General features: G+C 50.4%; 4 protein-coding genes and 1 long non-coding RNA gene across 19 annotated transcripts; 3 read left to right on the forward strand and 2 right to left on the reverse strand.

Moving 5' to 3' along the window:
* The first annotated feature begins 2,632 nt into the window (after positions 1–2,632).
* Positions 2,633–23,338, forward strand: LOC101147407 (aldehyde dehydrogenase family 3 member B1). 5 transcript variants are annotated; one of them, XM_063693272.1, is made up of 10 exons: positions 2,633–2,737; positions 9,335–9,497; positions 12,604–12,714; positions 12,850–12,970; positions 13,247–13,332; positions 13,792–13,873; positions 15,556–15,942; positions 16,666–16,832; positions 20,076–20,175; positions 21,816–23,338. In XM_063693272.1, the coding sequence occupies exons 2-10, from the start codon at positions 9,336–9,338 to the stop codon at positions 22,004–22,006; spliced, it is 1,407 nt and encodes a 468-aa protein (XP_063549342.1). In that variant the 5' UTR covers positions 2,633–2,737; position 9,335; the 3' UTR covers positions 22,007–23,338. The 5 variants fall into 5 exon arrangements, with proteins under 5 accessions (XP_063549342.1, XP_004051709.3, XP_055210621.1 ...); XM_004051661.4 differs by lacking the exon at positions 2,633–2,737 and adding an exon at positions 4,334–4,437; XM_055354646.2 differs by lacking the exon at positions 2,633–2,737 and adding an exon at positions 5,072–8,905.
* On the reverse strand, positions 20,399–24,545 carry LOC129525271 (uncharacterized). The gene is made up of 2 exons (XR_008669438.2): positions 23,807–24,545; positions 20,399–23,482 (listed from the first exon to the last, which is right to left on the reverse strand). It is a non-coding gene; the product is annotated as an uncharacterized lncRNA (long non-coding RNA).
* Positions 24,546–24,648: 103 nt separating this feature from the next.
* On the forward strand, positions 24,649–30,687 carry NDUFS8 (NADH:ubiquinone oxidoreductase core subunit S8). Of its 5 annotated transcripts, none has more exons than XM_019035670.3 (7): positions 24,649–24,800; positions 26,232–26,289; positions 26,366–26,416; positions 27,003–27,092; positions 27,191–27,363; positions 30,296–30,424; positions 30,505–30,687. In XM_019035670.3, the coding sequence occupies exons 2-7, from the start codon at positions 26,232–26,234 to the stop codon at positions 30,634–30,636; spliced, it is 633 nt and encodes a 210-aa protein (XP_018891215.1). In that variant the 5' UTR covers positions 24,649–24,800; the 3' UTR covers positions 30,637–30,687. The 5 variants fall into 5 exon arrangements, with proteins under 5 accessions (XP_018891215.1, XP_018891217.1, XP_018891216.1 ...); XM_019035672.3 differs by having other exon boundaries at positions 24,790–25,028; XM_019035671.4 differs by having other exon boundaries at positions 24,793–25,231.
* Positions 30,688–30,781: 94 nt separating this feature from the next.
* Positions 30,782–44,868, forward strand: TCIRG1 (T cell immune regulator 1, ATPase H+ transporting V0 subunit a3). 2 transcript variants are annotated; one of them, XM_004051664.4, is made up of 21 exons: positions 30,782–32,014; positions 32,910–33,169; positions 35,331–35,451; positions 35,813–35,891; positions 36,705–36,925; positions 37,008–37,093; positions 37,433–37,559; positions 37,633–37,715; positions 37,876–37,969; positions 38,112–38,324; positions 38,938–39,082; positions 41,405–41,544; positions 41,619–41,776; positions 41,854–41,944; positions 42,851–42,969; positions 43,053–43,266; positions 43,635–43,760; positions 43,935–44,039; positions 44,110–44,227; positions 44,460–44,637; positions 44,714–44,868. In XM_004051664.4, the coding sequence occupies exons 3-21, from the start codon at positions 35,335–35,337 to the stop codon at positions 44,790–44,792; spliced, it is 2,493 nt and encodes an 830-aa protein (XP_004051712.1). In that variant the 5' UTR covers positions 30,782–32,014; positions 32,910–33,169; positions 35,331–35,334; the 3' UTR covers positions 44,793–44,868. The 2 variants fall into 2 exon arrangements, with proteins under 2 accessions (XP_004051712.1, XP_055210620.1); XM_055354645.2 differs by lacking the exons at positions 30,782–32,014; positions 32,910–33,169; positions 35,331–35,451; ... (3 more) ...; positions 37,433–37,559; positions 37,633–37,715 and having other exon boundaries at positions 37,913–38,006.
* A 1,959-nt stretch (positions 44,869–46,827) lies between these two features.
* Positions 46,828–115,569, reverse strand: CHKA (choline kinase alpha). Of its 6 annotated transcripts, none has more exons than XR_010129141.1 (13): positions 114,953–115,539; positions 90,854–90,965; positions 75,389–75,442; positions 68,698–68,811; positions 64,708–64,841; positions 64,174–64,278; positions 62,866–62,924; positions 60,416–60,503; positions 59,773–59,881; positions 58,517–58,623; positions 55,929–56,010; positions 55,579–55,809; positions 46,828–48,028 (listed from the first exon to the last, which is right to left on the reverse strand). XR_010129141.1 is itself a non-coding variant. In XM_063693275.1 (13 exons), the coding sequence occupies exons 1-12, from the start codon at positions 115,288–115,290 to the stop codon at positions 48,390–48,392; spliced, it is 1,335 nt and encodes a 444-aa protein (XP_063549345.1). In that variant the 5' UTR covers positions 115,291–115,539; the 3' UTR covers positions 46,828–48,028; positions 48,348–48,389. The 6 variants fall into 6 exon arrangements, 4 of the variants coding, with proteins under 4 accessions (XP_063549345.1, XP_055210625.1, XP_030871924.2 ...); XM_063693275.1 differs by lacking the exon at positions 55,579–55,809 and adding an exon at positions 48,348–48,422; XM_055354650.2 differs by lacking the exon at positions 55,579–55,809 and adding an exon at positions 76,476–76,505 and having other exon boundaries at positions 114,953–115,507.
* Between the last annotated feature and the right edge of the window lie 24,313 nt (positions 115,570–139,882).

The raw sequence follows: 139,882 nt of genomic DNA on the forward strand, positions 1-139,882 counted from the left end.
TGGACACCTGTAGCCCCAGCTACTCAGGAGGCTGATGTGGGAGAATTGCTTGAGCCCAGGAGGATGAGGCTGCAGTGAGCTGAGATTGTGCCACTGCATTCCAGCATGGGCGACAGAGTGAGACCTCTCAAAAAAAAAAAAAAAACAAAAAACAAAAAAACAGCCCTGGAGGCACTAAACCCTGACTGATACATCTCCTCTCTCCAGAAAGGATTTTTTTTTTTAGGTGGTTTATGGAGCTGCTCTTGGGGAGCCTGGAGACTATCTAAGAGGCTGATAGGGTGGCCCAGATAAACACACCAGGGTGAACTGCGGGACAGAGATCTGAGCAGGGCCAGCACCTCCGCCAACCCATCCAGGTTGCAACAGTGCACAGTCACATCCCCAGGAAGGGGCGGCCAGATCCCCCCGTGCTCACTGTTTGCCAATGCTTTTCTCTATAATAAGCCTTTACTTTCATTCTCATTATGAAAATAATCGATGTTCCTTGCAGAAAAGCAAGCAGAAGAGAATAAATATTGCTCTCAACTGGAACTCCTCTTAGAATATTGTTGCCCCGCATTGCACTGACACAGGAGCATGCTGGGCAGCCCACGTGATTCCCTTCACACCACTTCCCTGGAATGGATGTGATTCCACAATATTTTAAACATTAAAGCCAATGGGGATGATGATCACTGAGTCTGGCTCACAGGATGTTGGGAGGTCCCCAGGTTGGGGTGTGCCAAAGGCTCTGCCCAGTGCCTGGCACAGCAAATGTCCAGGTGGCTGCTGCTTTCCACTGAGACTTGAGGCTCCTGAGAGTTGGTGGCAAAGGGCTCACCCAGAGCTGAAGACTCCAGCCCATTCCTGTGCGAGGGCTCCAGGCACCTTGGAAGCACCGTGGGCTGGGGAGCCAGGCCGGGCTGGGTGTGGATCCCCGTGAGTCCTTGTCACTGTGTGGCCCAGCTGGAAAGCATGGTCAATAATGTCTGGGAATTGTGAAAATTGTATGAAGTGTCTGCACACAGTAGGTGCTCAGTAAAGGTTTGTTGAGTGCGTAAATGAACAAGTGACCCGCATTCACCGTTGCCCGTGAGTTCTGACTGTGTCCTGGGCCCTGGGCCCTGGGCCCCTACAGCCTCTAACTTTGCCTCTTCGAGGAGCCAGGGTGGGTCCAGCCTTCAAGACTGCCAGGGAGGGGGTGGGAGGCAGGGTCAGGGCCTCAGGGCCAAGGCCTGGGGCAGCCACTTCCTCAGGAGGGCAAGGAGAGGGGCAGGAGGACATTCACATGCTCTGAGCGCCTACTGAGCACCAGGTGCCCTGTCGGTGCCTTCAGGTCGGCTCTCATTTCACCCTCGCAGTAGCCATGTGAGGCAGGCAGAGTCAGCCCCATTTTACAGCTGGGGAAACTGAGGCCCAGTGAGAGGACGTTTCTTTTCAAGGTCACTCGTGGGCAGATGAGGCAGTGAGATGCTCTCGGGCAGGTCTGAGGCCCTGTGAGCCAGGCTCAGGGGCGTGTTTCTGAGAAGTGAGGGAATGAATGAATGAATTATGAATGAATGAATGATTCCACCTGATGCCATGCTCATGCCCTGCCCACGCTCCTGTCCTAGAGTCTGGAAGGTAGCTCTCAGACCCCTCCAGAGGGGGCCGGGCACTTGGAATGGTCACAGTTCCGGGCCCACGTGCATGGAATGACTTGTTTCAGCCTCACAATCACGTCCCATTTTACAGATGGGAAGGCGGAGGCACGGGGGGTTAAGACACTAACCTAGGTCACACAGGTAAGTGACAGGACCAGGATTTGAGCCCAGACCTCACACTTAACGCCCTCCATGCCAGGTGCTGAGATCCGTGCCCGCCGAACCCTCTCATTCACCCACAGATGCCCCCGGGACTGTAGTCAGCCCCATTCTCACATGGGAACACTGAGGCCCAAAGAGGCGAAGCGTCAGCCCAGCAAGGAGGAGGCAGGGCAGGCAGGGCCACAGCTGTCTGGCCCGGAGCCCTGAGCAACCCCTCCACCCACTCTTCCTGGCTGGCCTGGGCCATGGCAGACCTCACCCCAGAGCTGGCTCCAAAAGTGAGTCCTCCTGGTGCCCTACCCAGAGGGCTCCCCATTTACCCTGGGCTCCTCAACAAAGATGGGACTCCCAGGCCCCACTGAGCCTCTGGAGCTTTGAGGAGTAGTGAGGGTCACCCAACCCAAAGTGGGGAGGGCCCAGCCCTCCTGGGAGGTGTGTGGCCTCCCTTGGGGGGAGCCTCACTCCCAGGGCAGGCTAGGAGTTCTGTCCCAGGAGGACAGGCCTCTTCGGGGGCCTCCTCCCAGGTTGCTCCTGCATTCATGACAAGTTCAGCCCCTGTGAGTTGGGGGAAATTCTTTGACAGCTCCCTGGCCAGGGAGGGGACCCTCAGGATCCTGAAACACCCCTCCCACCTGCCAGTACCCGCCAAGATGGGTCCCTGATTTGCTGTGTGGCCTTAGACCAGTGGCTGCCCTCTCTGGGCCTCACTCCCAGCTGAGACTTACAGGCTCAGCCCCCCCCCCAGCCCGGCCTGGCACCTGCTCGATCTGGCTGAGCTCCAGAGAATGGCAGGGCTGGGCTGTCACATGCTGAGCCACGTGACTGGCAGCGGCTGGGGGCTCCATCCCACACAGAAGACAGGGGCTCTGCAGTCCTTCACCCCCACCCTAACTATCTAATCACGGGCCACCAGTGTGGGCGTGGTCCAGAAGACCTCACCGCCCTCCCAGGTAGGCAGGGAGCTGGCGGGTGTTGGGGGGCATGATGAGCACCTCCCAGGTGCCACGTTGGCCCAGAGGCCCCGGGGCCAGGAACTACGGAGACCCAGGGCACCAGGGAGATGGTAGCAGCGGCAGGCCCAGGAAGGGGCATAGAGGAGGCTCTTCCCCCACACCTGTCACCCTGTCCCCTGCCTGTCCACAGCAGCTTGCCCATCATCCCCACAGTATGCTGGCTCTGACAGGTGTATCCAGGGCGGGCTGGGGGCAGGCAGGGACAGGCTTAGGCACAGCTGCCTGTACCGAACCTGAGGAAGATCGGGACTACAGGAACCACCAAGGTGACACGTGGCATCATGACCACGGTCCTAAGCAGAGAGGGAGGCACTCCTCCTGGGAGGCAGAGGGGACATCCAGAACGGGTGCAGCCCCAGCTCTGGAGCAAGAAGCTCTGCCACACACACGCCCCATGTTCACATCCCACCCCCTCTCTGCCCCCACTTCCTCGTTTGTAAAATGTTAGATCTGCGGAAAGACAGGCTCTATGAATGGGGTGGCCCATGGGGTGGTGTGGAGGAACACGGAAGCACAGGGTGCTGGGAGAGGAGCAGGTATGAGGTATGGTCCCTAAGATGGTATTTCTAGACTCCAGCCACCTTTGGGTCTGACCTCTTTGTTTTGCAGAAGGGGAAACTGAGTCTTGGGTAGGGTGTAACAGACAAAACACCTCAGACACTGGATTAAAGAAGGAAGAGGTTTATTCGGCCGGGAGCATCGGCAGACTTGCGTCAAGAGCCGAGCTCCCTGAAAAAGACATTCTTGGCCTTTTTAAAGGCTTACAACTTTAAGGGGTCCACGTGAAAGGGTCGTGATAAATCGAGCAAGCTCGGGGAACGTGACCGGGGGCTGCATGCATCAGCTAACAGAAAAGAAAGTTTTGCAGTGCTTTCTCATACAATGTCTGGAATTTACAGATAACACAAGTAGTTTAGGTCAGGGGTTGATATTATTATTATTATCACTTTTTTTTAACTACCAGGGCCAGGTGGTGGCGCCAAGGTCTTCTGGCTATTTCTCTTACTTCTGTTTTTTTTCTAACTTTTTGCTTTCTCTCTTTCCTCCTGTCTTGTAAACCAGGCAAGGTGGTAGGAGGAGGGCAGCAGGAGTAGTAGTGGTCTCCTTCCTTAGGGGAGGCATTGAGGGAAGGCTGGGAGTGGGGGGTCGAGACTTCCTTGCTATTCTGGGCCATAACATTCCACATAATATTATAATAGAATATAATTAATACAATAATAGTTCCCCACCCCACACCGGGATTCCCAGGGCCCACTGCCCCACTCCTCCGCCTCAGGCTGGCCCTCAGCTCAGTGCTCAGCCCTGCTGCAAAGCCTCTCCTCCTCCTCCTCAGGCTGACCCTCAGCTCAGAGCTCAGCCCTGCTGTGTGGCTCTAGCCTGGCACCCTCTGGGCGTTGACTTCTTCTCTGTGGTCTGGGAGGAGATGTCGAGGCCCCTGAGGGAGGCGGTGGTGAAATCTTGGCTTGCAGCCTCCAGCCCGCCCAGAGCCAGAGTCAGGCACGAGGCTAGGGCAACTCCGCCCCCCACCCCCCCCACCCCCACCCCGGGGACTGGCCCTGCGTTGGACATTTCTTAGCTGCAGGGCCACCAGGCAGAGCGGGACAGCCAGGAGGAAGGGCAGCTTGGCAGAGCCTCAGGTACAGTATCCCGGGGAGGCTGGGGCTGTAGCGGGCCAGCAATCGGGCCAGAGTCCAGCTCAGCAACTCCAGGTTACAGGCAGCCCAGGCAGGCCTAGCCACCGGCAGCTGCACTCAGAGGCCACTGTGTCCTGGCTGAGCTCATCTGCCTGCCTGCTGGGGGAGAAAGCGGAAGGAGGAGAGGCAGGTCTGGGGAGTGGCAGTGAGGTCCCGGGCACTCCCCTGGCCAGCAGGCACCCTTCCGTTGTCCGAGCTGGGCTGCCACCGCCTCCTTTTCCTGGGACTCCCGGACACCCTCCAAGGGAACCAAAGGAAGAGCTCTGGGTCCAGCTGCCCCAGGAAGGACTGTGCCCCCCTTCCCCGCAGGGGTCAAGTATCCCTTCCAGCAACAGCCGTTTCCTGGGCACCAGCCTGCATGCCCAGTGCTGATGCAGGGACGTGGCCATGAATGACTCTGGGAAAGAATCGTTCTTAGCAATGGACTTTGTCAGTGTCCAAGAAAGGAGTGGCCAGCCAGCCCTGCCCCGCCTGCAGGAGGCACTTCTCATCCCGGGAACTGTGCCCCATCAGGGAGCCGAGGCTGTTCAGCCTCTTTGTGACCCGGGGCTGGGTTGGCCCGAGCCACAAACGAGGTGATACGCTGGTCCCTGGCTCCCCAACGGAGGGGCTGCTGAGCTTTGGGAGACCTCATGAAAATTCAGCTTAAGGCCATGAAAAGACAAAATGACAACACATTTAGTTATAGATCAAATTGGCTTCTATTTATGATTCGTGAATCTGGACAGCCTCCATTCTACAAAATGGAGTGAGAGCTCCCACCAGGCAGTGGCGGAGCAGGGGGTTCGTAAGGCAGAAAGGAGGAAACAGAAAAATAGGAAACACCAAACCGCCTAATACCGGATCGCTGCAGACTGCTTTTTTCTAAGGGGTAAGGCAGAGGGGACCTGATGATGCCGGTTCAGGTGGACTGGAATCTCCTGCTTCCCGGAGAAACTGGTCTGTGGTTTTGGGCTCTGTCTGCTTCCTTAAAGCTTCGGTTTGATGATGTGGCATGTGGCATGAGTGCCTCCATTTTGGTTTGGTCTGGTCTGTTGGGGCCTAGTACAGGAGCTCAGTTCAAAATCACAGCCTCTCATCATGTTTGTTTAATGAAGCTACACTGCAGGAGATCAGAATCGGAGACCCTGCGGTATTGGGCCTGTGGGTCCCCTGAAGTTGGCCTAGTGATCCCCACCTTCTGGCTGCCCTGATGGGGGTCCCCCAGGCCCTCTACCCACCATGTTCAGTCCCTCTGTCACCACATCCCTGTCCTCAGTTGGGTCTCAGGGTGATGTCCTTGTCTCCCCAACACCCACCTTGGATCAAGGCCCCTTCAGGCCCCTGCCCCAGGGGTCTCCTCCCCGAGCTCTCCTCTGGTACATCCGTCCTCCATGGATGCTGAGCACTTCCCGGGGTCCCAGTGCTTGAATTCTCCCGACAGTGGTAATGGGTGCCACAGGCAGTGCCCAATTTTACAGATGGGAAACGTGAATACAAAGAGGTCAAGCAACCTGCCCAAGGTCTCCCCACTCACACATGTGGTTGCTGCAGTTTAAACCCAGGTCATTGGGCCCCCAGACCATGCCATGCTGGGAGGATGCTCTTAGAAGTCCCATGGTGTAGATGAGGAAACTGAGGCAGGAAGAATGAGAGAACGGGCAGAGCCTCCGTTTCCCTGGAATCCAACCCACTTGATAGGCCAGGGTGTGAACGAGCAGGGAGTCCCTGCCCAGGGACGGTCCCTGCTGTGAGGTTGGGGGCAGCGGCTCGGCCAGCCATTCACTCCCTGTGATATGTCAGCCCCGTTCCTCCCCACTCTGTTCCCAGAGCCTGTGGGCACCCACAGCGAGCACCCAGGCTGGCATAGTGCCCAGCACATGGGCACCTTATTGTTTTTAGAGGCCCATGGCCTTGAGAGGAAGTGGCTGGTCCTGCCCTGGCCCCCAGGCCAGAGGAAACAGCCGCTATCTTCATCACCAAATGATGTGGCAACTCCCCCCGACCCCAGAAGCTGCGGGTCTGGGCCAAATGCACCTCAACCTGTGATGGCGGGCCACACCCCAGAGACCCTTGGGCCCATCAGCCCCTGGACCTCAGTGGCTCAGCCGCAGGAGGCAAGAGGCGGTCTCAGACCCCACAACCTAAGCAGTGTGGTGAGTGGCAGCAACAGTGAGGAGGGAGGCCAAGGAAATGGAATCCAAATAGCAAGAGACCTCCCCTCACCGGTCACCCCTCCCACAGCTGGCCTACCGGAGTCCACCCGGCCTTGGGTCTGCTGTCCAGGCCCCAGCCCAGTGTCCCTTCCCCCAAGGACTTGGCTGCCCATCCCCAGGGGACTGTGAGGGAGGTGGGAGCTGAGGTGGATAGTCTTCTGCTCTTCTGGATTTGGGTTTTCCAGTATGAGGAGCTGGGTGGCATCAGGCAAGCTCTGGCCCTCTCTGAGCCTCAGCCTCCATCTCCTTCAGTGGGGTGAATAGTGGTCCCTCAGTGGGCGGCCGTGGTGGTGAAATGAGCGAGGGCAGGCATGGGGATCACACTCCTTACAACCTCACACTGTGGGATGAGTGCCGCGGGGGTGGGCTTGGGGGACCCCAGCCCAGTGCCTGATTCAGGAGTTCCCTATTCTGTGTGTCCACAATGGCTGCCCAGCACCCTTGGGAGATAACAGGCCCAGGATCCCCCCGATCTCAGGCAGAAGGTGGCCTGGGCTTCTCCGCTTGCCAGGGTCCTGCCCAGCTCCCCGTCCCCCACTGGGCACTCCCTGGGGGCCTCAGTCCAGAGTGAGTGACCCGTAGGGGCAATGCCAGGGCTGGTTGCCCTGTGGGAGAGATGTGTCCTGTGGCCCCGGTGAGTTGTTTTCAGCGTTGCTAGGAGGGTTGCTGGAATGTTCCCTGCAGAACTCCATCCCCCACAGAGCTCCCGGCCCACGGTCCACCATTCACGTTATGTGCCTTGCATTTTTGTGGTTTCTGCAGAGATTCTTACAAAGGGTGAGAGAGGCACAGGCGTGGTTTGCCTTTGACCACTGGCAGAAGTCTGAAGGTGAGAGTAGAATGGAGAAGGACCCAGGAGAGTGCGGAGTTGAGGGAGATAAATATTTGCAGGCTACTTAGCAAAACACCCAGAGCTGACCTTTGTCGAGTACTTTCTGTGGGCACAACAGCAAATGTTTTATGCAGCATGATGTCATTTAATCCTCACGATGACACCAGGTGCCATTAGCATCCCCATTTCACAGATGAGGAAACCGAGGCAGAGAAGGTGAGTGACTTGCCCAAGGTCCCACAACCAGTAAGAGGCAGAGCCCGGAGACAGGCCTGATGGTGGCTCGAGAGGCTCGTTCTTGGCTCCTGGGTCTCAGTCCTGCTCCCGTGACGAGCCATCCCCTATGGGGACCATGGTGCCTGTCCTGTGTGCGGGCCGCTGCCCAGCTTCTCCCAATCAGAGCAGGAAGATGGTGGGTTCAGCCTGGCCCCCCAATCACTCCAGCTGAGGGCTGGCCTGGGGCTCCCAACCAGGCTCTCGGTAGCACACTGGTCCAGCAGGGCCATCCTGCAGACCGGAGCAGATCCCGCCCTCAAGGTGGCCACTTAACAATCACCCACAGCCTTGCGCTCACCGATGCTGGGCCCTGGGCTCAGAACCGACTGTGTGGTCTCATCATTAGCTGGCAGGTGCCATCATTACACCGGTAACATGAGAGGCTTCAAGCACTAGGTCTCAAATAAGGCACAGAGGGGCCTGCCTCCCAGTCTAATGAGGGGGAAATAAGGGAGATGTGGACAGGGTTGGGAGGTGGGTAGAGTGTAACCAGACATTTATCACATGGCACAACTCAGAACGCTGGGGAGCAGAGTCAAGGGGCCACTGTGACAGTGGATGAGGGCATAATCTGGGTGGGCTGCCTGGAGGAAGCATCAGCCAAGCTGAGATCTGGAGGAAAGGGACTCGGAGAGGGAAGGAGGAAAGGGTCCCCACGGGTCCTTGGCACCAGGCCGAGGAACGAGTGCGTCAGAGTGCTCCTCCGATGAACTTCAAGTAAACAGGCAGGGCTCGGGGGAATGTCTAGGCCCCTACCCTGCCTGCCAGCTCTGGCTGGCACCAGCATGGAGGCAGGAACGCCCTCTCCCCCGCCCTGATCCTCTCCCCCACAGCTGTTTCTGCCTCCCAGCACCACAGCCCCGGCAGGGTGGGCAGCAGGGCCTCCAGGAGGCCCGAGGTGTTCTCCCCCTCTTCCTGAGGAAGCTGAGGCACAGGGAGAGGAGGCTATTGCCCACTGGCCTGGCCTCCCTGGGCAGTGCCCCCAGGCTGGGGACAGAGGAAGACAGAGAATTCTGTGTCTGGAGTGCTCCAAGGTGGTGGCCATGGTGGCAGTGGGTCACCCCCTCTACTCATCAAGCTCCTGCTTACACCATTCAGGCTGGCAGAGGTGAGGCCGCCCCGCCTCCAGGAGGGGCATCAGGGCAGGGCAGAGGCCATGGCTTGGGGTTAATTTCTGTGCGGCAGGAAGAAGCATGGCGCTCTGCCTGCCTGCTCACCCTCGGGGGCTGTGGTGGAGCAGCTGTCCCCAAGCCCACACCCAGTCCTGCAGCCGCCTCCAGGTCCATGGCAGAGGGGAGTGGTGCGAGGGTCTTCATGTGTGTCTGGGAGTGCTCACTGTTGGGTGAAAGGGGTTGCAGGCAGCCTCAGTCCCTGTGGGGTCATCTGAGTGGGTCCCTGTGTGTGTATAAGGTAGAGGTGTCTGCAAGCCCCTGTGGGTGCAGGCAGGTCAGGGGTGCCCAGACCCTGGGGCGGCTGGGTGGTGCCCATGAAGGAGGGGCAGCCCTGGCCACCCAGTTCATGCCGCCCCATCTGGCAGGATGGACCCCCTTGAGGACACGCTGCGGCGACTGCGGGAGGCCTTCCACGCGGGGCGCACGCGGCCAGCTGAGTTCCGGGCTGCGCAGCTCCGAGGCCTGGGCCGCTTCCTGCAAGAAAACAAGCAGCTTCTGCACGACGCACTGGCCCAGGACCTGCACAAGGTGGGCTGGGGTTGGGGGTATGAGAGGGTGCACTGGGGCGGGGGGCATGGAGGGCAGGGACAGCAGGGGATGAAGACACCTGCGCCCTCCATGAAGCGGGGCTAAAAGCAGCTCCTCCCCTAGGCCAGAGCCACCCTTGCACATTCATCCAGTCACTCATTTCTGTATTCATGCAGCAACTATTTGCTGAGCACCTACTATGTGCCAGGTACTGTTCTAGGCTCTGGGGATATAGCAGAGAATAAAACACAGTTCCCACGCCTACGAAGCTGACCTTCTGTCGGAGACAATAAAACAGCAAATAAATAATTGCACAGCAAGGCCGGGCACGGTGGCTCACACCTGTAGTCCCAGCACTTTGGGAGGCCGAGGTGGGCGGATCGCTTGAGGCCAGGAGTTCAAGACCAGCCTGGCCAACATGGCAAAACCCCGTCTCTACTAACAATACAAAAATTAGCTGGATGTGGTGGTGGGCACCTGTAATCCCAGCTACTCGGGAGGCTGAGGCATGAGAATCGCTTGAACCTGGGAGGTGGAGGTTGCAGTGAGCCAAGGTCACACCACTGCACTCCAGCTTGGGCAACACAGTGAGACTCCATCTCAAAAATAATAATAAAGAGAATAATTACACAGCATATTGGGTTGAAATATGTGCCCTGGAGACACACCCAGGGTGAAGGGGAGAGAGGGGGCCAGGATCAGGGTGCTGTTGTATATGTGGGGGTCAGGGAAGGTTTCTCTGAGAAGGGGGCTTTAGAGCAGAGATGTGAAGATGGAGGGGGAGGCTCCCCATGGATGCTGGGGAGATGGCAGCGGGCACAACACGTGCAAAGGCCCTGAGGCAGGAGGTGCTGGGTGTTTCTGCTTGAGGAGCAGCAAGGAGGCCAGCATAGCTGTCGGGGGTGGGAGAGGAAGAAACAGCAAAGATGAGGTCTGGGGTATGGGCCACACTGCGTAGGGCCTCGGAGGCCGTGAGGCCTTGGCCTTCTCTCTGGGTACAGTAGGCATCATGGGCTCTGTCTGGACCCTGAAGGCTTGGGGCCTCAGCCCCTCCCAATCCCAGTGGCAGCCAAGGCAGAACCCCAAGAAACACACTTCCCCCAACCCCTCACCCATCAGGGCCCATGCACCTGCCTGCCCCTGCCTCAGGACACCTGCCCCTGCCTCAGGACACCACCTGCCCCTTCCTCAAGACAGCACCTGTCCCTGCCTCAGGACACCTGCCCCTGCCGCAGGACATCTGCCCCAGGGGCTGCCCCCGGCTCCTATTCTCTGGACAAAATGTCTCCTCCCTTTGCCTTGAAGGCCGTAGTGTTCAGACCTTCCCCCAGCCCATTGGGCTCCCTGGGGACTGACTCCCCCGCCACCACTGAGCTTCTGCCACTAGCCGCCTGCCGGCCTTCATGAGACTTGACCTGACGTCTGTCTGGTCCCTTTTCTCCCTTCGGCTCTGATTCCACCTCCTGCCTTCCCATCCCAGCTGCAGGAGCCGGGCCCTACAAAGGCAGCAGTAGCCCAGAACATTCAATCTGGTCCCTCCCTCTGGACCTGGTCACCCCCCTGTCCCCACCCTCAGCAGGCAGCATCTGCCCAGCGTCACGTGCACCCTCTCAGTTAACCCCTTGGTGAATCTGGTTGGGCAACCACACCCAGTGGCCCCCAGAAGAGGCTGAGAGAGAGTGTGTTCTTGCCCAAGGGCATGCAGCCAGGAAGAGCAGAGCCAGAGTTTGAACCTGGCTCAAAATAGCCCAGTCTCCCAAAGTCAGGTCCCAGGTGACCTAGGAGGTGTTGCGGGCAGGCCACCAGGCTCATGGGGCCAGAGCACAGGCTGTGGGAAAGTCCGTGTGGAAGGCACCTTCGCCCAGCCTCAGTGGCTGGGAGGTGCCGGTGGGCGTGGCGTCTTCCTCCCTCTTGGGGCTCAGCTATAGCCCTGGCCTTGCCCCTGGTTCGCTGAGTGACCTCAGGCAGGGCATCTCCGTCTCTGGGCTTCGCTGGTCCTCTGGCCCGTCCAGCACCCCACTGGCCCGTCCCCCTCTGCCCTGACCCGGGAAAGCCTGCACCCCATAACCTCAGGCGCTGCCTCAGGCAGGGAGACAGCCTGGCCCCAGTGTCCCTGACCTGTTCTCCAGCAGCCTGCAGCCTGCTGCCTGGCTGGTCTCTCCTCCCTTGGGGTGCAGAGGGCAGGGAGCACTGGCTAGCCGAGAGCAGGACAATGTCCCTATTGATTCGGGTCTCCTCACTCCTGCTTAGAAGCCTGACAGTGGCCCTGGCCCCTGGGCTGTGGGAACTGACAGCATTTACCTAGGGGTGGCTGTGCCTGTGTCTCCTGCGGACCAATCTCCACCCTGCTCTTTGGGAGGCTGAGGTGGGAGGATTGTTTGAGGCCAGGAGTTCAAGACCTACCTAGGCAACATAACAAGACACTCTGCAAAAAATCAAAACAAACTTTTTTTAAAATTAAAAAAAACAAAACCCTAAGTCAGATCCCATCCCTGCTCTTCTCAGGAGTCCTTGCCCGGCCGCCTGGCCCCCTCACCTTGCCCACTCTGCTTCTTGCTAAACAGGAGCAGAGCAAGCTCACAGCCACCTCGGGGCCTTTGCAGCCGCCAGGGCCTCTGCCCAAAGTATGCCGCCTCCCAATACCCACGACTTGCTTGTTCCTTGCCTTCAGGTCACTGCTCCAATGTGACCGCCGCCTGGAGACCTGCACTGACCGCTTTGTAAAAACAGCACACACACACATGCTCATGTGGATGTATACATGTGCACACCTGTGCACGCCCACAGCCACACGCTCCAGCAGTCTCCACCCCCACCCTGCTCCATGATTTCCCTAGCACAGCCACGTCCTAATGGAGCCGTCAGCGTTCTCACTTTCATGTGGAACAACTGCCCCCTGCAAGGTCGGCCTCAGGGCCGGTCCCTCTGTTTGGCACAGAGACAGCACCTCACACAGGAAGCACGCGCTGAACATGGAGTGAGTGAGTGAACGAATGAATGAAAATGAATGAATGAGTTGTGGAAGCAGGCCCTGCCTGGAGGAGGCTGTGCCCTCCTGCCAACTCTGGGAATCCTGGCCCACCCTGACCCCACCCACTTCCTGCAGTCGGCCTTCGAGTCGGAGGTGTCTGAGGTTGCCATCAGCCAGGGCGAGGTCACCCTGGCCCTCAGGAACCTCCGGGCCTGGATGAAGGACGAGCGTGTGCCCAAGAACCTGGTGAGCCGGCCGGGCTGAGGCGGGCGGGGGGCTCAGGGGATATTTGCTCCCACAGGGTGGTCCCTCTGGGTGGGAGCTGGCTGCCGAGAGGCCGGGGTGCTGAGCACTTAATTTCATCCCCGGCTCCCGGCCCAGGCCACGCAGCTGGACTCCGCCTTTATCCGGAAGGAGCCCTTTGGCCTGGTCCTCATCATTGCGCCCTGGAACTATCCCCTGAACCTGACGCTGGTGCCCCTCGTGGGTGCCCTCGCTGCAGGTGAGAGCTGGGCCTGCCCCTTCCGGTCACCCTTCCCCGCTCGAGGCCTCAGGGCCACCCATGGATCCCAGGAGGACATGGGAGAACTGGCCCAGGTGGCAAAGAGGACTGTCTGGTCCACCATCCCCGGGCTGTGTGGCCCTGGGCCCGTCATGTCACCTCTCTGAACCAGGTTCTGCATCTGAAAGTGGGTGAGGCCGATGCCTGCCCTGCAGGTGTGTGGAGACCAGGAGCAGGCTACGCCTCCTCCAGCTCTCTCCCTGTGCTGCCCTGCAGGGAACTGTGTGGTGCTGAAGCCATCAGAGATTAGCAAGAACGTCGAGAAGATCCTGGCCGAGGTGCTGCCCCGATACCTGGACCAGGTAAGCAGGGCTGCCGGGCAGGTAGAGCGGGAACAGGCAGGGCTCAAGGGCTGGGCAGCCCCTGGCATGGAAGGGCCTGTCAGTCAGACCCGAGTCCCCACCTCAATCCTGCCTCTTCTGAGTTGTGTAAACTTGACCAAGTCACCACTCCTGTCAGCCTCAGTTTCCCTCTGAGGAGAAGCGAGGGCAGCCTGTTGCCCAGGGGTCCTGTGTCTGCCTCCACCTGGCCCTGGCATCAGCCCCTCCAGCGCCAGCCGGACTCCAAGCTGGGCCTGCCAATGCCAGGCAACCTTGGGGAGCTCCCTTCTCCCCACTTTGCCTCCACCCAACCCTCCTAGAGCCCTGGCTGGGTCAGGCCAGGCGGGGTGGAGGCAGGGCAGGGTCCAGGCAGGGGTGGCTGCTCCCTTGTGTTCTCGGAGCTGGGGTCCCAGAAGGAGCCTCACCCATCCCGCCTTGCAGAGCTGCTTTGCTGTGGTGCTGGGCGGGCCCCAGGAGACGGGGCAGCTGCTGGAGCACAGGTTCGACTACATCTTCTTCACAGGTGAGGCCAGGACGAGGGTCGGGACAGGCTGGGGTCGGGGAGGACAGCTGCTCAGGGGTCCTGTCCCTAACTCTGGGAGTCCACAGGGAGACTGAATTCTCCTCTCTCTCTCTGGACCAGGCTAGGAGCAGTCCTGGACCCCCAGGACCCCTTAGGAAGGGATGGAGTCCCATGTCCAGGGCCAGCCCACTGTGCCAACCACAGCATCAGGAACCATAGCCTCTGCCCCCACTGTCCCCAGACCCTCATACGTGACCCCACTGCCCCCAGGCTCTTAGACACCACCCTACTGGTGCCCACAGCCCTCTCTGCAGGCAGATGAGGGACTGGGCCTCAGCGTCCTGCCCAGGGTCACCCTGCTGGCCAGGATGGGGACAGGCTGGAATGTGCACACAAGCCCTTGGAGAAATCCACGCCAGAGGTCACTTTTTTTTTCTTTTTTTTGAGACAGAGTCTTGCTCTGTCACCCAGGCAGTGGCACAATCTTGGCACAATCTTGGCTCACTGCAACCTCTGCGCCTCCTGGGTTCAAGTGATGCTCATGCCTCAGCTTCCCAAGTAGCTGGGGTGACAGGCATGTACCACCACGCCCGGCTAATTTTTTGTATTTTTAGTAAAGACAGGGTCTCACTCTGTTGCTCAGGCTGGTCTCTAACTCTTGGCCTCAACCAATCCTCCTGCCTTGGCCTCCTAAAGTACAGGGATCACAGGCATGAGCCACCACACCCGGCTTCGAGTTTTTGAGCTAGGGAGGGGCAGAGGGAGTGGGAGGAAGACAGTGGTGCTGGCAGGCGAGTCTGCGCCTTACAGGTCGAGGCAGTCGTGGGGAAGGGCCCGGCAGAATTGACCAGGCCACCTCCCAGCAAAGGCAAAGGAGCCCTGGAAGGAACCACAGAGCCCAGGAAGCACTGTGCCAGGATGGGGCAGGGGTGAGAGTAGAGAAGGCACAGTGGCTCCTGCCGGCTTTAATCCTTGACCACAAGGGGGAGAAATGCCAGGGCCATCCCCACAGATGCAGCAGCGTGGTCCCCGAGTCAGGTCTGGAGAGGAGGCCTTGAGGCCCAGACAGGGCTAGGGCAGAGAAGGCTGTGTGCATGCGGAGACTGCTGGGCCCCTGGAGGCCAGCACAGAGGAGAGGTGAGGCCAAGCCAGGCAGGACGTGGGGACGCCTGCATCAGCCTGGGACAGTCCACCTCAAGGGTCAGAAAAAAAGGGCTGGGCAGGTGGCAGAACTTCCAGGTTTAGGTTTAGAGAAGAGAGACCTGAATGCCGCAGACAGAGCTGGACTCCAGCCTTGGGTGATAAGGGATCCCCGAAGTTTCCAAAGGAGATGGGTAGGGAGGGGTTCCATGCAGCATTTTGCAAAGAGTCCCCTGCAGGGTCAGCCAGGGTCACAAGCAGAGGCGGGAGGAGCCAAGGGGCTTGGCTCAGCAGGGGGACCCTGGGGGCCGATAGCAGCCATGCACCATTCCCTCCTGAGACTCTGTGCTTAGGGGCTGGTCCTGATGAAGGATGAGCAGGGCCCTGGGCTGCAGGGTGGCAGTGAGGAACAAGGAAAGGCCAGGCGAGGGCTGCTGCCCGCTGACTCCACCACCTCTCCAGGCAGGAGCAGGGCTGTGGGCTGGGCCATCCCGCCTGGTCCAGGTCACTGAACGGCCATTCTGGTTTCCTTCCATGCCCAGGGAGCCCTCGTGTGGGCAAGATTGTTATGACTGCTGCCGCCAAGCACCTGACACCTGTCACCCTGGAGCTGGGGGGCAAGAACCCTTGCTATGTGGATGACAACTGCGACCCCCAGACCGTGGCCAACCGCGTGGCCTGGTTCCGCTACTTCAACGCCGGCCAGACCTGCGTGGCCCCCGACTACGTCCTGTGCAGCCCCGAGATGCAGGAGAGGCTGCTGCCCGCCCTGCAGAGCACCATCACCCGTTTCTATGGCGACGACCCCCAGAGCTCCCCAAACCTGGGCCGCATCATCAACCAGAAACAGTTCCAGCGGCTGCGAGCATTGCTGGGCTGCGGCCGCGTGGCCATTGGGGGCCAGAGCGATGAGAGCGATCGCTACATCGGTGAGTCCTGCTGCCCCTACCACAGCCCACCTGGGCCAAGACCCCTCCTCACTGGAGAGCCCAAGGCTGGGCCACAAGTCTGGACCCGCGCCTGAAACCTGGCCCCACTGCCAGAGCCCGGCCTTGAGCCACGGCTCCAGTGCCATGATTCCGTCTCTGTGTTTCTGAGTCTGTGGCCCTATGAGGCCAAACTCTGGTCCCTCACCTTGGATTCGCTGAGCTCAGATCCCAGGGCTCCAGGGCTCAGCGTGCTAAGATGAACTTCCATCCCACCACCGGCTGTCCTGAAAGGCTGTAACCTCAGATTCTCCGAGCCCACGATCCCCAGGTTCTAAACTCCGACGGTCCCGTCCTGAGCCCCCAGTCTCCTGGGCCGTACGGCTCAGCAGCTCATGGGACACTGCGGCGCCAACATTCTGGGACACTGTTGCCTCATGAACTCCAAGGTTCTAAGATCCCATCACCCCTGACTGTGAGACCAAGGTCGGGGGATTCTCTGTGTCCCACAGGCCCTGAGCAGGCTGGGGAAGCTCTAGGGTCCCTTCTGGGGGGCTGTAGGGAGACTTTCTTCCCTAAACACTCCAAAGCCTGAAGCCTTGGGAAGTCAGACCTTGGGATCCTGGCCTAGAGCCCTGGCCTGTGGCCCTGTCCCCACCTCTACCCCCACCCCTGGGGGCGGTCCTGACTGTGGCCCCGGGGCTGAGCTGTCTCTGGTGCCTGCAGCCCCCACGGTGCTGGTGGATGTGCAGGAGACGGAGCCTGTGATGCAGGAGGAGATCTTTGGGCCCATCCTGCCCATCGTGAACGTGCAGAGTGTGGACGAGGCCATCGAGTTCATCAACCGGCGGGAGAAGCCCCTGGCCCTGTACGCCTTCTCCAACAGCAGCCAGGTGGGGGTGCAGCCGGGCTGGGCAGGGTCAGGAGCCCGCAGTGGGCAGTACAAGTGGTGGCAGCAGAGGGGCCACCAAAATCCAGTGGCTTCAGGACTTTGGGATGGTGGTCCTCTTGGCTCTGTCTCTGCCCACTCTCCTGGAAGCAGCTGAGCCTCACCCACCCCAACCCTGTCCCCAGTCTGGGCCCCACTCTCCTAGGCCTTCAGTGGGCAGCTTCCTGGGGTATGGGCCTTCTCTAGGGTCCAGTGTTTCCTCTAGGTCAGCCCCTGCCTTTGTCCTTCTTACACATCGGGGCCTGGTGGCCACATGACCCCTCAAGCCTGGCTCTGAAGGCACAGGCAATGTGTCGGGGATGACCCAAAGGTGCAGGTCCAAGAATAAGCCCTGATCCCCTACCCCTGCTCAAGCTGCAGAGGCAGCCTGGGAGGCCCAAGGCCAGAGTCCTCAGATTAAAAAACACCAAGAGGTACCAGCAGTCCCTACCCACCCCGCCCCCTTCCCCGGCCCTCAGCCAGTTCCCCGATTCCCTCCACTTGAACTTTTTTTTTTTTTTTTTTTGAGACAGAGTCTCACTCTGTCACCCAGGCTGGAGTGCAGTAGCACAATCTCGGCTCACTGCAACCTCTGCCTCCCGGGTTCAAGCGATTCTCCTGCCTCAACCTCCTGTGTAGCTGGGATTACAGGCGTGTGCCACTATGCCTGGCTAATTTTTTGTATTTTTAGTAGAGATGGGGTTTTGCCACGTTGGTCAGGCTAGTCTTGAACTGCTGACCTCAGGTGATCCACCTGCCTCGGCCTCCCAAAGTGCTGGGATTACAGGGATGAGCCATCGTGCCCGGACACTTGAACTTTTTTAAAATAAACTTTGTATTGGGAAATACTTTTAGATTTACAGAAAAGTTGCCAAAATGGTACAGAGAGTTCCCATGTACCCCACACCTAATTTCCCCCATTTAATGGTGCTTAGATGGGTCAAAACTAAAAGTGATGGCAGGGCTGGGCGCGGTGGCTCACACCTGTAATCTCAGCACTTTGGGAGGCCGAGGTGGGAGGATTGCTTGAGCTCAGGAGTTTGAGACCAGCCCTGGCAATATAGCAAAATCCCGTCTCTATGAAACATTATTTTAAGATTAGTTGCGCATAGTGGCGCACACCTGTAATGCCAGCTGCTCGGGAGGCTGAGGTGGAAGGATCTCCTGACCCCCCCCCAAAAAAAAAAAGTGACAGCAGTGCTTTACTATTAACTACACTCTAGACTTTATTTGGATTTTGCTGTTTTTCCACTGACATCCTCTTTCGGCCCCAGGATCCAAGCCAGGGTCCCACCTTGCATTAATAACCCTCTCAGCTTGAGTGCTGGACAGGTCTCCTGTAGAACATCCCCAGCCTCAGGTCATCTGGTGTATTTCTCATGATTAAAGAAGGGTTACTGGTTTTAGGAGAGAATCCCACAGAGGTGAGCCTGCCTCTCACACCACATCTGGGGCACCTGAGATGCACACGTGGCTAGTGAGTGGAACCTTCACTACCGGGTCAGGACGGTATCTGCCAGGGTTTCCCTGGGAAGCTACTATTGTTTGTTTCTTTATTATTTGGAAGCAAGTCTCTAAGCCTACCCCACCCTCACCAGGTGGGGGTAATTAAGCTGTATGCTGCTCTATCATATTGTTAGTTATTATCTAGTTATTTTATACATTCTTTTCTTATTCCATTTGTGGTTTGGTGGAATTCTGTTGTATTGCCATTTGATACCTTTCTCTTCCTCCTCTGTATGATTGTTTTATAGGGCCTGTGAGTTTTGTACTTTTGTGTGTATTATGGCAAATACCAACTTGTTTTTATGTTAAGATTCCTTTGAGCATTTCTTGCAGGACTGATCTAGTAGTGGTAAATTCCCCCAGCCTTTGCTTGTCTGGGAAAGGCTTTATTTCTTCATCTACGAAGCATAGTCTTAGCTGGATACCGTATTCTTGGCTAGCAGCAGTATCTACATCTATTTCCTGGAATTCTGCAAGAAAGATTCATCTCTTGAATTGTTTATTTAGGTCACTACGGACTCAGGTATATTTATTTGACTCCAGGGGCTGTAATCCAAGGTCGTGTGGTTTGTCTGAGGCTCGGGCTCAGAAGCCCATGTAAGATGTCCCAGCCTCTTGGGTTGTGACCACCTCCTTCCCCTCTGGTGCTACAAGCAGCTCCAGGCTCATCTTGTATCTCCCCCGCTCCAACTCCAGAAGCAGCCATTCCTTCAAGGAGCCCTGCTTCATCTGGATACTTTCACCTTTAGAAAACTCTACAGAAGTTTTTTGACAGTGGAGTCATCTGGCTTCAAACTTTTCTGACCACCCAGAACTGATCCCAGGACACACAGTCACACCTAAGACACAAGTCATGCACAAGGTGGCTTGCCCGTACTACCTGGGACGCCCTCTGCTGCCTTCTGCTCCATCTCCTCCATCTGCTGCCACTGCCATTGTGGGTAATGCTGGTCTCATGCCATGAAGTGACGTCTGAATCCACTGGGGGGAGTCCACTTTCCCCACATCAGACAAGCCCTGACCCAGCTGTGATCAGAGGTTCACGGTGATTGCAACTAAATATACTGAAGTTTTTGTGCAGCAACTATTTAGTGTCTACCAATCTTTTTTTCCTTTCAGTCTTCAAATAAGTCTACAGATTGAGGAAGAAAGTCCTTCTTAAGGACCTTCAAGCAAGGGCCAAGCTTCTGTTTCTAAAGTGCAAATCTGACCACATCATTATGTTTTCATGTGCCTGTGCTCACACCATACAGCTCTTCAGCCTCCACTCTGTCTGCAGTGCCCTCTTTGCCTGAACAACTTCTGTCCCTCCCAGTCCCTCCACTCAGCAGGCACATGACACCCCTCTCCTGGGATGCCTCCCTACTGTCCAGTACTGCCCTGCTGCCACTACACCCTCCATGTCCCCAAGCAACACCAGGTTTCCTGCCCCTACCCCCAGGCCTAAGAGTCTGTGCCATCAGCATGGACCACACATGAGCAGATGTCCAGGAAACATGTCCCAAGTTGGAAGCTTCATGAGGAGCTGCTACACAACCCGCTGCCCCACCTGTACCATCACAGGCCCTTCAGCTGACATGGTGGCCTCAGACCCTTTCTGAGGCAAGATCAGTGTCACGGAGTCCAGCATGGAACAGGCTCTGGGTCCTGAGGATCCTGATGGGGCTCAAGGCGGCCTCACGCACATCCTGTTCTCTCCCAGGTGGTCAAGCGGGTGCTGACCCAGACCAGCAGTGGGGGCTTCTGTGGGAATGACGGCTTCATGCACATGACCCTGGCCAGCCTGCCTTTTGGAGGAGTGGGTAGGTGCCTGCTACCCTGCCCTTCTGTTACCATTTGGTCAAATTGCAATAGTGTTACCTGCATACATTCCTGCCAAAGCACCCCAGCCCCACCTCAGTGTAGAGGGACAGGCAAGGAGGCCTCACCCCAGAACCCGCATCCTGCTCCCCACCCCAGAGGGTCTGAGTCCAACCTGGGCAACACAGTAAGACCCCATCTCAAAAAAAAGTCTGCAGTGGAACCTTCTAGGCCATCTCTGCACAGACACACAATTTAGTGAATTTTTAAAAATACCACACAACTATGATCACACTGCCCACTGCGATGCTATTTGCTCTTCTCCCCAACAGCATGACCTGGTGTCTGCCCCTCAGCAGCAATGCCGCCGGCGTCCTTTACTCCAGGGCAGCTGCTCCTCTAACCCCATCCCCCCTCCAGCTCTCAGTACGACACCTCCCCACCCTGAGAGGCCCGGATGAGTGCCAATCCTCCACCCCCCAGAGCAGCCCCGATGCCACTGCACAGTCCTGGCCTCTGAGTCAGGAAGCCTCAGAGATGGTCCTAGCAACACGCTGAAGGCCCTGTGGCCCAGGTGACATCTCCCCTTTCTGAGCCCACTTCCTCCTCAGAGAACAGTAGGCCCCGGGCAGGTGACAGGCAGTCCCGCCACCTGTCCACACTCAGCACCACAGTGAACGATGGCAGGTCCAGGCAAGCTGCCTCAGGTGGGTCCATGCCCTTCGTGGAGGGCAGCCAGGGGCACAACAGTGCCTGTGCTGCTGTCCTGGCTCGGCTCGAGTTTGGGCGGCTGCCCCCGACCCCACCTAGCTGCCTCCCCAGCCCCAGCTCCAGCCTCCTCAACCCACCTCCCTGCCCTGGAGGAGAGTCAGGGCTGTCTGTGGGCACATCTGACCCTGCTGCTCCCTCAAGAAAGCCTCCCCCAGCTCCCAGGCCCCCGAGCCGACCCTTCTTGGTGGCCGTGGCCCCACCCCGGCTTCCCCACCTGCTGCTCCCACAGCCTGAGCTCTGCCCAGGTCCCTAACACACCGCATGGCACCCACCTCTAAGGCTCCCCAAGCCTGGGTCCCTCTTGCCCCCACCCACCCTCTTCGTCTCATTAACTGCATATCCTTGGAGCTCACTCACTGCAGGAAGCCCCCCAGCCAACCCCACTCCACCCAGGCTGTGCCCTGAACGCCCTGGCCTGGGGCCTCGTCTGCCTCCCAACCTAGACGCTGAGGAGAGTTCACTGCACATAGCACCTACTGGGTCCAGGGGTCTCAACATCCCCTCAATCCCCACCACAACCCTAGGAGGGAGGTACCCTTGTCACCCCATGACAGAGGAGACTGAGGCACAGTCCAAGGTGACATGGATTGTTTGCAGCAGGGCCAGGGTTTAACCCCAGGCAGTCTGACTCTGGAATCCATGCCCTTGACCACCACCTGCCTATCTTGCCCTGGCATCTGGCATCCCCAGGGCTTACTGAGCTGGTGCCAAGCTCGGGGCTAAGCCCTTTACACACAGTGCCTCATGATCAGCCCACTGGACAGATGGGGAAACTGAGGCTCAGAGGGGAGAAGTAGCCCACCTAGGCCCCACTGTCTGTGACTAGGAGACCCCCAGCGCCTGACCACCTGTGTTCTGTGCCACTGTACAGGTGCCAGTGGGATGGGCCGGTACCATGGCAAGTTCTCCTTCGACACCTTCTCCCACCATCGCGCCTGCCTCCTGCGCAGCCCGGGGATGGAGAAGCTCAACGCCCTCCGCTACCCGCCGCAATCGCCGCGCCGCCTGAGGATGCTGCTGGTGGCCATGGAGGCCCGAGGCTGCAGCTGCACACTGCTCTGAGCCCTTCCCCAGGCCCAGGCTGTAGACCACCATGACAGCTGTCGCCTGCGGCTGGTGGAGACGGGGCCTGGGCTCCCGGGCCCGAGGAGGAAAAGGATTGCCAAGGCTCCAGGGCACCCCTCAAAGCAGCGTCTGCCTCCTCCCTCCTGGGTCTTCCCTCTCCCTGCCTCAGCCTCCTCCCTCAGCCGCTCCCAACCATGAGAGCCGAGGTGGGAGGCATGGGAAACAGTGCAGTGACCCACCCCCTGCCCCCGCACCAACCACCCATGTTCAGGAGAAGAGGACAGACACGGCACCTCTGAGTCACCCCTCTCCTGTGGAGCGGGCGTCCGAGGGGCCCTGGCATCTGACTCAGGCCACACCATGGAATCACTGCATCCAAGGCCATTCCTGCCCTCTCTGAGTCTCAGTTTCTCCATTTGTTCAGTGGAGAGAATTAACCATTGATACCTCCTGGCTGGATGAGGTGGCTCACACCTGTAATCCCAGCACTTTGGGAGGCTGAGGCGGGCGGATCACCTGAAATCAGGAGTTCAAGATCAGCCTGGCTAACATGGCGAAACCCCGTCTCTACTAAAAATACAAAAATTAGCCCAGCGTGGTGGCGCATGCCTGTAATCCCAGCTACTCAGGAGACTAAGGCAGGAGAATCGCTTGAACCCGGGAGGTGGAGGTTGCCGTGAGCCGAGATTGCGTCACTGAACTCCCGCCTGGGTGACAGAAGGAGGCTCTGCCTTAAAAAAAAAAAAAAACCTCCTGGGACTGTTGCAAGGATGAAATGAAGGATTGAGGGATTGAGGGATTGTTGAGCTGGAGCTCCAGGTGTCCTATCTTTCTCGGTGGGGTGGCACGGAGCGGGGCCGCCTCCCTCTTCTCTCCAGGCAGGTGGGGCTGTGGTTATGCGATAGGGTCTCCCTTCCCTCCAGCCCATGCCAGAGGAGCTTGTAACTCTTTATCCTCATGGTGCCCACTACGAGTCATACTCTTCCCCATGCTGCTCATCCTCCTGGGCCCCATCCACTCAGCCAAAGCAGAATGCAGGGTTTCCCGCCTGACAACACTTTTCACCTCCCAAGTCCCACTTTTGAACAAGCTGATGATTCTGAAACCGGCCCAATTTCCTAACAAGCCGGATGCTTGAGAAACCTACATTTGGACAATGAGAGGCAGCTCCTGCGGCCTGCGGGCCACCTCCTCTTCCTTGGCTCCTGCTTTCTTTTCAGACTATATCAACCTACAACTTTAGTCGGGGAGGGGGACAGGGGTGGACCTGAGTTTCGTCTCCTGTCTCTCTGGCTGATGTCACCTGAATAAAGCCTTCTTCCCTGGCAATACTTACATCTCGGTGATTTGCTTTCTGTGCATCTAGCAACAGGACTCTGGACCAAGCCCCTGGCGTTGGGTAACAATTCTGTAATGCTGCAGGACTTCCCCAATCCACGCAGGAATCCCCGCAGGCATCCACGCAGGAATCACCTGATGAAGGGCCAGGGTCAGGTGTGGGCCACCATCCCAAGTCCTCCCTTCTCTCTAGGGCCAGCCCCTCTCCTCTGAGCACCTGCTGACCAGCCCAAAGCCCTCTCCACTCCTCAGCTTGAACTCCCCCAGGGTCTCCCTGTGGCCCACAGGTCCTTTGGAGGCTCAGGCATCTGCATGCAAATCCCAAACCACTGTCCTCTTTGCACACACTGAGCCTGCCCTTGTCCTCGTCCTGGTCTACCATGCGTGTCCTCCCTCTGCACGGGCATGGGACATGCCCTCTGCCTCCTTCCCGTCCTGGCCTGCCCAACTCCTACCTACCCTCAGCGCAGATCCTCCCAACACACACATGCAGGCAGCCTCGGGGCCTCTGCGGGTCCCTCTACTACAGCATTCCCGGGGAGAGGCCCGGCGTGGTGGCTCACGCCTGTAATCCCAGCACTTTGGCAGGCCGAGGCAGGAGGATTGACTGAGTCCAGGAGTTCCAGACCAGCCTAGGCAACATGGCGAGACCCCGTCTCTACAAAAAATACAAAAATTAGCCGAGCCTGGTGGTGGCAGGCGACTGTGGTTCCAGCTGCTCGGGAGGCTGAGAAGTGAGGATCACCCGAGCCTGGGAGGTCGAGGCTGCAGTGAGCCGAGATCGCACCACTGCATTCCAGCCTGAGCCACAGAGCCAGATTGTCTCAAAAAAAAAAAAAAAAAAAATTCGCTGGTAGGAAACATAGGCTGGTTGAGTACGGGAGTCATACAGATCAGGTGGATCAGGAGGCCGCACACCGCAGCTCAACGGCCCGGGAACGTTACTAAATACTCCCATGCCTCAGCTTCCCGCCTTAACGTGGTAACACGTTACTGTAGTTTCTCCACGCAGAGCTGCTGTGAGGATTAAAAGAGGCCGCGTGAGTTGAGCATCTCGTCGCCATTACCGTCATCACACGCCCCCGACCCAGCCCCGGCGGGCCCACCCTCTGCAGGCCCACCCTCTGCACCCACGGCGAAAGCAAACTCTTTCTAAACCACGCCCCGGATGTCCCGCCTCCAGCGGCTCGGAAGTCTTCACTTATTGGCCTCCCCAAACCAACATGGCGGCCCCCTACAAACTTCAAGCGCCGGTCTCTCTTAGCCAATCAAAAGAAAGATATTTCTGAATCCCGCCTCTTTCAGCAGCCTTGCTGGCCAATCAGACCACACCATGGAGCATCAATACAGAAAAGGGGGAACCCGCTGGCCCAATGGCAGCGTCGTACAGTGTAGCCTCCGCCTCGCGATTGACTGGCCTGCTTGGCAAGGCAAGTAGCGGCGGCGCTTCAAGGTGGGTGTTCACGTTTTGGCCGTGAAAGTCGGGCTTGGGCAGCGTGGCGTCGGGGGCGAGTGTGGTGTCCCCGTTGGCGCCGCCAGCTCTGCGCCTGGGCTTCCCCTCGGCTCACTCAGGACCCGCGGCCTCCGTGTCCTTCAGGTGGAGCGGGGAGCCGGCTCTCAGGGCGCATGCGCCGCCCGCTCTGCGCCACCGGCCTAGTTAGGGTCGGAGATCACTGGGAAGGTGGGGAAGGTGCTGGGTTGGGTCCCTGGAACTGCAGTCAGTGATCCAAAGGAGTGGGCCTGTTAGGGGGTTCACAGGTCGTGGGATGAGCACTTATGAGCGCCGGCTAAGTGCCGGGCTCTGGGCTCTGGGCTCTGGGGTGCCCTTGGTATGTACGGGCTCCCCTAATTCCCAAGACCAACCGCCCCCAACCTACTTCATAGGTGAGAAGACGGAGGTCAGGTCACGTCATCTGCCCAAGGTCACGCGGCAGGCTGGGGGACAGTTCCAGGAGGGCCTTGAAGCTGGGGAAAGGAATGTGGTACCGAGGACTGTTCAGGCCTTGAAGGGTTTCCAGCAGGGCAGGGCTGGGTTCCGATCCTCGGCCCACCTCCTTATCGTGTGACTTCCGACAAGTCACTTTTTTATCTTTTTTTTGAGACAAGGTCTCACTCTGTCGCCCAGGTTGGAGGGCAGTGGTGCAGTCTGGGCTCACTGCAACTTCTGCCTCCTGGGTTCAAGCGATTCTCCTACCTCAACCTCCCGAGTAGCTGGGATTATAAGTGCCCACCACCACACCTGGCTAATTTCTGTATTTTTTGGTAGGGACGGGGTTCCACCATGTTGGCCAGGCTGGTCTCGAACTCCTGACCTCAGGTGATCCACCTGCCTCAGCCTCCCAAAGTGCTGGGATTACAGGCGTGAGCCACCACACCCAGCCCTAGCGAGTCACTCAACAAACTGAGTCCCAGCGCCTTATTTGTGCCTCCCTCGTGGAGTCCTTGTAAGGATAGGATGGCAGCGCTTGCCACCCCGGGCACGGTTCCTGGGGGAGGAGAGCTAACAAAGTTCGCTCTCAGTGCATGCTGGCGGGGGCTGGTAATGTTGTTTTTGGTCAGATTTGGGGAGGATGAAGGGAGGAGCAGAAAGGTGGGAAACAGGATCTCCGGGAGGGAGAAAGGAAGGATGGATTTAAAAGGTTTCTTAGGTGAGGCAGAACTTGGGGTCCACAGAAACTGAATTGTAGCTCAGCTAAGCTGAATCAGATGGGAAGCTGGGAGGCGCTGGGAACAGGAAAGCCATCTGTGCCTCTGACAGCAATGGGGTGTGAGTAGAGGGCAAAGTGACACATGTCAGTGGAGACTTGGGATCCTTGCGGTGCCAGTCTCAGAAGAGGATGGTTCTTGGGCACACCCCACCCTCCATCCCTTTTTATGCCACCAGATGCGCTGCCTGACCACGCCTGTGCTGCTGCGGGCCCTGGCCCAGGCTGCACGTGCAGGTAGGACCAAAGAAGCCTTTGCTGGGGGTAGGGGAGTCCAGTCTCCTGGTATGAGGTCACGCCCTTCTTTTTGCAGGACCTCCTGGTGGCCGGAGCCTCCACAGCAGTGCAGTGGCAGCCACCTACAGTGAGTACCTGGGTGGCCTCTAGCCTCAGGTGTTCCTGACTGGTCCTGCTGGAGTAGGGGAAGAGACCTGAGTTCCAGTCCTGGCTTTGTCAGGGGCGTTCTTCTCTGAGCCTGTTTCCACTCTTAAAATGATTATGGTGATGGAGACTGACTCTGATTCACAGGGGCAGGGTCCATCATTGCCGAGGTTAGCATGTGTGATCTCAGAGCTCCCTGGGTGTGATGGGGAGGGGGTTGCCAGGTGTGAGCCATGGGTACCTGTGCCTATTGCCAGTCCCTGGTGAAGGGAAAGGCTCAAGCCCCCCACCTACCCCCCTTGATTCCTCTTTCAAGCCCTGTTGGGCAGGGAAGTGCGTCTGGGCTCCAATGGCCACCCAAGCACAGGGAGAGGTAGGCACGGACGGGCTCGGGCCAGAGGCAGCCTCCAGGGTCCTTGCTGAGGCTGGGGAGAGGTGTGGTGAGTGTACAGCCCCTTTGTAGCCTAGCAGTTGCACCTGGAAGTGAGGGCCAGGCTGCTCTCCCTGAGGCTCCAGGGAGACAGTGTGTGAGGCCTCTTGCCATGGCCTCCCTGCCCGCCTCTCTGCAGAGTATGTGAACATGCAGGATCCCGAGATGGACATGAAGTCAGTGACTGACCGGGCAGCCCGCACCCTGCTGTGGACTGAGCTCTTCCGAGGTGCGTCCTGGGCAGGAGGGGACAGGGCAGGTGCCGGGTGGGCACGGATGCATGGGGGAGGAGGGTGCCCCTGCCCACCACACCCGTGCTGCCCACAGGCCTGGGCATGACCCTGAGCTACCTGTTCCGGGAACCGGCCACCATCAACTACCCGTTCGAGAAGGGCCCGCTGAGCCCTCGCTTCCGTGGGGAGCATGCGCTGCGCCGGTACCCATCCGGGGAGGAGCGTTGCATTGCCTGCAAGCTCTGCGAGGCCATCTGCCCCGCCCAGGTGAGCCCCTGCCCCAACCGGCCACCACGCCAGCCCCTGCCACTGGGAGAGGGAGGCCAGGCAGCCCTAGGCCCAAACCCTAGCCCCTGCTTGATGTGCATCCCCAGGAAGTCCCTTTCCCCCTCTGAGCCACTTCCCTCGTGAATGGGAATGATGAGGGCTTGTTACCAGAGCACAGAGTCAGTGAGTTGGCAGAGTGAAGCTTCCAGCCCTGGGCAGGCGCCTGACACACAGAGGTTCCCCCTTGGGGTCTGGCCAAGGGTGTGACCCCTGGGCCTCTGAGCCATGGGGTGGCACCTGAGGCCATCCACGCCTCCCTGGATGTAGCCACCGTTTCCGGAGTCCTGCTTGTGTGCCTGTTGCAGCTTCCCTTCCCCAGTGGCTGCTCCCCCGAGGCCCGGCTTTCCGTTCTCTTAGTGGGTCTCGTGCTTACCCGTGGGGGCCAGGCCTGCCAGCACGGGAACAATATGACTCGGTCAGAGCTCTGGTCAGACTCCTGTGTGTGCCTGGCAGGAGCCCCGGCAGCCGCCGTCGCTACTTTCTGTGCGCACAGCAACCCCTCCCAGTGTTCTGTGACTCGGGTGGCTCCTGTCCAGATCCTAGTTTGTCCTCTGGAGCACTCCCAGGTCCTCCAGGCCATGAGTGCGGCCCTGATGTCTCTACTGCAGCCACAGACTGAGAGTGCATAGGAGTGTCCCCAAACAGCAGTCACGATGGTCACAACCTTGGCTTCCAGACAGTGAGTGCTGTCCACAGACAGACCTGGCGCTGTGCCACGTGTGTGACTCACAGCCTCTCCTGTCATCTCCACAACCCCTCGAGGAGGTAGAGGTTATTGTCCCCATCTTTATAAGCACTAAAGGATGAGCCTGCCAGCCACAGGTCCCACTGTGAGTTGTGGTCACTACATTTCTGGGATGGGGGCATATGAGAGTCCTTGCCAAGCACATTTGAAGGTTTTCCCAGCCAGCCCCCCCCCCAGTGGGCTACCCAGGAACTGAGAGTTAGGACGTGCCCTTGAGTTTGGGCTGTGCCCCCACTTGCTGTGTAGCTTTGGGGAGCCCCTCAACCTCTTGGAACCTTGTTTTTCTCATCCATCAAATGGAGAGAAGTAGATTTAAGGCACAGGATTGCAACCAACAGTGTAGGCATTCTTGGCGATGTTGCAGGTTCGGCTCCAGACCATCGGGGTAAACTGAGTCACGCAGATGTTTTGGTTTTCCAGTGCATTTAAAAGTTAGATTTAGACCGGGCACAGTGGCTCACGCCTGTAATTCCAGCACTTTGAGAAGCCGAGGTGGGCGGATCACTTGAGGTCAAGAGTTCGAGACCAGCCTGGCCAACATAGTGAAACCCTGTCTCTACTAAAAATAACAAAACTTAGCCGGGCACGTTGGCAGGTCCCTGTAATCTCAGCTACTTGCTAGGCTGAGGCACGATAATCACTTGAACCGGGAGGTGGGGGTTGCAGTGAGCCAAAATTGAAAAAAAAAAAAAAAAAAAAAAAAATTAGGGCCGGGTGCGGTGGCTCACGCCTGTAATCCCAGCACTTTGGGAGGCCAAGGTGGGCGGATCACAAGGTCAGGAATTCAAGACCAGCCTGGCCAACATGTTGAAACCCCGTCTCTAGTAAAAATACAAAAATTAGCCGGGTGTGGGGTTGCACACCTGTAGTCCCAGCTACTCAAGAGGCTGAGGCAGGAGAATTGCTTGAACCTGGGAGGCGGAGGTTGCAGCGAACTATGATTGCACCACCATACTCCATCCTGGGCCACAGAGCAAGACTTCGTCTCAAAAAAAAAGGATTTACACTGTACTGTAGGCTGCAAAGTGTCTAAAACACAATGTATATACCTTAATTAAAAATACTTTAGGGGCCAGGCACAGTGGCTCACACCTGTAGTCCGAGGGCTTTGGGAGGTCAAGGTGAGGGGATTACTTGAGCCCAGGAGTTTGAGACCAGCCTGGGCAACATGGCAAAACCGCGACTCTACAACAACAACAAAAAATACAAAAAATTAGCCCCTGTAGTCCCAGTTACTTGGGAGGTTGAGGCTGCAGTGAGCTATGAGCTGCACCACTGTACTCCAGCCTGGGTGACAGGGCAAGACTCTGTCTCAAAAAACAACAACAACAACAAAAACTTTATTTCTAAAAAGTGCTGACCCAGAGAAAAGAAGCAAGCACATGGTTGGTAAAATGACATCAGTGAGCTTGCTTAATGCAGGGTTGCCCCAAACCTTCAATTTGTAAAACTCAAAATATCTGGAAAGCTTGGTGAGGCGAGGCGGGACTGTAACTCAGCACTCACTGCAGGGTGAGACCCTTAGGGCAGTGGATGCTACACTGAACAAAGCAGTGAACAGCCCCCTCGTGAGAGGGCGTTCTTGGCAGATGACGCCAGCAGCTGACAAACAGGCAAGGCAGGCCGGGCACGGTGGCTCACGCTTGTAATCCCAGCACTTTGGGAGTCCAAGGTAAGCGGATCACAAGGTCAAGAGATCGAGACCATCCTGGTCTACATGGTGAAACCTCATCTCTACTAAAAAATACAAGTGGGCGTGGTGATGCACACTTGTAGTCCCAGCTACTCAGGAGGCTGAGGCAGGAGAATCACTTGAACCGGGAAGGCCGAGGTTGCAGTGAGCCGAGATTGTGCTGCTGCACTCCAGCCTGGCGACAGAGCGAGACTCTATCTCAAAAAAAAAAAAAAAAAAAAAAAACCAGCAAGGCAGGGACTCCAGCAGGGCACGTGCTGAGGAGACAGGCGCGAGCACCAGAGGTGCAGGGCGGCCTCTTAGCTGGAGTCCAGGAGGCCTCTGAGGGGAGAGGGCTTCTGGCAGACACCAGGGGTGGGGATGAGCAGTGACGGGGGCCCTGGGGCTGGAATGTGACAAGGCAGCGTGGCAGTGTCTGGTGGCCCCTCCCACAGGCCATCACCATCGAGGCTGAGCCAAGAGCTGATGGCAGCCGCCGGACCACCCGCTATGACATCGACATGACCAAGTGCATCTACTGCGGCTTCTGCCAGGAGGCTTGTCCCGTGGATGCCATCGTCGAGGCACGTGAGGCCCCCGGGTGGGAGGGGGCCTGAGGCTCCTCAGCAGGGCCTAACCGCCGTCCCTGCACCTCAACCTGCAGGGCCCCAACTTTGAGTTCTCCACGGAGACCCATGAGGAGCTGCTGTACAACAAGGAGAAGTTGCTCAACAACGGGGACAAGTGGGAGGCCGAGATCACCGCCAACATCCAGGCTGACTACTTGTATCGGTGACGCCCCACCGGCCCGCAGCCCCTGCTGCCCAATAAAACCGCTCCGACCCCACGGCCTCTTGTCTTGACTCTGGTGGTCCAGGGTGGGGCCGTCCCCGGCCTGCCTGAGGCCTGTGGTGCCTCCAACTGGACTAGGTCGCCACCTAGTCTTTATGCTGTCTGGAGTCCTGCTGCCCCAGCCCTGCCTTCCTGTGGACTCCAGGGCCCCACCAGGCCCTCATGGCTAGACCACAGGCCGCAGCATCCCTGTCACCCTGCCTCTTCCTGGGCATCTTCCCCAAGGCCCAGCGATGCCAGAGGTCACCACAGACCTGCCGTTCCCACTCTCCCGGGTGTCCTGGCTGGGGCCTGGGCCTCCTGTCTCCCAAGAGCCATCCACTTCTAAGACGCTTAGGACTTGGAGCCTCCCAAGACCTCAGGCTGAAGAACAGCAAGTGGCAGAAACTCAGGCCGGGGCGTCCTTGCTGGGGGTAGGAGGAAGCCTGCTTGGGGTGACAGTCACACGAGGGTGACACAGGCCCTGCTGGCCCTGAGCTGGCCTGCCTCCAGCCACATCCTCTTTCCTCCCCGTGTTCCCCACGCCAGGGTGCTGGCCTGGCCACTGCTCACCACTTCCTGCTTTGCTGGCCCAGCGACGTGGTGGGGTTTCCCTAGGGCCACACACAAGCCCCTTGCCCATGTAATGGCCAAAAGCAGCCCCCTTGAACTTGTGCTAAGTACTGTGGAAGGATTTCACTTCATTTGCAGTGAGGAAACCAGCTCTGAGAGGTGAAAGGGCTTGCTCAGGGCCATGCAGCGCACATCCCATAATAAAACTCAGTTCAGAGACCTTGACACCCCCATCCACCATCATTTCCAAAAGTGCTTTTTACAAAGCACTACTTTGTAAAAAGCTACTTCTTCGAAAGAACAAGTTTCCTGGCCCAGTGAGTGTGGGAAATGCTCCAGCTGCTGTGTGCCTGCTGGCAGGTACTGCATGGTAGACATTCAAGGCTCTGAGAAGGCCTGCAGCAAAAACACCAGCCTCTCCCAGCCCATTCCCAGGGAGCTTTTCTCAGGTCTAACACCTGGGCCTCCTTCCTAGACCAGGCATTGCCATCAATGCCAAAGTGGCCAGGCTCCTGCTTGGGCCCCACAGCCTGTGGCACTGGGGTGAGAAGTAACTGCAGGAGGCGAGGGGAAGCCTGGAGCCCGGGAAGTGTCCACAGGTCTGGCCCGCAGCTCATCTTGGCCACTGATGAAAACGGGTGTTCTTTCCAAAAACAAGGCAGGCGCAGGACTCCTGAAGCACCGCCGGTTTAGCTTTTCCCAGACGTAACCGCCGTTAGAGCGTGGCATGGAGCCTGTAGCTGTGCACTGAATACTTCTATTCCAAGCGGGTCAGTCTTTTCAGCTCACCGCTGGGTTCTTTCCCTTACCGTGGTCTCCCAGGCACTTACTGCTGAGACCCAACTCGGGCTGTCTGGTTGTATCAGGCCCCGCCCCTGTCAGAACAGGCCTATGGCGCCCAACCACAAGTCCCCCAATTTTCTGAGGAACCACAGCTGAGCTTGGCTGTGACTCAGTTTCCAGGCCCGGCTCTGGGGCTCCACTTGTCCACCCCTGCCGCAGCCCCACAGGCCTGTGCTCGCTGTGTGGGGCTTCTGGATCACCAGAGCTGAAGGGCCCCTGGCCTCCAGTGGGAATGCCCCAGGCCTGTCCAAAGTGCAGGCAGCTGGACGGTCGTGAGTCCCAGCTTCCAGGCACTAGGACCTGATGACGCCCATGGTGCTGACCTGGAGCAAGGTCACAGTGACACCCCCCCTCCACCCCCCGCGGCTGCAGCTGCAGGTGGAGCTGACAGCTGGCCTCTGGCCCCAGGGTATCTCCCAGGGCCTGCTGGGTGCGGGGCGCTGGGCAGAACAAGGCAGCATGGTCTGGCCCTGTGTCCTGCTGCCAGTGAAGCAGGCCCAGAGTGGGGCAGCCACCCACCCAAGGGCCAGCGCGGGGCCTCTCCAGGGTGGTCAAGAGCAGGAAGGTGTAAGCACCGGCGGGTTTCACTGCCGCCCACCCAAGGGAGGGGTCCCGGAGGTGGGGGAGCATCCTGGGGACCCCAGGCCCATGAGCCTGCGAATGCTGGGGTCCCATCAGCCAGAGGCGCACAAGCCTCGAAGTGAGAGGAGAGCAGGGTCTCATCTCCTATCCTGAGCTGGGCCTGAGCGGAGCTGCCCCTGCATCGGGGCCAGCATAGACGCGCGCGGTTGGCACTGGTCTGTTATCCGCTCCTTTCTCCAGGCCTCCTCTCCGGGATTAAGCGCCTCAGGACCGGTCCGCCAGGCCACAGCCTGGGCTCAACCTCTCCCAGACTTCCTGGACTCCAGTGGAGGCTTGGGCCGGGGGCGGGGCGTCCCTGGCCCCTCCCCGTCGTCCCGCCTGCCCGGAAAGGAGTGAGCGGCGCCAAGTCCCGGGCTGGCGGGAGTGCAGTTCTGAGTCCCGCCCGGCGTGCGCGGAGCGGGGCAGCCGGCAGCAGAGGCGCGGCGCGCAGCACACCCGGGGTGAGTGCCCCTGCCGGGGTCTGCGGAGCCCCAGAATTTCCTGCCCACCCTCTTCCCCCTGCCCCGGGGAGGGGATCCTGGCGCCCCACCCAGTTGGCTCCGTGAATGCAGCTCAGCCAGCCATCCCGCAGGGTGTCAGGCCTTGCGGGGGGCCACGGAGGATCCCCAAGGGAGGAGGAGAAGGATGGGGTGTTGACCAACAGAGCCCAGCGTTCCCAGGCCTGGTGTGTGCGGAGCTTTCCCCGCTGCTTCTTCCTTAGAGGGAGGGACCCATTCTACAGATGGGGAAGCTGAGACCACACAACTAGGAAGTGTCATAGCTGGAGACCAGCTGGGTCATTTGACTCCAAAGCCCACCCCATTTGGAATGGAGGGGGCGCCAGACCCTCTCCTACTGCCTTCCCATCATCTGGAGGGGAGGGCAGAGGTGCAGAGAGACCTGGTGGGTTCCTGGAGGAGCCTTAGGAGGGGCCAGGAAAGGGGCACAGGGTGAGGAGTGGGCTGGAGCCTGGACCCCAGGGCCGCAGGATGGAGGCATATTCATTTACACCATAAAAGTGGCTGGGTGACCCCTGGCTAGAGCGGGGACCAAGGGGGACAGGGGTAGGGGGTGAGCCAGTGGAGCCTCACATGCCAGGCACGGGGGCTGATCACGTCCCCACACCTTTCCCCCCGCCCATTACAGGTTGTTCCCCCACCCCCTGGGAAGTGCTGGAAGGAGCCCAGCCCTCGAGCCCTCGGCATAGTGGCTGTGGGAGCCCTGATAGCCCTGAGCCAGGGGTGACCCCTCCCCAGATCCCCAGAGCTGATTCCCCACACCCCCTTATTTGGCCAGCACAGCCCCAAAGGGAGCCAGGTCAGACGCAACCCTCCTCTGAGCTCACCCTTTGTGCTGGGCACATAACATTGGACTTTACCTCTCCAAGTGTCAGTGGAGTCCTGTATAAAACAAAAGCACTGTACCCCCTCCCCAAGGGTTTCTCCCCCCAGGGATTAGTGTGAGGTCGTGTGGATGAAGGGATTCAGTGGAGGCTCTGGTTATTTTTGTCACCTCCCTAGATCCTGTCTCTGTCAGGGGTGCCACGTCCCATTCACCCAAAGAGGAAGTAGAGGCCCAGAGAGGGTGAGAGACTTGCCCAAGGTCACACAGCCAATCTCAGCCTGGGCTCCAAGTCCCTCTGCCCTGTGGCCGGGCCTGGTCCTTAGGGATGGAACCCAGCCCCTCTGCCCCCTGCCCTGCCCACCTGCAGCCTTGGGCCATCTGCTCAGTGTTCCCTCGTTCCCTCCTTCTCTCCTTTCCCAGGCTGGGGCTGGGGCTGCGTTTCCCTGTTTAGAGTTAAGTAAACCAGACCCAGGGGAGGAAGTGACTGGCTGGGCAGGCGGGGCCCTGACCAGGCCTGTCCCCTCCCCCTAATTTTCGAGCTAAGCAACTGAGTCCCACAGAGGGGCCCTGGGCCCTGAGAGCAGTGGCTTTGGAGCTGGAGGGGCCCCAGCATCCAGGGCGGGTTGGAGGTGGCCTGGCACCCGCCCCCACCCCACATCGGCCTTGAGCAAGGCCCCGGGCCCTTCCCCGCCATTCTGCAGTTTCACTTTTGTTGGTTTCAACACCTGGAAGGCTGCAGCTGCTGCCAGGCGGCCCGGGCCTCACGGGACAGCCCCCCCACAGCAGTGCTCCCTGGCTAGCCCCAGGGTACCCGGTGGAGATGCCCGCTCCTACCACTCAGCACATGCAGCTCCACAGGGAGCAGTGAGGGCTCCAGCCACCCCCGGGGCAGCCCTGGGCCTAAGTGCCTGGGCCAGTGGGGTCCTGTCTAGGGTGACGGCAGCCCGAGAGGAGGGAGGCCAGAGTGAAGGTGGGGGTGGAGCTGGTGTCACTGGGAGACGCTGGAGGTAGGGGCGGGGGTCCCCATGGGCAGAGCAAGCCAGGAGAGAGCTTGAGGTCGGCCTAAGGGTGGGCTTCGGGGTCTCCCAGTCCCACTGCTTACTTTCTGCGTGACCTCAGCACCGCATCAAGCCTGCCCAGGCCTCAGTTTCCACCTCTGTCAGATGGGGGTGGTAACAGCAGCTTCCAGGATTCAGTGAGTGAAGGTGCACAGGTGCCCATGGTTGGGAACTGTCTGAGGTCCGCCCCTGACTGGCCCCCATCCGTGTCCACCCACAGGACCATGGGCTCCATGTTCCGGAGCGAGGAGGTGGCCCTGGTCCAGCTCTTTCTGCCCACAGCGGCTGCCTACACCTGCGTGAGTCGGCTGGGCGAGCTGGGCCTCGTGGAGTTCAGAGACGTGAGTCGGGTGGGCAGGCGTGGGAAGGGGGCTACTGCCAAGGTTAGCCCAGAGGCCGGTCCAGGATGGGGACTGCCCCCCCACAATAGGGCCCTGGCCCCATTTGAACCCCAGCGGCCCCTGCCATGGGCACTGCTCATGGGAAGCCCGCAGCTGAGGCCCCTGAGCTGGCTCCTCCCCATGCCCTCCTGGGGCATGGGGTCTGGTCTGTGCTCTGATCTGCGTCTTGTGGCTCCCAGGGCACTCCACACCTTTCTGGAGGAGGCAGCTAAGGCCTGGGGAGAGTCAGGCCTGGGCTCTAGGGTGAGGAGCTCCCTGACCCCCTTCCTGGGACACTCACCCCTCCGTGTGGCACCCACAGCTCAACGCCTCGGTGAGCGCCTTCCAGAGACGCTTTGTGGTTGACGTTCGGCGCTGTGAGGAGCTGGAGAAGACCTTCAGTGAGTTGGTCCCAGGCCTACATTCCAGGCAGGCTTCCTGGAGGAGGCGTGGGCCAAGTTTGATCTGAAAGGAAGAGTCTGGGTTTGCCAGATGGAAGGCAGAGAAGGGAGGTATATGCAGGGCCCTGCAGGGCCAAGACAGAGCAGCTGGGATCTGTGAAGTGTGCTTGCGAAGGTGGCTGCCTTGTGTGGGCTGAGCAGAGGGCCTAGGGCAGGGCTGGCTGGGGAGGCCTGGAATACAGCATAAGAGCCCAGGACTTCGTCTTGTGGGCACCAGGAAGCCACAGGGGTTTCTAAGCAGGGAAGAGGCACAGACAGCTTTCTTCTCTACAGCTGGGCTGGGGTGGGTGGGGCCCAGGATCTAGGGTAGGGTACCCCTAAAGAGCAGGCAAAAGGGACCCCTGCCCTGGGCAACCCCTCTCAGGAGGAGCCAGTGGGGGCACCAAGGCAGGGGCATGGGGCAGGCAGGGTTTTGTGTTTGCTGGTGCAGTTTACAGCTTTTCAACGATCAGGCAGACACAGGACTCACGCCAGCTCCGGTCCCAAGCCCTGCAGCGCAAGGGCCGGCCTGTGGGGAGACCTCAGGCTCTCTTCTGAGTGGTGGCCAAGGGAGACTGGGGAGGGAGAGTGAGCCCAGACCTGAGCTCAGGGAGGGGAGCACAGCTTCTGGATGAAAGTTTGGCCGGGATTTTCCGGCCGCCTCCGCCTGGTGAATCCAGCAGCTGGTGGCCGATGGAGTTTGGGGCAGCAGGTGGGGCCCTCAGCTGTTGAGACAACCTCGACTGCACCCCACTCCCATTCCTCTGCGCCCAGCCTTCCTGCAGGAGGAGGTGCGGCGGGCTGGGCTGGTCCTGCCCCCGCCAGAGGGGAGGCTGCCGGCACCCCCACCCCGGGACCTGCTGCGCATCCAGGAGGAGACGGAGCGCCTGGCCCAGGAGCTGCGGGATGTGCGGGGCAACCAGCAGGCCCTGCGGGCCCAGCTGCACCAGCTGCAGCTCCACGCTGCCGTGCTACGCCAGGGCCATGAACCTCAGGTCAGCTCCCACCCAGGCAGGAGACTGGGGGGCTGGGGAGGGGCTGTCCGGCCTAGGGCTCATGGTGCTTCTGGGTTCCTAGCTGGCAGCCGCCCACACAGATGGGGCCTCAGAGAGGACGCCCCTGCTCCAGGCCCCCGGGGGGCCGCACCAGGACCTGAGGGTCAAGTGAGTGAGGGATGACCTCATGCCCTTTCTGGCCAGCCCAGAACCCCTGGCCAGTCGCTGGGCTGGGCCAGACTGAGCTCCGACTCCTTGTCCAGTGCTCTCCCCAGGCTGGCCCTGCCTCCTCCTTCAAGCCCGGAACTTCCCACAGTCCCAAGCCCTAGCCCTGGGGGGTTCTCGTCTTCTGGTCCTGCCCGGGAGGCCTCCTGCCTTCCCCTGTGGGCAGGGCCAGTGTGCCCAATTGCCCGATTGCCCATGCTGGGCAGGGTCCTGCCCGGGGGGCCTGGTGGGGGAGGCAGGGCAGGAGGTTGGAGCAGCCCTGCCCAGCCCCGTGGCCGCCAGCTTTGTGGCAGGTGCCGTGGAGCCCCACAAGGCCCCTGCCCTAGAGCGCCTGCTCTGGAGGGCCTGCCGCGGCTTCCTCATTGCCAGCTTCAGGGAGCTGGAGCAGCCGCTGGAGCACCCCGTGACGGTGAGCAGCTGGCGTTGGGCTGGGGGGTCCTGGGCAGAGCGGGACCCCAGAGTCAACTGAGCCTGCTCTGCAGGGCGAGCCAGCCACGTGGATGACCTTCCTCATCTCCTACTGGGGTGAGCAGATCGGACAGAAGATCCGCAAGATCACAGACTGGTGAGTCACTGGGAGCACCCGCCCCACCGCCCCGCTCCCCAGGCCCCTGCTGTCACCTCCCAGCCCGCCCTATCGTGACTCCTCCCCATGAGCTCCCTTCAGACTCAGAGTCTCGTAGCTGTGTCCTTCGGGCCCCTCACGCAGCGCATCCTCTCTCCAGCTTCCACTGCCACGTCTTCCCGTTTCTGCAGCAGGAGGAGGCCCGCCTCGGGGCCCTGCAGCAGCTGCAGCAGCAGAGCCAGGAGCTGCAGGAGGTGGGTGCCCCCGGCCTCCCGGAGGCGGGTGCAGGAGGTGGGTGCCCCCGGCCTCCCGGAGGCGGGTGCAGGAGGTGGGTGCCCCCGGCCCAGCCGCCCCACCTGCCCGCCCAGCCCCCGCTGACTGCCCACTCTGGCGCAGGTCCTCGGGGAGACAGAGCGGTTCCTGAGCCAGGTGCTAGGCCGGGTGCTGCAGCTGCTGCCGCCAGGGCAGGTGCAGGTCCACAAGATGAAGGCCGTGTACCTGGCCCTGAACCAGTGCAGCGTGAGCACCACGCACAAGTGCCTCATTGCTGAGGCCTGGTGCTCTGTGCGAGACCTGCCCACCCTGCAGGAGGCCCTGCGGGACAGCTCGGTGAGCAGCCTGAGGCCTCGCCCCCTCTCCGCCCGCCCCTCCTACCAGGCCGGGGCGTTTCTGCCTCACTTCCAGCCTCTGGCTCCCTGCACCTGGGCTTTGCCTAGGGGCTCCTTCTCCTCCCAGCCTCCTCCATGGCCCACCTCTTCCAGGGAGTCTGCCCTGATGGCCCTGGCCCAGCAAGCCCTACCCTGACTTTCCTAAGTCCCTGGAGGCTGCACGGGATAGTTTTAAAGTCAGAAGCCTCATTCCAATCCAGGCCCCCCTGTGACCTTAGGCCTGCTCATGGTCTGTGGAACCGGTGTGATGCCCCTGCCTCCGGGGGTCACCCACCGCGCACAGCAGGTGCTTGCGGGTGAGGCTGGGCTCCTTCTCCTGGGCCGTCCCTAGGAGGCAGCACGCTTGCCTTTCCCAAGCAATTGCCAATCCATGTGGTGTCTTTGGGCCCCTACCAGGGTAGAGCGGGGCTGATCATCTCACGTCAGAGAGAGGGGAAGGGGCTGCCCAGTGAGCCCCCACAGGGCTCTACATCTCCAGCTGGGCCTGGCTGGAGATCCCAGGGTCCCTGAAGGCCCCCACCACCGGTCTGGTCTGTCTCTGCCCTGGCGTCCAGATGGAGGAGGGAGTGAGCGCCGTGGCTCACCGCATCCCCTGCCGGGACATGCCCCCCACGCTCATCCGCACCAACCGCTTCACGGCCAGCTTCCAGGGCATCGTGGATGCCTACGGCGTGGGCCGCTACCAGGAGGTCAACCCCGGTGAGAGCCACGGCGTCCTTACCCATGTCCTGGGAGGCTCAGCCGCCCCACTGGGTGGGTGTGAGCCTGAGGGGGAGGTATCTCCATTCTGGGCCTGACCTGCCCTCCTGGGATGAGGGGCACACATCCCATCACTCTCAAGGGGCTGTTGGGCTCTGCAGCCAGTGTGAGGCTTTATGTCGGCCCCCAGCCAACTCCCCGTTGTTGAGTTTACAAGGGAGCCGGCACAGGCTTGTGCAAAGAACAGAGGCTGTGCAGTGGGCATGGCTCAGGTTGGAAGCCCGTCTCGCCTACTTTGATACATTTCTTAGCTTCTCTGAGCCTCAGCTGCCTCACCTGCAAAATGGAAATAATAGCGCAAACCTCAGAGGAATGTTGGGAAGCTTAGTGACTGTTGGAGACTGCAAGCTGGAGCCAGGGGCAGCCTCTGGTGTGGTTGGTTTGGTCGCACAGCTTTTTTTTTTTTTTGAGATGGAGTCTTGCTCAGTTGCCCAGGCTGGAGTGCAGTGGCATGATCTCGGCTCACTGAAACCTCCGCCTCCCAGGTTCAAGCAATTCTCCTGCCTCAGCCTCCCAAGTAGCTGGGATTACAGGCACGCACCACCACACCTGGCTAATTTCATATTTTTAGTAGAGATGGGGTTTCACCATGTTGGTCAGGCTGGTCTTGAACCCCCGACCTCACGTGATCCACCCACACAGCCCCTTGGGGGCCCAAGCACCCTGACTCTTGCCCACTGGGTGAGGCAGGGCCCCTCCCTGGCCTGTGACCAAGTCCCCTCCCGACAGGGGCTCCACCACATCACACCCATGCTATGGGCCGGGCCCCCACTCAGTGTCACTGGGGGCACTGGGGGGTTTGCTGCTTCTGCAGGGCCAGTGTCCTGGGGCTGGATCTGGGCCCCACCAGGATTCCCCTGCACGTGGGCAGAGGCTGGTGCAGCTAGAGCATCGCCTGGAGGCCCGTGGCAGATAGAATGCTGCCAGCTCAAAGCACCAGCCTTCGGGGCAGCGTGTTTGCCAGGGAAGCTGTAACAAAGCGCCACCGGCTACTGGCTTAAGGGGCAGACACGGTCCCACAGTCCTGGAGGCTGGAAGTCCAAGACCAAGGTGTCAGCAGGGGCCGGGGGCACTGGCTGATGCCTGTGATCTCAGCACTTTGGGAGGCTGTGGTGGGAGGAGGATCTCTGGAGTCCAGGAGTTCGAGACCAGCCTGGGCAACATAGCAAGACCTTGTATCTTAAAAATATAAAAGATGATGAGGTGTTGTCAGCAGGAGTGGCTCCTTCTGAGGCTGTCCAGGAAGATCTGTTCCCGGCCTCTCTCCTGGGCTTGGAGCGGCCATCCTCATCTTCACACGCTGTTCTCCTTCTATGTGGGTCCAAATGTTCCTTTCCATAAGGACATCGGGCACACTGGATTAGGGCCCACTGTAATGGCCTTATCTTAACCCAGTGACCTCTGTAAGGACCCTGTCTCCAAAGAAGGTCACATCTGGAGTTCCTGGGGGTTGCGACTCCAGTGTATCTTTTTTGGGGTCACAACACAGCCCCTGACAGAGTGTGTATGTTGGGGTCCTCCTGCCTCCCATGAGGACTTGTTCCCATTTTACTGATGGGAAGTCGAGACTTCAGAGCTGAAGCGACCAGCTCGGCCTCCTGGAACTTGCCATGTGCCAGCTGGGGCCACCTGTGGCTCCGTGTCCTCTCTGGCTTCTGTGTGGAGCTCTGGGAACAGCAACAGCTGAAGCTGCTAACTTCCTGTGGCTCCAGCAGCTGGCCGGTGCTGCCCGCGGAGACCTTATGAAGTGGCCTGGTGTTACCTGCATTTTACAGATGGGGAAATGGAGGCCCAGAGAGGTTAAGTGGCTCGGCCAAGGTCACACAGCTCCTAAGTGGTGGGTTCTTTTTTTTTTTTTTTTTTTTCGGAGACAGAATCTTCGCTCTGTCATGCAGGCTGGAGTGCAGTGGCGCGAGCTCGGCTCACCGCAACCTCCGCCTCCCGGGTTCAAATGATTCTCCTGCCTCAGCCTCCTGAGTAGCTGGGATTACGGGCACCTGCCACCATGCCCAGCTAATTTTTCTGTTTTTAGTACAGGCAGGGTTTCACCGTGTGGGCCAGGCTGGTCTCGAACTCCTGACCTCAGGTGATGCCCCCGTCTTGGCCTCCCAGAGTGCTGGGATTACAGGCATGAGCCACTGTGCCTGGCTGCTAAGTGATGGGTTCTTGACTGCAGGCCAGCAGGGCCTCCTTGGCGTCTTGGGCCGGGAGACAGATGCTGGTGTGTTCGGGGGTTCCCAGCTCACCCACCTCTGCCCACAGCTCCCTACACCATCATCACCTTCCCCTTCCTGTTTGCTGTGATGTTCGGGGATGTGGGCCACGGGCTGCTCATGTTCCTCTTCGCCCTGGCCATGGTCCTTGCGGAGAACCGGCCGACTGTGAAGGCCGCGCAGAACGAGGTGAGGGGCGGGGCTGGGGTCCTTATGAGGGTAGCAGGGCCAGGCAGCCCCTCACCACACCACTGCCCCCCCAGATCTGGCAGACTTTCTTCAGGGGCCGCTACCTGCTCCTGCTCATGGGCCTGTTCTCCATCTACACTGGCTTCATCTACAACGAGTGCTTCAGTCGCGCCACCAGCATCTTCCCCTCGGGCTGGAGTGTGGCCGCCATGGCCAACCAGTCTGGCTGGAGGTGAGGCCCGGGCCCCAGCCCGGCTGGGGGCCCCGCAGCACCCACAGCCCTGACCGCCCTGCCCTCCGTTGCCGCAGTGATGCATTCCTGGCCCAGCACACGATGCTTACCCTGGATCCCAACGTCACCGGTGTCTTCCTGGGACCCTACCCCTTTGGCATCGATCCTGTGAGTCCTGGGATGAAGTGTCCGTGGGTGGTGAAGGCAGCTGGGAGTGGGGGCTGGGGCTCCCCTCGGTTCAGCCGTCCTGCAGCGCTGTCGCTGAGCACTCCTGTGTGCCAGGCCCTTTGCTCAGCACAAGAGGCAGACAAGCCTCCTGCCCTGCGGAGCCTGCATCACAGTCCCCTGAGTGTGCGGAGGCAAAGCGAGACCAGCCAGGAACCAGTCTCCTGAGTGTACGGAGGCAAAGCGAGACTGGACAGGAACCAGTCTGCAACTTGCACTGTGCCAAGCACTGTTCCCAACCCTCTGTGGAAGTGATTTTCTTTTTTCTTTTTTTTCTTTTTGGATATAGAGTCTCATTCTGTTGCCCAGGCTGGAGTGCAGTGGTGTGATCTTGGCTCACTGCAACCTCCATCTCCCGGGTTCAAGCGATTCCCCTGCCTCAGCCTCCTGAGTAGCTGGGATTACAGGCGCCCGCCACCATGCCTGGCTAATTTCTGTATTTTTAGTAGAGACAGGGTTTCACCATGTTGGCTAGGCTGGTCTCGAACTCCTGACCTCGTGTGATCCACCTGCTTCAGCCTCTCGAAGTGCTGGGATTACAGGCGTGAGCCACCGCGCCCGGCCTGATTTTCTATTTGAACCTCGTAACAACCCCGTGGGCCTCACGTTAGCAGTGTCCTCACCTAAAGAAGAGACTGAGGCACAGAGGTCATGCCCAAGGTCACCCAGGCTGGCACCGTGGCAGCTGGCCCATCTGCGCTCTGTTGCCCCTCGGTGGGTGGGTGATGGATGAGGCTGCAGGCTCCGAGGGGGAAAACAGGGTGGTGAGAGAGTGACTCGGGCCGGGGACTTCCTGGCAGTGATGGCGAGGGAGCCCCTGAGTCCAGCCCGCCCCTGCTGCCACCCTAGATCTGGAGCATGGCTGCCAACCACTTGAGCTTCCTCAACTCCTTCAAGATGAAGATGTCCGTCATCCTGGGCGTCGTGCACATGGCCTTTGGGGTGGTCCTCGGAGTCTTCAACCACATGTGAGGGCCAAGGCTGCCCGGGGGACGGGAGGCTGGCAGGCCAGAGTGGGCCCCAGTGAGCACACCTCCCTCTTGCCCGCTAGGCACTTTGGCCAGAGGCACCGGCTGCTGCTGGAGACGCTGCCGGAGCTCACCTTCCTGCTGGGACTTTTCGGTTACCTCGTGTTCCTAGTCATCTACAAGTGGCTGTGTGTCTGGGCTGCCAGGGCCGCCTCGGCCCCCAGCATCCTCATCCACTTCATCAACATGTTCCTCTTCTCCCACAGCCCCACCAACAGGCTGCTCTACCCCCGGCAGGTGGGCTGCAGCTGGTGGGGGCCGGGCTCACATGGCCTCATGGGGACCCCGCGGTCACGGGGCCACTGGGAGCTGCAAGATCCTCGTCCGAGAAACGGGGATGCAGGCCCCGGGCCATGCAGACAGGGCTGTCAGAGGTGATGGTGTGCATCTTTAGCAGGTGGCACAACTGGCGCTGGGAACCGGGGGTCCCTTCCCTCAGGAGTCCTCATGGAGCCAGACCCTCACTCAGTGAGGGCACGGAGCCCCCGGGGGCCCTGGAGGGAGGAGCGACCGCAGGCTCTCTGGGCCCCGTGACTGCTGTGACTCAGGTTCCTTTGCAGGTGTGCACAGCAGGGATGCCCTGACTCTCACCCTCTCCCTGGCAGGAGGTGATCCAGGCCACGCTGGTGGTCCTGGCCTTGGCCATGGTGCCTGTCCTGCTGCTTGGCACACCCCTGCACCTGCTGCACCGCCACCGCCGCAGCCTGCGGAGGAGGCCCGCTGGCCGACAGGTGGGACCGGGGCCTAAGGTGTGGGGGGCTGCCTTGCGGGGAGAGGCCACTGTCCGGTGTGTCCCTGACTCCTCGCTTCCTGACGGACTCCTGAGTGGCCAGGAGCAGGCCTGGCAGGTGGCGGGGGACCTCCTGGGGCTGGAGTGCTGCCAACACTGCCTGCTCATGCCCCAGGAGGAAGACAAGGCCGGGTTGCTGGACCTGCCTGACGCATCTGTGAATGGCTGGAGCTCCGATGAGGAAAAGGCAGGGGGCCTGGATGATGAAGAGGAGGCCGAGGTGGGTGCGGTGCCTTCCTGGGGGTGGGACGGCTGAGGCCCTGCCGGCCCTCACTGCACCCGCCCCGCAGCTCGTCCCCTCCGAGGTGCTCATGCACCAGGCCATCCACACCATCGAGTTCTGCCTGGGCTGCGTCTCCAACACCGCCTCCTACCTGCGCCTGTGGGCCCTGAGCCTGGCCCACGCCCGTGAGTGACCTGGCCACCGACGGCTGGCCCCGGCTCCTGGCTTCTCACATACCGCTGCTGGCTGGGCGGGTTGCTTCTCTCTGGGCCTCAGTTTCCCCTCTGTAAAGTGGGACTGTCCAAGGATGTCCCTCGCTGGCCCCCCGTGCAGGGAGGCCTTCAGGCTGCGGCAGGTAGGTAGGGGGCTGGCAGGCACCCACTTGCCGTTGGCCCCCACTGTCTCCTTTGCTTGCAGAGCTGTCTGAGGTTCTGTGGGCCATGGTGATGCGCATAGGCCTGGGCCTGGGCCGGGAGGTGGGCGTGGCAGCTGTGGTGCTGGTCCCCATCTTTGCCACCTTTGCCGTGATGACCGTGGCCATCCTGCTGGTGATGGAGGGACTCTCAGCCTTCCTGCACGCCCTGCGGCTGCACTGGTGAGCGACCACCCCCTGGCCTGGGCTGCTCAAGGCAGGAGTTCCCCTCACCAACCCCTCCGCTTCTCACCCCCAGGGTGGAATTCCAGAACAAGTTCTACTCGGGCACGGGCTACAAGCTGAGTCCCTTCACCTTCGCTGCCACAGATGACTAGGGCCCACTGCAGGTCCTGCCAGACCTCCTTCCTGACCTCTGAGGCAGGAGAGGAATAAAGACGGTCTGCCCTGGCAGTGATGTCTCGTCTCTCTTCCCTCCTTTTTAGCTGAGGCAGGTGGCAGGGTAGAAGGCATGGTGTAGGATCTGGGACCTCAAAAGTCGAGGCCTGGACCTGCAGCAGATCTGCAATAATGTCAGACTCTTGGGGTGAAAAGGGGCAGAAAAGGGCCAAGGAGAGATGTTTCCAGCACATTCTAACTTGGAGTGAGCAAATGTCTTTCTTCCCAGGCTGGGTCAGGGGAGTGAGCTCCCCATCCTTGGAGGTGTGCAACTGGCTGTGAGCGGGTGTCTGGGTTACTCTCTGTTGGGAGTGGTGCCAATATCCATTCCCTGGTGCCGGGCCTCAGGGGGCTGGAAGTACAGAGCAGTGTGGGGCACCTGAGCCCCGGCCAGTGCTCCATGCAGGGCCGTGGTGTCACACGCCCAAGGCCACACACCTGCCAGGAAGGGCAGAGGCTGTCCCCAGCAGCAGACATTACCCAGGACCCCGGGGTTCAGAACAGGGGCTGAGCCTGACTCCAGGCCCAGCCTCCCCTCACCTGAGACTACAGTCTTCCTGATCCCTGCCAGGTGGTCCTTCCTGCGTTGCTGGCGGAATGGGGGTGGCTTTCTGCAGTTCCCTCTGGCCTGGGTCCCACCCCCACTGGGAGGCAAAGGAAGTGCTTCCCAGAAGCCAACAAGCTGCAAAGTGGTTCTTCCCACAGCTGTGGCTGTGGCCAGCTGCTGGGAGGAGCCTGTCCATTGGCTCCTGGACTGCCTTGCTCAGGACCTCTGGATGCCAGGGGTGGTATCAGGGGCTCTAAGGTAATTCCACATGCCCAGCAGACTCAGCTTAGAGAAATGGTGCTCACAGTGCTGGGGTAGGAGCAGAGGAGGCTAAATGAAGGACTCCGGAGAGCTGCAGGTGGATCTGGACCAAATCCAGAACCCAACGCCTTACTCCCTCCTGGGGAGAGAGCTGGGCAGAGACTTGGGGCGGGCAGTGAGGTGGGGATAGGTGAGCAGCACTCGTGGTGAGTGGCCCCAGTGTGATTTAGGAGGGGTGCAGTGTGGGATCCCAGGGACATGACCAGTCAGCCCCGCCCTGGCTTTGACATGGGGGTACCTGGCAGTGGTGGCTAGAGAAGTCCAGTTTGCCAAGAGAATGGCACATAAGGCACTGGGGTGGGCACCTCTGGGGCATGGAGGTCACTGGGAGACATAGGGATGGGGTGGGTCACCTGCGTGGAGGACTGGGCATTGAACAGCACAGGCCCGAGCCCATCCTTGTCCATGTGAGCTTATGGCCTGATGGAGAGACCACCAGGGGCTCCAGGAAAGTTAAGCTGCATGGAGAGAAACGATGGGCCAGGGCCGGGCCCAGGGTGGTTTAGGGAATGGCAGTGTCCTGGGTAGAACAGGAAGGCCTGAGACTGTGACTGAGCTGACAGTGGGGCAAAGTGAAGGAGCCCAGTATTGGAAGATCGGCTCCAAATGTATTTCTGCGAGGAGACTGCAAGCGAGCTCGTGTGGGGACCAGGCAGAGGCGAGGGCTGAGGCCAGCAGTGGCCTGGGCACAGGAAAACAGTGAGTGAGAAGCCACTAGAGCCCTGTGCAGGAGCGCAACACCTTTACTGTTTCATTCAGTTTGGCTTCACCTGCTTAAAACTGTAACTCTCTAGAAGGCTGAACAGCGAAAGCCTCCCTCCTGCCCAGCTGCTCAGCATCCCCAGGCACCAGCACTGCTCCCAGTCTCCAACGTCCTCCAGGGCTCTTCGCTTCTGGGCTAGAAGCAGGGAAACCAGAGTGTGGTGGGGAAGAAGAGGAGGAGGTGGAGGAGGGCCGATGGGGCCACACGCTGCTGGGATGCCAGCTGAGAGCAGCGGAGCACTGCTAAGCTGAGGGGCTGAGTGGGTGCAGATGGAGCCCTCCATGGGCTCCTTCAGGTACCAGGAGCCCTCCCTGAGATTCAGGACACATCCAAGGGTGACAGCTTGAGGTTGGGTTTTTATTTTTTTATTTGTATAGTACAATCTCTGTGGTAGCAGAAATATATGCACAAAAAGCAATTCAAATAAGAGTTCAGAGTAAAAAAAAAGTCAGCTAAGACTGTATCCCGCGGGACATTTCATATATATGGATTTCACAGCTACACTCGATCCACGCCCCACACCACATACAGGCTGCTGTCTCCCACAAGAATGATGATGTCAGGGGCATCAGGAAAGGTAAGGGCCGGGAAACCGGGCCCTCGGAGAACCCTGCCCAGGGGCGGCCCAGCCTACTCACAGGATCCGACACTCCAGGCACAGCAGAGGGCAGGAGAGGCCCAAAGAGCCAGGTCAAGCAGCTGGCTCCCCTGGGAGGGGAGCCGGGAGACAGGGAGGTCCTCACACTGCCCCCGTGGCCACGCATGGCTGTCTGCACACTCCATCAGGAGGAAGGGCAGGGGAGAAGTCACATGCAGTACAGTGAAACTCATCAGTGTCACACACGCCCAGCAGGAGGGGAGAGCTCTGCTCCACACGCAGGTGGCCTTGGCTGCTCCAGAGCAATCCGCTGCTCCAGCTTCAGCCATGGGACCAAGAGGGTAGAGGAGCAGCTTCCGGAGGCCCCAGGCAGAGGCCACCTTGCAGCAGTGACTGGCGACTTCGCAGTACATCTCTGCTCACTTGCTGTCCCTTGGGAGTGAGCACCGTCTATAACACATCGCCATCTACAAAAGCCTGGTCACAGTGTTCATCAGCACATTCATGAAAAGAAAATTTAAATCAACATTAACCAAAGTACCTGCAAGTAACACTGCTTACTCTTGCTGTTTGCCTCATCTGACTGGAAACCTTAGCCCCCAAATATGAAACGCCTTCTCTAGATTAAAAGGATTCAGAGATGTTGCACTATTGCACTATATTTCTGCTTCCCGATCTCGTTTCTGAGTCCTAGTGAAATCGTAAACAAGAGATGAAATAAACGTCGCTCCATTTTAATACCGTCTTTAGTATCATACACACGTGTTCAGTAGTGAGCCACCCAAAGCCTCCTGCCACAGGAGCAGTAGTCGAAGCACAGAGGGGACCCCGCTCTGCTGCCTCCCCATGCAGTCCAGTGATGAGGTGGATGGAGTCCTCCCCACAGTCACACCCCAAGCTTCCTCTTCTGGTGGAAATAGGCATCAAACCTTGCTTGGGCGTAGTCCTAGGAAACAGCAAAGAGAAGGCCTCAGCAAGGAATCCTGCTGGCCTGAACCCTGCCCATGTGTCCCCCAATCCCCACCCCGGGCAAGAGCTGAGGGCACGGACCCATGAGACCAAAAGCACAGGACTGGCCTGTGCAGCAGGGCTGCTCGGGGGCCTCGCTGCTCTACAGGTGCAGGCTCCTCAAGCTCCCAGCCCACCCCACACACCTTCATTCTCAGGAGGCCTGGTTTATAGGCATGAGCCAGCCCAGCCCTGCCTCTCAGGAGGGACGTCTCATCCACATGCTTAGCACTGCTACCATTCATCACCTTACTAACCTTGGGTGCTGTGGGCACTGACTGACCGACATAACACACCTTTTAGAGCAAAAGACCCCTGGGACATAGGCAAGTCTAGAACAGAAGGGGAGAAAAAAGAGGATGCCCATTGCCTGTTTCCCGGGATCTCCCGCAGCATGACTTTTAAGAAGGACACTGAGAGGCAAGGGAGAAAACCCGGCTTGGTGTTCTCTTTCTGCCACTGTATTTTTCTGGGATTGTGTTGTGTGAGGACAACACAATCTCAAAGACCCACTCCTAATCTAAAAGTCTGCAATTCTAGAAGCCAGGAAGATTACAATTAACACTTTTTTGAAAAATTAACTGAGCTGTAGTTTCTACTCTACAAGCATGAGCCCATTTTAAGTGTCCAGTTGAGGGCCTTCACAGATGCATCCAGCCAGTTCACCACCACCGCAGTCAGGAGGAGACCTGTGTTTCCAGCATCCCTACAAGCTCCCATGGGCCTCTTGCAGTTGGCCACAGGCAGCCACCGACTCAATTTCTGTCACTATGGACTGGACTTTTCTTTCCTAGAGTAGCACATAAATGCCACTATACAATATGCAGCCTCGTGTCTGGCTTCTCACTCAGCGTGCTGTCTCTGAGTGGCCTGTGCTGTCATGCATTGGTGCCACCTTCCTTTTGCACTGCCGAGTGTTCTCAGTACACGGATCTGGCACTGTTGTATCCACGCACCTGCTGACCGGCATTTAGGCTGCTTCCAGTTTGGGACAATTACAAATGAAGCTGCAGACCGGGTGAGGTGGCTCACACCTGTAATCCCAACACTTTGGAAGGCCAAGGCAGGCAGATCACTTGAGGTCAGGAGTTCGAGACCAGACTGGTCAACACGGCGAAACCCCCTCTATTAAAAATACAAAAATTAGCTGGGTGCAGTGGCGGGTGCCTGTAATCCCAGCTACTCAAGAGGCTGAGGCAGGAGAATTGCTTGAACCCGGGAGGCAGAGGTTGCAGTGAGCCAAGATCAGGCCACTGTACTCCTCCTGCCTGGGCAACAGAGTGAGACTGTCTCAAAAACAGACAAACAAATGAAGCTGCTATGAGTGTTTGAGTGCAAGTCTTGGTGTGGAATCTGTTTTCATTTGTTCTGGAAAAATTCCCCAAGAGGGCTGCTGGGTGGTCTAACCCATCTTCACACTGGCTGTCGCGACTGCATTCCCAGCAGCAGCGCATGCGCGTTCCCATTGCTCCATCTGCTCGCCATTTGGGACCGTCAGTTCTTTCAAGTTTTAGCCATCACTGTGGGTGTGTAGGGTATCGCAATGAGGCTTTGATTCGCATTTCTTTAATGACTAATTATACAAAACACATGAAAAGATTCTTACTGGCCATGTGTTTCTCTTAAGTGTCCAAATTTTCCATCCATTTATAAAGCAGGCTGAGGCTGGGCGCGGTGGCTCATGCCTGTAATCCCAGCACTTTGGGAGGCCAAGGCGGGCGGATCACCTGAGGTCAGGAGTTCGAGACCAGCCTGACCAACACAAAGAAACCCCGTCTCTACTTAAAAAAAAAAAAAATTAGCCAGGCATGGTGGTGGGCTCTTGTAATCCCAGCTACTCGGGAGGCTGAGGCAGGAGAGTCGTTTGAACCCAGGAGGCACAGGTTGTGGTGAGCCGAGATCACACCATTGAACTCCAGCCTGCGCAACAAGAGCGAAACTCCATCTCAAAATAATAATAATAATAATGAAGCAGGCTGTTTGGTTTCTGGCTGAGTTATGAGTTCTTTATATATCCTAAATATGAGTCCTTTATTAAATATACATTTGTAGTATTTCCTCCCAGTCTGTGGCTTGCCTTTTCATTTTCTCCATGATATCGTTCAGTTACTCATTTTGATGAAGTCCAACTGTGATGACATATATGTGTGTTTTTGTCCAGGGTCTCTGGCTCGTAACTCCCATAGCCCTTACTACAGTAAACAGAATCTCTCTCTCTGACCTTCTGCCGTCCTTTCACCTGCCCAAAGCTAGACTCTAATCTGACTGTGGGTCATAAGACTCTTATTCCAGAGGGGGTCCTGCGCCATACCCTGGGATAAGGAATGCTGTACAGAGAAGCCCGAAGAACCTGGTCAGGCCTTGCTGGGTTTAGATCACACCTTTTTTGTCCAATCACATTTCAATCATGCCTATCCAATGACATCTCCATAAAATGCCCAAGAGGACAGGGTTTGGGGAGTTTCTAGAGAACTGAATGTGGAGGCTGACAGGAAGGTGAACAAGAATGAGTTCCCCAACCCACCCACAGGGACAGAAGCTCCTGTGCTCGGAATCCTTTCAGACCTCACCCCACCTATTTATCTCTTCACCCTTAAAATACCCTTTGTTAGCTAGGCATGGTGGCGAAATGTCTGTAGTCCCAGGTACTTGGAAGGTTGAGACAAGAGGATCACTCGAGCCCAGAAGTTGGAGACCAGCCTGGGCAACACAGTGAGACCCTGTCTTATAAAAAAAAAAGTAATACACTGGTAAACTTACGTGTTTCCCTGAGTTCTGTGAGCCACTCTAGCAAATTAATTGAACCCAAGGGGAATGTGGGAACCCCAATAGATGGCTGGTTGGTCAGAAATTCCAGAGGCCTGGACTTGCAACTGGTGTTGGAAGTGGGGGGCAGTCTTAAGGTCTCAACCCTCAACCTGTGGGGTCTGACTCTGTCCCCAGGTAGACAGTGTCGTAATGGAATTGGAGGACACCCATCTGGTGTCCACTCCAGAACTGATTACTTGTTTGTTGGCGGGGAGAACCACCCCTGACGTGGTCACTTTAGTCTTCTGTGGTGATGATTGTTGCTGATGAAAGGAATGGGAAAAAGCACTTTGGTTTTTATGTGTTTCCTGCTCACAGCAACTTACTCTATTTTTTCCTCTTTTATGGCTAGTGCTTTATGTAACCCAAGAAATCTGTGCTTAGGTCAGTAAGCTTTTCTTTTTTTCTTTTTTGAGATGGAGTCTCATTCTGTCGCCCAGGCCAGAGTGCAGTGGCATGATCTCGGCTCAATGCAAGCTCCACCTCCTGAGTTCACACCATTATCCTGCCTCAGCCTCTCCAGTAGCTGGGACTACAGGCACCTGCCATCAGGCCCGGCTAATTTTTTGTATTTTTAGTAGAGACAAGGTTTCACCGTGTTAGCCAGGATGGTCTCAATCTCCTGACCTCGTGATCCACCCGCCTCGGCCTCCCAAAGTGCTGGGATTACAGGCGTGAGCTACCGCGACCAGTCTAGGTCACTAAGCTTTTCTCTTGTGTTTTCTCATAGAAACTTAATAGTTTTAGCCTTCACATTTAGGTCTATTATCTGTTTCAAGTTGACTGTTGTTTATGGCACAGAATCAGGTTCAGTTTTTTCTCCACATGACTCTTCAAATGTTCTTGCATCTTTTTTTGAAAATACAATCCTTTCCCTCGTAAATTACCTTGGCCTTTCTGTTGAGTACCAGGTGATTATATACACATGGATCTATTTCTGCACACTGTATTCTGTTCCATCTGATTTGTTTTTTGTTTTGTTTTGTTTTTGAGATGGGGTCTTGCTCTGTTGCCCAGGCTGGAGTGCAGTGGTGTGATCACAGCTCCCCTGACTTCCCAGGCTAAAGTGATCTTCCCAGCTCAGCCTCCCGCACAGCTGGGACTACAGGCATGTGCTACAGACACCCAGCTAATTGTTTCGTATTTTTTGTAGAGATGAGTCTTGCTATGCTGCCCAGGCTGGTTTCCAACTCCTGGGCTCTAGCGATTCTCCTGCCTCAGCCTCCCAAACTGCTGGATGACTGGCTTGAGCCACCACACCTGGATGATTTACATTATCTTATGCCAGCACCACACTGCCTTGACTTCTGTGCTTCAGAGAAGTCTTATAACCAGGTAGTAGAAGTCTTCTTTGTTCTTTTACAAAATTATTTTAATTATTCCAGACTCTTTGCATTTTCATATAAATTTTAGGATCAGCATGTCAATTTCTACACAGAAGCCTGTGGGGGTTTTGATTAGGCCTGTGGGGAATGTACAGGTCAGTGTGGGGAGAATGAGCATCTTTACCTTAAGGCTTCCATCCATCAAGGTGGTATCTTCTCCATTTATTTCACTTCTTTATTTTTTACACTCTTTCATAGTTTCCAATGTACATATCTTACACTATTAAACATTTTTCCATGTACAATTGTTTCTACTATGTAGAAATCCAACTGATTTTTGTATACTGACCTTGTATCTTGTGACTTTGATAAACTCATTCATTAGGTTAAGCAACTTTTCTGTTGATTCCTTTATTATTTTAAACGCACACAATCATGTCACCTAAAGAATAAAGGCAGTGTTTCTTCTTCCTTCCCAGTGCACCTATATTTCCTTTCTTTGTCTTGCCTCACTGCACCAGCTAGGAGCTTCAGTACAACACAGAAGACATGCAGTGAGAGCAGGCGTCCTTGCGTGTTCTGTACTTGGGGTGGGGGTCAAAGGGGACATTTTCCCTGTTACCACTAGTGATAATGTTGGCTGTGGGTTTTTCTTTTTCTTTTTTTATTGAGACAGAGTTTTGCTCTTGTTGCCCAGGCTGGAGTGTAGTGGCGTGATCTCGGCTCACTGCAACCTCCACCTCCTGGGTTCAAGCGATTCTCCTGCCTCAGTTTCCTGAGTAGCTGGGATTACAGGCATGTGCCACCACCCCTGGCTAATTCTGTATTTTAGTATAGACGGGGTTTCTCCATGTTGGTCAGGCTGGTCTCGAACTCCCGACCTCAGGTGATCCACCTGCCCTGGCCTCCCAAAGTGCTGGGATTACAGGCATGAGCCACCACGCCTGGCTGGCTGAGGGTTTTTCATACATGCCTTTATCTGGCTGAGGAAGATCCCCTCTAGTCCTAGTTTGCTGAGACTTTTTTTATCACATTGGATCTTGTCAAGTGCTTTTTCCTGTGGTCCCTGAGATAATCATATGGTTTTTCACCTTCATTCTGTTAATATGAAGAATTATATGAACTGATTTTTTCAAATATAAACCAGCCTTGCATTCCAGGGATAAATGCCACTTGACCATAATATATTATCCTTTTACATATGTTAGTGGATTTAATTTTTGCCAATGTTTTGATAGGGATTTTGTGTAATGTTTCTTCTTATGGAATATAAACATTTAAGCTACAAAGCCGTAAGTTTCTAGATACTGCTTTATGTATATCCCACAAATACTGACATGCTATGTTTTCATTATAATTCAGTTTAAAATATTTTCTCATTTTCTTTTTAATTTCTTTGACCCAGGGTTTATTTAGAAGTGTACTGTTTAATTTCCAAATAATTGAGAATTTTCTAGATATCTTTAGTTGTTGATTTCCACTTAAATTTCACTGAGAACATATCCGGTATTATTTCAGTCCCTTTGAATTTATCAAGACCTGTCTGATGGGTCTGCATATAGTCTATCTTGAGGAATCTTCCATATTCATTTGAAAAGAATGTGCACCCTGCAGTTGCTGGGGGGTTTAATGAATGTGCATGAGGCCAGGCTGGCAGGGAGAGTTGTAAGGCCCTATCCCTCCTTCTGCGTGTGTTCTTCCTTGTTCTAACCACAGAAGAGGAGTGGTGAGATCTCCCACGTTTTTTGTTTTGTTTTGTTTTTGTTTCTGAGATAGAGTTTCGCTCTTTTTTTTTTTTTTTTTTTGAGACCCGGAGTCTCGCTCTGTCGCCCGGGCTGGAGTGCAGTGGCGCGATCTCGGCTCACTGCAAGCTCCGCCTCCTGGGTTCACGCCATTCTCCTGCCTCAGCCTCCCGAGTTAGCTGGGACTACAGGCACCCACCACCAGGCCCAGCTAATTTTTTTTTTTTTTGTATTTTTAGTAGAGACAGGGTTTCACCGTGTTTGCCAGGATGGTCTCGATCTCCTGACCTCGTGATCCGCCCGCCTCGGCCTCCCAAGTGCTGGGATTACAGGCATGGGCCACTGCGCCTGGCCAGAGTTTCATTCTTATTGCCCAGGCTGGAGTGCAATGGCGCCATCTCGGCTCACTGCAAACTCTGCCTCCCAGGTTCAAGCGATTCTCCTGCCTCAGCCTCCCTAAGTACCTGGGATTACAGGCATGTGCCACCATGCCCGGCTAATTTTTGTATTTTTAGTAGAGATAGGGTTTCACCATATTGGTCAGGCTGGTCTCGAACTCCTGACCTCAAGTGATCCAACCACCTCGGCCTCCCAAAGTGCTGGGATTACAGGCGTGAGCCACTGCAACCGGCCGAGATCTCCAACTTTAATCGTGAATCTGCCATTTTCTTCTTTCACTTTTGTCAGTTTTAATATCATGTCTTTTGAAGCAAGACAAGGGTTTTTAATGTCCTCTGGATGTACTGATGCCTTTATTATCACAAAATGCCCTTCTTTATCTCTAGTAATATTCCTTGTTACGAAGTGTGCTATGTCGTACAGTATCATTTGACCATGACTCAAATCTACTTTAAAAATCCAATGTCCCCTTCTTTTACCTAATATCATCCTTGCATTACCAAACCTTCTGCCTAGAAGTAGAAATCATTGTAGTATAAGACTGAGGAGGTCAAAATGAACTAGTCCCATCCCTGTCCCAAAGGAAGGCAGCTCACTAGACTGTGGACATTTGTGTTATCCCCCACCCCAAGACAATTCGCCAACATTCATTCACTATGGAACAACAGAAAGGTTTGTCTGAAGGTTAAAAATACTTTCTATTTCTATGTCAGTGACAGTTTTTTTTGTTTTTTTTTTTGAGACAGAATCTTGTTCTGTCACCCAGGCTGGAGTGCAGTGGCATGATTTCAGCTCACTGCAACCTCCACCTCCTGGGTTCAAGCAATTCTCCTGCCTCAGCCTCTTGAGTAGCTGGGATTACAGGCGCCCGCCACCATGCATGCTAATTTTGGTATTTTTAGTAGAGATGGGGTTTCTCCACGTTGGCCAGGATGGTCTCGAACTCCTGACCTCAGGTGATCTGCCCACCTCAGCCTCCCGAAGTGCTGGGATTACAGGCGTGAGCCACCGCACCCGGCTGACAATTCTTAAGGTTAAAATTAAATGACAGCCTAGCTTGGTTACAAACATGCCTATGAAAAACAGGAGGTCTAATTCAATAATTACCAGCTTCCAACCCAAAGTCGGGCACTACAGGCTGGAGAACGAAGTGGTAACCGATAAATAAAACCTTCCACAGCACAGGCAGGAGCCACCCACTCTTCTTCACTTACTGTCCCATGTCAGAAGGGACTGAGGTCAGAGCTGGACTTCGAGGGTGCAGATGCCTACATTCCCCATCAGGATTGCAGGCACTTCTCTGAAGCAGGGGAGGCAAGGTCAGCTGGCCTGGAAGTGAGGGCAACCTCCAAAGGCAACCACGGCATCAGTGACAGCGGCTTCTCCCCCGGCTTCCTGGGCTGAGCCACACTGTCCTGATGCCACCAGGTCACCACATTCAGGTACTTGGGGAGACAGAGAACCCTCTGTAAGGAACGGTCATTTGCTGCCACCATTCACAAATACTATAGCATTTTTACCTGGGAGTAGGAAGAAAAAAAAAAAAAACGCTGCTAAAACATACCATGTACCCAAATTCAATAGACGAAATCTTGGCTTGTACAATGGACCAAAGTCCCCAGAGGAAATGAGATGCAAGGGCAAACCTGGAATGATAAAAGCAAGAAACACATAAGAGACACACAGTATCAGTTACAGGACTGATGAAATGATTTCATGCCAGATGGACATTTTAACTTGTGTGGATGCAAACCTAGTTAGTGTTGGCAAATCATGGGTCTATATTCCACGGGACTAACTAAGAACAATGGGAATACCACTCCCACACCCTTCCCTCATCTGCTAGTGACAGGTGCACTGGTGAGTGTGAACACACATAGCTGGCCTGGCCATGGCACACGTAAATGCCACTTGGCCATAATATATTCACAAGGTGAATATATTCACATTCACAGGGTGCAGGTGAAGGCCTGGGTGGCCATGCTGGCAGAAAAGAAAGCAAGCTTGCTACAAGGGAGGGTGCACACCATAGCAACCAAGAGGCAGCCCTTTGCTGGAGGCGGGATGAAGCTCTCACTCCTTGAGCAAGAGACTTCTCAAATCCCATCCCTGTCCCATCCCCTCCTGTCACACAGAAGTGAAAAGAGCAGATGAGAGAGCGTGAGCCACGTCACCATCTCTAAGCTGTACCAAGCCCCCAAGTCACTGTGAATCCAAGTTCCTCCTCAAACAATACCCTGAGAGCTCATCCACATGAAGATAAAGCTCAAATTTAGGAGTGCCTGCTCTAGTATCCTCCAACCCTACTCTCTGTTCATCCTGTGGTCCCTGGCCCACAAGAGTCCCGTGTGCTACCCTTTCTGTCTGGGTTCTCCTCCATCTGTTTTTTTCTATTTCCACCAGTTCAAGAAACAGAAAGAGATGATGTATGCTGCGGTGGAGCCCAGCAAGTAGGCAGATGTGACATCACACTTAGTGTGGGGGGTGAGCACTCTGGAGGCCATGAGGAGATGACTGTGCTAAGTGCAGTGGAAAGATGAGGGGGCCACAGTGACTTAAACAGCCATTTTACCAAAAAATGTCACAGGAGACCCCAAATAATAGGAACAACCCACAGGCCTCTTGACTAAAGAGATGGACAAATAGTGGTCTAGACCTTTGCAGAATCTGGAAGTTTCAGGGCCCTGCTTTGAAAACTGTTGAGAAAACAGTTAAAAGCAAGACTTAAAACTGATAAACATAAGTTAAATCATTTTCTAGGAGAAACTTAAGAGTTAAAACACAGCATATGGTGGCCGCCACTCCAGAAGCATCAGTGACAGGTTTGCAGGGTCAGGTGCAGTAGCCCACATCTGTAATCCTAGCACTTTGGGAGGCCAAGGCAGGAGAACCACTTGAGCCCAGGAGTTCATGACCAGCCTGGGCAACAGAGCAAGACCTCGTGTCTACAAAAAAATACAAAAATTAGCCAGGCACGTTGGTACGTGCCTGTAGTCCCAGTTACTTGGGAGGCTGAGGCAAGAGGCTTGCTAAGAGTTAGAGGCTGCAGTGAGCCATGATCGCATAGCTGCACTCCAGCCTGGGTGACAGATCAAGACTCCACCTCAAAAAAAAAAAAAAAAAAAAAATTCTATAGGCTCTGGGTGGCAGCAGCCCTGTATGGCTGGGTTGTTGTGTCTGGATGACAGTTCAGAATGCCACAAAGTGTCCTGACCCTTCTTGGACATGGGACCTCTTCTTGTGATATGGTTTGGCTCTGTCTCCCCACCCAAATCTCATCTTTAATTGTAATCCCCATGTGTGGAGGGAGGGACCTGGCAGGAGGTGATCAGATCATGGGGGTAGTTTCCCCCATGCTGTCCTCACAATAGTGAGGGAGTTCTCACAAGATCTGATAGTTTTAAAAGTATTTGGTAGTCCTACCTTCTTCTCTGTCTCTCTGCCCCTCTCTATCCTGGCACCATGTAAGGTAAGACGTGCCTTGCTTCCCCTTTGCCTTCTGCTATGATTGTTAAGTTTCCTGAGGCCTCCCTGGCCATGCAGAACTGTGAGTCAATTAAACCTCCTTTCTTTATAAATTACCCAGTCTCAGGTAATATCTTTGTAGCCATGTGAGAACAGACTAATATACTTTGCCTGCTGTATGCTCAGATCTGAAAGCTCTGCATAGTCTCGGCCACAATGGAGAAGTAGCAGATTCTATTTTTGACAAAGTGCAAGTCCTAAAGATGTACGATTAAAAAGAAGCTCCTAGGCCAGGCGTGGTGGCTCACATCTGTAATCCCAGCATGGGAAGGCCGAGCTGGGTGGATCACTGGAGGTCAGGAGTTCAAAACTAGCCTGGCCAACATGGCAAAAACCCATCTCTACTAAAAAATACAAAAATTAGCTGGACATGGTGGCAGACACCTGTAATCCCAGCTACTTGGGAAGCTGAGACAGGAGAACTGCTTGAACCCGGGAGGTGGAGGTTGCAGTGAGCCGAGATTGCGCCACTGCACTCCAGCCTGGGTGACAGAGCAAGACTCTGTCTCAAAAAAAAAAAAAAGAAGAAGAAGCTCTAAAATACTCATAATTGCAAGTCAGCATCTCCCAAATATAGTCTATAAAGAGGAAAGCTATCTTTACAAATCAAAAAAGAAAAAACGTTACCTATTGACTTCAAGCAACATTTCTTCTTTTATAATGGATTTTTCTTCAGTACTGAGGTTTTCAAAGTCATTTTGGAATGCAGGCAAGTAACTGGAAATAAAATGGAGCTTAAAAAAAAGTAATTGTGTTAGGATCAATGATGGTTAAAATAGACAATGTCAATAGCTGTCACTAAGCATATGCATCTACTGTGACACACTGGGAGACACACACTCAACATGATGTTCAGCATCTCCGACATCCTGGGGCTGGCACCAGTGAGCCAACCTTTGCTAGGTTTTCAGCCGCTCTCTCTCCCCAGGATTTCTAGTGGAGATACAGTGTCTAGGCTCTTCAGCATACTTTTTCCATTTAGAGTAGCACTTAAAACATAAACTGGAGACCACTATTTTGGAGGCAGGCTTGGTGCACCCTCCCAATGCTACTCAGCTTCAGCACCGCTACCAAGGCTTCAGTGCTGGGCTGAGGAATGGGAGAGAAAGATCTCAGGAGGAAATTCCCATGAGAACTGATTCTCCACACAATCAGCAGCCTCCTCCCATCATTCAGGACAGGAAAGGGAACTGTTAACACCAAAGATATTTCTCCCACTACTAAACCCTGGTGCCCGAAAGATTACTTCTCTCTCCATAGTGTGAAATGAATAGAAAAAGGTCAGTGATCACCAAAAAGATGGCCAGAAAGCAGAATCAAGGCTGGGCTTTTCGAAAAAATACTACAAGGAACTACAAAGGATGACAAAGCTCTTCTCTGAATACAAGTATCTCTGGCACAGAGATTTTTAATAAGCTGGACTAAAAGGTCAAGTTTGTGTCTACATTTAACAGAAACAAAATAACATTTTTTAACATAAACCAAATTTTAAAAGGTTATCTTTAAAAATGAAGATGTAGGCCAGGCATGGTGGCTCACAACTGTAATCCCAGCAGTTTGGGAGGCTGAGGCAGGAGGATCACTTGAGCCCAGGAGTTTGAGACCAGCCTGGGCAACTTGGTGAAATCCCATCTCTACAAAAAATACAATTAGCTGGGCGTGGTGGCATGCGTCTGTGGTCCCAGCTACTTGGGAGGCTGCGGCGAGAGGATCACCTGAGCACAGAAGGTCAAGGGTACAGTGAGCCATGGGCGCACTACTGCACTCCAGCCTGGGAAACAGAGTGAGACCCTGCCTCAAAAAATAAAAAAGAAGATGTAATTCTAACTGCATGAAATTGACATGTAATTTTCCTATCAAGTATACAAAAAGTCATCTCCTACCTGTTGTTTCTTGGTGGGATACTTCCGGATGTTTGCTCTGAAAAAAGGGTATTTTTCATAGCTATAATCATACATCCACTCACAGAAGTGATTTCCAATGTCGAATCCCCTGAAATAAGACATAAGACAGTGCACACAATGAGGCAAACCGTATGCCTGGAGGCTCCCTGACTGCAGAAGAAAGAAAGGCTGAGTTCCGAGCATGCCACTCCTGTTGCCATCTGGACTTGCTGAGGGAGCAGGACTGTAGCTGCTTTAATGACAGAGAGAGACAACAGGTGGTTGATCAGCATCACAGCTGACTAAAGCTATACAGGTGCACCTGAACCACGACTCCAGAACATTGTGTCTCCTAGACCAGGATTTATGAGAAGAAAATGATCTCTGAAGCCAAAAGAAAATGCCAAAGTCTGGACTGAATGGCATGGCTGTCCCCAACTAGCGCCATCTGCTAGGAACAAAGAAGGCTGTGCTGCTTCACCACAACCATCATGGGCCACTGGACGAGAAGCCACTGATTCCAGGTGAAGCAGCTTGCAACTCAGAGTGGCATTTTGACTTATTTTCTCTAATAACTGTTAATTAAGCATATCATAATGATAAATCAATATTGAGATGGAAACACTGGACTGTAACACAGTACCTGTAATTGTAACTGCTGTATTCGAAATCAATGAGCATCAGTTTCTGTTTTTCAGAATTCTCTCGGCCTTCCAGCAACAAGATATTACCTGCAAAAGGTTTGGATAATATGGTTTATGTTTTACAATAGAAGGCTCAAGTCCTTGAACAGCAGAGCCGAGAGAATGGATTTGATCCCTTAGGGAATCCTAACTGAATGTGGCTTTTGGTCTGTGGACATCACCAGGGCCTAGACAGAACATAGAAGTGCTCACGGGAGGCATAACCCTATGCAGGGTGGCTCCTGACCCACCTGGCCATGAGAACCCCTGCTCACAGCCCTAGTCCTCGCCAGACCCCCAGGCTCACTGTGGAACAAAGCCTGGCCTCTTGCTCTGCTGTCAGGACAGTACTTCCCAAATGTTCTGCATGGTGGCATGCAAGAGCTCGTGCTAGCCAAACACCACCCTCAGCAGCCCCGGGACTTGGTTTGCTGTCTGCAGGCCGGCTGGCTGCAGCACTCCAGCTGGGAAGCTGTGGGAGTGCCCTCCTGGTAAGAAAGGCAAGGGAGAGCTCAGCTGCCACAGGGGATCCCCTGCTTTGTTCTTGCCTGCTTTTCCTTCCCAAGGAGACCACAAGCAGCATTCCTACAAGACTATTTGCTTTAGTATTGGATTCTGGGTCAGGAGTTGGTCAGCCATCAGCCTGGCTCTGCAGGCCTGTGTTCCTGAGATCCCCACACTCGACATGATGTTCAGCATCTCCAGCATCCTGCGGCTGGGCACCAGTGAGCCAACCTTCGCTAGGTTTTCAGCCGCTCTCTCTCCTTAGGATTTCTAGTGGAGGTATAGTCTCTAGGCTCTTCAGCATACTTTTTCCATTTACAGTAGCAATTACAATATAAACTGGAGACCAGAAAACGTGTATTGGCTCACACTTGTAATCACAGCACTTTGGGAGGCGGAGGTGGGAGGATCACTTGAGTCCAGGAGTTTAAGACCAGCCTGGGCAACACAGAGAAACTCCATCTCCACAAATAATTAGCCAGGTGTAGTGGTGTGCGCCTGTGATCCCAACTACTCAGAAGGCTAAGGCAGGAGGATCACTTAAGCCCAAGAGGCTAAGGTTACGTGGAGCCTAGACTGCGCTACTGCACACCAGCCTGGGTGACACAGTAACAGTCTCAAAAAAAAGGCAAATTGGAGGCAGACGCCCAAAGTAGCACAACAAAATTAATGTACAACTGTTACCTCTTCGATCCTTCCTACACTTTGCCATCATCAACACAGCTGATCTCCTCCAGTCCCCTCTCTCTAGTGATGTCTGTGCCATTTATCACCCCCTCACTACCAGAAGGGCAAGGGTAATACACAAAGCTGTAGCTGTAATGTCTACACCCTCCTTGAGTTAGCCAGCGATGAGCAGCTAATTAGTAAAAGGTAATTTGGCTCAAATGAATGGCTTATGGATGACGAGTCTTCATGAGAAACTGTTCTCAGGATTAAAAGCAAACTGCTGAGCCTGGCAAACAAGGGCTCAAGGTGGGACCTGAACTACTGTGACTAGGGGAGGCAAGGTCAAGGCAGAGTGAGGCCATGTCAGCAGCACCAGTGGGAGCTGCATAGTGGGGGGCCTCCGATGAGACTGTTCAATGTGCAATTGCATGGGATGAAGTTTTGTTACAGTAAGGAACATATCACTGTCATGTTTTCAAAGCAGAGAAGCCCGAAATAATTAATAGCACAGTGCACTGATACTAGGAGAGGAGGTGTTAGGATTACACGTGTTGCGATAAGCAACACTACGCTGTGTGGTGCAGAAGGGGGAAGGGCCCGGGACTCAATGGGGTAGGCAGTGGATCTTGTTCTTTTATTGCTTTTTCAGGTTAAAAAAAAATCATACATATTTACTGTAAGGAGTTAAACACTGAAAAAGTAATATGTGACTTAGAAAGTTTAAGTTCTTTATCCCAATTCCCAAGTTTAGTGAATATTCTTTCGGATTTCTTCCATGTAATTTTTTTTTTTTTTTAACAGGATCTTGCTCTGTCATCCAGGCTACAGTGCAGTGGTGCAATCACAGCATACTATAGCCTTGAACTCCTAGGCTCAAGCCATCCTCCTGCCTCAGCTTACCAAGTAGCTGGGACTACAGGTGCATACCACTATGCCTGGCTAATGTTTTTATTTTTTGTAGAGATGGGGTCTTGCTATGTTGCCCAGGCTGGTCTAGAACTCCTGAGCTCAAGCAATCCTCCCACCTTGGCCTCCCAAAGTGCTGGGATTACAGACATGAGACACTGTGACTGGCCTCATACTCTATAAAAATAATACAAAACCTCTTTGTCTGGTTGTATCATAATTTAATGTACCTAATACTCTTGATGCTACCTTACATTTTTCAGACACACTGCCAGTAATTTTCTAAGTATGCACACAAACCTCATCTGTAACAGAACATAGCAATTCTTACCTTCTTGACAGTCATTATGACAAAATACAACTGGAGATGGAGTAGATTCAAGCAATGATCTGAAAAGAAAGGTTTCACTGTTACCCATCAAGCTTCTCAGTCAGCTGCACACAGTCTTGCTTTCTCCACATGGCCAGCACCAAATTCGTGCTCCAAAGCAACACACAGTTTCAGAGTAGTATCTGCGATGTGAATTCTGACAACTGCGTCATTACGTGGCAACAACTCCACAGGCCCTCTGCACTCAGCTCTTCCCCCGGAGGACCTCTGCATGTGCCGCTCCCTCCTGGAGCCCCTTTCTCTGCTGGTCTCGGCTTGTATAGCACCCCCTTAGACAGCCCTTCTCTTACCAGTGACCCAAGCAGGTCCTCCTATGCAGACTAAGGGCCTACTTTGATCTGTTTCTGTCACAGCACTTATCACAATTTGACACTATTTTATTTGTTTACTTGTTTTCCCTCAGCAGCGATCATCAAGCCTAGCAGAGGAGGCACAAACCTGAGTAATTAAAGGTGTAAATACTTGTGGCTGGGTGTGGTGGCTCGCGCCTGTAATCCCAGCACTTTGGGAGGCCGAGGTGGGCCGATCATGAGGTCAAGAGATGAAGACCACTCTGGCCAACATGGTGTAACCCCATCTCTACAAAAATACAAAAATTAGCTGGGTGTGGGGGTGCATGCCTGTAGTTCCAGCTACTCCGGAGGCTGAGGCAGGAGAATCACTTGAACCCAGGAGGGTGAAGCTGCAGTGAGTCAAGATCGCGCCACTGCACTCTAGCCTGGCAACAAAGCGAGACTCCGTCTTATAAAAAAAAAAAAATGGTGTAAATACTTGTTAGTGTACAGATTTGAGTGGCCTGCGCCAAGCATCACTCTGAGGACAATGACGGCCTTGCTTCAGAGATCAGTATGAAGATTCTGTTTCTCGCAAAAGCCAAGGTTGAACTGTAAGGAAGAAGGATCTTCCTCACGCTCCCCAGCCCGCCCTTACTCCCTTCTCCCCACCAGAGAAAATCCACCCCACTAGACACTCTACTGCCCTGGCCACCAAGCCACTCCTTTGACATTTTCCTTCTCAATGGAACCTTCACAAACTGACTAGAGGCCACGTGTGGGCTTCTAGTCCATAGAGTCCATAATCTCTAGTCCTCTAGAGAACCATAATTCCAGATGACAAAACTTATGGTTTAAATTCATTCTGTAAAACCAATGTAAAATGCCAGACATAAGGCAAGCTCAATCAATGTTTACTGACAACAGTTTTAGTGACTAAGAATATTTAAAGTCAGGAAATAGAAGGAAAACTCACCTCAGGTTTTCCAGTTCCAAGGGCAGATTGTAACTGAGCAATCTGTGGAGCTTTTTAATGCTGGATTCCTCAGTAAATTTAATTCTCAGTACTTCCTTTAGATACCTATTAAAAAATTTTCAAAAAAGAACAGAACAAAGAATCACCGATCAATTCACCAAGGCTTGCTGTTCTTGGGGCTTTGGTTTAACATTCAATCCCAGCGCAGTCACAATGCCAGTGGGACCCCTCTGACTGCCATGACTGAGGGGAAGAGGAGTGGCCTTGGGGGTTCGTGGCATTCTAGGAAGGTGACTTTCTTCTGTCCCTTCACCCGTTCAATAGCATTTTTGCATAAGCCTTCTTTCCTGGTTTAGGAATTGACTTTTACACACAAGAAAGACTTACTTATGAGACAAGTATCACCAGCTGACACCCTGCACTTAGTGAACTAGGAAGACCTCTGACTACTGTGGCAAACAAATGCTCACTTATGGTACTTCTGGGAGCCACCACTGTAAAACTATGTTAGGACCAAGTGACTTGACCACTTACTTTTCCATTGTGCCAAAAAGCCATTTTGGTTCCTTATTGAATGGCATTTTCATACCATGAAATGTAGCCATTTTCTCGGCGATTTCTGCAGAAATATCTGGCAAACTTAATTCTTCAGTATCTAATCGCCGGCTCTGAAATAGAAAAGGGAGTTAAAAACTGACATTTACCAAGTAAACTAAAAAGAGTGAGATCACACAGTCTCAGGAATGACAAGTGTTTTTGTAGTGCATTTAAGTCTCACCCAATGCCCCAAATTCCCTTAAGAATGGACACTGTGTCCCTACAGACAGTGACCCAGCAATTGCTATGGCATTTCTACAGTGAGGAGCCGGCCACCTCCAAAGATCTATTTCATTTTGAACCCCTTTTAACTATGAGAACTCCTTCCTTAAATTTTATTGAAGTACTACACTATCATCTATTATTCTGGCCTCTAAAACCACACTGAATGTCTATTCACTACCCAATGCTGAAGTCCATGTCTTCAGCAGTTTATCACATGGCCCCGCTTCCAGCTCCTCCATCAGCTGGGACATTCTACTCTGATGTGTTGCAGGTGAGATGTGGGGTCCAGAACAGGTCCTAACCAGGAGATGCGTCACAGAGACAGGGGGGCCGTCTCCAGCTGCTCCCAGTGGTGGTGTCAGCACCTGGCCTGGCACAGAGCAGGTGTCCAGGGCAAAGTTGGGCAAAGAAACAGTGTCTAGAGGACTTCCTCCTGGCCTCTGCATCCTGCACTTCCCCTAAATCAGCCCGAGGCCATGCTTGTTTGGCTGCCCTTTTACAGGAGGCCCATGGGAGCTCACAATCAACTGAGACCTCCAGAGCTTCCTCATGCAACCTGCCACCCTGCAGAAATCTAAAGAGAGGTTTCTGTGAAAATGCAAAGAAGTACAGCACAGGGGTAAGAGTGAATGCTCCCAACTCAGGGAAACCTCAGTTGAAATTGTGGCTTTAATTCTCATTTCAAAGCTACATGGCCATCCAAGTTACCTCATACATCTGTGTGTTCCCATTTCTATCAAATGGGAATCAGGACATGAATTCTCTCACAGAGTTGCCAGGAGAGCTGGAGGAGAGAATGCAGGTGAGGTCTCTGGGACAGCACCTAGCCCAGGGTGCAGCTCAGCAAGTGGCAGATGTCTGCTACTGAGAGCTAAGAGCTCACTGTAAGCATTGGACTCAACCTTCTATTCAACTCCCTCCAGAAAGCACTGTCACCACAGCACTGTCAACAAATTACCATGCTGCAATAAGAACAGGGACTCCACTTCCAGCAGCAGGATACACAGGACTTATTAAGGTAGCTCACTCAGCTTTCAAAACTGCCATTAATTTGGCAACAAGGAAAATCTGAAGCTAACATGCTCAGATATGAACAAATCTCAGTATTCCAAATTCCTTCCCTAGTAGAGAAAGAGAAACAGACTACCTACCATCCCTAGTGGCCCGGCTATTCTCACATGTCCTTTGAAAGATGGCTACAGGAATCATGAAACTAAATCACCTGATCCCAAGCAGTGAAGAGTAAACCTAAGCCAGGCGTGGTGGCTCATGCCTGTAATCCCAGCACTTTGGGAGGCCAAGGCGGGAGGAACTGCTTGAGCCCAGGAGTTTGAGACCAGCCTGGGCAACACAGGGAGGCCCCGTCTCTACAAAAAAATAAACAAAATTAGTCAAACATGGTGGCACGTGCCTGTAGTCCCAGCTACTTGGGAGGCTGAGGTGAGAGGATCACTTGAGCCTGGGAGGTTGAAGCTGCAGTGAGCTGAGATCAGGCCACTTATTCTTCACTATACTGGGCAATAGAGTGAGACCCTATCTTAAAAAAAAAAAAAAAAGCAAATCTAGAAATAACATATGGTATTAGGTTGAATCAAATGAAACTGCCATTCTTGTTGGTCAAAAACAGTCAAACACTGGCGGCATCATATGGTTCAAACCTAGTATATAACAGAATTTTTAAAAAATCTTCACTATGGCTGGGTGCAGTGGTTCACACCTGTAATCCTGGTGACTTAGGAGGCTGAGGCAGGAGAAGAGCTTGAAGCCAGGAGAGTTCAAGACCAGCCAGGGTAACACAGAAAGACCCATCTCTACAAAAAAAAATTTTTAATAAGCTGGGTGTGCTGGTGTGCACCTGTACTCCCAGCTACCTGAAAGGCTAAGGCAGAAAGATCACTTGAGTCCAGAAGTTCGAGGTTGCAGTGAGCTATGATCATGCTATTGCACTCCAGCCTGGGCAAGAGAGTGAGACTCCCATCTCAAAAAATTTAATATCTAATAAACAATACATACATGAGCATAGATAGAACTTAAGAACTAGAACAAAATCAGTTCCACAGATACTATAATCTATGTGTCCTGATGCCTGCCCTTTTTGTCCCCAAGATATTTTTATTATTCTGAATTGTGTTAACACAATTCCCTTACCTTTTCCAAAAAGAGAACTTTTACTACATGTGCACATATTCTTAAACAATTTTTAAAATTTATCAGGCTTTATAGAATGGTATGATACTACTTACAGTCTCCTGCAGTTTAATCATTCAACATTATGTTTGTAAGATTCACCTATATTGCCACTTATAACCATATGAGGTTCTATTATTTGCAAAATTCTTTCAAAAACTTATCATCTCGGCCGGGCGCGGTGGTTCACACCTGTAATCCCAGCACTTTGGGAGGCCAAGGCGGGTGGATCACCTGAGGTCGGGAGTTCGAGACCAGCCTAGCCAACATGGAGAAACCCTGTCTCTACTAAAACATAGCCAGCTGCCAGGGAGCAAACTAAAGGAAAAAGCCAGTGCAGTGAAGGCACCATACACTCATCTAAACACATCCTCAGCACCGGCAGCTAGCACAACACTACCACAGACGGACAGCGCCACTGTCAACTAGAAGAGGATACCTCTTCTGGGGAGACAGAGCACAACTAGCCTCCCTGTTTCTGGGCTGTGGGATTAGACAAAGAAACCCCTGCCCCTGGTCCCCAGCCAGACGCAGCAGAGCACCCCTCTGCCAGGCATCCTAGTGCTGGGCTCCATCTGCACAGATGTACAGGGCAGCCCTGGACATGCCCAGGCCTCTCATGGATAAGATATCTCATGCAGCAGGGCAGGAAAAGCTAGCGGCTTATGATTCTAGTCCTCAAGGAACTTACGCTCAATGAAAATGGGGAATATCTGATCTATCTAGGAAGAGAGTGCAGGCTGACAAAGACCAGCATTGCCAACCAAAGAAGTATTGCCAGGGCTCAGAGCCACACTTCAACACTTAGGGTTCATGAGAACCCTTGGGCATGAAGCATTGTGCAGGGCATGGAGTCAGGGGTGGGTGGGTAGAGGAACAGGAACTATGCTTTAGACATGTACATGTAACTCTAAGACATGGTATACTGGTAAATGTTATAGCAACATTAAAACTGCCTTGGGACAATAAGAAAGGGAAAATAATCCTGACTGCTTAGAAATAAGACTGCAAGGTCTTGGAGCAAGGCCTTGAAATCTAAGAATTTGACCAGCATATGGGGACAGGAAGATGGGAGGTAGGGAGACTCAGTAGGAATGCACAAAACAAACCAAGGAAGGGTGATGGGAAAGAACAGGCATGGCCCCCACAGGGCTACAGTCAGAGACTGAGCAGGGCCAAGGTGTTCTAGCAGCAAGTTCTATAAAGCAGGGCCCTAGAAGTTGAGAGGAACACAGTGAAAAGGGCAAAGTCTCAGGGTACACAGCCTCAGGGGACAATAAAATGGTAAGTTTCATAGATATTTCAAATTTGGATGAATACACCTTTACAGAAAAGAAAGAGGTTCTGATATAAGTACAAAATAAATGTTGCTTTTCATGATTTCTGATACAGTTTAATGACATAGGTGAGGTTAACAGTGAAAACACAGCATTGCAGGTTCTTGCAGCAATGAGACAAAGAAGCCATCTTCTGTCTGTGGCATATGTCAACTAAGCGTTTATGAACAAATCTTACCGGGATGAACTGCTCCAGTCGGCCTTGGGGAAAGATGCCATAGAGTTTTGGCCCAAGTGACCTCTCTGCGAGAATGGCAAACATAACGCTCTCCAGAACCATGGCCTCGGCCCCCTAAAACAGATGGCAACAAATCAGGTGTTTACTGAGTGTTTGCTAAGCGCCAGGCATCAGAAGCACTCTCACAGGAGTGTTTCATCTGATCCTCACGAGTATTCTTTCACGTGGGCACTACTGTTATCATCATCCCCATTTTAAATATGAAGAAACAGAGGTTCCAAAGTCACACATCGTGTCATTTGCAGGATTCATGCTTGCAAGCACTATGCTATATTGATAAGATTTAAAATATGAGTTTAATTTAGGTCACTAGATCCAAAAATAGAAAAATATCCATCAGTGCTTTTATTGTTTCTATTTATTTCGCAACCTATATAGGAGTCTCACCCTTGGCATCTCACCAAAGGCCACAACACCATCCATTCTGGTAAGGGTTGATTTGCTTTTGGTTGAGTGTGTCTAGTTAAAGCAAAGGATCCAAAGGACCTTCTGCCTACTAAATTGGGCTCATGGGTCCAACAAGCTTGAAAATTACTGATTTAGGTCCAGGGTCTATGGCTTTCTAGTCCAAAGAGCAGCCTAGCATGGAGCATCCTAGATTGCTATTTTCAGTTGGCACACCCGACCTTTTCCTGTTATTGAATGTTTGTTGTCTTGCTGAAATCTCTATGATGCTGTCTGTTCTATCTTTGTCCTAATAATTAACGTGGGATCTATCATCATTTTGCCTTCAAAATCCATGCTTTGATCTCAAAGCAAATTCGGTCCTTGGTCTTTCCCCCTTAAACAGCACATTACAGCATAAGGGTTTTCATCTGTTGGAGTGAAGGAGTCACGCTTACCCAGAGGTCCACCTGAATCTCTTAAAGAGCTTTTACAGGCCAGGCGGTGGCTCATGCCTGTAATCCCAACACTTTGGGAGGCTGAGATGGGAGGATCACTTGAGGCCAGGAGTTAGAGACCAGCCTGGGCAACATAGTGAGATGCTCCACCACCACCGAAGTCTCTTTTTAAAAAAAAGAGCTTTTGCAAAGAGATTCCTAGGTCTTACTCCAAGTATTAAAAGAGAGGCACCAGCAGGGCTGTTTTGAAAAAGCTTTCAGATGATTCTAATTCAACCCCTGTGAAGAAATGTGCTGTGGAGGAACATGATCCCAGAGAAACCTTCTCTAAAACACATTCACGTTACCAAAAACTGGGAAACCAAGAGGACAAACTTATTAGGAAATGATACAGTACTATAGTAAGAAGAAAACAAAAAAGAAAAGCTACTTCCAAAGAATATCAGACCACATTAAAGCAAAAAGTATTTTGGTCACTTTTACATTTTGTGGGGGTAAATGGATTTGCCGGTAATCCCCCCACAATTATCGTCTACAACCATCATTTGTATAATCCTCACAATTATGGCCTCTCATCTTGTGAGGCTCAATCTTTCCTAATTTGTGGTTTTGTGTATATGACAATAAGTTGACAACATCTATCTATCAAGCTAATGAATTTTAGGGTGGGATTTGATATCAGACAGGTTTTATTTCTTAAAACCTTAGAGAATGACAACAAAGATCTAGTATCTCTATTTAGTTGTCAAAAGGTTTCCAAGCACTTTTTAGTCCTATGGCAGTGTTGTCCAGAGATGCAGTCCCCATCTTACTCCACGCCCAACATCACAGAAAGTATCTGGGGCATTTAAGCAAGGGTCTGCAAAGCCTCCTCCAAGTCTCTGCTTAGACATTATGTTCCCCTGCTCCCCAGGGGGCAGCACGGTCCTGGTGCTCTGAAGACTGTGGTCCCCACCACCACCCTCATGCTGTGTAAAACACAAAAGTAAACAGGGGCTGGGCATGGGAGGACAAGGGGGTGCTGGACTTGGAAGTTCAGCATTTTGCACATCATGTCCACTGGGAAGGATTCTCGGAGGTGACTTTATTTACGTGTGGCATTGTCAACACATGTCACCAGCACTAGCCAGAATCCTCTCCAGAGCTGAGTCAACCCAGAAAGGACATAGAGAAGAGGGAAAGAGATGTAAGAACTTTCCAATTCTCTTTAGCACTGCCCTAAACATTGTAAACAAAAACACCCTTATTCTTACGTAATACTGTAGTTCAATATTTATTCACAGTAGGAAGAAAGGGGGAGATGGTGTATGGAGAGAAGGATTTGGAGAGGAAGAAAATGAGGCCGGGTGCGGTGGCTCATGCCTGTAATCCCAGCATTTCGGGAGGCTGAGGAGGACAGATCACCTGAGGTCAGGAGTTTGAGACCAGTGTGGCCAACAGGGTGAAACCCTGTCTCTACCAAAAAAGTAAAAAAACTAGCTGGGCATGGTGGCGGGCACCTGTAATCCCAGCTACTCAGGAGGCTGAGGCAGGAGAATCGCTTGAACATGGGAGGCAGAGGTTGCAGTGAGCCGAGATCACACCACTGCACTCCAGCCTGGGTGACAGAGCAAGACTCTGTCTCAAAAGAAAAGAAAATGAAAGAGAACACCCAGGCACAAGCAAGAAAAATGACAGGTTAAGGACAGCAGAGAATCCTAGAATAAGTGTACCAACTACAGGTGGTCTTCTTGTCATCACTAAGTCTCCAGGCACCTTCCTGATTGCTCCTGAAAGTGAGCATGGTAAAAAGTGGGGTTGGACAGACATGGCTGGGTTCTCTCCTGTACCACGCACTGGTTTAGCCACAGCTGGTGACAGTGGAGGGAAAACTGGTCCTACTTTTTCACATATCTCAACTTGGAACAATTTACTTGGGCTTCAGAAATAAAGACTCATTAATACATTTGCCTAAAACACACTTACTCAATGTCTACTATGTCCTGGCACTGTGCTAAGCGCCAGGGAACCAACAAAGAACAAGATACCTAAGGCCCCTGCCCACAACGGGGCTTACATGACAGAGAGGGAGGGATGGGGAGAGAGAGAGAAATGGACAGTAAGCAAGTACACGCAGCTATGGACTGGGCTCACTGCCATGAGGGAAACAAGGGTGACTGGTGTGGTGGCGTGGGTATTTCTAAGGAGGCCACACTGAACTGAACTGAGATCTGAGGTGTGAAAAGCCACAGCAGCTCCATGGGAGCACAGGGCATGAGGAAGGAACAAGTGTGACGCCTTCAAGGAACTGAGAGGCCTGTCTCACTGGAACAGGACAATCAAGGAAAAGGAAGAGCAGACCATGAGATTGCCGGGTGGACTGGGGCTTACAGATACCAATTCACAAGTCCTCAACATGTTGTTGATGTTTACAGCTCACAAACTAGGTTCGATCCCCTGGGGACAGAAGAGGAGGAACCAGCACAGGCCTTAAAATGCCCTTTCTTATGTGACTGTCACCACAGTAAGAAAGCTTTCTACAGGGCACCCTCGCATACACCCCCAAAACAAACACTATCCACAGCAATATTCACTCTCACAACTGGGCAACACTTATTAATATTTTCTACTCTATTTCATTTTAAAAAGCAATCAACTTGCTAACATTTCATGCCCCACTAGAGGTTCACAAGCCACAACTTGAAAAACTGGTTTAAGTTCAGGCAGCAAAAAGAGGGGCCAGGCCGGAAGGCGAGGTGAGGCAGGCGCCACTGCCAGGAAGGAGAGTGGTATTCCCTAATGGTGCTGCTAAGTGGCCATTAGATTTGGCAATATGGAACCTGTTGGTGACAAAAAAAAGAACAGCTTCAGAGTGATGGGTGGACAGATGTCAGATTGGAGCATGTGAAGAGTGAACAGAAACGGGAGAGAGAAGTGGTTGAGAATGGAACAAGGGGTTTAAACTGACTTTTCATTTTATCTATGAAGTTTCATTTATTTAAAACCCAGGAAGAAGAGTATTGATGTTATGAACTTCTTGAGAAGACATAACAGCATTTCTGTGGTATTTCAGCCAAAAATGCATAACCTCAATTGTGAGAAAACACTAGACAAGCTGAAATTGAGGAGACATTTCCAAAATAACGGATCAGTACTCTTCACAAGTATAAAGATTACAAATAACAAAAGAATTGTTACAGGCTGAAAAAGACTAAAGAGAAATAGCCAATGCAATGTTGAGATCTAGCTAAATCTCGAGACAGAACAAAAGAAAATATGCATAGGAAAACTTCTGAAATTCAATTCAGGTCATAGTTTAGTTATTATTGTTTTTTTTTGGAGATATTATTATTATTATTATTATTTTGGAGATGGATAGCCCAGGCTGGAGTGCAGTGGCGAGATCTCGGCTCACTGCAGCCTCCGCCTCCCAGGTTCATGCGATTCTCCTGCCTCAGCCTCCCGAGTAGCTGGGACTATAGGCATTCGCTACCAAGCCCAGCTTATTTTTGTATTTTTAGTAAAAACAGGGTTTCACCCTGTTGGCCAAGCTGGTCTCAAACTTGTGAACCAAGCGATCAGCTCACCTCAGCCTCCCAAAGTGCTGGGATTACAGACGTTTAGTTATCACTATTGCATCAACGTTAATGTCCTGGTTTTGACCATTGCACTGTGGTTATGTGAGATGTTCGCATTAGGGAAGCTGGGTGAGGGGTGCATGGGAAATCTCTGTACTATTTTTTTTTTCTTTTGAGTCGGAGTTTCGCACTGTCGCCCAGGCTGGAGTGCGCTGGCACGATCTCGGCTCACTGCAAGCTCTGCCTCCTAGGTTCACGCCATTCTCCTGCCTCAGCCTCCCAAGTAGCTAGGACTACAGGCGCCCGCCACCAAGCCTGGCTAATTTTTTTTGTATTTTTAGTAGAGACGGGGTTTCACCATGTTAGCCAGGATGGTCTCAATCTCCTGACCTCGTGATCCACCCACCTTGGCCTCCCAAAGTGCTAGGATTACGGCGTGAGCCACCATGCCCGGCCTCTCTGTACTATTCTTGAAATTTTTTCTGTAAGTCTAAAATTGGTATGAAATAAAAAGTTAAAAATAAATTCATATAAAATTCACATAAAAAAGACTGAAATCAGCCGGGCGATTTCATGGCAAGTTTGAGGGGCATGTGAGACATCCGAGGAGAGACTGCTAGCCAATGGCATTAGTTCCAAGTTGAGGTCAGGGCTGGAGGAAGAATGTAGCGGCCCTTTGGCCTATAGATCAGGTGACCGAGGGAGACAGGACAACATGAGAAGAGGGCCTATGGTCAAATCATGGGGCGCCCTAGCATGTAGACAGCCAGATCTGTACTTTGTGTCTCTGTGTCATGGCTGCCCTCAGGAGAGGAAACATTTCAAAAGGGTGGGGGTCATGTCAAATGCTACTGAGAAGTCAAAATAAAATGAGAACTGAAAAGTACTTTGGATTTAGCATCACGCAGGTCCTGGTGATCCACCATTTTCAGCTACCAGGATGTCCAAAGGACTCTGCACAAAGGGCTTGGAATGGTTCACAACAGATTGTCAATCACTTCCCACCCAAGGACTTCCCAGTCACTGTCACTCCAGAGAGCACAAGTTCTAGATCCTCTAGCAGGGCCCCCAGAGCAAGACACATGTAAAACAAGCCACTGAAAAGTGTGGAAAAAATATCATCACTTTCATTCCTTTTTTATCTCAACCGTTTTAATGTCTATTTCTTGATTTTTTCTTTTTTTTTTTTTGCATTTGGTAGGGACGACTCCTGTCGCCCAGGCTGGAGTGCAGTGGCACAATCTTGGTCTACTGCAACCTCCGCCTCCCAGGTTCAAGTAATTCTCCTGCCTCAGCCTCCCAAGTAGCTGGAATTACAGGTGCCCACCACTATGCCTGGCTAATTTTTCTATTTTCAGTAGACAGGGGGTTTCACCTTGTTGGCCAGGCTGGTCTCAAACTCCTGACCTCATGATCCACCTGCCTCAGCCTCCCAAAATGCTGGGATTACAGGTGTGAGCCACTGCATTCAGCCTATTTCTTGACCATTTTAATAATCAATATACAATTGGTAAAAATGATGTGGCGATGTGTGTATCTACATCTTAGACCCACGTATGTTGGGCATGTGTGCACATGCACCCTTCTCTGTGAGCCTGCACATAATGGCAGAGATGCTCAAAAGGTGCTTACGCTGGGGCATGCAGACCAACACCCCAGACCCCTGCCTCTGAGGCTCCATCCGTCAGTGCTCTTGGCCTCAAGCCATCTGCACATGTGTGTTTCAGAGAGTGGGGTCACATTCTCTAAGTCTAGGAAGAAGCTTTTCCAACTTGGGTATCATCCATAGGAAAAAACATTGCTGCTAGCCCAGGGAAAATGGGTGGCCACCAAAACCACTGGGCAGTGACCCACTTCCTGATGGGAAGTGTGGGAACGACCAGAAAGGGAGTGAGAGAGGCATCACAGCAGCGGCAGCCAGGGCCTCCTCATCAGGTACCACACACGAATGCTCCCCTGGCTGCCATCTGTCAGCATTCCAATGCTGTTTCGATTGCCATAAAGACACCAAACTTCCACAGTCTACACTCTCAGGAGGAACGAGGAATACCCACCGCTCACTCAGTCTCCGCAAGGTGGCTTCTGATAGATATACCAAGAGCCCCTCCTCGTAGAAAGATAGATCAGGATTTTCCAAGGGTAGATAAGAGGCACTGCCAAGCCCTGGAGTAGCGAAGGGTGGCTAACACTAGTTCACATCTCACACATATGCAGAAAGACTGAATTACTTACTTGAAATTCATTTTCTTTCTGAGCTTGTTCGGATCCCTCTTTATTACAGGACCTCTATGAATGAGAAAAAGGAAACACTTCCGGTGAGATGGGGAACACTAAACAGACACTAACTTTGCAACCACCAGAACAGTCAGGGTTTACAAAACATCACAGGTCTTTAAGGAAGGTTTCTCAGCCCACCGATGTGACGGGCAGCATCTAATGCACCAGCAGCCTCCAGCACTAGTACCAACACCTTAGAAAGTGCTTCATTGCTTTATGAGAAAAGGGATGTGCCGGTGAGACCCGATAGCTGCACGTCTCACAGCCGCCCCATGTACCTTTCACAATTTCATTGTTAGAGGAAAGTCAATAGAGTGCACTCTTCCAATCAGGCCTTCTAAAGACAAGCGGTCAGGCTGAGTCTCTCACCAATTTAGCTACGTGGTTCTCTCAAGTCAACCTGCAAGAACAGGGAGTGTAAACATGCCTGTGGACAGCTGTGGTCAGCACAGAACTCGGACAGAGAAGAAAGCGCTGTGCAGGCAGGAAACCTGGCACAAAATCTGTGCAGACATGCCCTGCCGACTCGCCACTTTCCCAGAGTAACTCCTCTAGTTCAGCCGGTCACCAGCTCAAGCTGAACTGTTCCTCCACCATAAAGAGGACTGTGTGTATTTAATAAAGTCTCTAAAATTATTTCATATATTAATATATTAAGAAATACTTATATCACTTTCCTCAATGAAATTGCAAATTTATGATAACCAGGATTCTAGCAATAACAACACACTAGATCATTAACTACCATAAACAACCCTTGGGCTACATTCTTTCTCATGGTACAGCTCATATATTTTAAGAGCAACCCCCCACCCCAAATGCTTTAAAATCCTTCGTACTATCTTTAATAAGGGAATGGGGGAAAGTAAAGTCAGAAACTTGTGTCACATCAAACTTTTATACTCAAATACTGCCTCTAAAAATGTTACTTGTTAAATTAAACTAAGTCTGCTTAAGCCAGACACAAAAGGAATCCCATAAAGGAAACCTCTTTAAAAAAATTTAAGGTAACAGATTCTTGAACACCCCATGAAAAACATACCTTTCCATTCCACAGCTTTATCAAAAATACCTGTACCAAGGGTGGAAAGTGTGGACAGGAAAAAAAATGCCACGTTAAGCAACACCAGCTACTCTAGCACCAATCAAAAACCTAGTGATTTAAAGCAACCACTCATCCATCACACACTGAAATAACATTACAGACGTTTTAATGCATGTTTTGTATAAACAGTACATGTTCTATCTTAATATAAAAGTAAGCAAAATAAGTATCCATGTTCATAAATCTATTTGCAAAAGGCTCTTAACGTTTGCACTGATACATATTCAATACTATATTTAGCATACAGTTAAGTACATTTGGTACAAAGTACAGAAAGTACAAATGTGGATTTATGATATTTTCATTTGTGTAATCTGCAGTTCTCTGATGAAAAGATGTTACAGGTTAAATCCCGTTACAATGAAAGCTATAAAAATCAAAATACTACAAAAATGCTTTCAGATCTTTGCAGATGGTTTGATGTGCGATGTGGTAGGCGCTGGAAAGCTTCCCTTCACCCTAATTCCAAACACTCTCGTGGCCGCATCGTTCCTTAGACTCTGCTTTGCGGGTCGCCTCTTCCAAGCAGTCTGTAAATTCCTAATGAATAGGGACTGCGTCTTTTATTGATGTTAGTCTTCTCCCAGAGCACCAAGCAAATCTCGATGCTCACTACACTTTTTAGGCTGCATGAATAAATGAACACTCCGGAGTGGTATAGCACGAGGCAAGTGAGCCCAAGGAGCTGCCTGGTGCCACGCAGCCAACCAGTGATAGCAAATTCCCATCCAGGGTCTTGGTAACAAGGAAGCTGGCTGTGGGGTTAATTAGAAATGCCCCTTCAAAAGTCCTTGTGCTTTTTTCTCCAAAGAAACTTAAGAACAAAAAAGTTCTATGATCTGATATATTACATATTAATACTTTGCAGTATAAGCTTTAAGACAAATAAGAAAGTTAGATACTCTTCTGAAATTGTTGTAACGGGATTTGACCTGTACACAATTCTAAATGACTATGGTTATTCCTATGCTGTTGTTACTCTAACTGTATCTTCTTAGGGAGATACAGTTAATGGGTTATTTAGCCATCAGAAGTCCCTTTCCCTTATCTAATGGCGCTCGCAAAAGCAAGTTACTTCATCCAAAGTTAAAAATTGGCTGAGGCCCCAAAGTCTTTCCTTTTTTTAAACATATTGGCACTATAAGTGGTAGTAAATTCCATGATAATCTCCCCTGCCCACTCCCTCACTCCACCCCCAGATGAATTCATCACTTATACCATAAGAGCACCATTATGAAGGCAAGATGGACTTCTGCAATATCCAGCCCTCTGTTCTGTTTCCTCAGTACAGAATGTTCAGGCTCCCTAAGTCCTGTAAATAAGAAGTGTAAGACCAGGAAATCTCAAACCAAGTGTATATTCATGGAAAGGTAAGAGAAGAACTTTTTCGTCCGGGAAGACAGGAAGTTAAATATATTTTGGGGCCGGGGGGGTGGCCCACGCCTGTAATCCCAGCACTTTGGGAGGCTGAGGCAGGTGGATCATCTCAGGTCAGGAGCTTGAGATCAGCCTGGCCAACATGGTGAAACTCCAACTCTACTAAAAATACAAAAAAATTAGCCGGGCATAGTGGCGCATGCCTGTAATCCCAGCTACTCAGGAGGCTGAGGCAGGAGAATCGCTTGAACCGGGGAGGAAGAGGTTGTAGTGAGCCAAGATCACGCCACTGCACTCCAGCCTGGGTGACAAGAGCAAAACTCTGACGAAAAAAAAAAAAAAATATATATATATATATATATATATATATATATATATATATATATACACACACACATATATATATATACACACATATATATATGTATATATATAGGAATCCGTGGGATTTTACTTCAGTGACATAAATTCATTTGAAGTAGATATTAAAATACATTGTATAAATATTTAGTATGACATCCAACTTTTCTCTAACAAGTTAATAAAAATTATCCTCTATAAGTTATAAAACAAAACTAAGCTTTTTACATTTATTAGAAATTTGAACACTGGTTATTTAATATTAAGTAATTATTAAATTTTTTTAATGTGAACATTACTGTGGTCATTTTTTTAAAATCATCTTATATAGATACAGACTGAAATATTTACAGAATAATATAACATCTGGAATTTGCTTCAAAATAACCCTGGTGGAGTAAATGAGGGAAAAGATGAAAGAAGACTGGCTGTGAGGGGAAGATGAGGAATGGACACTGGGGTTCATTATACTCTTCTACTTTAGGGTATATCTGAAATTCCCCATAATAAAAACTTTTAAAAAATAAACATTGAAATTTCAAGACCTAAGAAATCAGAATGTCTCAATTATGCCTAAGACACCCAACTCCATAAATACACTGAAAACCACTGAATTCTACACTTAAAAGACACACAATAATGAAAAATATATTGCTACTGGCTTCCTCCCACCTTCTTTCTTTACTTCCTATTTTGGGCTTAGTTTTCAAGAGAATCTTAAGTCAGAGTCATATATTCATTAGCCTGTGATGTAGGAAACAAATGAGGCTACAGTGACAGCATTAATAAAGGAGGCATATTTACTATTTTAAAGTTAGCTTTTAAGAGGTGAAACTTTTAAAAAAAAAATTTGGAGACTGGGTCTCGCTCTGTCTCTCAGGTTGGAGTGCAGTGGCAGGAATAGGGCTCACTGCAGCCTCAACCTCCCCAGGTCGAGCAATCCTCCTGTATTAGCCTCCCAAGTAGCAGGACCACAGGCATGTGCCACCATACCTGGCCTTTTTTTTTTCTTGTAGAGACAAGATCTCACTATGTTACCCAGGCTGCTCTTGAATTCCTGAGCTCAAGTGATCCTCCTGCCGCAGTCTCCCAAAGGGCTGAGATTACAGGCATGAGCCACCATGACCAGCCTGAAAAAGATTTTTTGATTGGCCAAGAACTTTTACATTTAAAAACTAAATTCCTGAAAGTCTGAATTATATTAGCTACGGAGTAAAATGAGAAAATAGAGGACTTTCATTTTTACTTTATTTCTATACTTTAAAAAGTGCTTAAAAGCGTGTATTATTTTTATAATAAATACATTTAATACAAGGTTTCAAATGTTACTTTTCTAACAAAATTGCATTTTAAGGCTTTGGGGTTTTTTTGTTTGTTTTGTTTTTTGTTTTTGAGACAGCATCTCACTCTGTCACCCAGGCTAGAGTGCAGTGGTGCAATCTCAGCTCACTGCAACCTCCACCTCCTGGGTTCAAGCGATTCTCCCACCTCAGCCTCTGGAATAGTTGGGATTACAGGTGTGTGCCACCACGCCCGGCTATTTAGGCTTTGTATTTTAAATGAGACTATGAAAAGCAGTAAATATTCATATTATAGAGCACAGGTTTTCAAAATGTTCTACTTCATGCTTTAAAAATAAAATGGGCCAGGCACGGTGGCTCACGCCTGTAATCCCAACACTTTGGGAGGCCGAGGCAGGCGGATCACGAGGTCAAGAGATCGACATCATCCTTGCCAACATGGTGAAACCCCTTCTCTACTAAAAATACAAAAATTAGCTGGGTGTGGTGATGTGCACCTGTAAGTCTCAGCTACTCGGGAAGCTGAGGCAGGAGAATCACTTGAACCCAGGAAGCCGAGGTTGCAGTGAGCCAAGATCGCGCCACTGCACCCCAGCCTGGCGACAGCGAGACTCTGTCTCATAAAATAAAATAAAAATACAATAAAAAAAACAATAAGTAGTAAGACAACTCCAGGACCAATGAGGAAGAGACATCCCTTTATTGTATTTTGTGTTATATGATTTTAGGATTCAAAAACCTACTTTAAGTTACCTAATGTTCCACCAATATAGCAGGTATATTTCTTTTAACCTATTTAAGCCATCAGACAGAATAAACTTATTTGGCCAGTACTTAATGAAAGACTTCTCTAATACTGAGGGAAGTAGGTTTATGACTAAACGAATAAAGCCCCATTCGGGAGATGAAAACAAAGCAGCACCTCAGTTTTCCCTAGAGTCTGTGTATAGTAAGAATGGGTGAAAGCGGCATAAAGAAAGTGTCATTAAGTCACATATAGTTATCATTTAAATGTCATTTGGCCAGGTGTGGTGGCTCACACCTGTAATCCCAGCACTTTGGGAGGCCAAGATGGGCGGATCACGAGGTCAGGGGATTGAGACCATCCTGGCTAACATGGTGAAACACCGTCTCTACTAAAAATACAAAAAATTGCCTGGCGTGGTGGCGGGCGCCTGTTGTCCCAGCTACTCGGGAGGCTGAGGCAGGAGAATGGCGTGAACCTGGGAGGCGGAACTTGCAGTGAGCAGAGATTGTGCCACTTCACTCCAGCCTGGGCGACAGAGCGAGACTCCGTCTCAAAAAAAAAAAAAAATGTCATTTAAAACATCTTTAACATCCGAAACATTTATCTTCAAAGTATCTTTAAAGGTCCAATACTACATGAGCTGCTGTGAGACAGATTTTAAAAAGTGATGAATCAGCTACAAAGAACAGCATGTCATCAATAGCAAAATAAATTGGAAATGCTATTTAAGAAACCAAATCATTATCAATTATGGATAATATGAGCCAGGCATGGTGGCTCACATTGGTAACCTTAGCACTTTGGGAGGTTGAGGGGGGCGGATCATTTGAGGTCAGGAGTTCAAAACCATCCTGGCCAACATGGTGAAACCCAGTCTCTACTAAAAATACAAAAAAATTAGCCGGGCCTGGTGGCAGGTGCCTGTAATCTCAGCTACTTGGAAGGCCGAGGTGGGAGAATCGCTTGAACCTGGGAGGCAGAGATTGTAGTGAGCCAAGATCACACCACTGCACTCCAGCCTGGGCAATAGAGTGAGACTTCAACTCACACACACACACAAAAATCATAATATTTCAGAATAGAAATAGGTACTATGTTAAATATAATGGTGGCTGCTGAACTAAAATGATATATAAATAAGAGTACAGGTTTTTTATAGAAAAAAAATTGTGCCATCCATTTTTTAATAGAAAAAAAGAAAAATACACACAAAAAAAGAAAATTAAGAAACATGGATGACATTCTCTTCTTCCTACCACCTCTTCCTCACCAAAAAATAACTAAATGGATCATTCAGCTTACTGTCTCTTTTAAAGGCTTTACATAAAACGGTAGATTGATTGTGACCTTTTAAAAATGCTTTGAGACCTATAAATAAATAAGTAAGAATAATCCTGTCTGGGTGCAGTGGCTCACGCCTGTAATTCCAGCACGTTGGTAGGCCGAGGTGGGCGGATCACCTGAGGTTGGGAATTTGAGACCAGCCTGACCAACATGGTGAAACCCTGTCTCTACTTAAAATACAAAAATTAGTCAGGTATAGTGGCGCATGCCTGTAATCCCAGCTACTCAGGGGACTGAGGCACAAGAATCGCTTGAACCTGAGAGGCAGAGGTTGCCGCAAGCTAAGATCACTCTAGCTTGGGCGACAGTGGGAGGCTGTCTCAAAAATATATATATATATATATTCCTACTGTTAGCTAGACTCAGTTTCCTCAGTTTCTAGGATATCTAAATTTTGGTCTCGGAAAATAATCCATCTTTCTACTAATCTGGTATTATCTTCCTGAGCTGAGTACTGAAACAACTCCCAGGTCGTCGTATTCACCCTGAGAATAGGAGGATATGGTGCATCATTCGGATTCAATTCAGTAGCTGTGATGCCCATTTGGTCTTGGAGTGGCATGAACTTCTTTACTGTGTAGCCTGTGGCTTCAGAGACCCTTAATACCCACCCTGGTTATCTCACCACACTCAACCCTCTAGGAGAGAAATAATTTTTAATACAGGGGTGGCATCTGTTATAATCCCTGGCCTGCCAAGTCCCTGTTGATGATGAAGTTATGTTCCATCTCAGGAGAGGTGGGGCAGGAAAAAGCATGAGAACCATGACTCTATAGAATGTGTTCAATTCTATAGAATTGAAAGAGTTATGTGACTCTTTCAATTAACATTTTGCAGTATATTTTCTTGGCAATATGTTTTCTTCTCAGAGTTATCATGGACCCTAACGTTACTTCTTCCTGATTTCTGTGAAAAAAATGAAATCATCCTGTATTTCTTGCTTTTATGGTTTCTTACAGCACTTTCTCGAACTCCTGACCTCAGGTGATCCACTCGCCTCAGCCTCCCAAAGTGCTGGGATTACAGGTGTGAGCCACTATGACCGGCCACTTACAGCACTTTCTGAAAACATTGTACAGAACACATTAAAATGTGAGATCTCAATGCAATGATTTAAAGTATAGCTTATGTGATTATTTAATAAGCACATATGAATTACAAGAATTTAAACAGATAAGTGATTTCTAACATTTTATGGTAGTCTCTAGAGTGTCTTCAATTATCCCAAGGACCAGCCTAAAACAACTTTATCTTTTTGGACATTAATAATTTCAAAATTGGATGACTTGATGAATATCCCTAGGAAACTAGAACTTCTAAAACACTTTAGGCAACATAAGCCAGTAGAAAGACAGGTGAGTGTAAGCCCAGGTTTTAAAAAGGCCTATTTCAGGACCTTCTCAAAATCTATGTCTGATCTAGGGCAATCTGCTGACCCAACACTCCTCAGACTTCCAAGACTAAATAAAATACCTTCCCTCTAAGTATCCCAAGGGTTGACTTGCAAGCAACACTTTTACGGGAAGTGTGCCTTCACTACATCAAGTCAGCACTGCAGAGCTCCCTAAGGTCTCAGGTACCCAGCTAAGACATATGAAAGTATACTGACTGGTAAGGACAAAGAAGGTTTGTTTCTAATTCTGACCAAAATATCAAAATATATATGGTGTCTCCTTAATGCTGGAAGTGATATGAAGGAAGAACTTGATTACTTCAATTAAGTTATCAAGTTGAGGCCCATAAATTTCTAAAATTCCTAAATGTTTGTCATTTTCTACTGAGGAAACAGAAGAAAGGAATCTGATTTGCTTTGGACAAAAAAAATAAGTGATATATTTATTACACAACATTCTGAAATCTTAATCACTGTACCTCTTTAAGCACAGCACAAACTGTAGCTGGTGCTACTTAACAAGCATTACAACTTTCTTTTTTAAAAGCAATTCTTGAATCCAAGAACTAAAAGAAAGAAATTAAAGCTGTAGAGAATGCTCCAACTTCAGAGGTCTCATACTATACCGTGAATCGTGTCTGTCACCTGGAAACCAGAGTGCTCCAGGCACGATCGCATGGACAAGCCTGCAGCAGAGAACACATGCACATACAGCTAAAGTGGTACATTACCCCCAACGCCCTTCACTCCACCCAACATAAAGACATTCCTTCCCAAAGAGGGGTGGGCTGCGGTCAAACCATCGTTCCATGGACCAGAAATCCGCATTGGCTTCATGCTATAAATCCCAAACATTTAATACCAGCAAGACAAAGACACTCTGAATATGTAAAAATTAGACATAGTAGTCTGTGGTTTATTTGGTTATCAAAAGAAGGCACCAAAGCAGGTATGGAAGGACTATTGGTAGTAATTTGGCAACTATCTTGGGAGAGTATCAGCTAAAGAAATATTACGTTAGACCAAATGGGAACACCCAACACTAGAAAAATGTTTTACTTCTGAGAAGGAAGTTTTGACTGCCTTACGAACACAGAATTAAACCATACTCAAAAGTATAAGGGAATTTTTTTAAAGCAGAGTGAACAGAACAACTTAAATTCCTAATGATCCTAACATAATGAGGAAAACAGTGGTAATTCATAGAATTCAGTTACCAGGGACATGACTCCTTCAAGGAGTACCAGCAATGCTGGTCTTTGCATGGTGTGACCTTAGTAACATAAAGAAATAGTTTTTAGCAGCTGATTTCTCAGCAGCTGGTAGTTTAATATTAACTATTTATGAGTTATTCCATATTTTATTGTGGCTTAATTTTTAATTAAACTGGGGCTAAGAGAAAATAGGGAGGAAGACGTTTGTTTTCTAGATTTAAAAAGGACAGTGTCTCAAATTTGACTATTTTAAGTTGCTAATACATATCTGCGTTGTGCCTTGATGCCTTTATTATGGTTAGTACTCAAACAAGCACTAATATTAGCCTTCTATTACTCAAAAAACAAACAAAAACAATTTTCCAGACAACATTCAAGAGAGATCTTTGATGTGTATTATAAACGTTCATGCCTGTGAGACCGCTCATAACGGTGAGGCCAAATCTCTCCACTCATGCACAGAAGGAAGTGGCTTAACACAGAGTCACTGTTCTGACAGAGGAAGGGACAAAGCAATCCTCTGAGACTTCCGCCAACTGGCACAGGTTACATTGAATGAACGATACGTACTGACATTTGTGTCTTCCACAATTCATGATAAATAAGCAAACTGGTTATTTGTAATCAGCCAAACTTGCTTCTCTGAAAAGGCTGCTACTGGACGTTGCAGAGCTCATGTTCCTTCCCAGTATCAGAAAGGAAAAAAATCAAGTTACATTTATAGCTAATTTTATACATTTACGCTCTCTTCTAACAATTCTATCTCTTTCCACAATGCAAAGGCTGAACTATTACTTCTCAAAACTTCTATTAAATTATCCTCCTTTAGTTCAGGGTAGTTTTACAGTTGAGTTTGGTTTTCATAATCTACGTAGCTAATGAAAATAACCTCATTTCCATTAAAATTAAAGACAGTCTATGTAAAACAGATGCTAAATTATACTCACATGCATTATTTTAAGATCAGACCAATATTTTTATGTTTAATAATTTCCTACAAATAATATTGTATAGTTGTGTGTGTCTTATCTTGTTCATATTTTCAAAAGGACCCATTCTTGACCTTGCCAAACACAGGAATTTTCATAAGCACCCTAAAACTAACACAAATCCTAAACAAAAACTCCAGGATACAGTCAGGAAGTTTGTTTCCGTCTCATCTTAGATAGAAATAGGGGCTAGAAGAGACAGATGTTTGTGGGACAGAAGCTGTGGAGCTGAACCCAATCAGAAAGTTTTACCTTGGCTTTCTGGCACTTAACCCTTAGAGAACTGTATCAAAGAGCAGTCATTTCAGTGTCACTATGGAAATAAAGGAAATCAGACATCTTATAATGCCAAGATGAAGAAAAATGAGAAAGTTGAGAATCATCTAGTTATTTTAAACCAAGTCACCTGTAAATCATTTGCTGATCCAAGAACGTGTAAAATGTTACCACCTCTGATTCTCACAGAAGTAAAATGTTCAAAAGCTAAAAACAAGGAAGAGAAATGGAAAGAAGGGACATACTAAACTAAATCTGTCATATAATTAAGGAAAAATGCAAAATACTCTGAGAAAATACATAGACCTATTATTTGTGCAGTAGACTTCAATTAACATTTTTCAAAGAAGGAGTGAATTCTACCCCATCTTAAAGGACATTATAGCTGCATTTATAAAGTTGGCTTGGGAGATACCAGTTATATTGTATAAGTACACATACATGTATAGGATATGTGTATGCTTTCCTATAAGGTAGAGCAAAAAGAAGGAAAGCAGAAGACTTGAGTCATACTATATTTAATTCTCTCTTTAACCATGATGTGATTTATTATTGGGGGCTCTGTATTTGCTCAGCCACATCTCTCAATTAATGCAAATCTTGACAATTTTTTATCAATCTTGACAATTTATCATAAATTCTGGCTTTTTTTGTTGTGGTAGGAACAAAACCCTCATTGTAGACCATAAATATCTCCTTCCATTATAGGCCAGATTCATTCTAAAGAGCTGGCTATACATCAGCAATTTCATCACACCTAGATCACAGCAAAAATAAATAATAGAAACTTTAAAGCTGATTTGAAAATATTTGGAAAGGAATTTAAAATCCTCGGCACAGTGTGTGGCAGCTCAGCTTCTAAAGCACACAGCAGCTGTTGCCTGGCTCGCATCTTAGAAGCTTCTAAGCCTGTTCTCTACTTTGCTTCTTTTGTACCATAGCCATCTTTTGGAGTTCTTGATTTTGGTTCCCCTCCTCATGTTGTCACAGTACTCCCAATGACCAACAGTCTCCAATGGCCATTAATATCTGAAACTCTTAACTGGCAACAAGTATGACTCCTAAACTCCACAGAGCTAGGAAACCAAATATACTTAACTCTGAGACTCTAGGCTTCATGGTTTACTAAGTTTAAACTACAACCAAAAAAGTGTGTTTGAACTAAGGACTCGACCAACTGAATAATTATATTGAAAATATAGATTCCCACCTAAGAAGCAAAGAAATAGTTTTTTTCTAACAAAAATCAGTTTGTTGTCTATGTCAACTGTCAGATTGTTAGAGGTATGCTTATTATCCATATAGAAAACTACTAATTTCCCATCCAGTTTTTTTTGGGTTTTTTTTGTTTTTTTTTTTTTTTTGAGACGGGGTCTCTCTCTGTCCCCCAGGCTGCAGTGCAGTGGCATGATCTTGGCTCACTGCAATCTCCACCTCCTGGGCTTAAGAGATCTTCCCACCTCAGCCTCCAAAGTTGCTGGGACCACAGGCACATGCCACCACGCCCAGCTATTTTTTTACAGAGATAGTGTTTTGCCATGTTGCCCAGGCTGGTTTCAAACTCCTGGACTCAAGCAATCCACCTGCCTTGGCCTCCCAAAGTGTTGGAATTACAGGAGTGAGCCACCATGACCAGCCCTAATTTCCCTTTCTATCCAAGGTGCTTTCAAGTATGGTTTCCACCTTACATCAGTAGATATAGCTTCAGGAACGGAAACTCATTTAACATTTGCCTAATAAAAATATAACTGAGAAGCTAAATGTAGGGTACCTCCCCCCAAATTGGAATTATATGTAAAACATACTCCATTCTATTAGTTTGGTAAGAGCTAATTACATTTTAAGTGGCTTAAATTATTTTTATTTTTCTTAGTTACTTAATAGTCTTTTTTCTTAGAAATAAATCGGGACATAGAATTCTGTTCAAACAGATTTTATTTCCAGACATTTCTACTGTATTTAACTACTGTCAGGTACTACTTCCAGACTGCTAAAATTTCAAAATGGAAAAAAGACTAACAATTGACAATGAATCTTTATTAGAGGAAGGCTAATTGCCAAGTAGTAGGCTACGCTACAGCTGGCTTTTACTAAGTGACTCATATAATAAACCAGAACATTCTGGAGTTGGGCTGTCCAATACAGTGGCCACGAGCTACATGTGACTATTTTAATTTAAATTAATTAAAATTAAAAACAATTTAAAACTCAGTTCAACAGCCACACTTGCCACATTCCACATATTCGTTAGTGACATGTGGCTGATGACGAGTGTATCAGACAGCACAGATGCAGAACCCTCCATTACTCCCATCACTATAGCACTGTTCTACAGCACAGGATTAAACTCCCAGGTTAGTCTAGCCCACAGAGGAGCACCTTGTAACACATTTAAAATGCTTCTTAAGTTAGAAATGAAAGCCTCATAAATCAGATTTAAACAATAGTTTTAAATCACATGTAATTTCAGCATCTACTTATTATTGTGAAAGTGTTGTATAAATGCAAAACACAAAAAACAGCAGAAATGGGACTTAATCGTTACAGAACGTAAACAGTCCTCAAAGAAAAAATGACTATCAAGACATAGCAGGCCAAGCGCAGTGGCTCATGCCTGTAAATCCTAGCATTTTGAGAGGACTAGACGGGTGCATCACTTAAGGCCAGGAGTTTGAGACCATCCTGGGAAACATGGTGAAACCCTGCCTCTACAAAAAATACAAAAATTAGCTGGGCGCGGTGGCTCACTCCTGTAGTCCTAGCTACTCAGGAGGCTGAGGTGGGAGGATCACCTGAGCCCAGGAGGTCGAGGCTGCAGTGAGCCATGGTTGTGCCACTACACTACAGCCTGGGTGGCAAAGTGAGACCCTGTCTCAAAAAATAAAGGCACACCAGTAAAAGTGCCAAAATAATGAAAGATTTCAAAAACTATACTTTGAAACTGCAACTTGATTAAATTTAAAACCCAAGCTGCATGGTGAACACAAGAATCTTTTCTGCTTGTGTATTAACAGCAAGGGGTCTGTGTTTTCAGCTGGCATCAACTGTTGTCCTAGCTGGATGCCAGCTATCTGCACCTAATGACAAACTGACCTCAGATATCCTCAGCAAGTGCACACGTGTGTGGAATAGCTACGTACCTTCAAACATACTAACTTGTTCCCAGCATTTTTAGATCTTAACCATTTCCACAGCTTCACAGAGTCAAGGAAAAGCTATCCAATAAAAGGGTTTCTTCACATTATGACAATTTTTTTAATGAATTAACATCTAGACTGCCAATTTGAACTTTAATATTTCTAAACATATAATCAAATATCATATGGATATGATCTGCTTTTTAGATTGAGCTGAAATAGGCCGGTCTTTTAAAAAATTTAGTTTGAAAACTACTCTGCTCTATTTCATTAAGATAAAAATGTGCCCTTCCAAAGGGCCAGGCACAGTGGCTCATGCCTGTAATCCCAGCACTTTGTGAGGCCAAGGTAGGCAGGTCACAAGGTCAGGAGATCGAAACCATCCTGGCTAACATGGTGAAACCTCATCTCTACTAAAAATACAAAAATTAGCCAGGCGTGGTGGCGGACACCTGTAGTCCCAGCTACTTGAAAGGCTGAGGCAGCAGAATGGCGTAAATCCAGGAGGCGCAGCTTGCAGTGAGCCGAGATTGCACCACTGCACTCCAGCCTGGGCAACAGAGCAAGACTCCATCTCAAAAAAAAAAAAAAAAAAAAAGCCAGGCACGGTGGCTCACACCTGTAATCCCAGCACTTTGGAGGCCAAGGTGGACGTATCACGAGGTCAGGAGATCGAGACCATCCTGGCTAACACGGTGAAACCCCGTCTCTACTAAAAATACAAAAAGTGAGCCAGGCGTGGTGGCAGGCGCCTGTAGTCCCAGCTACTCAGGAGGCTGAGGCAGGAGAATGGCGTGAACCCGGGAGGCAGAGTTTGACAGAGCAAAACTCCGTCGCAAAAAAAAAAAAAAAGCGGGTATCAAAATCCTACCACAGGCCAGGCGTGGTGGCTCACACCTGTAATCCCAGCACTGCGAGAGGCTGAGGCGGGCAGATCACCTGAGGTCACGAGTTTGAGACCAGCCTGGCCAACATGGTGAAACCCTGTCTCTACTAAAAATACAAAAATTAGGCGGGCGTAGTAGCACACCCATAATCCCAGCTACTCGAAAAGCTGAGGCAGGAGAATGGCTTGAACCCGGGAGGCAGAGGCTGCAGTGAGCCGAGATCGCGCCACTGCATTCCAGCCTGAGCTACATAGCCAGACTCCATCTCAGGAAAAAAAAAAAAATCCTACCACAGAAATACCTCAACCTGGCCGGGTGCGGTGGCTCATGTCTGTAATCCCAGCACTTTGGGAGGCCACGGCGGGTGGATCACTTGAGGTCAGGAGTTCGAGACCAGCCTGACCAACATGGTGAAACCCCGTCTCTACTAAAAAAGTACAAAATTAGCCAGGCGTGGTGGCATACATAACGTCAGCTACTTGGGAGGCTTAGGCAGGAGAATCACTTGAACTCGGGAGGCAGAGGTTGCAGTGAGCTGAGATCATGCCATTGCACTCCAGCCTGGGCAACAAGAGTGAAACTCCATCTCAAAAAAAAAAAAAAAATATATATATATATATATATATATATATATATATCAACCTAATATTTCTACCGTGCTCAATGAAATAGTAAATTCATGACATTAATAATAATAATAATAAACCCAGACAAGTTGGGATATCCTATAACTGGATAATTCAATAGGTACTTCAATTGAGAATTAGATTATTTAAGTAATATAAAACTTTAGAAAGATTATGACTGTAACAAACAACTCAAAGTTTTAAAGAAATCTCAGAGAAACAGTTATTAAATTCAGCTTCGTTGAGATCATACTTTGTTAACTGGGACTACCCTCTAAAATCTTTTGGATAATGTTATAAAAATAATACCTTCTCCACATTAGAACTTTACAATCTAAATCCGAGCTGAAAATTTTAATCGATATGTAGAACCAAGAATCATCAAGCACTATTGAAGATTTAAGCAACATTGTACCTTCTCTGGATGTAAAACTGGGAATACTTGCACTAGTTTACTAATAAATAATAACTTAAAAAAACACGAATTAACTTGGAATGCAAACCAAGCTGTGCAGCCCAATTAAAGTAAAAGTAAAAGCAATATACTCAAATATCTTTAGTAACACCATTAAAGTATTTAAAATCTCTTTCCAAGGTATCTCAGCAAAGAGGATTTAAAATGTTAACAGGATCCCCCCCTCCCAAAGTAGCCTACCAACTCACCATCTGCAAAATCGCTCCATACAGCCGCAGGAGCACTTTCCGAGGCTCATCGCCAAGGGTGGCTGTGGTGTCAGGTAGGGAGCACTGGAACAGCATGTTGCTAAGGCCGCCTCTGTCAGAAATAAGAGGACAGTAAGTATCTTTATTGCAGGTAAGCTAAATCACTCTTCTTGGATAAATATGGATGAAAAGTCAGGGTTACACAAGAACTGTTCTCATCTTATCTCGATTTATTCTCTCAATTTAACTCCATGAGTCACATTAAAAACAGACAAATTCCCTTTCTGTTTTTCTGCAGTAGAGGTGGGGAAGCGTTTTTGAAATTGCCTGTGTGGGCCGGGCACGGTGGCTCACGCCTGTAATCCCAGCACTTTGGGAGGCCGAGGCGGGTGGATCACGAGGTCAAGGAATCTAGACCATCCTGGCTAACACGGTGAAACCCCGTCTCTACTAAAAAAATACAAAAAATTAGCCAGGCGTGGTGGCAGGTGCCTGTAGTCCCAGCAAGTCAGGAGGCTGAGGCAGGAGAATGGCATGAACCTGGGAGGCGAAACTTGCAGTGAGCCGAGATGGCACCACTACACTCCAGCCTGGGCGACAGAGCAAGACTCCGTCTCAAAAAAAAAAAAAAAAAAAAAAAAAAAATCTTGAGGCAATATTTAAACCATCTTCTCTAGGGCTTTCCATCTGATATGTATTAATAGTTCCAAGATCTTCTACGCTAGTGTTACTAAAAATCTGTCAACTGATTTTGACTAGGAGCTTGTTCAAAAAACTCCCAACATTAACTGGTTACCATGGCCTTCAGATGAAACAGGAGACCTCAATACTCTAATCACACACCAAGTAAGTAGCTAAGCAAGGAATCAAACCCAGGCATATGGCTCCAGAGTCCCTGCTTGTAACTAACCATGAAGAGTTGTCAAAGAGATAGGAGGCAAAGCTGGAGAGCACCATGTGCCACATTAAAGATGTCACAGGAGGTCGGGCGCAGTGGCTCATGCCTGTAATCCCAGCACTTTGGGAGGCCAAGGCAGGTGGATCACCTGAGGTCGAGAGTTTGACACCAGCCTGGCCAACATGGTGAAAGCCTGTCTCTACTAAAAATATAAATTAGCCAGGTGTGGTGGCACACACCTTGTAATACCAGCTACTTGGGAGGCTGAGGCAGAAGAATCGCTTGAACCCAGGAGGCAGAGGTTGCAGTGAGCCGTTATCGCGCCACTGTACTCCAGCCTGGGCGACAGAGTGAGACTCCCATCTCAAAAAAAGAAAAAGAAAAGATAAAAGAAAAATGTCACAGGAGCTACGTGAGCTGCAAAATCACCTTCCATCAGGACTACTCTCTATAAACCTCTATGACACAAACATCTCCATGTCCTATTACTGCTATAACAAATTACTACAAATTTAGTGGCTTAAAACTGAAAACAGATTCTGATTGAGCTCATTAATTTTTAAAAATAAGGGTAACTAGGTGGAAATGGGGAGTTGGTTTAAGTTTAATGGGTACAGAGTTTCAGTTTGGGAAGATGACAACATTCTGGAGACGGATGGTGGTGATGGCAGCACAACAATGAATCTACTTAATGCCACTAAACTATAAATTTTAAAATTGTTAAAATGGTATTTTTAATGCTGCTTATTTTACCACAATTTTACTTGATTTTATTTATTTATTTTTTTTTTCAGAGAGGGTTTTGCTCTGTCGTCCAGGCTAGAGTACAGTGGCACAATCTCGGCTCACTGCAACCTCCACCACCCAGGTTCAAGCGATTCTCCTGCCTCAGCCTCCCAAGTAGCTGGGATTACAGGTGCATGCCAGCATGCTTAGCTAATTTTTGTATTTTTGGTAGAAACGGAGTTTTGCCATGTTGGCCAGGCTGCTCTGGAACTCCTGACCTCAGGTGATCCACCCATCTCGGCCTCCCAAAGTGCTAGAATTACAGGCACACCATGCCTGACCTTATTTTACCACAGTTTTAATAAAAAAGGATGAAGTACTGATATATACTACAACATGAAACTTAAAAACATTATGCTAAGTGAAAGAAGACAGTCACAAAAGACCACATGTTATATGATTCCATTCATATGAACTGTCCAGAACAAGGAAATCTATAAAGTCCATTAGTGGTTGCCAGGAGCTGGGGTGGGAAGGGGTACTTAGGGGTAGGGGATGATAGCTAAAAGTTTCTTTTTGAAAGATGAAAATGTTCTAAAACTGACTGTGGTAACAGCTGCAAGTATCTGTGACTACACTAAAAGCCACTGGACTGTACAATTTAAATGGGTGAATTGTATGGTATGTGAACTGTATCTCATTTTTTTCTTACCAAATAAAAAATTTGAATGTGCTTCTAGCACAAACAATTTTTTCCCAGATTTAAGTAAGACATATTTAAGAGGTTTTTTCAAAGGTTACTTAAAATGAAAAACCATCATGAGTCTCTAGGAACAAGACAGCAAGAATCAGGATCTATTTTCCCAGAAGGTTGTCTACCTTAGTTAAAAAGAACAAAAATAAAAGGGAACCCAAAGTTCTTGTTTTCCCAAAGCAAGCTGTGAAGCAGGCCGACAGCGTGTAGATCAAAGGAACCAAAAGCAGCCTTAACTTTTCTGCTAAACGTGGGGTGGCGCCTCAACTGTGTGGCTTATCAGAATCCCCCCGCCACGTCTGGTCACAGCCAACATGGGTTTCTGGCTACCAAGCAACAGAACGGGCATTAAAACAGAGTTAAAAGCCCTAGTTTTTCTTCCGGTCACATACTCTGGAAATCTCAGTCAAATGCAAAAGCAAACAGATGAAGTACTGTTCTAAATTGTGTAACCTGATTCAAAGTTTACCCCCGTACTGCTAAAGAAGGAAGGCAGACTAGCTTGGCCAGAAACAAGCTCACAACCTGGAAACCCTTCAACTGCTTTTTATTACCTGTAGCCTCTATTGTTCAATAGGTTTTAGTGAATAAATTGTCAATTATTTTTTAGTGACAGTCAAAATAAATGAAGCAAGGTGACTGGCACCAATAACCCAAACTGTGAGAAATTTACCTAGAAAAAAAGCCAACTACCAATGAGTCAAATAATAATATGACCAGGAACAATAAAATGTGGTAGAAAGAAATGCCAGAAATGGTAGCAAAAATGTAACAGTTCAATTTATCATATAATTTGTCAAAAATATCCTCCCAAGTAAAACCCCAGGAGCTCTCAAGGATTTGCAAGAAGTTTTGAAACCACAGACTTTATCACCTGGCATAATAGCTTTATAAGTCATAATTAGATATGAGAGGCCTGGGCTGGATGTGGCGGCTCACGCCTGTAATCCTAGCACTTTGGGAGGCTGAGGCGGGCAGATCACTTGAGGTCAGGAGTTCAAGACCAGCCTGGCCAACATGGTGAAACCCTGTCTCTACTAAAAGTACAAAAATTAGCCGGGCATGGTGGCACGTGCCTGTAATCCCAGCTACTCAGGAGGCTGAGGCAGGAGAACTACTTGAACCCGAGAGGCGGAGATTGCAGTGAGCCGAGATTGTGCCATTGCACTCCAGCCTGGGGGACAAGAGCGAAACATCATCTCCAATAAATAAATAAATAAATAAATAAATAAATAAATAAATACAAGAGCGAAACATCATCTCCAATAAATAAATAAATAAATAAATTTAAATTACATATATGCGCACACACACACATATATATGAGAGGCACAAGATAAGCAAAATCTCAAATACAGTGACAATAACACACTTATTCCACACTCAACACAATGACAGGAAGGAAACAGAAAAGAGCAGGAAGTACCTGCTGGCATGAATTCTCACCCCTGCCCTCCAGACCCAGTGGTGCGCACATCACTAACTGTCAACTCATGATTCCTTAAAACAGAATATTAAGGGAATAACAAGCAGTATAAAGAGGTTCTTTTTTTTTTTTTTTTTTTGAGACGGAGTCTCACTCTGTCACCCAGGCTGGAGTGCAATGGCGCGATCTCGGCTCACTGCAAGCTCCACCTCCCAGGTTCACACCATTCTCCTGCCTCAGCCTCCCAAGTAGCTGGGACTACAGGCACCCACCACCACACTGGGCTAATTTTTTTGTATTTTTAGTAGAGACGGGGTTTCACCGTGTTAGCCAGGATGGTCTCGATCTCCTGACCTCATGATCTACCTGTCTCAGCCTCCCAAAGTGCTGGGATTACAGGCACGAGCCACCACGCTGGTCCAAAGAGGTTATTTTACATAAATTGTTGAGCAAAAATGAAATGAATCATTTCAGCTTCTCTTGATAGCCAGATGAACAAGGCAAGAGAAAGAAATAAAAGGCATCCAAATTGGAAATGAAGTTAAATTATCCCTGTTTGCAGACAACATTATCTTACATATAGAAAACCCTAAAGACCCCACCAAAAAACTATGAGAACTAATAAGTTCAGTAAGATTGCAGGATACAAAATCAACATACAAAAATCAGTAGCAGTATTATTTCTAAACGGGAGGCTCAGGTGGGAAGATCACTTGAGCCCAGGAGGTCAAGGCTAGAGTGAGCTGTGATCACGCCACTGCATGCCAGCTAATAGCAAATTATCTGGAATGGAAATCAAGAAAACAATCCTGTTTACAATAGCTAACAAAAAAAAAAAAGAAAAGAAAAAGAAAGAAATTTAACCAAGGAGGTGAAAGAGCTCTGCAATGAAAACTTTAAAATAATGATCAGAGAAACTGAAGACACAAATAAATGGAACAATATCCCATGTTCATGTATTAGAAGAATTAATATTGTTAAAATGTCCATACTGGCCAAGCGCGTGGCTCACCCCTGTAATCCCAACACTTTGGGAGGCTGAGGGGGGCGGATCACCTGAGGCCAGGAGTTCAAGACCAGCCTCGCCAACATGATGAAACCCTGCCTCTACTAAAAAATACAAAAATTAGCTGGGCATGGTGGTCGGCGCCTGTAATCCCAGCTACTCGGGAGGCTGAGGCAGGAGAATCGCTTGAACTCAGGAGGCGGAGGTGGCAGTGAGCCAAGATCACACCATTGCACTCCAGCCTGGGCGACAGAGCAAGACTCTGTCTCAAAAGAAAAAAAAAAAGTCCATACTACCCAAAGCAATCTATACATTCAATGCAATCCCTATCAAAATACCAATGACATTCTTCACAGAAATAGGAAAACCAATCCTAAAATTTATATGAAATCACAAAAGACCCCAGCAGCCAAAGCAATCTGGATCAAAAAGAACAAAGCTAGAGGAATCACACTACCTAACTTCAACATATACTACAAAGTCATCGTAACCAAAACAGCATGGTGTTGGCATAAAAATAGACAGAGACCAATATAACAGAATAAAAGCCCACAAATTAATCCACACTTACAGCTACCTGATTTTCAACAAGTCTCAAGAACACAATAGGGAAAAAGACAGTCTCTTCAATAAACAGTGTTGGGAAAACTGGATATCGCACACACGAGAATGAAATTAGATCCTTATCTCACACCATATACAAAAATAAACTCAAAATGGATCGAAAACTTAAAGTAAGACCTGAAACTATGAAACTGCCATAAGAAAACATAGGGGAAAAGCTTCATGACCTTGGTCTAAGCCAGGAATTTTTTTTAAAAGACCTCAAAAGCACAGGCAACACAAACAAAAATAAACAAATAGGATTATATCAGACTAAAAAGCTTCTGCACAGCAAAGGAAACAAGAGTGAAGAAACAACCTATAGAATGGAAGAATCTATTTGCAAACTATACATCAGTTAAGGGGATAATATAGAAAATATACAAGGAACTCACAGCAAAGAAAGGAAAGAAAACCAATTAAAAAATGGACACCAGCTACTCAAGAGGCTGAGGCAAGAGGATCACTAGAGCCCAGGAAGTCAAGGCTGCACTGTACTTTAGCCTGGGTGACAGAGCAACACCCTGTTTAAAAAAAAAAAAAAAAAAAAATTTGCCCTAAATGGTGGCGTGTGCCTATATTCCCAGCTTGGGAGGCTGACATAGGAGGATTGTTTGAGCCTAAGAATTTGAGGCTGAAGTAAGTTATGAATGCACCACTGTACTCCAGCCCGGATGACAGAGCAAGATTCCATCCCTCAATAACAAAAACAAGGCAAAAGACCCAACAGACATTTATCAAAAGACGACAAATAAATGGCCAGAAAGCCACATGTGGTAGGTAGCACGTGCCTGCAGTCCCAACTACTCGGGAGGTTGAGATGGGAGGATCACTTGAGCCTGGGAGGTTGAGGTTGCAAATGAGCTGTGATTGTGCTACTGTACTCCAGCCTGGGTGACAGAGCAAGACCCTGTCTCAGTAAATTAAAAAAAAATAAAATAAATGGCCAACAGGTATATGAAAAAATGCTGACCACCACTAGTCATTATTAGACTGTCTATTATCAATGATAAAAGAGAACAAACGTTGACAAGGATGTGGAGAAAAGGGAACCCTTACACACTGTTGATGGCAATGTAAGTTAGTACAGATATGAAAAACAGTATGCAGGGTCCTCAGAAAATTAAAAATAGAATTACCATTAAGATCCAGCTCCTGCTCATCAAAGCAAGTTTAAAAAAAAAAAAATCCAGGCTTGGTGCAGTGGCTCATGCGTGTAATCCCCGCACTTTGGAAGGCTGAGGCGGGCAGATCACCTGAGGTCGGGAATTCGAGATCAGCCTGGCCAACATGGTGAAACTCTGTCTCTATTAAAAAAACAAAAAAATTAGCCAGGCATGGTGGTGTACATCTGTAATCCCAGCTATTTGTGAGGAGGAAGCACGAGAATCACCTGAACCCGGGAGGCAGAGTTGCAGTGAGCCGAGATCACACCACTGCACTCCAGCCTGGGAGACAGAGCAAGGCTCAGTCTCAAAAAAAATAAAAAATAAATAAATTAATTAAATGAAATAAAAAATTAAAAATCCAGCAATCCCATTACTGGTAATACATCCAAAGGAAATGAAATCAGTACATCAGACATCTACACTCTCATGTATATTGCAGCACTAGTCACAAAAGCCATCAATTGATTATAGAATAAATGTAAGTGTCCATCAACAGATGAATAAAGAAAATGTGGTATATATACACAGTAGAATCCTATTAAGCCTTATAAAAGCAGGAAATTCTGTCATTTGTGACAATATGGATGAACCTGGAGGACAGTACTTATATTAAGCAAAGTAAGTCAGGCCAGAAAGACAGTAACAATGTGATCTCACTTGTGTAGAATCTAAAAAAGTTGATCTCATAGAAGTTGAGAACAGTGCTTACCAGAGGCGAGGGGAGGGGAGGGGAGACAGGGAGAGGTTGGTCAACTGGTACAATATTTTAGTCAGATGGAAGGAATAAATTCACCTTATACCTCATAAATAGGACAATTATTATTATTTTTTTTTTTGAGACTGAGTTTTGCTCTATCATCCAGGCTGGAGTGCAATGGTGCAATCTCGGCTCACCACAACCTCTGCCTCTCAGGTTTAAGCGGTTCTCATGCATTAGTCTCCTGAGTAGCTAGGATTACAGGCTCCCGCTACCATGCCCAGCTAATAATTTTTGTATTTTTAGTACAGATAGGGTTGCACCATGTTGGTCAGCTGGTCTTGAACTCCTGACCTCAAGTGATCCAACCGCCTCGGCCTCCCAAAGTGCTGGGATAACAGGCGTGAGCCACCGCGCCCGACCAATATGTACAATTATTACATGTCAATTATAAACATTATGAATAATGCTCCAATGCTTCAGCACTTACATCAAATACACAGGTTATAAAATTATAAAATTCTGGCCGGGCACAGTGGCTCACGCCTGGAATCCCAGCACTTTGGGAGGCAAAGACGGGCAGATCATCTGAGGTCAGGAGTTCAAGACCAGCCTGATCAACATGGTGAAACCCTGTCTCTACTAAATATACAAAATTAGCCAGGCGTGGTGGCACATGCCTGTAATCTCAGCTACTCAGGAGGCCGAGGCAGGAGAATCGCTTGAACCCAGGAGATGGAGGCTGCAGTGAGTTGAGATCGTACCATTGCACTCCAGCCTCGGCGACAGATTGAAACTCCATCTCAAAAAAAAAAAAGAGATTATTTAATGCCTGTTACATTCTATAGCACTATAAAACAAGAAAAACCCATGCTACATGCTACAGTGATACAACAACTTAGTAGGCTGCCCAAGGTCTTGAAATATGTCATCTCTAGGCCGGACACGGTGGCTCACGCCTGTAATCCCAGCACTTTGGGAGGCTGAGGCGGGTGGATCATGAGGTCAGGAGTTCAAGACCAGCCTGGCAAACACGGTGAAACCCCATCTCTACTAAAAATACAAAAATTAGCTGGGCATGGTGGCGGACACCTGTAGTCCCAGCTACTCAGGAGGCTGAAGCAAGAGAATCGCTTGAACACGGGAGGAGGAGGTTGCAGTGAGCCAAAATCGGGCCACTGTACTCCAGCCTGGGCAGCAGAGTGAGACTCCATCTCAAAAAAAAAGAAAAGAAAAAGAAAGAAATATGCCATCTCTAATGTCAAACATCTACCTATTTTTAATTATTTGGGTTTTTTCCCCTGTCATTTTTAGCAACGGGGATATTTTGGGATTCATGTATGTGAATCAGCTGAATGAATGCTTAGGCAGATGACAAACCTGAGGAACTGTCTGCTCCAACCTGTAACACAAAGATTTCCACCTGATAAATTAAGATAAGAAGTTACCTAACCAACTATATTTTGCTGAAAAGCAAAAAAGCCACTGAAAGCTCTGCAAACTGTCTATAAGTCACAGGGTACCCAGTCCAGCACATACAGGGCTTAGTCCCCAAGGCTGAGGGCCTGGACCTAGGAGAAAATAGAGCAGGCAGTTCCATGACTATCATCTAAAAGTCAAGATGACTAGAAAGAAAAAAAAATCACGACATAACCAGTGTCTCAACAGAAAAATGATCTTTAAGCCATAGGGCTGGCTACATGGAAAAGAGAATACAGCATAATATCAAAACAGCTACTGAATTTAGAGCACAAGGAAAATAAGAAAAAAAGCAGATTTTTGAAAAATTTCTTCTAACCATCTAAAATTCAAATTGCAGCTATGGCTCAGGTGAAAAAAACAGTGCTGCAGTAAAACATCAGCACCTCTACGGAGTAATCAGGACGGTATTAACCCCCACCTCTCTGAAAACAAGAAAAGCCAGGAGGTACCATTAAAAGAACAGGCTAGGCCAGGCACAGTGGCTAACACCTATAATCAATCTCAACACTTCAGGAGGTCAAGGTGAAAGGATTGCTTCAGCCCAAGAGCTGGAGATCAGCCTAGGCAACATAACAAGACTCGATCTCTACAATTTTTTTTTTTAATTGGCCAGGCATGGTGGCATTGAGCCTGTGGTCCCAGGTACTTGGGAAGTTGAGGTGGGATGACTGCTTGAGCCTGGAAGGTTGGGGCTGCAGTGAGCCGTGATCACGTCACTGCACTCCAGCCTAGGCAACACAAAAACACTGCCTCCAAAAAAAAAAAAAGACCAGTCCAGCCCAGGCGGAGTGCTGGCTCTGCACAAAATAGCTGTGTGACCTTGGGCAGGCCTCCAAGTCTGTTTTCACACCATAAAACAATGTAGCAGTATCTAACAGAAGTTTCTGCAAAAATTACATGAGATCATATGAGCTGTTCACTTATCAGCACCAACTGCAAAGCAAAGGTTAATATTTAAGAGGATGCCAGAAGGAAGAAAGGATAAAGCTCAGTCTTAAGAATTCTACTCCAGCACGGCTCAGCCTTGACGCTTCGTATCTGGGGCCAGGTCATTCTTTGCTGAGGGGCAAAGCTGCCCTGTGTACTGCAGGAATGTTTAGCAGCAACACTGCCCTCTATTCACTAGATGCCAGCTGTACTACCACCAACATGGTAACAATAAAAAACATGTTCGGCCGGGCATGGTGGATCATACCTGTAATCCCAGCACTTTGGGAGGCCGAGGTGGGTGGATCACGAGATCAGGAGTTCAAGACCAGCCTGGCCAACATGGTGAAATCCCGTCTCTACTAAAAATACAAAAATTAGCTGGGCGCAGTGGCAGGCACCTGTAATCCCAGCTACTTGGGAGGCTTAAGCAGGAGAATCGCTTGAACCTGAGCAGCAGTGATTTCAATGAGTCAAGATTGAGCCACTGCACTCCAACCTGGGTGACAGAGTGAGACTCTGTCTCAAAAAAAAATGTTCAAACATTACCAAATGGCGAGATGGGGGTACAAAATCACCCCACTATTCCTCTACTTTTTTTTATCATTCTTCCTGCAGTTTTTACCTATTTTTCCTTCCCCAAAATTTGAACACCAATTTGTTCTCTAACTTGATTCCCAACTTACAATCTCTTCCTTCCTCTATTCAAAATAATTTCTTCCTCCTCATTTGCCTATTTCAGGTAACAGTAGTGCCTTTTTCCCCACTCACCCAGGCTCAAAATCTTCCTCGTTTCCAATGGCCTGGTCCTCTCCCTATCTCCCAAATTCTCTCCTCCTTTCCATTCTCAATGCTCCTGCCCAAATGTACATCCTCCCCCAACCCCCACTACAGCAGCCTCCTCTCTGGTCTCCCAGCTTCTTGATCCCTCTCTCCTCTATGCTATCCCCTATGCCACCTTAGAAAGTGTTTCTAAAATACAAATTTCAAGCCGCCACTGTCCTTAGCACAGTCCTTGGAACACAGCATGCCTCTGCCTACCCTTCCCACCTAGGAGGTCCTTCCACCAGGCATGGTCAGAAGTACCCCCTCCCACTTTCTCATAAAGTGCTTGCATCCCTTCTAGCCCACGCTGACTCCCAGTCAATACTCGACAAAAAGAGTACTAAGCACATTAAGATGTGTAAATACATTATGAAAGACATGGAAATTACGATCTCATTGTGGAAAACTAAAGATAAGGGCTGTGCCCCACCACGCAGCAGAATGAGGAGATTCCCTGCCACTGACAGAGAATGGAGAGATCCTGGAAGGACACTAGACAGGCTGACGGGGCTCCACTGGAGGGGAAAACAGGAAGGAGAACATGGGCATCACTGAAAGCAATATATGACAGATAACAGAAGAAGTGCTTTTATTATTATTATTATCTAAATTCTACTCCTAGCTGGGTACAGTGGCACACACCTGTAGTCCAGCTAATGAGGAGGGTGAGGTGGGATGATCGCTTGAGCCCAGGAATTCCAGGCTGCAGTGAGCTATGATCCCACAAATGCACTCCAGCCTGGGCAACAGAGCAAGACCTTGTCTCAAAAAAAAAAAAAAGAAAGAAAGAAAAGAAATACCACTCAACCTTCTGGTCCAGTCCAGCATGTGTAAGAAGCTTAGAAGTCGCCACCTGATCCTCCTAACAACATGTAAAAAGCTGAATGAACTGAAAAATCAACTCTTAAAGAAATAAGGTGGCTGGGCGCAGTGGCTCACGCCTGTAATCCCAGCACTTTGGGAGGCCAAGGTGGGAGGATCACGAGGTCAGGAGATCAAGACCATCCTGGCTAACACGGTGAAACCCCGTCTCTACTAAAAATACAAAAAATTAGCCTGGCGTGGTGGCGGGCGCCTGTAGTCCCAGCTACTTGGGAGGCTGAGGCAAGAGAATGGCGTGAACCTGGGAGGCGGAGCTTGCAGTGAGCCAAGATCATGCCACTGCACTCCAGCCTGGGTGACCACAAGGCTCTGTCTCAAAAAAAAAAGAAATGAGGTTAAGGGGGAAACTGCTGCCTCCCAAATTGGACAGACAGACCGGCAGATACAGAGAATCACAGTTTACTGGAGCAAAATCCTCCACCAAATCAGCACTAGGGTAGGAAAACCTTAACTATAACTAACAAATTGCCGGAGGCTCAGTGTGGACAACTGTGAGAGTTTAAAACTCCAGGAGACCCAATTACTGGGGAGCCCCATTCTTTGACGAGTTTTACCTCCAAGAGCTCTACCAGTTCCTTACAGTGAAAACTGAGGGGGGAAAAAAATCCCTTCATGCTTCCAGCAGAGGGAGGGGCAAAGAAACCTTTCTTTTTTTCTTTTCCCTTTTTTTTTTTTTTTTTTTTTTGAGACAGAGTCTCGCTCTGTCCCCCAGGCAGGAGTGCAGTGGTGCGATCTCGGCTCACGGCAAGCTCCACCTCCCAGGTTCACACCATTCTCCTGCCTCAGCCTCCCGAGTAGCTGGGACTACAGGCGCCCGCCACCACACTGGGCTAATTTTTTGTATTTTTAGTAGAGACGGAGTTTCACCGTGTTAGCCAGGATGGTCTCGATCTCCTGACCTCGTGATCCTCCCGCCTCAGGCTCCCAAAGTGCTGGGATTACAGGCGTGAGCCACCGAGCCCGGCCTCTTTTATATTTTCAAATACGCCAGAACATTCTGTTCTTAACAAGGTCTGCCCTCAGGAGAAATTATTTTGCCAGCGCCTAACCTGTTGGGATTTTCTCAGAGCCTAAACTTCCTGAGAGAGGGCAAATACACAATTCCAGCCCCCTCTGGCCATTCTGTCCCACCTAAGCGGGGAGGAGAACTAAGAAAAACGGGTAAAGTTCACAGTCTAGGTGCACAGGCTCACCAAAAGACTGAGACCTCACCATAGGACTATAGGTTAAACATTCAAAAATCAACAATAGGCTGGATGTGGTGGCTCGTGCCTGTAATTCCAGCACCTGGGGAGGCCAAGGCAGGTGGACCACTTGAGGTCAGGAGTTCAAGACCAGCCTGGCCAATATGGTGAAACCCTGTCTGTACTGAAAATACAAAAATTAGCTGAATGTGATGGTGCACACCTGTAATCCCAGCTACTCGGGTGACTGAGGCACGAGAATTGCTTGAATCCAGGGAGTAGAGGTTGCAGTGAGCCGAGGTCACGCCACTGCACTCCAGTGTGGGTGACAAAGCGAGGCTCTGTCTCAAAATAAAAAATAAAAAATAAAATCAATTAATATAATCTGTCACATCAACAGGCTAAAGAAGAAAAATCACATGATCATATCAATAGATGGAGAAAAACTATCTGACAAAATCCAACACCCACTCATGGTTAATAAACTCTCAGAAAATGAGGAATAGAGAGGAACTTCCTCAACTTGATAAAGAACATCTATAAAAAACCTACAGCTAACATTATACTTGATGAGAAAGTCACAGCTTTTCTACGAAGAACAGGAACAAGGTAACAATGTTCCCCCTCACCACTTTTTTCCAACATCATAGGAAGTCCTAACTAATAAGAAAAGGAAATTAAAAGTATACAGATTAGGAAGAGAGAAATAAAACTTTGTAGATGATATGATTATCTATGTAGAAAATCAGAAAGAAGTGAAAAAAAAATTTCTGGAATAAGAGATTATATAGCAGGACTGCAAGATACAAGGTTAATACATAAAAGTCAACCAGTTTCCTACATACCAGTGACAAATAAGTGGAATTTGAAATTAAAAGCACATTACCATTTATATGAGCACCCCCAAAAATGAAATATATAAATCTAACAAAATGTGTATTTTGTTATGTCACTCAATGTGTATTGAGTCATGGGTAGGAAGACTCAATATTATCAAGATGTCGGTTCTTCCCAACTTGATCTGTAGATTTAATGCAATCCCAATGAAAACCCCAGCAAGTTATTTTGTGAATACCAACGAACTGATTCTAAAATTTACAGGTAAGCCAGGCACAGTGGCTCATGCTTGTAATCCCAGCAATTTGGGAGGCCAAGGTGGGCGGATCACTTAAGGTCAGGAGTTCTGAGACCAGCCTGGCAAACATGGTGAAACCCTGTCTCTACTAAAAATACAAAATTAGCTGGGCGTGGTGGCATGCACCTATAATCCCAGCTACTCGGGAGGCTGAGGCAGGAGAATCGCTTGAATCCAGGAGGCGGAGGTTGCAGTGAGCTGGGATCACGCCACTGCACTCCAGTCTGGGCAACAGAATGAGACTCCGTCTCAAAAAAAAAAAAAATGATAATAATAATAAAGTTTATAAGGAGAGGCAAAAAACCTAGAATAGCCAATGAAGAATAAAGTCAGAGGACTGACAATACTCAACTTCAAGAATCATTATGAAGCTACATTAATTAGGCCAGGCGCGGTGGCTCATGCCTGTAATCCCAGCACTTTGGGAGGCCGAGCTGGGCAGATTACCTGAGGTCAGGAGTTCGAGACCAGCCTGGCCAACATGGTGAAACCCTGTCTCTACTAAAAATACAAAAATTAGCTGGGCATGGTGGTGGGCGCCTGTAACCCCAGCTACTAGGGAAGTTGAGGCAGGAGAATTGCTTGAACCTGGGAGGCAGAAGTTGCAGTGAGCCGAGATCGTGCCATTGCACTCCAGCCTGGGCAACAAAAGCCAAACTCCATCTCAAGAAAAAAAAAAAAAAAAATGAGCCAGGTATGGTGGTACACACCTGTAATCCCAGCTACTCAGGAGGCTGAGGCATGAGAATCACTTGAACCCGGGAGACAGAGGTTGCAGTGAGCCGAGATCATGCCATTGTACTCCAGCCAAGACACTATCTCAAAAAATAAAAATAAAAAAGCTACATTAATTAAAACAGTGTGGTATTGGCAAAAGAAAGGACAAATGGATCAGTGGAACAGACTAGAGAGTACAGAAATACACTCACATAGTCAACAGATCTTTGACAAAGGAGCAAAGGCAATACAATGTAACAAATGTCTTTTACAACAAACCATTTGTTGTTTCAACAAATGGTCCTGGAACATGCCCGGCGCGGTAGCTCATGCCTGTAATCCCAGCACTTTGGGAGGCTGAGGCGGGTGGATCACCTGAGGTCAGGAGTTCGAGACCAGCCTGACCAACATGAAGAAACCCCGTCTCCACTAAAAATACAAAATTAGCCAGGCGTGGTGACGCATGCCTGTAATCCCAGCTACTCAGGAGGCTGAGGCAGGAGAATCGCTTGAACCTGGGAGGTGGAGGTTGCGGTGAGCCGAGATCACGCCATTGCACTCCAGCCTGGGCAACAACAGCAAAACTCCGTCTCAAAAAAAAAAAAAAAAAAAAAAAGTCCTGGAACAACGGGACATCCACATGCAAAAAAAATCTAGACAGACATTACACTTCCCAAAAATTAAATCAAAATGGATCATAAACCTAAATATAAAATGCAAAACTAGATAAGTTCTAGATGGTAACATAGAAGAAAATCTAGATGACCTTAGGTATGGTGATTGCTTTTATTTATTTATTTACTTTTTTTGAGACGGAGTCTCACTCTTGTCGCACAGGCTGGAGTGCAGTGCCGCAATCCAGGCTCACTGCAACCTCCACCTCCCGGGTTCAAGTGATTCTTCCTGCCTCAGCCTCCTGAGTAGCTGGCATTACAGGTGCCCACGACTACACCGGACTAATTTTTTTGTATTTCTAGAAGAGACAGAGTTTCACCATGTTGGCCAGGCTGGTCTCGAACTCCTGACCTCAGGTGATCCACCCATCTTGTCCTCCCCAAGTGCTGGAATTACAGGCATAAGCCACTGCGCCCAGCCAGATTACTTTTAGATACAGCATCAAAAGCATGATCCATGAAAGAAATAATTGATAGGCCAGACTTCATCAAAATTAAAAACTGCTTTGCAAAAGATACTGTCAAGAGAATGAAAAGCCACAAACAAGGAAAAAATAATTGCAAAAGACACATTTGATAAAGGACTGTTAACAAAAATATATAAAGAACTCTTAAAACTCAAGAATAGGAAAACACTTTCCCACTCAAGAAGGTGTGGCAGGGTGCCTGGCACGGTGGTTCATGCCTGTAATCCCAGCACTTCGGGAGGCCGAGGCAGGAGGATCACGAGGTCAGGAGATCAAGACCATCCTGGCTAACACGGTGAAACCCCGTTTCTATTAAAAATACAAAAAATTAGCCGGGCATGGTGGCAGCTGCCTGTAGTCCCAGCTACTCAGGAAGCTGAGGCAGGAAAATGGCGTGAAACCGGGAGACAGAGCTTGCAGTGAGCCGAGATCGCGCCACTGCACTCTAGCCTGGGCAACAGAGCAAGACTCCGTCTCAAAAAAAAAAAAAAAAAAAAAGAAGCTGTGGCAGGAAAAAAAAAAAACAATTAAATTAAAATTTTAAAACGGGCAAGAAGCTCTGTGGCATGCCCCTATAGTCCCAGATACTTGGGAGACTGAGGCAGGAGGACCGCATCTGTGAATACCCACTACACTCAAGCCTGAGCAACGTAGCAAGACCCAGTTTCTTAAAAAAATAAAAAGGAAAAAGAAAAAGACACAAACTGACATCTCATCAAAGAAGATATACAGATAGCAAATAAGCATCTGAAAAGATTTTCATCATATGTCATTAGAAAGTTGCAAATTAAAATAAGATACCTGACTGGGCGCAGTGGTTCACGCCTGTAATCCCAGCACTTTGGGAGGCCGAGGTGGGCAGATCACGTGGGTCAGGAGTTCGAGACCAGCCTGTCCAACACAGTGAAACCCACCTCTACTAAAAATACAAAAAATTAGCCGGGCATGGTGGCAGGCGCCTGTAATCCCAGCTACTCAGGAGGCTGAGGCAGAGAACTGCTTGAACCCAGGAGGCGGAGGTTGCAGTGAGCCAAGATCACACCACTGCACTCCAGCCTGGGCAAAAGAGCAAGACTCTGTCTCAAAACAGAAACAAAAAACAGCCAGGCGCAATGGCTCATACCTGTAATCCCAGCACTTTGGGAGGCCGAGGCAGGTGGATCACCTGAGGTTAGGAGTTCAAGACCAGCCTGGCCAACATGGTGAAACCCCATCTCTAAATACCAAAAATTAGCCAGGCATAGTGGCAGGTGCCTGTAATCTCAAGTACTCAGGAGGCAGAGACAGGAGAATCGCTTGAACCCAGGAAGCGGAGGTTGCAGCAAGCCGAGATCGCGCCATTGCACTCCAGCCTGGGCAACAAGGAGTGAAACTCTGTCTCAAAAAAAAAAAGGAAAGAAAAAGAAAATGAGAGACCATTATACGCCTACCAGAATGACCAAACACCAGAATGCTGACACCACCAAATGCTAGTAAGGACATGGAATAACAGGAAATCTCATTCACTGCTGGTAGGAATGCAAAATGTTACAGCTACTCTGGAAGACAGTTTGGCAGTTCCTTACAAAACTAAACGTAACTCTCACCATATGACCAGCAATCATGCTCCTAAGTATTTACCCAAATGAATTGAAAACCTACACATGAATGTTTAGAGCAACTTTATTCATAATTGCCAAAACCGTGAAGTAACCCAGATGTCCTTCAGTAGGTGAATGGATAAATAAACTGTGGTATATCCAGATGACAGAATACTACTGAGTATTAAAAAGAAGTGAGTTATCAAGCCATGAAAAGACACAGGGAGGCTGGGCACAGGGGCTCACGCCTGTAATTCCAACACCTTGGGAGGCCAAGGCCGGCAGATGACAAGGTCAGGAGTTCGAGACCAGCCTGGCCAATATGGTGAAACCCTGTCTCTACTAAAAATACAAAAAATTAGCCAGGCGGGGTGGCACATGCCTGTAATTCCAGCTACTTGGGAGGCTGAGGAAGGAGAATTGCCTGAACCCAGGAGGCGGAGGTTGCAGTGAGCCAAGATCGCACCATTGCACTCCAGCCTCGGCGACAGAGCGAGACTCTGTCTCAGAAAAAAAAAAAAGAAGAAGAAAAGACAAGACAAGACCCAGGGAAACTCAGTGCATATTATCAAGTGAAAAAAGCCAAACTGAAAAGACTACATACTGTGTGATTCCAATTCTATGACATTATGGAAAAGGAAAACCTATGGAGACTGTAAAAAGATCAGTGATTGGCTGGGCTTAGGAGGGAAAGAGGGATAAACAGACATTAAGTAGAGGATTTCTAGGGCAGTGAAACTATTCTGTATGATACTACAGATGGTCTCCAACTTATGATGGTTCAACTTATGATTTTTCGACTATACTATGGTACAAAGGTGATATGTATTCGGAAGAAACCATACTTCGAGTAAACATACAACCATTTTATTTTTCATTTTCAGTAATCAATAAATTACATGAAATATTTAACACTTTATTATAAAAACAGACTTTCTGTTAGATTACTTTGCCCAACTGTAAGCTAATGTGTAAGTGTTCTGGCAAATTAAAGGTAGGCTAGGCTAAGATACGCTGTTCAGTAGATTCGATGTATTAAATGCATTTCAATTTATGATGGTTTATCAGGGCATAACCCTGTTGAAGTAAGCTCATCATGTAAAGCAGCATCAATACAATGGTGGATACATGTCATTATACGGTGGCCAAAAACCACAGAATGTACAACAGCAAGAATAGGATGTAGTGTGTTATGGACTCTGAGTGATAATATGTCAATGTAGGTTGCTCAGTTGTAACAAATGTCCCATTCTGGTGGGGGAAGTTGAGAAAGGGGAAGGCAGTGCCTGTGTGCAGGCAGGGGGTTATATGGGAACTCTCTGTACTATCTGCTCAATTTTGCTGTGAACCTAAAACTGCTCTAAAACTGGGCACAGTGGCACACACTTGTAATCCCAGCTACTAAGGTGGCTGAGGCAGGAGGGACCACTTGAGCCCAGGAGTTCAAGACCAGCCTGGGTAACACAGTGAAATCCCCCATTTCTAAACAAACAAATACAAGTTGCTCTAAAAAATAAAGTGTATTAGTTTAAAAAGGAAGAAAGAAAAAGAAAGCCAGCAAGCCAGCCACCCAAGGAACAAAACTTTCCAGTAAAAACAAAGTGTAAATAAAATTGTATCTTGAAAAATGAAATTGAAAATTGTTTCTGTTCTTATATGTAACATAATTTAGGTTATAATACAACTACATATTTATGTTTAATTTGAAAAGCAAACGTTTAAAATGAAAAGTAGGGAGTTTGGGCACAATTTTTCCAAAAAAAATTATGATGGCACCATAAGACACAATTAACTTCCTATGTGAGTTTTACTGCATTAATTTTACAGTATCTGAGGACTTGGCCAGTCTTTTCATGGGACTCTCTCCATCTTTTGATATGATTCTATTTTGCAGGGCCCAAGGTATCATCCTCCTCAATGGTTTTCTTTTCACTGTTAGTGGGTCTGTGGAACATAATGTCAAAAGATGTGTGTGAAACTTAGTCTCCAACATTTCATTCATTGAACTTCACGAAATCTTGTATCCTTCACAAGATTTTAAACTTCATTTCACAACTGCTGTGACCTTATCAATCAGCAATGAAAATAACAAACTCTAAACTGGGTGTGGTGGCTTACGCCTATAATCCCTGCGCTTTGGGAGGAGGCAGGCGGATCACCTGAGCCCAGGAGTTCTACACCAGCCTGGGCACCATGGTAAAACCCCGTGGCTACCAAAAAATACAAAAATTAGCCAGGCAGCCAGGCGTGGTGGCTCATGCCTGTAATCCCAGCACTATGGGAGGCCGAAGCAGGCGGATCATGAGGTCAGGAGTTCAAGACCAGCCTGGCCAACATGTGAAACCTCGTATCTACTAAAGATACCAAAAAAAAAAAAATTAGCTGGACATGGCACGTGACTGTAATCCCAGCTACTCGGGAGGCCGAGGCAGGAGAACCGCTTGAACCTGGGAGGCGGAGGTTGCAGTGAGCCAAGATCGCGCCATTGTGCTCCAGCCTGGGCAACAGAGCAAGACTGTCTTAAAAAAAAAAAAAAAGAAAGAAAGAAAATGCTAATAACATACTATTGATTTGATAGGCAGGGACAGAAGTTAGTATTAAGCTGTGATGTCTGGAAATGAACAAATTTTCTAAGTGGTCAGCTCATTAACAACAACTCTCATGTTAGGACAATTTTTATTTTTCCCTATACCACTCATAGTTGAAGAGACTCAGACAAGGATCTCCGTTCATCACACAGCAAAGAGGCCAACTTAAGCTAAAAATGACAATTTCTACACTTATCCAGTTCCGGTGTGCCAGGCACTATCCTAGTGCTGGAGATACAAAGATGAACATGAAATGCCCTCTAGGAATTCAATCTAACAAGAGAATGGAATGAATAAACACACACACAAACGTGTTAAGGGTTGTGATAACAAGGCCTGCATGTACAAAGTGCTAAGGATGAGACACAGAGGGGAAAGAAATTCAGTATGTCTGATTCTCTCTGAGTTAAGCCTTGAAAGAGGAATTTTAAAGGAAACACACCAAGGGAAAGGCTGCCAAGCAGAGGGTAGGGGCAAAGAAAGGCCTGGTAACTGAAAACACAAAGCTCATTCAGAAAATGCAGGCTCCAGTGTAACTAGCTCAATGTTAGTTGCTGTGGTTCTGGAGAAGGAGTGATTTTAAAACAGTAATAACAAAAAGAACCAGTCTAAAAAGTTAGGCCGGGCAGGGTGCAGTGGCTAACGCCTGTAATCCCAGCACTTTGGGAGGCCAAGGAGGGTGGAACACCTGAGGTCAGGAGTTCAAGACCAGCCTGGCCAATATGGTGAAACCCTATCTCTACCAAAAATACAAAAATTAGCCAGATGTGGTGGTGCATCTGTAATCCCAGCTACTCGGGAGGCTGAGGCACAAGAATCGCTTGAACCCAGGAGGCAGAGGTTGCAGCTAGCCGAGATCACACCAGCCTGGGTGACAGAGCAAGACTCCATCTCAAAAAAGAAATTTAAAAATAAAAAATAAAAAGGTAGGCCAAGGCTCAAGTTTAGACCATGCAAACAAGTTTGGATTTTATTTTCCAATATTTGAGAAATCCATAGCAACAAGATACAGAATGGATTAGAAGGAACACACAAAATGCAAGAAGATCCTAAGGCACCTCCTGTTCTAGTGTCTAAGCAAGGACAGCAAAGGGACCAGACAGAAGGTGGGGATACAAAAGTAGCTCATCAGGTTTGAGTTACAACTGTGTGCAGAGGAGGGATTTCTGGGGGAATGCAGAGTTAGAAATGATCCTGGGGCTCTGGCCAGGCTGCTGCTACAAATGCAGAGAGAAAGCAGAAGCACGTTCCTGGGTGGGGAGGAGCCAAAGGGTTAAATTTGGAATAGGAATGCACTGAGTTGAGGTGGTGAGGTCTCATCGACTACTGCAGATGCACTGGCACTCAGTGAAACATGGAGCTCCAGAAACAGATTGGGGCCAGGTATGGTGGCTCAGGTCTATAATCCTGGCACTTTGGGAGGCTGAAGCGGAAGGACTGCTTGAGCTCAGGAGTTCAAGACCAGCCTGGGCAACACGGCGAAACCCCATCTCTACAAAAATACAAAAATTAGCCAGTAATGGTGGTGCGTGCCTGTAGTCCCAGCTACTTGAGAGGCTGAGGTGGGAGGATCACCAGAGCCTGGGAAGTCGAGGCTACAGTGAGCTGTGATCACACCACTGCACTCCAGCCTGTGCGACAGAGTGAAACCCTGTCTCCAAAAAAAAACCAAAAACCAGAATCAGATTGGGAAATGTCAGTAAAATTTGATAGCTGGAGCCATAATAACTGCAGCTGCCTATGGAGAATCACTGAATTTCAACCAGACGAATTACTCTCCTTCTCCGCACCTCCAAATGCCCTTGTCTTTTTTAAAAGCTAGACATCACCCACTTTCCCATGTCCTAAATCACCTTTTTTCCTCCTTATTAAACTTATTCCATAACTACGTTCTTTCAGAACACAGGACTGAGAGAGTGTGCTCTTGCAACATTATGGAAAAAGGTCATCCAATCCAAAAGAAAAGCTGTGTTTTCCAAGACTGCTAACTCCTGGAGAAAAGAAACAAGATATCCTCAATGCTTTCCTAATAACTGGTTTGAGCAAAATGCAAAAGTTTAACTGCTGAGTGACTCTCCCTGGAGAAAGCCATGAAAATGTCTTAAGGCTGGATCTAGGGTGTCCAAACATTTTCACAGGCCGCAGGCTAGAGCACTGGTGCAGGAGATGGGGACACCAGAGACCTGGCAGTTCAGGCTTTGAAGGCAGTAAACAACCACTGACCTCAGGCAAGTCACTTCTTTAGGTTTTTCATTTCACAGACTGATGAGTACATGGCCTAAAATGATCACCCTTCTAGTTGAGAATTTTCAGGCCTAACTAAAAGTAGATTAAAGTAAACCTTGGAGAGAGCTGAATTTTTTTTTAAGTGCCATTAAGCAATTCAGGGATTATCTAAACAGCCTCGGTTTTCTTTTCTCTGCTTCCTTACCAACTGCCTTTTAACTCTCACTCTTAGCTCATAAGCAGTCAGAGGGGCTGAAGCACAAAGAGGAAGTGAAGCTCAAAGAGTTAATTTTGCTGCATTAGTGGCTCTGGTGAAAGACAGTGGGCACAGAAAAGGAATCAAAGGACCAAAACTGGACTTGGGGATTACTGGTGGCAGCCAGCCAGCAAATTTCTAGATACTGCACACAACCTGGTCAGCCAATTAAAAGAAAATTGGCAGAAAATGACGGAACACATTCTTTGTTTTTGTTTTTGTTTTTTTGAGACAGTCTCCCTCTGTCAAAGGCTGGAGTGCAGTGGCGTGATCTCGGCTCACTGCAACCTCCGCCTCCCAGGTTCAAGCGATTCTCCTGCCTCAGCCTCCCAAGTAGCTGGGACTACAGGTGTGTGCCACCATGCCCAGCTAATTTTTGTATTTTTAGTAGATATGGGGTTTCACCATGTTGGCCAGGCTGGTCTCAACCTCCTGGCCTCAAGTGATCCTCCTGCCTTGGCCTCCCAAAGTGCTGGGATTACAGGCGTGACCCACCGTGCCTGGCCGGGAACACATTTTTTTTTTTTTTTTTTTTTTTTTTGAGATGGAGTCTCACTCTGTCGCCCAGCCTGGAGTGCAGTGGCGGGATCTCGGCTCACTGCAAGCTCCGCCTCCCGGGTTCACGCCATTCTCCTGCCTCAGCCTCCCAAGTAGCTGGGACTACAGGCGCCTGCCACGACGCCCAGCTAATTTTTTGTATTTTTAGTAGACACGGGGTTTCACCGTGTTAGCCAGGATGGTCTCGATCTCCTGACCTCGTGATCCGCCCGCCTTGGCCTCCCAAAATGCTGGGATTACAGGCGTGAGCCACTGCGCCCGGCCCCGGAACACATCTTTAAAGGTCTAAATAGAAGGATGCACACACTACGTTGAATGGTTATGTCTTTGGAGCAGAGTGGTGAAAGGTCAGACTTCTGTTAAGTCTGAATACCTACACGCGTACTTCTGTAATTCAAATTTAAGATTAAATATATTCAAGTTTAAAAAAAGGAAAAAATGGCCGAGCGCGGTGGCTCATGCCTGTAATCCCAACATTTTGGGAGGTCGAAGCGGGTGGATCACCTGAGGTCGGGAGTTCAAGACCAGCCTAACGAACATGGAGAAACCTTGTCTCTACTAAAAATACAAAATTAGCCGGGCGTGGTGGCGTGTGTCTGTAATCCCAGCTACTCGGGAGGCTGAGGCAAGGAGAATCGCTTGAACACGGGAGGCCGTGGTTGCAGTGAGCCGAGATCGCGCCACTGCACTCCAGCCTGGGGACCAAGAGCGAAACTCCGCCTCAAAAAAAAAAAAAAAGGAAAAAATATTTCTACCTTACTGTTATTTTAGGAGCCACGCCTCCCACCTTTGTCTAGTAACACAGCTATAGTGATGTCTCTTAGGGGATGAGAAAATGCTACTCCTCCACTAACAATGACTCTTGGAGAGGGGACAAGACATCAAATCGCGAACTCGAGAAACTAACAGAAAAAAGTTAAAAAGTGGTTTGTGTTTTTAAAGCCAGCCACAACACCTTCATTCAAGGCCCTAAACCGCAGAGACTTTCTAGACCTATCTTAAGCGTCAGTACCACACGCACTTCGTGATGGAACGGTATTGTTCTCCTAGAACAGACCCGTTTTCTCATGAAACCGACGTTTTTACAAAAGCCTGCTTGTGGACGGCCTGCGGCGGCCGCGAACCCGCTTCCCTTGGATTACCCAGGGCTGGGAGAAGGAGGGCTTTCGCCGGCTGCGGTCCCCGGTCCCCGGCCTCCGCCCCGGCCCCGGGTCCCCCGGCCCCCGGCCCCCCGGCCCACGCCCCCTGCCTGGACCCCGCCCCGGCCCCGCCCCGCGTCACCTGACTGGCCCGCGGCCCCCAGACCCGGCGCCACCGACCTGATGACACTGATGTGGAACTCGTCCTCGCGGAGGCCCCGCCAGGCGCCGGGCAGGAACTCCTTGCACCACAGATAGGCCCTGCGCCGCGTCCGGGGCTCCGGCTGCTCGTCTGCGGGCGGCTGCGGCGGCGGGGGCTGGGGCAGCGGCAGCGGCGGCGGAGGGGGCAGCGCGAGCGGCGGCTGTTGGCCGCCCAGCTGCTTGGACTCGAGGTCGCTGGCGGCGTCGCGCTGCTGCCCCACGCCGGGCGCCGGGACCGCGCTGCCGCTACCGCAGCTCAGCAGCAGCCCGAGCGGCGAGGGCTCCGCCTCGCCCCCGGTGCAGAATTTGGTTTTCATGCCCGACAGGCGGCCGAGGAGGCGCGGGCGGCCGCAGCGCGAGAGGACTAGGCTCAGGGTCCGGCCGGGCGCCCGCCTCAGGGGGCCTAGCGGGAGGCCGCTGGCCGCTCTCTCACTGGCAGGCCGGCGAGGCGGGGGGCGGCGGCGGCGGCGGCGGCGGCTGTGGCGACTGCGGCGACGGTGGCGCGGGAATGTGCTGCTGGCCGCTGCGCTCGCTTCTCTGCCGCCGCCGCACGAGGAGAGCCGGCCGCGTCACAGCCCGCCCTCGCGCTCGCCACTGATTGGCCGCCGTCCGCCGGCCCGGCGCATCATAACCGCCGCCGCCCTCGACACGCCGCCTCCCCATTGGCTGCGGCGCCGCCCCCAACCCAGAGCCCTGCGGCCTCCGTGAGCGGGTCCTGGGCGGAGGGGGCGGGGCGTCGAGGGGGCGCCCCGGCGGTCGCAGGGAAGGAGGAGAGGGGAGCGAGGCGTGGGGGGCGCCGGGAGAGCGGCTCCGGGGTGGGACGGAGCCGGACTGGGCCGAGCGAGGGAGGCTCCTGAGCCTCGGAGGACCCCGGGGTTGGCTTTGGGAGCTGAAAGTTTCCTTGGACCCCTCGGAAGCCCCGTGACATCAGAGGCCGGGCCTGGCAGGGGCAGGCAGGAAACGTGTCTGGAGGCTACTGCCCTCTCCGCGTGACCTTGGGCGAGCAGCCTCCTCCTGGGGCTCAGTGGGTGTGATTTTGTAACATTTCCCAGCGCTGCGACAGGCGCGTGTCCTCGCCCTGTCCAATGCGGAGCCCGAAGAATTACTAAGAAACCGAGGTCTGAAGGAGGGAAGAGGTGACGGGCTCGAGGCCACACGGTGGGCCAGGCTGGGCCCGGCTGCACGCCGACTACCGGGGCCCAGCCCTCTGCACGCCTCCCGCAGCCTCAGTTTCCCTGTCCGTGGTACTGAGGATGCTCGGGCCTAGAAGTTCAGGGCTGGAGGCCCAGGGACCGGCGAGGGAGGGGCATCATCCCCGCCATGGGGCCGCCGCAACTGCCCAGAGCACAGGCCAAAGGTGCGTGCCACGGGGCTACTGGCGTTGTGGACGCTGCCCCTGCCTCCCCATCCCCCGCAGGAAACAGCGTTGTGACCGTGACTAACGCACCTTTGCCGGCGTAGAGGGGTAAGGGCCCCTGCTACCGTTTGCCACACACTGCCCCATGTCCCACACTGCTCCCGTCCTTCCTGGAAGTGAGGTGCTGATACATATAAAAATTATGGATCCCATTTTATGGGACATGAGCTGAAACAGGAGGTTTCCTGGGCTGCCAGGGGCTTAGGAAATCCAGTGCCTGATGCACAGGAAATGCTTCTATGTGGGGAGTTCACAGTCTTCTAGAAGCAAAAATGTTTTTTGGTTTTTTTGTTTTTTTGAGACGGAGTCTTGCTTAGTCGCCCAGGCTGGAGTGCAGTGGCACGATCTCGGCTCACTGCAACCTCCGCCTCCCAGGTTCACGCCATTCTGCTGCCTCAGCCTCCCGAGTAGCTAGGACTACAGACGCCCGCCACGACGCCCGGCTAATTTTTTTTTTTTTTTTTTTTTTTGTATTTTTAGTAGAGACGGGGGTTTCATCGTGTTAGCCAGGATGGTCTCGATCTCCTGACCTCGTGATCCACCCGCCTCGGCCTCCCAAAGTGCTGGGATTACAGGAGTGAGCCACCGCGCCCAGCCGCAAAAATCTTTTAGTGTGTACTTGGCTGAACTTGCTCCACGCAAAATGGTCTTATTTAAGGATAAAAATGAAAGGGGACTTTTGTAAGGCTGCTGTGGCGACAGGCCTGGAAGTTGACCTGCAGGGAGGTAGGAGAGACCAAGGCCCCTGGGATGGAGGCCGGCCACTGGATGTTTGAAACGCTGAGAAGCCAAGGGCTTCAATCTGGGGAGGCCGTTTGGATAAAGGAGCCAAGGACTTTCTCTAAAAATACCGGCTCACAGGGAGGTGGGGCCATGCCAATGGCCTGCCCAGGTGACAAGCGCTTTGTCCCACTGTCCCCTGGCACCAGTCTGGTAATCTCAAAGGAATGCCAGAAATCTGGCCAGGAGGAAGGGACGCTAAAGTAAGGAGTGGCCCTCTATAATTTGAAATAACTCTTTCTGGCGTCTGCTGGCTTTTGTTAGGAAAAGCCTCAGACATTTTTATGGGATCACAGTTCCCTGTGGGAGGAAGAGGTTGCCTCAAGGCCAGGCATGGTGGCTTATGGCTGTAATCCCAGCACTTTGGGAGGCCAAGGCAGGAGGATCACTTGAGCCAAGAGTTTGAGACCAGCCTGGCCAACATAACAAGACTCTGTCTCGCCGGGCGCGGTGGCTCATGTCTGTAATCCCAGCACTTTGGGAGGCCGAGGTGGGCGGATCACAAGGTCAGGAGTTCGAGACCATTCCGGCTAACACGGTGAAACCCCATCTCTACTAAAAATACAAAAAAAATTAGCCGGGCATAGGTGGTGCATGCCTGTAGTCCCAGCTACTCAGGAGGCTGAGGCAGGAGAATGGCATAAAACCCAGGAGGCAGAGGTTGCAGTGAGCCGAGATCGCGCCACTGCACTCCAGACTGGGAGACAGAGCGAGACTCCGTCTCAAAAAAAAAAAAAGATTCTGTCTCAAAAATGAAAAATGAAAAAAAAATTAACAGGGCATTGTGTCTTACACTTGTCCAACTACTTGGGAGGCTCAGCCAGGAGGATCACTTGAGCCTGGGAGGTCAAGGCACCCACTGCACTCCAGCCTGAGTGACAGAGTGAGACCGTATTTGCTGAATGAATGAATCAGTGAGCTCCTGGCTCAGCAATTATTAACTTATGACTTTGGGCTGAGCCTCGGTTTCCTCAACTATAAAATGGGGATTATAATACCCGAAGCACCCAGGATTGAGAGAATGTATGCAAAATGCATAGCATGCAAGAAGTAACCGTTTGGTTGCATGCAGTGCATTGCATGGCGTTGCCTCTGCCAGTGGTTGGTTTTCAGAGATGAATAATGCATGCACTTGTAGCATTTCACAGCTTGGGAAGACAGTGTCGTATAAGAAAAGAATTTGGGCCGGGTGTAGCAGCTTATGCCTGTAATCCCAGCACTTTGGGAGGCCAAGGTGGGAGGTTTGCTTGAGGCCAGGAGTTCAAGATGAGCCTGGGCAACAAGTGAGACCCTGTCTCTACAAAAAATAAAATAATTGGCCAGGCACAGTGACATGTGCCTGTAATCTCAGTTACTTAGAAGCCTGAGGTGGGAGGATCCCTTGAACCCAGGAGTTCAAGGCTGCAGTGAGCCATGATCACGCCACTGCTCTCCAGCCTGGGCAACAGAGGCTAAGAAAATAAAAATACATTTTAAACAAAAATAATTCAAACACTCTGATAACCAAAATGTCAATGTCTGTGCACAAGTAGACAAGAGTTTGAGAGAAACTTGCTACGGCAGGCACTGGTCCTAAGGAGAGGTTGTTCCAATTACCAAACCTTTTCCTCTAGGATAAGATAAAAAAATTATCCAAAAGCTCTGTGATTGATGCTGAATTCTGAGAGCAGACTCAGAGGGTGGGTGATGGGCCTTAGGAGGGATAGAGGAAAGATTGGAAAGTTCCCGTCCACTCTCTGAATTTCCTGCTGATGGGTTCCTCGGGATCCACCCACGGGCCTCAGACCTGCCACCAACTCCAAGGCCTGTTCTGAGAAAGGGCTTTGTGAGTCTGACTCCCCCCAAGATGTGGGAACCCACTGTCAAGCACCTGGTAGGAGCAGGCTTTGAGCCCTTTCAAAGATGCTGCATACAGCAAGTTCCCTAAGCAGCAGTGAGGTGAGTGTCATTAGCACTTCATCTCCCAGGTGGCAAGGGAGCTTCACAGGGGATAAAACCATTCGTTAAAAGCCAGCAGGACCTGGGACTCCACCCAGGACCCCATCCAGGGGAGCCTTGTCCTTCTGTCCTTCTGCACCATAAGCACCTTTGGCCCAGGAAGCACTAGACATTTGGCACAGTGGGGGTTCCCTCACGGGCTAGAGAAGCAGAGCTCTGGCAAGGCTGTGCTCACACCTCCTCCCAGGTCACACCCAGGACAAAGCACCCCTGCTCCAGTTCTGAGCCTTAAAATATTGATGACAGCACAGAGGCCACCTGGCTGCAATCCTCCATGTTGAAGATTGGGTTGCAGTGCCAGCTAGCAGAGTGACATGGAGCTGGGCTTTCCCTGAGTGTTGAGCGTGGCCCCAGCCCAGCTCTGTCAGCGAAAGGCTGCGTAGGTCCAGCAGCTTTCTGGAGGTCTCTGAGCACAAGTGTGGTCTGACTTGGACTGACCCTTCTACCATACATTAGGCCTCAGCACCCGCAGCCAGAGTCTAGGGCCCACAGGGCTCAGAGAAAGCAGGTGAGTAGAATACCCATCTGTCTGGTGGGTGGGGCAGGCATTCCTCCTGTCCTCATTTGCAGGGATTTTGAGTATAATATTATGGGTAAAAATTCTGGCCAGGTGCAGTGGCTCACGCCTGTAATCCCAACACTTTGAGAGGCCAAAGTGGATGGATCACCTGGGTCAGGAGTTCGAGACCAGCCTGGCCAACACGGTGAAACCCCGTCTCTACTAAAAATACAAAAATTAGCCAGGCATGGTGGCACATGTCTATAGTTCCAGCTACTCGGGAGGCTGAGGAAGGAGAATCACTTGAACCTAGGAGGTGGAGGTTGCAGTGAGCCGAGATCATGCCACTGCACTCCAGTCTGAGCAATAAAAGCAAGACTCCATAACACACACCCACACACACACACACACACACAATCTTTAGAGGTCATGCTGCCACCCACTGTGTGACCTTGGACAGAACATCTACCTTTCTAAGCCACTTTCCTCATCCCCAAATGGAGTCCTACTCTACAGGGCTGTTGGGGAGATTCACCGAAACCAGCAAGGAAAGAGCTGGGTGTAGAGCCAAAGCCCCACAAAGGGTATCTATGCTTTTCAGCTTATTGTTAGCTGGATTCCCAGAGCCTGGCAGAGAGCAGCAAACACCCATTCATCCTAAGTGCCAGTGGAAGCGCAAAGCCTGCAGGAGCTCTGGCAGGTCTAACAGGGCCTGGAGAGTTTTCCATTCTTTGAAGCTCCTGGCACATTCAAAAATTAAGAAACATCTAGGCGGGGCACCGTGGCTCACGCCTGTAATCCCAGCACTTTGGGAGGCTGAGGCGGGCAGATCACCTGAGGTCAGGAGCAAGACTCCATCTCTAAAAAAAAAAAAAAGAAATATCTCGACAGGGTTACCCAAACTGGGGCATGTTTGAAATACTTAAATTGAACAAATCAGTGCTTTTAACACACATGCAAAAGTCCCATTCAAAATAATTTTGCAATTCTCAAGGTAATAGAGGGATTACTTTAAAATAATAATGGAGCCAACCAAGCATAGTGACACCTGCCTGTGGTCCAAGCTACTGGGGAAGCTGAGGCAGGAGGATCACTTGAGCCCAGGGGATTGAGGCTGTAGAGACATGATTGAGCCACTGACTCCAGCCTGGGTGACAGAGTGAGATACTGTCAATAATAATAATAATAATGGTTTGTAGAGCACCTTAAGTGGTATGGTGTGACAAACATCTTTCAGGCCTGACAAGAGATCTCTGTACTAATCTGATTATCCTTATTCAGATGTATCTAAATCTGAGGCCCTTGGGGCACATGATTGCCTCCTGGGGCTGCCATAGTAGACCCTGGCAATGACCTAGTGACCGTCCCTCTACTGGAGATGATCCCCTGGGCCCCTCAGAATGCATTTCCTGTATCCACATAGCCTGTGTTTTAAGTCAGGTGATCTTTTTTTTTTTTTTTTTTTTGAGACAAGGCCTCTCTCGTTGCCCAGGCTGGAATGCAGTGGTGCAATCTCGGCTCACTGAAACTTCTGCCTCATGGGTTCAAGCGACTGGCCTGCCTCAGTCTCCCAAGTAGCTGGGATTACAGGTGTGCACCACAACGCCTGGCTAATTTTGGTATTTTTAGTAGAGATGGGGTTTTGCCATGTTGGCCAGGGTAGTCTCGATAGCTGCCCACCTCAGCTTCCCAAAGTGCTGGGATTACAGGCATGAGCCACTGTCCCCAGTCTTAAGTCAGGCAATCTAAGCTCCCTTTCCAAGTTTGTTGAAAACCTGCTTTGAGGTTTTGTGCTTTAAGCTTGCATTACATTTGTAACACAATAAATGCAATTTTTGGCACAATAAATGCAAAATTGTGGCGCAGTGACTCATACCTGTAATCCTAGCACTTTGAGAGGCCGAGGCAGGTGGATCACCTGAGGTCAGGAGTTTAAGACCAGCCTGGCCAACAGGGCGAAACCCTGTCTCTACTAAAAATACAAAAATTAGCTGGGCATCGTGGCAGGTGTCTATAATCCCAGCTATTTAACAGGCTGAGGCAGGAGAATCACTTGAACCTGGAGGGCAGAGGTTGCAGTGAGCCAAGATTGCGCCACTTTACTCCAGCCTGGGCAAAAGAGCCAAACTCTGTCTCAAAAAAACAAACAAACAAAATAGAAAATAAATACAATTTTTAAAAAGACCCCAGTCATCATGCAGGTTACACTGTGGGGATAACACTTCTGGGCTAGGAGTTGGGCAACCTGGGTTCAGGCACCGCACCCCCTCTGCCGGCTGCACAGGGCCCCTCTCCCCTCAGTGAGCCCTGGGCCCTGCAGGCTGGACTTTTGCCTGGTAGCTTTGGGCTGGCCCTCCCTTCTGCAGGGGACCCCTTGTACAGATGGGTAAGCAGAGGCACAGGGGCACAGGCAGGACAGCGGCTCTGCTCACGCAGGATGCCATGGCCAGTCCTGGGCCTACTCCATCCTTGATCCTCCCCTCCCAAGGGCACGTGCCATCCAGGCCTGAATGGCAAGAGGCCCCTAAGGGGCCCCCAGTCCTGTCGGCACCCCCTTTGAGTGACTGACAGGGAGGCAGGGGAGCTGGCAGCCCCCATCCCCACACCAGCTTGTGGAAGCTACCAGCGATCGGTGAGGCCCCACTGGCAGCCCGTCCCTGTGGCCTTGGCCGGGCCCCCAAGCTTCTTAGAATGCCATCTAAGAAGGCAGAGTGGGATGAGCGGCGGCGGGGAGGAGGGGCGGCCTTGGGAAGATCCGCTGGGTCCAGGGAAGCGAAGGCCGGACCCTCCTCCCCCAGCGCTACTGCCCGGGCCGAATTCCAAGGCCAGCGGCTGCCCGCTGAGAAGGAATCCGGACCAACGGGATTCTGGCTTCCCTCTGGCCCCTCCTGGCGAGAGCGGCGCCGGGAGGAGGGGGCCTCGGAAGGGGCGGGCAGGGGCGGGGCCCGCGGGGTAGGCGGAGCTCCCAGGAAAACAGCGGGCGGGGCCTCGCGCGAGGGGCGGGGTTGGCGGCGAGGCGTCCCAGGACCCCCATTCCTCCCTTCGCCCCGGGGCTTCTGGGGAGCGGCGCAGCTTGACCGCCACCGACTGCGAGCCTCCCTGCCCTACAAGCCCCCACCCCCGCCCCCCCTTGGGACCTGGCGAGGAGTTGCCCCGCAAAGTTGGGGCTGGTGCGGGGTTAAGGGGATTACAATTTTCCCAGGACTTAGTGTGCTGAAGCTGCTTTTGCGATTAGAATTTATATTTACAATGCTGATAACAATAAACTACCCAGGCTACGGCGCCACGTGGACGGGGGTGGTGGATGGAAAGGGAAACCCTTGGCCACCAGCAGCCTGTGATAAGGCCAAGGTTCCCTGGCTGGATTGCTGCCTAGGATGCCTGTGGTCCCTACCCCCGCCCGGGAGGCAGGATTGACTAATCCGACCAAGCGAGGCCTCCAGGCCCGGCCAAGAACCCCTTCCCAGTCCTCTCCCAAAGTCTATGTCCTTGGGCTCACGCTGTCCTCTCCTGTCCTTGCCTCCTGCATCTACAGACCCCTTAGGCCCCCTCCTCCTTCAGAGCATGCACGTTGCAAATTCTCAATGACTGTTTGGAGGAATGAATAAATGAATTGTGAACAAATGGTCTGAAGATTCCAGAGGTAGCCTAATGGGGCCCTGCTGCTTGAGTTCTAATCCCAGCCCCACCAGTTGTTGGCTATTTGGCCCTGGGCAGGTGATTATTCTCTCTTTGCCTCTGTCCCTTGCCCGTACAATGAGGAGAATACCAGTACCTACTGCATAAGGTTGCTAAAGGATTAAATAAGTGAATAGTTACAAAGAGCCTGGAACAGAGTGTTCAAAGAAACACACAGCCACAGTATTAAAAAAATTAAAAACCCATTTCTCTCCAGGCTTCTGCCATCACTCTCTGTGACTTCAACATTCTACCTGCATGACCTATGCAGCACCTGGCCGCTGTTACCTTGCCACCCTCACTGACATCTTCTCTGCATAGGCCTTCCACCATGCCCTGTACTTTCTCCCCACTAGAAATAGCCCTGGCTCTGAAATGTGTTTTAATCATCCCACTTTGGGTCCACCAGTTCCTAGCCTTTGAGCTTAGGCCTCTCCTCCAGGACCCTCCCTGGCTACGATTTCCCAACCCCTCTCGACCTTCCATTCACTGACCTTGCCACTTTCTTGCCTCCAGTCTGCACCTCTCCCCATCCCTAGTGTGGATTCCATCCCCTTGTGAACACTGCCACCCGTCCTGGCAGAGACTCAGTACTTCCACTCTCTGAATGCATTTCTTCTTCCTAGGCACACCAGAAGACCACATTTCCTAGCTCCCCACCCCCTTGCAGTGTCTGGGACCATGTGACTCCTTAATTAGGTCACTTCTCTCTCCTGGGAGGCCCTCTCTGCCCTCTCTAGGTCTAACTAGTGGCAAAGGATCTAAGGGAAGAAAGCTGGCAGAGTTACTAGTCCCAAGAAGCCTGGGTCCCTGAATCACCACATGGAAGTCTACGCACCCACCACCTGAATGGACTAAGGCATGAACAGAAGTAATACACACCCCTTTAGGGCCAAGGAGGTGAAACAGCTGGTATGCCTTCCTCACACTCTCCTCTGCTTTCATGGTGACCTAGGAAGCTGCAGGATGAAGACAACAGCATCACAAGGAGGAAGCCAGGATCCCTGTGTTACCACAAGGAGGAGAGATGCCTAACCAAGACCGTCTGCAAGGATTTTGTGTGAGCCAGAAGCAGAGCTGTGTGGTGTTCAGCCACTGAGATTTGAGGGCTGTTTGTTACAGCAGTTGACCTATCCTGACTGACACATCACATCAATCCTTTCCCCACCATGTGTCTAACATGCTACCAAATTGAATTTTAAGTAAATTAGTACTTATAAATTAAGTACAAATGCTTTTCAAATTCACATGAATCTTTGGTAAATAAAACTGGTTGTAAAATTATTGATAAATATAGAAATGTCTGAAATTATTGATAAAATAGCCTTGTGCAAGTAAGACTAATTTAAGATCGTTGGTTCAATGAAAATAACTGAATCTTCTGAGTTGTCGGCAAAATGCTCATGTGTTTAAGATTCTTAGATAGGTGTTCACTTAATATTCAGACTTTAAAAATGATTAACCAGGATATAACTTTGACCAGCCTAGTATAGTTTTTATAAGTAATCCTGGGCCAGGCACAATGGCTCATGCCTGTAATCCCAGAACTTTGGAAGGCCAAGGTGGGTGGCTCATGAGGTCAGGAGATGGAGACCATCCTGGCCAACATGGTGAAACTCCATCTCTACTAAAAAATACAAAAAATTAGCCAGGTGTGGTGGCACATGCCTGTAGTCCCAGCTACTCGGGAGGCTGAGGCAGGGGAATCACTTGAACCTCGGAGGTGGAGGTTACATTGAGCCGAGATCTTGCCACTGCACTCCAGCCTGGGTGACAGAGTGAGACTCCATCTCAAAAAAAAAAAAAAAAAAAAAAAAAGAATTGTGGAATCCTGCTGGGCATGGTGACTCATGCCTGTAATCCCACACTTTGGGAGGCCAATGCGGGTGGATCACTTGAGATCAGGAATTTGAGACCAGCCTGGCCAACATGGTAAAACCTCATCTCTACCCAAAGCACACAAAAAATTAGCCAGGCATGGTGGCAGGCACCTGTAATCCCAGCTACTCGGGAGGCTGAGGCATGAGAATTGCTTGAACCTGGGAGGTGGAAGTTGCAGTGAGCCGAGTTTGCACCACTGCACTCCAGCCTGGGCAACACAGCGAGACTCCATCTCAAAAACAACAAACAAACGAACAAAAAGAATTGTGGAATGCTGCTCATCCATAAAATGCTAATATCTAATGGGCATTTCAGGATTTCTTGCTTTCTAGATTTATATAAAATGTGCCAAAGATGTGTTCTTACTGAGAAAAAGAAGAATTTTGTCTAATTCAGAAGTTATCTGCCCAGACGCAGTGGCTCATGCCTGTAAACCCAGCACTTTGGGAGGCCAAGTTGGGTGGATTACTTCAGGTCAGGAGTTCAAGACCAGCCTGGCCAACATGGTGAAACACATCTCTACTAAAAATACCAAAAAAAAAAAAAGTTATCTAAAAGTCATTTCAAATTATGGAGTTAAAAGTGGTTCTTGGCCAGACGCAGTGGCTCACACCTGTAATCCCAGCACTTTGGGAGGCCAAGGCAGGTGGATCACCTGAGGTCAGGAGTTTGAGACCAGCCTGAGCAACATGGTGAAACCCCATCTCTACTAAAAATACAAAAATTAGCTGGGTGTGGTGGTGGGCGCCTGTAATTCCAGCTACTCAGGAGGCTGAGGCAGGAGAATCTCTTGAACTGGGGAGGCAGAGGTTGCAGTGAGCTGAGATCATGCCATTGCACTCCAGCCTGGGTGACAAGAGTGAAACTCCATCTCAAAAAAAAAAAAAAAAAAAAAAGGTCCTTAAACAAGGTTGAAAGAAACCATTAAGTAGGGGAGAGAGAGATGTGAAAAAAATTATGGATACAAAGATGTATTTTTGGCAAAGAAGCTTATAAAGAAAAGACAATACCTTTGTATGAGAAAGGATCTTGTATGGAAAATTATTGTCCTAGAGTAGAATGACTGGTTATTTAAGAAAGAGGAAGGCCAGATGTGGTGGCTCATGCCTGTAATCCCAAAACTTTGGGAGGCTGAGGCAGGGGGATCATTTGAGCTCAGGAGTTTGAGACCAGCCTGGGAAACATTGTGAAACACTGTCTTCCCAAAAATATAAAACTTAGCTGGGCATGGCAGCATGTGCCTGTAGTCCCAGGTACTCAGGAGGCTAAGGTGGGAGGATTACTTAAGCCCAGGAGATTCAGGCTGCAGTGAGCCAAGACTGCGCCACTGCATTTCATCCTGAGCAACAGAACAAGACCCTGTCTTTAAAAAAGGAAAGAAAGAAGGAAGGAAGGAGAGAGAGGGAGAGAGAGAGGAAGGAAGGAAGGAAGGAGGGAGGGAGGGACAGAGGGAGGGAGCGAGAGAGAGAGAAGGAAGGAAGGAAAGGAAGGAAGTAAGACAGAGAGAAGCTGGGTGTGGTGGCTCATGCCTGTAATCCCAGCACTTTGGGAGGCTGAGGCGGGTGGATCACCTGAGGTCAGGAGTTTGAGACCAGCCTGACCAACATGGAGAAACCCCATCTCTACTAAAAATTCAAAATTAGCTGGGCGTGGTGGCACAGACCTGTAATCCCAGCTACTAGAGAGGCTGAGGCAGGAGAATTGCTTGAACCTGGGAGGTGGAGGTTGTGGTGAGCTGAGATCACACCATTGCACTCCAGCCTGGGCAACAAGAGCAAAACTCCATCTCAAAAAAAAAAAAAAAAAGAAAAAAGAAAAAAGAAAGAGAAAATGAAAGAAAGAGAGAAATAGTCTAGGACAAGTCAGAAAGTCCAAGCAGGACATAGATGGTTTGTGTAAGTTGTGATAAGCTCTGTAAAGGCGAATTTACAAAAACAGGAATTTTGTTTGTGATTAAGTTAGCTGCGATTAAAAGGAGATTATTTCTCCTTTCTAAGGAATGGTCCCCTATGTTAAAAGAAGGTCTGCTTAAGGTATTGATTTGCTCTTAATGAAATTATAAGAAGTTTTGCTTTTCAATTTTTTGTTTGTTAGTTTTGAGACGGAGTCTCGCTCTGTCGCCCAGACTGGAGTGCAGTGGCGTGATCTCAGCTCACCACAAGCTCCGCCTCCCAGGTTCATGCGATTCTCCTGCCTCAGCCTCCCAAGTAGCTGGCACTACAGGCACCTGCCACCACGCCCAGCTAATTTTTTGTATTTTTTAGTAGAGATGGGGTTTTACCGTGTTAGCCAGGATGGTCTCAATCTCCTGACCTCGTGATCCGCCTGCCTTGGCGTCCAAAAGTGCTGGGATTACAGGCGTGAGCCACTGTGCCTGGCCTGCTTTTCAATTCTATAACCTGTTTCTTTTGAAAACTTCTCAGATTCATATCTCAGAAGTCAAAATGTTGTTGTGTCTTGCCACTTTCAGCTTTTTCTCCCCTTAAGAAGGCCTGAGATGATAACTCTCTTAGCTTTTTCATCAGCTCTAGCAACTTTTTCTCCCTCAGTTCTCACTGCTGTTATGACCTGATGCTGAAATATCTTATCTTAGAGGTCTATAAAAGCAGTGTTTTCCTTCAGTATAAATTGATTTTAGACTCTTGGCTCTTTCTTGATATATTTAAATTTTCAACATAATCAGGAAATTCTTCACGCAATTACTAACAGTCATGTATTCCCCGCCATCCTCGAAATCTTGAACATACTCTTCTTGTGTCCAATTAAATTCAAATACTTTTTTCATCAGGTTTGACTTCCAGTTTATATAAATGGGCTTCACACAAGGAGAAACAGTTACATTGCAGAAGGGTTTTTTTTGTTTTTGTTTTTGTTTTTGCCTTTTTGGTAACTGGCTTAAGAAACAAGATTTTATGTTTCATCAAGACAGTTCCCGTGCTGTCTTTATTAGGATTTTTTTTTTTTTTTTTTTTTTTTTGAGACAGAGTCCTGCTCTCTCACCCAGGCTGGAGTGCACTGGTGTGATCTCAGCTCACTGCAACCTCCACCTCCCAGGTTCAAGCAATTCTCCTGCCTTAGCCTCCTGAGTAGCTGGGACTTCAGGTGCACATCACCATGGCTGGCTAATTTTTTTGTAGAGACGGCGTTTCACCATGTTGGCCAGGTGGGTCTCCAACTCCTGACCTCAAGTGATCCGCCCACCTCAGCCTCCTTTAAGTGCTGGGATTACAGGCATGAGCCACCATGCCTGACTTTATTAGGTCTTTTGAATCCTTAAAGATTTAAAAGGTTAAAGTTTTTACATCCACATAACCATCTGTATTGCCCTTAAAGGCTTTTGATTATTACCAACTATTGTTTTACAATGATCTGTGGTTCCATTTTGATCAAATGTTTTGAGTCATTTTAACATCTTTGACAAATGCCATCAGAATCAAATCCTAGTATGACTCTGACCTGTTGCTGGGGTTTATCAAAGCTTTAAAAATTAATTACTGCAAGATTGTAAAATCTTTTTACAGTTTCCAGTCAGGCCACAGCCTTCAGTGTCACCAATAAAAATAAAGTGCTTTCTTTGTTTTTGTTTTTGTTTTTTTTTTTTTTTTGAGGCAGAGTTTCACTCTTATTGCCCAGGCTGGAGTACAGTGGCGCAATCTCAGCTCACGGCAACCTCTGCCTTCCGATTTCAAGCAACTTTCCTGCCTCAGCCTCCCAAGTAACTGGGATCATAGGCGCCTACCACTTTTTTGTATTTTTAATAGAGGTGGGGTTTCACCATGTTGGCCAGGCTGGTCTCGAACTCCTGACCTCATGATCCGCCCACCTTGGCCTCCCAAAGTGCTGGGATTACAGGCATTAGCCACTGCGCCTGGCCGTAAACTGCTTTCTGAGACACAGGGACAGACTTGTATCCATTTAATATCATTAATTCTATGCCTCAATACTAAATAATTTTAATGTTTAGCTACCTATGAGCTTCCTTTCTGTCATTCTCAAAACGATACAGGGTTTATGACCTTTTTTTCCCCTCCTGCTCCTCCTGGCCTTTTTGCTTGAAACATTGTTAATTCTTCATGTTTTGTTTTACCTCCAGAATTTGAAACTATTTAATCTCTCCAGGCTCAGGGGCTATTGCATGAGATTATAAGGACCAGGTTTGAAAAATAAAATTAGTTCAGGCCGTCCAAATCAAGGATAGACACACAGACGCTGAAACAGCTAAACAAAATGCTTGTGTTTTGTATAGCTCATTGCTACAAACCAAAATTACATTTGATCAAATGCATAGAATTTATAGATGAGTCAGTTTCATCATCTTGCCTTTTGGCTTTTGGTTTTTGGCTCCTATGTTGCTTAAAGGGGGTTTTAAGATGAATAGCCGGGCATGGTGGCTCACGCCTGTAATCCCAGCACTTTGGGAGGCCGAGGCGGGCGGATCACGAGGTCAGGAGTTCAAGACCATCCTGGCTAACATGGTGAAACCCTGTCTCTACTAAAACTACAAAAATAGAGTCGGGCGTGGTGGCAGGCACCTGTAGTCCCAGCTACTTGGGAGGCTGAGGCAGGAGAATGGCGTGAACCCGGGAGGTGGAGCTTGCAGTGAGCCGAGATCGTGCCACTGCACTCCAGCCTGGGCGACAGAGCAAGACTCTGTCTCAAAACAAAAACAAAAACAAAAACAAAACAAAACAAAAAAAAGACAGGCGAAGCCTTCTAATATACAATTATACAACATCACTTGCCCAAGCACTAAGTGAGCAATTGGCCTTCTGTTGTCTGGGGTCAGTGCTGCTGTGGGCTTGTTGGCCCCATGGGGAGGATTTACCTAACATGAGGCAACTCTTCAAAACTTTACTTTTCACTCTACACACCTCCTTATAAAATGGGAGATACTTTAGATAAATTGAGATTCTCTCGATTCTATAGCAGATATAGTTATGGATAATAGATTGGCATTAGACTATTTGTTGGCTGAACAATAACAGGTATATGCTGTGATTAATAAAACCTGCTGTACCTATGTAAACACCTCAGGTCAAGTAGAGGAAGATACTGACAAAATATATGAACAAGGCTGGGCACAGTGGCTCACGTCCAGTGCTTTTGGAGGCCGAGGAGGGTGAATCACTTGAGGTCAGGAGTTGGAGACCAGCCTGGCCAACATGGTGAAACCCCATCTCTAGGAAAAATACAAAAATTAGCCAGGCATGGAGGCACACGTCTGTAATCCCAGCTACTCCGGAGGCTGAGGGAGGAGAATTGTGTGAACCTGGGAGGCAGAGGCTGCAGTAGGCCAAGATTATGCCACTGCATTCCGGCCTGGGAGACAGAGTGGGACCCTGTCTCCAAAAAAAAAAAGAAAAAGAAAAAAAAAAGGGCCAGGCATGTTGGCTCACGCCTGTAATCCCAGCACTTTGGGAGGCTGAGGCGGGTGGATCACAAGGTCAAGAGATAGAAATCATCCTGGCCAACATGGTGAAACCCTGCCTCTACTAAAAATACAAAAATTAGCTGGGTGTGGTGGTGCACACCTGTAGTCTCAGCTACTCAGGAGGCTGAGGCAGGAGAATTGCTTGAAGCCAGGAGGCAGAGGTTGCAGTGAGCCAAGATTGCACCATTGTACTGCCTGGCAACAGAGCAAGACTGCGTCTCAAAAAAAAAAAAAAAAAAAAGAACAAGCCAAGTGGCTACATGGTGTTCACAACCCCAATACCCAGACTACTACGCGGAATTCCATAAGGGGTTTCTACCAGCAGTGACTTGGTTTTTACCTAGGACCTTTAATAGCTCTCTTGTTACTATTGATCTTTGGCCTTTACTTATTTTAACCTCTTAGTAAAGTTCGTGTCTTCTAGATTATAACAATTCCATGTGGAAATGATGCTGGCACCAGGTTTCTGACCCATCCTGTCTTCTAGCCTGGAAAATAAAGATCTCCTGCCTTTGGGGTCCTTAGATCAGGCATCCAGAGATTTTCACTCCTCCAACACCAGGCAGAGCCTATGCCCATAAGATCAGCAGGAAGCAGTTGTAGAAGGTGGACCTCTGCCCTTCTACCACTTTTTAAGATTAAGGAGGAGTCTGACGCCTGTCATCCCAGCACTTTGGGAGGCCGAAGCAGGCGGATCACCTGAGGTCAGGAGTTGGAGAGTAGCCTGGCCAACATGGTGAAGCCCCATCTCTATTCAAAGTACAAAAAAATTAGCCATGCAGTAGTGGCGTGCGCCTTTAATCCCAGCTACTCAGGAGGCTGAGGCAGAGGTTGCAGTGAGCCAACATGGTGCCACTGCACTCCAGCCTGGGTGAGAGACCAAGACTCTGTCCAAAAAAAAAAAAAAAAGGCCTGGTGCGGTGGCTCACGCCTGTAATCCCAGCACTTTGGGAGGCCGAGACGGGTTGATCACGAGGTCAGGAGATACAGACCATCCTGGCTAACACAGTAAAACCCCATCTCTACTAAAAATACAAAAAAAATTAGCCAGGCATAGTGGTGGGCGCCTGTAGTCCCAGCTACTTGGGAGGCTGAGGCAGGACAAAGGCATGAACCTGGGAGGCGGAGCTTGCAGTGAGCTGAGATCATGCCACTGCACTCCAGCCTGGGCGACAGAGCGAGACTCGGGCTCAAAACAAAACAAAACAAAACAAAGATTGAAGAGGACTCTACAGTCTCTCCGGGAAGGAATAAGGTTAGAGATCAGCAGGACTTGTTTTCTGAGCACCAGTCACAAGACCTTGCTGAACAAAACAGGATCTGATCAAAAGAGGATGCAGGAAAGACATTGGCCAAAACTAGCTAAAACCAACACGGTGACCAAAGCAACCTCTAGATGCCCTCATTGTTCATTGTGCACTAATTATAATGCCTTCGCATGCTGAAAGACACTCCTGCCAGCACCGTGACAGTTTACAAATACTGTGGCCACTCCCAGAAGCTACCTTATACAGTTTAAAAAGGGTAGAGGCCCAGTGTGGTGGCTCACGCCTGTAATTCCAGCACTTTGGGAGGCGGGTGGATCACGAGGTCAGGAGATCGAGACCATCCTGGCTAACATGGTGAAACCCCGTCTCTACAAAAAATACAAAAATTAGCCGGGCGTGGTGGCAGGTGCCTGTAGTCCCAGTTACTTAGGAGGCTGAGGCAGGAGAATCGCTTGAACCCGGGAGGCGGAGGTTTCCGTGAGCAGAGATGGCGCCACTGCACTCCAGCCTGGGTGACACAGCAAGACTCTGTCTCAAATTAAAAAAAAAAAAAAAAAAAGCCAGGCTGGCTCACGCCTGTAATCCCAGCACTTTGGGAGGCCGAGGTGGGACAGATCACCTGAGGTCACCCTGACCAACATGGTGAAACTCCGTCTCTACTAAAAATACAAAATTAGCCAGGCTTGGTTGCTCATCGCCTGTGATCCCAGCTACTCGGGAGGCTGAGGCAGGAGAATCACTTGAACCCGGGAGGCGGAGGTTTCCATGAGCCAAGATCATGCCACTGTACTCCAGCCTGGGCAACAAGAGCGAAACTCCATCTCAAAATAAAGAAAGAATGAATGAATGAATAAATAAATAAAATAAAAATTAAAAAAAGGTAGAAACCCTTGGTTCCAGAAACTCCCCACTCCTTTTGCAGAAAACTCGTGAATAGCCTGTCCTTTATTTAGCATATAATGAAGGAATAGCCATAAATATAGCTGGCCAGCAATCCACGAGGGCTGCCGCTACTGCTCTACGGAGCAGCCATTTTCCTGCACTGTTGCTCTGATAAACTTGTGTTTGCTTTGCTCTGTCTTGTTTGCTCACCCTTGAATTCTTTTCTCTGCAAAGCCAAGAGCTCTCCCAGTCTGAGCCCCAATCATCAAAGATGATTTTGAGGGCTTCAGTATTTAAAGGGGAAAAGCAGGCTGGAGGGGAAGGAGGGAGGGGATGGTCACATTATTAAATCCGTATGTTGGAAGAGAAAAGGAGCAGGGAGGGGAATAGTGACATATTCGTCTAGTGCTTCTACATCGGCATTTTACACAAGATAAGGTGAATGCAGAGTGTAGATATTTAACCTTTTATCCGTGGCTCTCTGCTTAGGAACAAAAGGAGAAGCAGCTTCTTGCCTGACTCAGCTTTCAGCTTAATTTTTTTCTTTTGGCAGAGTGAATTGGGATTCCAAGATTTTATTTGCCTTTCCCATCATGCGATTGGATACCACAAAGCAGTGAAGAACAGTGAGTGCCCATGTACTTGACAATGAAGGGGAATCTTCCAGACATACATAAAGTGAAGGAAGGCAGGCAAAAGAGTGTGCTTGTGTGATACTGCCTATTTGGGGCTCTAGAAGAGGCAAAACTAATCTATGGGAGTTTGAGGATAATGTTCAGGATAATGGTTTACTTTTGGCAAGTGTTGTCTGAGAAGAGGCACTTGGGAGCCTTCTGGGGGCTGGAAATGTTCTGTATCTTGAGCTAGGTGGTGGGTACACAGGCATATGGCTTGTCAAAAATAATTGAGTTAGCCGGGCACAGTAGCTCATGCCTGTAATCCTAGCATTTTGGGAGGCCAAGGTGGGTGGATCACCTGAGGTCAGGAGTTTAAGACCAGCCTGGCCAACATGGTGAAACCCCTGTCTCTACTAAAAAAAATACATAAGATTAGCTGAGCATGGTGGTGGGCGCCTGTAATCCCAGCTACTCGGGAGTCTGAGGCAGGAGAATCGCTTGAACACGGGAGGCAGAGGTTGCAGAGAGCCAAGATCACACAACTGCACTCTAGCCTGGAGGACAGAGCAAGATTCCATCTTAAAAAAAAAAAGAAGGCCAGGCGTGGTGGCTTACACCTGTAATCCCAGCACTTTGGGAGGCCGAGGTAGGTGGATCACCTGAGGTTGGGAGTTAGAGACCAGCCTGACCAACATGGAGAAACCCTGTCTCTACTAAAAATACAAAATTAGCCGGGCATGGTGGCACATGCCTGTAATCCCAGCTACTCAGGAGGCTGAGGTAGGAGAATTGCTTGAACCCAGGAGGCAGAGTTTGCGGTGAGCCGAGATCGCGCAATTGCACTCCAGCCTGGGTGACGAGCGAAACTCCATCTCAAAAGAAAAAAAAAAAGAAATAAACAAATAAAAGATACTTGGGGCTGGGCACGGTGGCTCATGGCTTTAATTCCAGCACTTTGGGAAGCTGAGGTGGCTGGATCACTTGAGGTCAGGAGTTCAAGACCAGCCTGGCCAGCATGGTGAAACCCTATTAAAAGTATAAAAATTAGCCAGGAATGATGGCAGGTGCTAATCCCAGCTACTCAGGAGGCTGAAGCAGGAGAATCGCTTGAACCTGGGAAGTGAAGGTTGCAGTGAACTATGATTGCACCACTGCACTCCAGCCTAAGCGACAAGAGCGAAACTCTGTCTCAAAAAAAAAAAAAAAAGTTGAGTCATGTTGTGAATGTATTTAACACCACTGAGCCGTACACTTAAAAATGGTTAAGATGTTAAAGTTTATGTTATATATATTTTACCACCATACAAAAAAATTGAGTTGTACCTTAAGGTTTGTGGACTTTATTACATGTCAGTTGCACTTCAACTGAAACATTTAGCACGATCGTTGCCCCTGGCTCCTGAGTAATCTTTTTCATTTTTCAGACATGAGGTCTCGCTCTGTCGCCCAGGCTGGAGTGCAGTGGCACAATCATAGCACACTGCAGCCTCGAACTCCTGGGCTCAAGTGATATTCCCACATCAGCATCCCAAGTAGCTGGGATGTCAGGCATAATAAGCTACTGCGCCCGTCCCCCCAAGTCATTGCAAATGTTCTTTGAAAATACCACCTTCAGGCCAGGCGCAGTTGCTCACGCCGTTAATCCCAGCACTTTGGGAGGCCAAGGCAGGCAGATAACTTGAGGTCAGGAGTTCAAGACCAGCCTGGCCAACACGGTGAAATCCTGTCTCTACTAAAAATACAAAAATGAGCTGGGCATGGTGGTGCATGCATGCCTGTAGTCCCAGCTACTCGGGAGGCTGAAGCAGGAGAATTGCTTGAACCCGGGAGGTGGAGGTTGCAGTGAGCCGAGATTGCACCCGCAGCCTGGATGACAAAGCAAGACTCCATCTGAAAAAAAAAAAAAAAGAAAATACCACCTTCAGTGGCCACATATTTTCCCATTCACGGATGTGTCCTGGTACCTTCATTCACTCTCAAATCTTTCCCCAGAATTGTTGTGAGAACCACAGCCCCATGTCACAGCCCCAAGGTTGCAGACAAGGTCCCGACCCACGTTAACTTAAGACGCAAAATAATTTATTGGAAGGTTTTTCTTAGACCCCTGGGAAGGCTAGGAAACCTGGCTTGGAAAGAAGGAGGAGCTCAAGGAGGCAGGAAGCTGCCCCACAGCCTGGGTTACCCCAGGAATAGGCTGGTCTAGGGGCCGCTGTAACCACTGCTGACACTGTGGATGTCACCATCAGGGACAGTGCCACTCTGGGATGCTGCGGCCATAGCCACTGGGAAGAGGTCCCAGTGGGCCTGGATTCTTTGTGGAGGAATCTATAGGCCTGAGCTCTAGAGGCTGGGAAATGGAGGGACAAGTCTCTGGTCCCCATGCTCAACAAGACCCCCTCAGTGGGGAATTCCTCATTGCAGAAGGGGCACCAGATGCAGGGCAGCTAAACAAGCAGCCAGGGGTTCCTACCCCGAGAAATGTCCTCTAAGACAATAACAGCCAGCATGTGTTGAGCTCTCACTGGGTGCCAGGCCCCTGTGCCAAACTTCCTACATGGATTATCACAAAGAATCCTCACGTTAGCCCTGTGGGGTGGGGGTTATTATTATCTTGATTTTGCAGACAAGGAGGCAGGCACAGAGCAATTTGGCAACCTGCCCAGGACCACACGCATGAGGAGCAGGAGGCAGCATTGCATTGGGGGCACCTGTGTGCCAGGTCAGTGCAGGGCACTTTGCAGTCCTCATAGGGCTGAGGGCCTTGGACACTCAGCACCATTTTCCCTGCTCTGTGGCTGCAGGGGGCTGCAGGGGCTGGAAGCCTGACAGCCACGTTTCCTTGAAGCCCCTGCAGCAGGGTTCTGGGTTACAGCCTGTCAGTCACGGGCATTTGCCTGACACCTGGAAGGCTGTGGGGAGGCGCGGTGGTAGGCAGGGGTGGGCTTTGCCAGATGTGACACTTTGCCAGTGACTTCTGGGGGTCTCCTGGGGCTGACCAGCCCCCCTCCGAGTGGTGCATGCTCCTGCAATTCCTCCAGTCCTAGTTTCTTTTCTTTCTTTTTCTTAAGACAGGGTCTCTCTCTGTCACCCAGGCTGGAGTGCAGTGGTGCAATCATGGCTCATTGCAGCCTTGACCTCCCAGGCTCAAGCAGTCCTCCTGCCTCAGCCTCTTGAGTAGCTGGGACCACAGGCGTGCGCCACCATGCCAGGCTACAAATCCTAACTTCTGGACCAGGTGTGGCTGCCCCTCAGCTCTTTGGAAGGTTTTGCAAGCCTCAAATTCCCCGTGTTCAGTCCTTTCCTGCTTGAAATGCCATTTTCCCAACTGAACCTTGATGAGACAGAGGTGTTAAGGCAAAGCAGCTGGGCCTATAGGCCTGAGCTCTAGAGGCTGGGGAATGGAGGAACAAGGCTCTGGTCCCCGCGCTCAACAAGACCCCCTCAATGGGGAATTCCACATTGCAGAAGGGACATCAGGTGTGGGGCAGCTCAACAAGCAGCCAGAGCCTCCTACCCCAAGAAATGTCCTTCTAGGATAATAGCCAGCATTTGCTAAGCACTCACCGGTGCCAAGCCCCTGTGCCAAGCACTCACCGGGTGCCAGGCCCCAGAAGGCTGAGGCAGGACTGGCTTTAGAACAGGAAAGCTGGGGGTGCGAGCCCGGCTCTGCCAGTTCTGTGGGTTTGTGGTTTTTTGGTCACTTCATGTGCCTGAGTCTCATTTTCCTGTTTCCTCATTTGGAACAGGCAGTGGTGGCGTCTCTCATGGGGAAGTGGAGATAAACCAGGGCGACATCGGGGACACACAAGCCCAGTGCCTGTGGCGATGGCCGATGAGGCGCTCTTTCCATTTCCTGGTAGCAGATGAGGAAAGTGAGGCTCAAAGAGGTGATGTCATTTGCCCCAAATCACACAGTCGGGAGGTGGTGGGGTGCAAATTCAAACCCAGGAGTGTGAAGCTTCCAGCTCGTCTGTTTCTCCCTGGCTGTGGGTCAGTGCCCCGTGGGAGGCCAGGATGCCGGTCGGGGACTGGCATGGCAGGGTGAGGGGAGCAGGGTGGGACAGCCTGCCTCCCCTCCCTCTCCTGGGGCTGCTGCCCTGTGGAGTAGGGGACTGCCATGTCCCTCACCTGTCCACCTTATCTCCTTGCCTGGGCCTTGTCAGCCCTGTGCACTCCACAGGGCAGGGACAGGGCCTGCTGTTGACAGAAGTTCAGAACAAGGCAGTGCTTGGCCCTGGGTCGTGCAGCAGATCAGTGCTGGGGCTGGCCTGGGGCCCAAGCTCAAGCCTCCGAATCCCCTTGCCCAGGCTGGACTCTTGCTGCACCGGGGCAGGTTGGCAGAAGCCTGGAGGTTTTCTCTGGGCTGCAGGTTGAGGCACCTGGGCTTGCAGACGCACGTCTGGCGGTCCAGCTTCCTCCCTGGCAGCCTCTCTCCTGCGACAGCAATATGGTGGTCTGCAGCTTCAGGCCAGCTCCATTGCTGCCCATGAGGCTACCCCAGTGGAGAGAGAGGTCACCTTGCCTCAGGGTCCCAGCTGAAGTCCCCAGGCTGCATCTCATTGGCCAGGCTTGGTGATATGTTCATCCCTGACCAGTCGCAGTGCCCGGGGGGTGCGCCCTCTCATAGGCCAGCCATGGAGTAGGCTGGGGTCAGAAAACGCCTCTCCTCCCTGAGCCACATAAACTGAGAATGGGGAGGTGACCTTTCCAAAGAGGGGGTAATGGACTCTAGGAGTCAGAAGTAGTGAATGACCCTGACGGGGAAACGCAGGCCCCACTGTCGCCAGCCCTGCTGATGGTGGCCATCCTTTCTTCCTCACCTTGGCAGCAGGAGCTGGATGGAGTCTGGGGAGGTGGCAGGTACATGCTGGAGCTCAGAGTGTGAGAGACAGTTGAGGATGGAATGTTCTCTTGGAGAAGCGAGAATAATGTCTCCTCCCCTTCTCCAAACAGCAAGTGCCCGGCCCAGCCTCTGTCTCAGGAACCTCTCTAACAGCCAAGATCAGGGCCTTATGGAGAGCTGACCCAAGGCCAGGCACTATGTTGGACACATCTGATGAGTCACCTCACTTCAGCCTTGCCAAAGCTTCATGAGCACCCATTTCACAGATGAAGAAACGGAGGCTCAGAAAGACAAACGTTTCAGCCAGTAAGTGGCTGAATCTATGCTCAAACCTAGGTCTGTGTGATCCCAGACCCTGAATTCTACAACTCCACCAAAAACTCCTCTTTATCTTCTTTTATTTTTAATGTATTTATTTATTTTTAGACAGAGTCTCGCTTTGTCGCTCAGGCTGGAGTGCAGTGGCGCGATCTTGGCTCCTTTCCACCTCATGGGTTCAAGTGATTCTCTTGCCTCAGCCTCCCTAGTAGCTGGGACTAAAGACACACGCCACCACACCCCACTAATTTTTGTATTTTTAGTAGAGACGGGGTTTCACCATGTTGGCCAGGAGGTCTCACTCTCCTGACCTTGTGATCTACCCACCTCGGCCTCTCAAAGTGTTGGGAATACAGGCGTGAGCCACCGCACCAGCCTATCTTCTTTTAAAAACATCATCAGTCCACCCTGGGTAATATGGCAAAATCCCATCTCTACAGAAAATACAAAAATTACCCAGGCATGGTGGCACATGCCTGTGGTCCCAGCTTCATGGGAGGCTGAGGTGGGATGATCACCTGAGCCCTGAAGGTTGAGGCTCCAATGAGCCGTGGTCATGCCACTGCACCCCAGCCTAGGCAACAGAATGAGACCCTGACTCAAGATACATAAATAACTAAAAATAGCCAGGCGGGCTGGGCGCGGTGGCTCATGCCTGTAATCCCAGCACTCTGGGAGGCCGAGGCAGGCAGATCATGAGGTTAGGAGATCGAGACCACCCTGGCTAACACGGTGAAACCCCGTCTCTACTAAAAATACAAAAAAATTAGCCAGGCGTGGTGACAGGCGCCTGTAGTCCCAGCCACTCGGGAGGCTGAGGCAGGAGAATGGCATGAACCTGGGAGGCAGAGCTTGCAGTGAGCCAGGATTGTACCACTGCACTCCAGCCTGGGCGACAGAGCAAGACTCTGTCTCAAAATAAGATAAAATAAAATAAAATAAAAACACATAAAACATCATCAGTGTCTTGTTAAAGTAGTGCTGTTCTGGTTGTAAACGAGTTAGTGTGAGGTTGTGAGCCATGTCTGAGGCCTCAGCTCTCAGCCCAGGAAATAAGGCTGTTGTGAGTGAGTAAGGTGGGGGTGAAGGATGTGGGAGGGGGGCTCTACTTCCAAAGTTGCTGAGGCAGTGTTGAAGGCCGCAGGACCCTTCCTCACCACTGTGGCCCAACTCTTCTTTCTCCCTCAAAACCCAGCTCGAAGGACACTTCCTCCCAGAAGTCTTCTCTGCTGTGCCTATAACCCTCCCCCGACCCCAGGAACACACACACACACACACACACACACACACACACACA

This window comes from Gorilla gorilla, chromosome 9, assembly GCF_029281585.2.
Source record: "Gorilla gorilla gorilla isolate KB3781 chromosome 9, NHGRI_mGorGor1-v2.1_pri, whole genome shotgun sequence".
Classification (NCBI taxonomy): domain Eukaryota; kingdom Metazoa; phylum Chordata; class Mammalia; order Primates; family Hominidae; genus Gorilla; species Gorilla gorilla.

What these genes read in the sequence shown, in the direction of transcription:
- LOC101147407 (XM_055354646.2), top strand. Translation starts at nt 8,841, where the DNA reads ATGGTGGCAGTGGGTCACCCCCTCTACTCATCAAGCTCCTGCTTACAC. An exon ending in CGTGGGTGCCCTCGCTGCAG is followed by an intron (nt 12,971 to 13,246) that starts GTGAGAGCTGGG and finishes GCTGCCCTGCAG; the next exon opens with GGAACTGTGTGGTGCTGAAG. An exon ending in TGCCCCGATACCTGGACCAG is followed by an intron (nt 13,333 to 13,791) that starts GTAAGCAGGGCT and finishes CCCGCCTTGCAG; the next exon opens with AGCTGCTTTGCTGTGGTGCT.
- NDUFS8 (XM_019035670.3), top strand. Translation starts at nt 26,232, where the DNA reads ATGCGCTGCCTGACCACGCCTGTGCTGCTGCGGGCCCTGGCCCAGGCT. An exon ending in TGCAGTGGCAGCCACCTACA is followed by an intron (nt 26,417 to 27,002) that starts GTGAGTACCTGG and finishes GCCTCTCTGCAG; the next exon opens with AGTATGTGAACATGCAGGAT. An exon ending in GTGGACTGAGCTCTTCCGAG is followed by an intron (nt 27,093 to 27,190) that starts GTGCGTCCTGGG and finishes TGCTGCCCACAG; the next exon opens with GCCTGGGCATGACCCTGAGC.
- TCIRG1 (XM_004051664.4), top strand. Translation starts at nt 35,335, where the DNA reads ATGGGCTCCATGTTCCGGAGCGAGGAGGTGGCCCTGGTCCAGCTCTTT. An exon ending in CTCGGAGTCTTCAACCACAT is followed by an intron (nt 42,970 to 43,052) that starts GTGAGGGCCAAG and finishes CTTGCCCGCTAG; the next exon opens with GCACTTTGGCCAGAGGCACC. An exon ending in GGCTGCTCTACCCCCGGCAG is followed by an intron (nt 43,267 to 43,634) that starts GTGGGCTGCAGC and finishes TCTCCCTGGCAG; the next exon opens with GAGGTGATCCAGGCCACGCT.
- CHKA (XM_055354650.2), bottom strand. Translation starts at nt 115,290, where the DNA reads ATGAAAACCAAATTCTGCACCGGGGGCGAGGCGGAGCCCTCGCCGCTC. An exon ending in ATGGAGCGATTTTGCAGATG is followed by an intron (nt 76,506 to 90,853) that starts GTGAGTTGGTAG and finishes CCCTTGGTACAG; the next exon opens with GTATTTTTGATAAAGCTGTG. An exon ending in CTTTTTGGCACAATGGAAAA is followed by an intron (nt 64,279 to 64,707) that starts GTAAGTGGTCAA and finishes ATTTTTTAATAG; the next exon opens with GTATCTAAAGGAAGTACTGA.